At 40.2% G+C, this 144,179-nt stretch overlaps 14 protein-coding genes and 1 pseudogene across 14 annotated transcripts; 10 read left to right on the forward strand and 5 right to left on the reverse strand.

Moving 5' to 3' along the window:
* Positions 1 to 3,756: 3,756 nt before the first annotated feature.
* Positions 3,757 to 4,767, reverse strand: LOC117030602 (olfactory receptor 52B6). The gene has a single exon (XM_033120747.1). The coding sequence runs from the start codon at positions 4,765 to 4,767 to the stop codon at positions 3,757 to 3,759; it is 1,011 nt and encodes a 336-aa protein (XP_032976638.1).
* Positions 4,768 to 10,438: 5,671 nt separating this feature from the next.
* Positions 10,439 to 11,306, forward strand: LOC117029706 (olfactory receptor 52H1-like). Its single transcript, XM_033118910.1, is given in 2 exon segments — positions 10,439 to 10,696; positions 10,698 to 11,306. Coding segments are annotated over 2 exon segments (867 nt in total).
* Positions 11,307 to 16,044: 4,738 nt separating this feature from the next.
* Positions 16,045 to 16,509, reverse strand: LOC117029707 (protein SSX7-like). Its single transcript, XM_033118911.1, has one exon. The coding sequence runs from the start codon at positions 16,507 to 16,509 to the stop codon at positions 16,045 to 16,047; it is 465 nt and encodes a 154-aa protein (XP_032974802.1).
* Positions 16,510 to 18,497: 1,988 nt separating this feature from the next.
* On the reverse strand, positions 18,498 to 19,448 carry LOC117030654 (olfactory receptor 52B2-like). Its single transcript, XM_033120825.1, has one exon. It carries the CDS (start codon positions 19,446 to 19,448, stop codon positions 18,498 to 18,500), a length of 951 nt encoding a protein of 316 aa, XP_032976716.1.
* Positions 19,449 to 25,179: 5,731 nt separating this feature from the next.
* LOC117029708 (olfactomedin-4-like) lies at positions 25,180 to 54,878 on the forward strand. The gene is made up of 8 exons (XM_033118912.1): positions 25,180 to 25,282; positions 48,355 to 48,534; positions 49,742 to 49,804; positions 50,054 to 50,206; positions 51,471 to 51,695; positions 51,882 to 52,047; positions 52,450 to 52,609; positions 54,164 to 54,878. The coding sequence occupies exons 2-8, from the start codon at positions 48,466 to 48,468 to the stop codon at positions 54,876 to 54,878; spliced, it is 1,551 nt and encodes a 516-aa protein (XP_032974803.1). The 5' UTR covers positions 25,180 to 25,282; positions 48,355 to 48,465.
* Positions 29,550 to 30,489, forward strand: LOC117030497 (olfactory receptor 52H1-like). Its single transcript, XM_033120606.1, is given in 2 exon segments — positions 29,550 to 29,791; positions 29,793 to 30,489. Coding segments are annotated over 2 exon segments (939 nt in total).
* On the forward strand, positions 38,896 to 39,962 carry LOC117030495 (olfactory receptor 52H1). The gene has a single exon (XM_033120605.1). It carries the CDS (start codon positions 38,932 to 38,934, stop codon positions 39,877 to 39,879), a length of 948 nt encoding a protein of 315 aa, XP_032976496.1. The 5' UTR covers positions 38,896 to 38,931; the 3' UTR covers positions 39,880 to 39,962.
* A 1,556-nt stretch (positions 54,879 to 56,434) lies between the features above and the next one.
* On the forward strand, positions 56,435 to 58,643 carry UBQLNL (ubiquilin like). The gene has a single exon (XM_033121169.1). The coding sequence runs from the start codon at positions 56,605 to 56,607 to the stop codon at positions 58,411 to 58,413; it is 1,809 nt and encodes a 602-aa protein (XP_032977060.1). The 5' UTR covers positions 56,435 to 56,604; the 3' UTR covers positions 58,414 to 58,643.
* Positions 58,644 to 63,558: 4,915 nt separating this feature from the next.
* Positions 63,559 to 65,517, forward strand: UBQLN3 (ubiquilin 3). The gene has a single exon (XM_033121465.1). It carries the CDS (start codon positions 63,559 to 63,561, stop codon positions 65,515 to 65,517), a length of 1,959 nt encoding a protein of 652 aa, XP_032977356.1.
* A 15,787-nt stretch (positions 65,518 to 81,304) lies between these two features.
* Positions 81,305 to 82,843, forward strand: LOC117029709 (ubiquilin-3-like). The gene has a single exon (XM_033118913.1). It carries the CDS (start codon positions 81,305 to 81,307, stop codon positions 82,841 to 82,843), a length of 1,539 nt encoding a protein of 512 aa, XP_032974804.1.
* A 5,329-nt stretch (positions 82,844 to 88,172) lies between these two features.
* LOC117030699 (olfactory receptor 52D1) lies at positions 88,173 to 89,199 on the reverse strand. Its single transcript, XM_033120903.1, has one exon. It carries the CDS (start codon positions 89,181 to 89,183, stop codon positions 88,227 to 88,229), a length of 957 nt encoding a protein of 318 aa, XP_032976794.1. The 5' UTR covers positions 89,184 to 89,199; the 3' UTR covers positions 88,173 to 88,226.
* A 12,341-nt stretch (positions 89,200 to 101,540) lies between these two features.
* On the forward strand, positions 101,541 to 102,485 carry LOC117030917 (olfactory receptor 51I2-like). Its single transcript, XM_033121164.1, has one exon. The coding sequence runs from the start codon at positions 101,541 to 101,543 to the stop codon at positions 102,483 to 102,485; it is 945 nt and encodes a 314-aa protein (XP_032977055.1).
* A 9,332-nt stretch (positions 102,486 to 111,817) lies between these two features.
* On the forward strand, positions 111,818 to 113,484 carry LOC117029710 (olfactory receptor 51I2-like; annotated as a pseudogene).
* A 7,517-nt stretch (positions 113,485 to 121,001) lies between these two features.
* On the reverse strand, positions 121,002 to 122,059 carry LOC117030862 (olfactory receptor 51I2). Its single transcript, XM_033121106.1, has one exon. It carries the CDS (start codon positions 121,982 to 121,984, stop codon positions 121,046 to 121,048), a length of 939 nt encoding a protein of 312 aa, XP_032976997.1. The 5' UTR covers positions 121,985 to 122,059; the 3' UTR covers positions 121,002 to 121,045.
* A 16,122-nt stretch (positions 122,060 to 138,181) lies between these two features.
* On the forward strand, positions 138,182 to 139,188 carry LOC117030871 (olfactory receptor 51I1). The gene has a single exon (XM_033121115.1). The coding sequence runs from the start codon at positions 138,220 to 138,222 to the stop codon at positions 139,162 to 139,164; it is 945 nt and encodes a 314-aa protein (XP_032977006.1). The 5' UTR covers positions 138,182 to 138,219; the 3' UTR covers positions 139,165 to 139,188.
* The last annotated feature ends 4,991 nt before the right edge of the window (positions 139,189 to 144,179 follow it).

A 144,179-nucleotide genomic window follows, 5' to 3' on the forward strand; every position in this document is an offset into this window, starting at 1 on the left:
TGACCATCAGTAGGCTGTGACACTGGACGCTCAAAAAAGTTGTTCATCTGGTCTTGATGTTTGTTCTAGGGCTGAAGTTTAAAGTTAATAAGGGGATTGAGGACTGTGAGGCTTAGAAAAATGCAGGTGGGATGGAGAAGAAACTGCTTCAGCTTTTTCTTTAGTTGTTCTTTCAATTTCAATTCTTTTAAAATCTGTCAAATTGAAATATTAAAGACATTTGGACATTCTCAGGAATAGCTGAGAATAACCCTTTAGATAATGTTAGGGGAGGGCTGAGTTGGAAGACTTGGAAGAGTGGTAAGGACTCAATGAGAAGAAATATCTCAAAACCCTAGATACTTTTCTCCATAAACTATGTTATACCTTCTGGAGCACACCTTCCTTATTCAGTCTCCATCTCATATTCTCAGCCCTCAATCTACAAAGTATTGTTTCTTACATGAACGTGTTTCTTAACATGGAAAAGAGCAAGTTTCCTCTTTGATTCTGGACAAGAACATGTTACTTTTGTGGAAATAACATCAGAGAAACTTTGCTTTCTACTTTAAAAGTTTAATTCTTTACTAATAGCATTGTTATTTTGTAATTATAAATAAAATAAAAATATATATTAGGTTGGTGCAAGAGTAATTGCGGTTTAAAAGGTTAAAAATAATTGCAAAAACCCGCAATAACTTTTGCACCAACCTAATAATAGAAAGTTTTTGTCTTGAAATAAAAATATAATGATTTATCAAAATTTAATATGCATAATCTGTGATTTAAATGTTTCATGTTCAGGCATTTAACCTGTAAAAATACAGTTCTGCCAAAGGCGCAAATATACCAAAAAAGAAGTACATTCCAGCTATTTTATAATAGTGAAAAATTTGATAGCAACAGTGTCCATTAATACATCAGTTATTACTTTTTTGTAATACCTAGATAATCTCAATGATCAAAACAACTCTGAAATGGGTATTATTACCTTTTTTTTTTACAGAGCAGGAAATTAAACCTTAAAGAGGTTAAGTATATTTCCCAATGACAAACAGCTAGTCTGTACTGAATATGGTAACTGTAACTTTAACTCAAGTCTGTGTGACTTAGCTTTTGTGTAAACTTGGAAACAGTTATACTCCTAGTAAGCAAGCATACGGGTGTGGATTTGAAATCCAGGAATTCAGTCTCTATTTATTTCAAATATTTTAGTTGTAAAAACTTTACCATAATGACTAACTTTATGCATATATTGTACTTGTGAAGGCATATCTGAAAGGGAATTTCTTGTAAGTGTGATTTCTGGATCAAAGGATAAATGCATATGAATTTTGTTAAGATAATTCCAAATTCCACAAAAATTCTATTATGTTGTATATTCATGAGCAATGTTTGAGAGAGCCTGTTTTCTCACATCATTGCCAACACTGAGTTAATCCTTTTAATTTTTGCCAATCTGACAGGTGAGAAATGGTATTTTTGTGTAGTCCTAATTGTATTTTCTCTTTAAAAACTTAAAAGTTAAGCATATTCTAATTAAGTATGTCTTTGTCCTCTTTTTCATCAGACTTATGACTGTTTTTTCCCTACATTGCAAGGGCCCATTATATAGTAGGAAAAATTAGCCTTTGATCTGTAATAGAACTTGAAAACATTTCTCCCCAGTTGGATATTGCATATCTGCTATGAGCAGGGTCTTATGCTTTGGGACAGCAGAGATTAAAAATACTTTCAGAATAACTCCTTTCTTTAAGGAATGCATTCTAGACAGGGAGTAAAGGCACAAACATGAAAAGATCTCTGATAAAATATGAACACATGTTCCTAGCACCCAACAAAATAGTGACTTAGATAAAAAGAGGTGAAGAATCTCAAAAGATGTATCTTTCATTGTGGGCTGAGTATTGGAGTGGACAGAGTTGAAATATGAACTAGATTTTCGAGGATGAGTTGATCTTGGACTAAAATTTAGGCTGAGTTGTTCTTCTCAATCTCAGAGAACATCAAGCTAGACTAATCTCTGGTGTGACTAATTAATGATTAGTGAGCAAGTTACTATATTACATATAGATGTTTACATTTCTTTAACAACTCATTAAAGAATACATGACTCTATATCTATTAGATATAAGTTGGTATTTTGACTTCTTATTTCAACAATGAATATAATTTTTAAATGCAAAGCATTTTGGGGTGGAAAAGAGTACTCTATCCCTCTACAATTACCTACATTTTGATAGATAGATGTGTCTACCTACATGTGTTGCTGTGTGTTAGCATCTCTGAACTTGTGTATACACACACATGTGATTACGGACATGTGTAGCTGGTAATAAAAAGAAGTATCATCCCATGGGATTATGAATTTTTAGACATGACAGTTCTCATTGTCAGAAAGATGTTGAACTGGCAAATCTATATGTCAAAATTATATGTAAGGGATTAGGTAATTTAGTAGGGAGAAAATGCAAGTAAATGCTGAGAAAAGTCTTATTTGGATGGTAGATTTCAGGTAAGCTACCACATTTCCCCTAGTTAGTTTTTCTTGAGATGATGGGGAATCATTAGGTATTTGAATAACAGGTGGAAGAATAGGTGGCTATTATAGATTTCTAAGAAAAGAAATCAAATGGGTTTTAGCAGAATGGTTATTTTTATTTTTTTATATTCACTTCTTTGTATTCTGTACTCTACCAGAGACATTTTATCAAACCAATAAAACTCTTTATAAACATTATTTTTAATGGCTGACTAATATCTGATAGTAACCATTTATTTATTTATTTAATAATTGTCATCAGTGCAGAATATTAAAGCTATTTCCCTTTTTGGCTTATTTGCTATTATAAATAATTCTGGAATTTATTACTTTTTGCATAAATCTTTGTGCTCATGTCTGATTATTTCCTTGAGCAACATTCCAGGAAGAAGAATTAGTAAGTCAAAGAGAATGAACATTTTCAAGGCATTTGACTCATATTGCTGAATTCCAAATGATTCTACAGACTTATACGTTGATTGTGAGTATGCGTATGTCTGAGAAACCACCTCGAGAGAAAGATTACTAAGCTTGTCGTCTTTGTTAATTGTAGATTTTCTAGACTATCATTACATCACTCATAGTGAATAAAGAGTATCAAAAATGGCAGCTAATTTCTATTTTAATTTGGTAAGGGCCATATAAAAGTGGACATTATTTTATATCAGTAAATAATAATGAAAATGAAACAGCTAGTTAGGATCAGGGCTAGTAGGTTTTAAATGTTTTCCTCAAGTGCAGTCATAAGAAGCTGTCCATGGAAGCTGTCTAGTCTGAGTCCCACCGCCTGAGCTGAATTACTTCCATAATTTATTTATTTTTAATTTATTTTTCAATTAGAGTTGACATACAATATTATATTAGTTTAGGGTATACAACATAGTGATTAGACATTTATATAACTTATGAAGTGATCACCTTGATCAGTCAGTCCAGTACACATTACACAGTTATTATGTTATTGACTATATTCCCTATGCTGTACTTTACATCCCTGTGACAATTTTCATAACTGGCAATTTGCACTTCTTAATCCCTTTCACCTTTTTCACCATCTCCCACCCCCGCAACCCCATCTGGGAACCACCAATTTAAGTAGAACATTTATTTAAATAAATTGGGACACAGATGACATGACATGGGAATAACTGGAAGATGTAGAGATAAGGGTAGGGTAAATATAGGACAATTGATAGGTATAGAAAGGGATTAAGGTGAGCTCAAGTCGGGAGCATTTATTTAGATTCTTTGTAAAGATTTGAAAACATTTCTTTAGCCCCTTCCAAAATCTGCTTGGTCCTCACTCCATAAATAATGGGATTGAGCATAGGTGGAATGACCACATAGAGGTTTGCCAGAAGGATGTGGACATAGCGTGGGATGCGTCTCCCACCAAACCTGTAGGCAAAGACAGAAAAGAGGGCAGGGACATAGAAAAGTAGAATGACACAAACATGAGAGCCACAAGTGCTCAGAGCCTTGGACTGGGCATCTTGAGAAGGGAGGCGGAAAACAGCTAGGAGGATGTGAATGTAGGAAACAGCGATCAGGATGATGTCCAGGCCAGTGGAGAGTAGAGCAGCTGCCAACCCATACCAGACATTGATGGAAATATCAGAACAGGACAGACGGGCTATGCCCATGTGTTCACAAAATGTGTGCTCAATGATGTTGATCCGGCAATAGTGCAGGCGTTTCAGGAGAAAGATGGATGGAAACATGATGATGAAGCTGCGGGTCAGGGTGGCAGCGGCGATCTTCCCAATGACTGTGCTTGTGAGGATGGTGGCATATCGCAGAGGGGAACAGATGGCCACGTAGCGGTCAAAGGCCATGGCCAGCAGGACTGCAGAGTCGGCCACAAAGAGGAAGTGGATGAAGAACATCTGGGTGAGGCAGCCATCGAAGGAAATGTGGCTAGAACCTAGCCAGAAGTTGGCCAGTGTTTTGGGCATCGTGGAAGTGGAGAGCAAGACATCAGTGCTGGCCAACATGGACAGGAATATGTACATGGGCTCATGCAGGCTTGGCTGGGAGAGAATGACGCAAATTAAAATGCCATTGCCTATGAGAGCGGCTACATACATGGTAAAGAGGGGGATGGAGAGCCAGATGTGTAGGTGCTCCAGCCCAGGAATGCCAATGAGGAGGCAGCCTGCCATGCGAGTGTCAGAGCTGTTCACAGCAGCTGTGCTGTTAGCAAATAAGAGAGCCATGATTTTCTGCAGAGCCCTCACCTGTGTCATGGGGGAAAAATAGCTTCAGACTTTGTATACATTAGCATAGTACACATAAAGATTTGCAAACAGCCACGAGGTGTGTACACACTCACAGTTCCTACAACCATTATGGGCTCTGCACACAGGTATATTCCCTACAGACAATCACACACAAGCTATGCACAAAGTGCACAGTTACAGGCCCTGCCCACAGACATGCTCTGTGTCTTTATTCAGAGGCTCTCCATACAGCTCTAAGGTTTTCAGGCAACACAAGGCTTGAAAACATTGCTAGACTCAGTGCACTGCCATGAGTTCTGAAGAAAGCAGGAATAGCTGGAAAAATAAAAAACAATCTCTAAAATCTCTATGGGCATATGATATGTAATGAGCTCTGCAAAAGCCTCAGGCTTTGCACAGAGGGGCTGCAGTCCTGCACCAGAGAAGAGTAGCCTCTGCTTAACAGACTATGTGGAAGCAGAGGGTTGGGGGCAGTGGGCACTGCAGACTGCACATCTCTTTTCCCTCAGTTACAGAAGCTTTGACAAGTAAGGAGGCAGTGAAGGCAACTATGTCATGTACAAAGAACACTGCACAAGGTGTGAAAAACCTGGGTCAGAGATCTGCTCTGTCAGACTGTGATTTTGGATAAGTCACTCTTTTCTGAGTAACAATTTTCTGATCTTTGAAATGAGCATAATTGGTGTCCTGCTGGTGTGTTAAATTAAATTTGTCTGTGGAAGCCTTATTAAACTATGCGGTGCTTCCTGAGTCACCCCTGAGCCTCTGAGGTGTGGGGCTATCACCCAGAACATGAAGGAAGTTATGGAATAATGCTTCTGAAAATATGGTCCCCAGGCCAGCATCATCAGGAAACTCAAATTCTTGGACACTACCACACACCTAATGAATGAATCATGATCTCTGGGGTTGAAGGAAGAATTTTTGTTTTTTCAAGGCCACAGATGATTCTGATTCAGGCTAAAGTTCGTGAATCTCTGATGTAAGAACTTTTTATGCTTTCTTCCGAATCTAGTCTACATGCCCATCTCTTCTGCCAGGACCAAGAATGTCTCAGTCCTAATTGCTTTATGCCGCATTCTCCATGAAAATGTTTAAGCTTCAGCTAACTCTAACCAGTGTTTTCCTCAGCTCACTCAGTCAGGATGTGAAGAAAATGATACAGCCATACAAATAGTCTTTAGTACATACCAGGCCAGCTGACTTCTCATCAGTCCTATTAAATTATTCTCACAATGGTATACAACTTTTACCACCACCCAAATTCCTCTTTCACCCTTTCAACAGAACTTCTCTCCTACTACATATCTAAGACTTCAAGACTATCAGGAGACAACTTATATTATTAATCCAGTCTTGTAAATTTATCTTATCTCCTCATCATCCTTCTCTTATTTCCTCCACTCTCAGAGAAAGTAGAGTTAATGTCCCTTCTGCATTTCAATATCTCCACTGTTATAGCTATATTTCACTTCATCTAAGCACAAGAAAGCTTCTGTAAGTTTTTTATTTATAGATCTATCTGTTTATTTATTTAGAGAGTACAAAGACAATATGAATCAATCCTGTTTTTTATACTAGCAGCAAAAAACCTGTACAATTAAATTTGTAAAGGTCTGATTAAAATATAAACATACAAGCATACAAAATGTATGTTAAAAACATAACATACTTAAAAATAAATTTAACCAAACTTGCAAAGCCTCTACACTGAGAATTACAAACTATTGCTGGAAGAGACTTTTAAAAAATGTAAATAAATGGAGATACATACCATGTATACAAATTGGAAGACCAAACTGATTGTTAAAATATCAGTTCCCTCAAAATAAATCTGTAGTTTGTTTTTAAAATTTAATTTAAAACTTTCAGCTTTACTGAGGCATAATTGATAAATAGTGATGATTTAATATATAAATATATTTTGAAATGATTACCACTATAAAGTTAATTAACACATCCATTACTTCACGTAGTTACCATTATTTTTGTGTCCTTATTTTAAATTATTTTAAAACAAGCTAGGTACACACAAAACACACACACAAACACACAAATACAACACACATGCACACACACACACACATATATACTTGTATTCGTATGTGTATATATGCATGCATAAGGGTATAAGCATATATGTATGTATATATGTATGTGTATATGTATTTATGTATGTCTATCTTCAAGAATAATTTCCCCACCTATTGGAATCCCTTTTTTTGTACCTCCTCAGGGACTTTGTTCCGTCAATTATCCCCTCTTTTTTATCTTCAGTTTCTCCTAATTTTCTAGATCTTTATTCTTTATGAACAGTCAAATATTTTTAACCTTGAAAGCAAACAAAAAATTAAGCTATAATAAAAATATCTTATTCTGCTAGCCTGCCTCACTACCTCCTGTTCTGCCTCTCTTCTTTCCTTTAAACTCACGCTTTTCATGAATACTTGTTTTGCCTTTGATTTCTCTGCCCTCCTCTGGTTCTTCCCTTGTCCTTAGCCTCCCTTTTCAGTCCTCATTAAGGGCTCCTTTGTCCCTGCTGGATGGTTTACTGTTGGTACTTCCTGTTGGTCTATCTCTAGGCTATCCTCACTCTTCACTCTCCCTGGCCAACCTTGTCACTTGCTGTGGCTTCATTTAACCCACCTCCCAAATCTGTATTTGCCATTTATATTGTTTTTCAGGCTCCAAATCCACTATCCAAAGACCTCCCAACTGACCTCCTAGCCTGCAGTCTTTCCAATCTCTTAACCAGCCTCCCTATATAAATTATGTTTCCAAAAGATGATTTTGAGCATGCTACTTATAGATAATAATTTCCCATTGCCTCTTAGAGTCACGTACACAGTACTCTGCTTTCTCTACCAATACTGCACAAAATGCCCGTCTCTGAACCTGTTCTTCTTACTCGGTGTTCTTTTATACAATCCACTTCCTTTATCTCCATCCTCCCTTTTAGTGTAGCCAGTTTATATTTTTCATTCAGGAAGACTTTCCTCATTTCCCAAAGCTGGGTTATGCACTTCCCCTCTACTCCAATGTTCCCTTGTAGTTATCTATTTCACTCTCTAGTATTTATCACACTGAAATATTTTCAGCCTCAATTTATTAATATTATGAGCTCCCCAAGGGTCAGCACTGGTGTCTGGGATAGAGTTGATATGTAATAGTGAATGTTAAACTAAAAAATGATTGAATAGGTAAGTTCCCACTCACTCAGCCACGTAAATTCACACTGTCAAGGACACACACTCATCATAAAAATCCCAGGTTTAAGATCATCGATCTGTCCTCACATTCTCTTCTTGTCTGTAGTCTGTGCCATTTGTTGTGCTCATTCTTTCCACAGCATCACTTATCATGCACATGCTCCACTACATGTTCCCACCTTTGTCAGTCACGTCAGCACCTGCATAATTTTTCTTCTTCAATTTCAGTTCTGCTCTTCAATAATCAACCTCCAAGGCAGCTTTTGTTCACAGCACGTCCCTATCATTTATCCATATGACTTCTGGTTTCACTCCTATTCAGGCACCCATTGATGTTGCCATACCCCCAAAAGAGTGAGCAACCCCAAAGAGCTCCACTTAGAGTTGACTCTCTGGCTGCCCCCGCCCCTCATTTTCAGACCTTCTACTCTTTATATACGCATTTCCTTGCCCGCTGGTTCATGCTTCTGTCATCTTTGGAAAAATGCCTTGTCTCTCATTTCAACAGGGGTAGAAAAACTGTTCCTTCTATTCCAGTGAATTTATTTTTCCATCTGCTTTTGAATCCTTCACCTGACTGCATCATCCAGGAACTTTGTCCTTTATAAGTTGTCCCCCAAATGTGGTAGAATATCTTTTTTTCCTGTTATTCCTCAATGTCTGAGGATAGAACCTGTGTATCACTTATGATTCTTGCATCCTCCTTAAAAGCCAAGGATCACTTACTCAGCAAACTCTCCATTCTCACCTGGAAAGTGACCCTCTAAACTGCCCTTTATGATTCTTGCATCCTCCTTAAAAGCCAAGGATCACTTACTCAGCAAACTCTCCATTCTCACCTGGAAAGTGACCCTCTAAACTGCCCTTCTGCCATCCCACTCCCCAGGAAAACACAGTTCATGCCAGTCACCCTAGACAATTCTTCCCTTCAGCCCTCCACACCTTCTTGAATATTGCTATAGAATTATCCACTTATCTGGTACCCATTCCCCATCCATTCCTCCATATTTATAACGTCTCCATCCTGAAAATATCTGACCCAGACTTACCTCCTCAATGCCACTTTCTCAGACTCACAGTTTCTCAGTTTAATATTTCATACACAGCTTAGACTTCCTTAATATGGAATTGAATCTGAGACCCTGCCCCATATGGTGTTAATTCCCTCCTCTCCTTTGGGAGCAGAGATTCTCCTCCCTTTGTGTATCCTTCCCTTCCTCAGCTCCAAATCTCTCCATCACTTAGGCAACTATGTCTCTGTTCAACACAAAAATCTAAGGCACACAGGGATATGCTTTGGCATAGAGCCAGATAAGACTAAGGATGAGGGGTAGTCAGCACTAACACAGAGGCTCCTAGCCTGAGAGTTTTCATATTTTCAAGAGAGCAATCTGGCAGCCTGAAACAAAGAGAAGGGTTTTCAAGGTATTGAAAGCACCAAAATTCTTATTCTATGGTTTCAATTAGTGATTAAGATGACTTAAGTTGATGAAGAAGTGAAGAAGAAATGGAGTTGGCAGATCAAACAGGGATTTCCAAAAATGATCATAAGACCTGGCAGATGAGATATAAGGACTGAAGGAGGACAAAGAGTCACAGTCAACTCTCAGATCACTATGTTCCAGCAGTGGGAGAATGCTGTGATGACGAAGGGGGTAGCGGATCAGAAAGTTGGCAGGTGGAAGAAGATAATGAGTCTTGGAGAATTGTTCAGGAGAATTGACAGAAGAATGTTTAGATAGAGACTTTCTTCCAGATATTGAAGAGTTGGGGATAAATTCTGGGATGTAGTAAATTGGTTCACCGGAGTCCTAATGATACACTGGCATTAAAAGATGCAGGTTTTCTAATTCACACATGGCCCCCATTATTTCTTTAAATAGATACCTCAGTAAGACTCACATCAGGTTGGATATTCAATACTTACATCCTTAAGAAATCTTAAACTGAGTTACTGGTGAGGGCAAGATAATCTTGGAATTTTATTATAGTTGACAATAAAGGACCAATATCCTCCCAGGTCATAGATCTGTTGGGATATTTTTCCAATAAAGTAACAATATAGTTATGGTAATGTCTATAGATGGGGAATTATTGGTTTAATTGAGGTCTCTTGGCAGCTTTTGGTAAATGCTTTAAGGGTTGTGACAGGAGGTAGATTGCATTTTTTTTCTAGTGTGTGTTAGGTGATAGAAAGGGAGGGATCCTTGTTGTGGAAAAGACTTAAAGGGAATTTATGGACAGTCAGTCCCAGGAATCAAATGGGATATTTTTGTCCTCAGGAAATGACAATCAAGATGATGGCAATATTGAAATTGACAAAATTCAATCCAGACTTCTTCATTTTGGTGAGGATCCCAGAACTGGAGTAGTTTCACATCTGGATTGAAATTCCTTTCCTTTACGATTCCTTTACGATCTACCTTGTGGCCCTTTCAGACAGTGGTATCCTTCTCTACCTCATCACTATGGATCGCAGCCTCTATGTACCCATGTTCTTCTTTTTCTCAATTCTGGCTTCTGCAGACTTCATATTATGCATCACATGTGTCCCCAAAACGCTTGGCATACTATGGTTGAAAGCTCAGATAATCATTATTTCCTATCTGCCTCATCCAGTTGTGTTTTCTCCACTTCGGGTTTTACTGGACTCAGCCATCGTGTTGGGCATGGCATTTGATCATTATATGGTTATTTGCTCCCCTTTGAGATATACACTAGTGTCTTGACACCTGGAATGATTTCAAGATCATGGTGGGTATTTTTGGTCAGAGCTTTAGTACCATTTTGCTTGTTGTTTTCCTGGTGATGTGTCTGCCCTTCTGCAGGAAACTTATCATCTCACACACATACTGTGAGCAAATAGGGGTGGTCAGACTTGCTTCTGCTGACATCTCCATCAATATCTGGTATGGCTTTGCTGTGCCCATAATGACTGTTATCTTGGACCTGATCCTCATTGGTATTTCCTACACTCTCATTCTTCATGCTGTTTTCTACCTTCCACCCAGAGATACCCACCAGAAAGCCTTCAGCACCCATAGTTCTCATATTAGTGTCATTCTCATATTCTACACACCAGCCATGTTCTCTGTCCTTACTCATTGCTTTGGCCACAACATCTCTCATACGTTTCATATCACATCTGCGATCCTCTATGTGGCAACCCCTCCTGCACACAATCCCTCCTGCACGTATAAAAACAAAACAGATTGGGGACAAGATCCTCCCTCTAATTCTTTCCTAAAGGGATGCAGTGACCTGGGGATGAGAACATGGAGAAAAAGATTATGGGAAATCAATAATCATATTGATTTAATAGAATTTCTTATGTAAATCAATAGCAGGAAATCCTACAATAACGGATCCAATTCTTATGGATTTCAAGACCTCAGTTGCATTGGAGAAAATTATTTGTAGAATTAGAGGGAGAGAGGTCAGGATTTTTCAAATCCTAAGAAAATGATAGGCATCAGATGGAAGTACATATGATTTTCTATCATCAAAAGCATAAATGCACAAATTTTTTACTCTTCCTTTAGTCCTTTTATCCTATTTCAGTTTCTTCTTTTTAGAATAAAAGAAAACATAGCACTTAATTCATAGGCTCATTGTGGGGTTAAATTTGTTTAGCACACAGTAAGCTCATAAATTCAATAGCAATCTTTATGCTGGTGGTTACTGAAGTCTAAAGCCCTACTCCCAGTTGTTTTTCTGTCCCACCTAGTCAACTCTCTACCCGTTATCTCCTCTTGGATATCTCACTGAAACTTCAAAATCAACATGTTCAAAAATATTATCATCTTCTCTTTCTTTCCTCACAATCAACACCTTCTCTTGAATACACTATTTTACTAAATGGTATGGTATTCAACTAATTTCCCATGTCAAAGCTTGTTTACCTTATCTTATTTATTTTCTCTAATTATTTAAAAATTAATTTGCTATTGCTTATGTCTTCTGAATATCATTCTATTTATTCAGATGTTTCACATTAAAATATGATCATCACACTCTCTTTATCCTGGATTTTTTTAGCAGCCTCATTTAGGAATTTGCTGCCTCTAAACTTTTTTCTCTCCCATCCATTTTTTTAAATCAGAAACTAGAGTTCTCTTATAAAACTCCAACCTAGATCATGTTAGTCCTCTATTTAAAATCATTTAATAGTTACCCATTTTGTTTGGAATAAACCCCAAACATCCTAACATATCTTTAAAGCCTTTTATGGCCTGATTTGTGTTAACTACTTATTGCTTGGTGTCCACTGACTCCACTCTTCCCTTCCCTCTCACTCTCTCCCTCATACACTTTTTATGTTAACAACCACCCTGTACTTCTTTTGGCTATTCAAATAAACTATGTTCTCTTTTCCTTCTGGACCTTCATATATGCTATTTCCTCAGGAATCCGAAGCTTAGCTTAAACTTGGGTAGGAATGAAAATGATGGGAAATGATTTTTCAATCCCTTTTTATTATTATGTCTCATATCCACTAAATGGCTATAATTTTTTAAAAAGTGAAATAGTGAGGATATAGAGAAATTGGAACCTTAATACATTGTTAGTGGAAATGTACAATGGTGCAGCCTTTGTGAAAAACAGTTGGGTGATTCCTCAAAAAGTTAAATACAGAATTACCATAAGACCCAACAATCCTTCTTCTGGGTATATAACAAAAAACATTGAAAACAGATGTCCAAACGAAAGCTTGGAAATGAATGTTTATAGGAGCATTATTTGCAATAGTCAAAAAAGTGGAAACAACTTACATCAAACATGTGTCAACTAGTGATTCATCAGTTATATCTAAATATGTTATATCCAAACAATGGAATATTCTTCATCCATAAAAGGGAATGAAGTTCTGATGTATAATACAACATGGTGAATCTTATAATGCTAAGTGAAAGAAACCAGACACAAAAAGCCACATGCTGCATGATTCCAGTCATGTCAAAGTCCAGAACAGGCTAATCCTTAGAAACAGAAAGTAGATTAGTAGTTGCTGGTGACTGGAGGAGGATGAAATGAGAGGGATTGCTTAGTGAATATGAGGTTTCTTTTTGGGATGATGAAAATCTTCTGGAATTAGATAATGGTGACTCTTGCACAACATTATAAATGTACTAAAAACCACTAAATTGTACACTTTAAATGGATAAAATAATGTATTTTATATTACGTGAGTCTTACCTTAATAAAAAAGTTAAATATGTTCCATATCATACAAATAATAAATGAAGTGCATACAGATAATAAGTCTGTCCGATTTTATTTACTGTCTTACCTCTCAGTGAGGCAGAACTTCTCTAGCACAGAGATCTCTTTTTCTCACATCCTTTCTGGGTTAAACCAAAACCACAATATTAGAGCTCATTCTAGTCCCAGTGTGCCAGGCCTACCAAAAGCTACAACAAATGGTGAGCTGGAGACTGTTCAAACTGGCTCGTGAAAGCCAAGTGTGAAATTTTCAGAAGTGTTATGAACAGGTCAATATCATATTAGTAGCTTGAAATTAGCCACAGAGGGAATATCTACACCTTAGAAATCAGCAAATCTACAAATCAACCCCACCAAAACCAGAAGTTAAACATTCACTAGCACACCACTGGCTACAATCCTTTTTCTTTTTTTTTTTAAATTTATTTCTGTATTTATTTTTTTATTTACTCATGTTTTTTTGTTTTGTTTTGTTTTTTAAATTAAAGTTTATTGGGATGACAATAGTAAAGTTACATAGGTCTCAGATGTACAATTCTATAATACAGCATCTATATGTCACATTGTGTGTTTACCACCCAGAGTCAGTTCTCCTTCTATCACCATATATTTGACTTCCGTTTACCCTCATCTGTCACCACTCTGCCCCCTTGCCCTCCAGAAACCATCAAACCTCTTGAAGCCCGACTCATACAGGCCTGAGTGTGGTGCAGGCCATGGCCTCATACATTATATGGCTACACTTGAGCTTCAGCCACTCTGTCGGGCTCCAATTCTTCTGGACTCTGATTCAAGTCTCTTTGGTCATCTTTTTCTCTAATGATCCTTTGTATTCCTAAGCTTGGTAGTAGTATTGTTGGTGGTGGGGGTGTAACACATTACTTTATTACGTATTGTGATTTATATAGGCCCTTTTAGGTATATGGATTTGTGTGACTACAGAGAATAGAGTGGGAAGGAGAGACAACAATAAGCATAGGGCCAGCTATTACCCAAGACTTACAGGGTTGAGTTTTATGGAAGCAGAAGAGCATTTATACTGGAAGTGTGTACTGAGCTTGTGTTGGGTTTTAAATATTCGTGTTATCAATTTTATGCTGAATGTGCACACCAAGTTCTGGATGAGGAACATATTCACATTATTCACTTAAAAAGCAAATAATAATCACGTGATTCCCTAAACTCAATTCTTATCTGTAGGGTTATATAATGAAGGCCAGGTCAAATGTCCTATGCATGTGAAATCTGTTTTACAGTCAAGGAACAAATAAAAATGTGTTTTCTCTGCTTAGAAAAGCTAAAGAGACTATTCCTCCTCTCCTTACCTTCCACCCTCTGAGAAAATTTCCTTGGAGAATAATGGGAAATCAATCTCTGTAGGGGAAAGATAAGAACATTGTCTCCAGGTTTAAAACCCAACCATGTTGTCATTCTTCTGGAGTTAGGTAAATGTCTCTGGAATTCTCTCACTATCTATAGTTATCTCACTAACTATAGTTGTAAATTAATTTCCCAAGACTCAGTCTTAGTCCAGGATCCCACGATTTTGGCAAAATTTATTCAGAAAGTGCAACTCAGGAAAAACACAAAAATATTTTCTTTATACTCCACAAGATGCCAGAAATCTGAGCAGACTGCTGGCAAGAACAAGTTCCATGGTTATGGAATACAGTAAAATTCCCACAGGAGTTTCTGAGGGATGTGAAGTGCAAGACTGGCTCATGCTGCCGGGATTATGGGCAGTGCAGATGGAGCACTCGCACCTGAATAGTGTCTGTCTGTTGTTATCTTCTATCTAAAGTAGGTGCATGTCTGATAGGGAAAAGCTGTGGGAGGTGACTTCACAGTAGTTAGATGAACCCTGGTAGGAAAAGAAAGGAGGAGGGAGCTAGAAGGACTTTGCCATAGAAAAAGGTCAGGGTTTTTTCTTTGTTTTGTTTTTAACTTTTCACCTTAAGGAGGATGAAAGCCTATACCAGGGAACATAATGACATTAACGATAGAGACACAACACATTTGTACAGAATTTTGTAATTTCTAAAGTGGTTTAGCATCGGCTTTCTCAGTGAGTCCTCATATAACAACCCTGTGAGATAGATGTTAAGGAGTTTCAAAAGAAGGTTGCTCAACTGCAAATTAGGAGGGTTCCATAGGCCACCCAGCATCCCAGGCACTTTAAATATCCAAACACTTTAATGAGCTAGTCCTTTTTTTTTTTTTTTGGCAAAAATTGTGTTTATTAACTGCCAGCGACTAATAACAGCATCATAATATGGTATTGTGCCATGGAGCAGCTGCCGAACAAGGGACAGAAGGAGGGGTACATGTCCATTACACACTGAACGCAGGTCAGATATGTTCAAAGTTGTACTGTCTGTGAGTGTTCGTCTTTGTGTTTATGGTTGTGCTTGGGGGATGTGTGTGGGGTGTGTGTGTGTGTGTGTGTGTGTGTGTGTGTGTGCACGCGCGCATGAGTATGTGTATGAGAGAGAGAGAGAGAGAGAGAGAGAGAGAGAGAAGTGAGAGGAAAAAACGTCTGGAATCAGTCTCCCACAACTGCCCTGGGGAGCCACATGTGGGGAGATGGAAAGCACTGCTCTTCTGTGCAGAGACACCTGAAAATACTTGTTTCCTGAGGTAAGTGCCTGGACACACAGGCAGAAATAGGCCTTAGGGATATGTGTCGGTCATCAACGAAACATGAATACCTGACAGAATATTAGACACACAGTAAGAAGCATCGTGCTTTAGCGTTTCACAGTGCTGAAATTTTCTTTCACTTGCTCGAGGCCTGAGGGCCAGAGGTTCACAGCTTTGCATATGTTCATGAAAGGCCACCAGGTTCTTGGATTTAGTCATCTTCCTCGGGGTCACTAATCTCTTCATATACAACTCTGTTCTTTCTTTCTTGCAGTCTGTGGGCCCAGACACTAGACTTCACTTTGCTGGGTCCTGACATCTTCTCAGTCTCCTGACCAGAGGAACTCACTTCTCCTGGGGTACACAGCTTTTTCGGAGCCGGCTCCGAGGCAGGCGTTACTGGTAGTGGCATCGTATCATTTTCTTCCCTTGTCGGCTCCATGGGCATCTCCTTCTCGTCTTCTATCCATTGCACATCGGAAGCCTCTTGCGGATTTTCATTCTGATTCCCGGGGCTCTGATCTTCATCAAAATTACTCTCAGGAGCATGTGTAGACTGATTCAGAGAACACATGAAATATGGGCGGTTGGAATTGAGACCTATGAGAGTCATGTAGTCGTAGTTTCTCTTCATGTACACATAGGTTCTTTTCTGTAAGTCTCCCAGCTTTGCCATTCTTTCTTAGAAAAGTATTTGGAAATATCATTGAAGGCCTCATATTTCTCCTGTGATTTCTGGGCATCCTCCCTGTGGCTCTTTGCCAAGGAGCTGCCTCTGTCCATGGCGCTGGGAATGGTGTGATGTCCCAGGGACACAGCCTGAGTCTCTCCAGAATCAAGGCCAAGGATCCTCAGAAGTGAGGCGTCTGTGAGGGGTTGATCCCCGCAGAGATGAATACCCACAATTCAGTTACCCAGGGACCTTCAACCACTCGGAGTAGTTAGTGAAGTGGATTTGGCTGACTGCAAGTCAGGATAATACAGGGGAAATTGAGGCAGGAGTGGGATCTGTCCTACCACCCAGGCTCCAGAGCCAGGAATATCTTCTCCAAGTGGCTAGCTAGTCCTTTTTAAAAATCCTTCCAAATCATGTACTTACAGCAGAAAATTTCATTTGTATAGATGGTGCTATCTAGTATCATCAGTATTCCCATTTGTGTTACAAGATTGTTTAGGTCTTTTGTGAATACGATGAGCTAGAATGGAGAGCTTCTATGTTCCCCTATTTGTATACCAATTTGATATTCACTCTTCCTAATTTGTATTCAACATAGCTGTTGGGGAATACACATAGAGATCTAAAATTTAAATAGTGGTTGAAGGAGAGGCGTTTTATAAGTTTTATTTTTTGTTTGATAGAAATAGAGATATTATCATTAAATATTGAAGAACTTGTGTACATTTAAAATACTAGTTTGTATGTCTGTGAGTACACCTTTCTTTCTTAAATTAAAATTTATTGGGGTGACAATGGTTAGCAAAACTACATAGATTTCAAGTGCACAATTCTGTAACACATCATGTATATATTACATTGTGTGTTCACCACCCAGAGTCAGTTCTCCTTCCATCACCATATATTTGACCCTGTTTACACTCTTCTACCACCCCCATCCCCGCTTACCTTCTAGTAACCACTAAATGCGGAAACAGCCAAAGTGTCCTTCGATAAATGATTGGATAAAGAAGATGTAGTTTATGAGGCCTGACAATTAAATTCGTGAACTCATCCTAGAAATAGTGTTACATATCTCATTACTGAATATCACTATGGTCACCATTGAAGTACTCCTCTTAGGAAGCTATGCACTGACCAGAGCCTAGTCCACCCTTCAAAGCAATTTTGGAGCACTTTTTCTGGGATGGTCATCAGAGCTGTCATCACATTACCCTTGATGTCCTGAATGTCATCAAAATGTCTTCCTTTCAATATTTCCTTTCTCTTCAGATAAAAAAAGAAGTCATGGGGGGCCAGATCAGGTGAGTAGGGAGAGTGTTCCAATGCAGTTATTTGTTTACGGCTGAACACTCCCTCCCAGACAGTGTTGTGTGAACGGGTGCATTGTCGTTATGCAAGAGCCATGAATTGTTGCCAAAAAGTTGAGGTCATTTAACTTTTTCACGCAGCCTTTTCAGCACTTCCAAATTGTAAACTTGGTTAACTGTCCAGTTGGTACAAATTCATAATAAATAATGCCTCTGATATCAAGAAATGTTAGCAACTCGTTGCAGTAAGTTCACAAACTTAATTGGCAGACCTCATATATACACAATAGAATACTACTCAGCCATAAGAAAAGATGAAATTGTGTCATTTGCAACAACATGGATAGATCTTGAGATTATTATGCTAAGCAAAATAAGACATAAAAAGTCGAGAACCATATGACTTCACTGATATATGGGATATAAAACTGAAAGCAACAAAGGAACAAGACAAACAAATAAAGAAACAAAAACTCATAGACACAGAATACACATATTTTTAAGAAACTATTTACCTTTGAAATAAAGGACTTATATAATTTGGATCATCCTTATCTAATGAAAAAAGACGAATTTCATAGCAAATAGAGCCTGTCCTAAATGGCAGCTATGTTTTTTCTTTCCTAATAGGACACTTCTTTCTTGCCTGTAAGAAACCACCATGAAATCCAGGCAACCTCAACAACACTTCCCTTTTGAAGAAAACACAAGGGCTACTCGCTCACGAATCTGTTTTGTCTTTACGCCATTGATAATTGGGTTCATCATGGGAGGAACAAGAACATAGAGATTGGCCAGCAGGATGTGGACATGCTTGGGGATTTTTTGGCCAAAGCGCTGAGCAATGACAGTGAAAACCCCTGGAAGGTAAAACATGAGGATGACACAGACATGGGAACCACAGGTGCTGAGTGCTTTCAGCCTAGCATTCCGGGATGGCAACCTGAAGACTGCCCGCAGAATAAGCATGTAGGAGATGACTATTGTCGCCATATCCAGCATAACACTGAGTAATGGCACAGAGATTCCATACCAAATATTGATGGTGATATCAGCACAAGCCAGCTTTGCCAGCCCCATGTGTTCACAGAAAGTGTGGGCAATGATGTTTGTACGACAGAAGGGTAGGCGTTTCACAAGGAAGACAATGGGGAAAACAGTTGCAAAACCCCTGAGCACAATGATGCCCCCTATTTTGCCAATGACACCAAGGCTAAGAATGGTGGTATACCTCAGTGGGTAGCAGATGGCAACATAGCGGTCAAAAGCCATGGCCAAGAGAATGCCTGACTCCACTACAAAGGCAAAATGCATAAAGAAGAGTTGGGTTACACAACCACCAAAAGAGATGTTGACGTCATCAAACCAGAAGATGCTCAGGGCTTTGGGTACTGTGGATGTAGATAGAATTAGATCCCAAAAAGCCAGCAAGGAGAGGAAGAGGTACATGGGTTCATGAAGACTGCGCTGCACTGCCACCACACAGATCAGGATGCCATTTCCTGACACAGCCACCAGGTACATCAGGCAGAAGGGGATGGAGATCCACATGTGTAGCTCCTTCAGGCCAGGGATGCCAGTGAGAACAAACATATCATAATTGACAGTGGAATAGTTGGGAGTTGACATGCCTGAATTATGGTATAAAACTTTTATCACTTATCTGTAAGGAGAAAGAAAGTTAGAGAGCTAGCCTGTTACAATCAACTAGCATTTATTTATTAACTTGCAATGGGCTCAGATCTGCTATGTAAAACCTCAGTTAATGAGTTCCTACCTATTCAGAGATGTTAAGTGTGGACCCAAATGTGTGCAGTAATCTACTTTGGAGAGGATTCCAAAGATTCAAAGTGGGATCAAAGGATTTTTTTTTTTTTGAGGGCGCAGCTCACAGTGGCCCATGTGGGGATCGAACCGGCAACCTTGGTGCTATCAGCACCATGCTCCAACCAACTGAGCTAACCGGTCACTCGGGATCAAAGAATTTTAAAAAGGTGCTTCCAAGGAAAATTCTGAGGCTGGTATTATTTTCTCACACAATTAACATAAACTGAAAATGATGGTCTTACAAAATTTTAAAACCTGTGATAATCTATTGTATTCTCTGACTAAACATTTTAAGACAAGTAAGAAAATTATAAATTTTTATAAAGAATATAAAAAATGAATAGAAACAAAAAGTGTTTTGTTGAACTAAGCAACAATTCTGTTATCTAGCACACACATTTATCTAATCAACTATTGGTTTATTGATTACCCAAGCATCTACTGATTACCTATCATATGTACAGAGATATGAACATGTGCATAAAAGGGAAAAAGGAGTTCATTTTAAATAGACTAAAAAGTAATAAATAATCTTCATCAAAAAGGAAATTAATTTTCTCATTAACAAACAAAACATCCTTTTTATTCTATATCAGGAAAGATCAACATACACAAAGAGCATAATTATTTTGATTTAAAAAATAAATGCTATTTAAAATTTACCATTTATTATTAAATTAAAAAGAGATTGCAAAAATGTTTGTGCTTAGTGTCATTGTGGAACAATAACAATTATTTATAAAATTTTTTTAAAATATGTTTTTGCAAGATGTCTGGTAGAGAAAACATCAAGTTTTCTAGTTATATCTGGATAGTGAACTAATGATAACTTTAATTTTATCTGATAATTTAAAATTTTTACCATATGAAAAAAATTGTGATATTATTTTATTACTGTCAAATATATGAAAATATGATGAAGTTCATTTTTTTATTAGATTGAGGGCTAAAAATGTATACTTTCATTAGAAGTTATTTAATTCATTATCTTCAACCCTTCAATGAATTTACCCAATATTCCCTCTCATCCACAGTAATCTGATTTTCTCCAGATTCATGAAGCATCTGGAGTTATCCTTTGACTTTTAAAAATATACTGAGAAGTCTGGTATTGATTACGAGCACTTCAAGTCTTCTTTGGTGCCATAAGCTGGCATGGCAAACAATAGGGAGTTACGTTTACCAAAGAACAGAGGTGTGTATGGAAAAATATATAGTTGTTTTTTACTTCATATTAAGACATATTCCTAATGTTATTTAAAGTTAAAAACTAGAGCATTTTCCATACTTACAAAGATTAACTTGCTGAGGAAAATAATATTTCTGATGTGGTGTCTCAAGCTTTTAAACTGGAAGAAGCTGTCTGTGTGAGTCCAGACTTCGTGGGCAACGAGGAACTTAAAGTCAGGATTTAGCCACCCAAAGAGAGTAAGATTTGAGAAGAACCCACAGAATCCCTAACTTCCTTAACCTATCAAGAGCTCCCTTTCCCCAGACCACCCACTGAGGCTCATCTCAGATCTGAATTCCTACCTTGACTTAAAATGACTTAAAAGGTTAGAGCACTCTCTTGAAATAGACCCTATTAAAAGCCCCCAGACTGCTGGAGCTCTCACCATACATGTTTACCTGAATAGAAAACCAGAATGGGATCATCACAGCTGCAAAGTGTCCCTGGGGGAGGCTCAGGGAGCAAGGTACAGGAGTGGACATTATTCCTGGGAAAGAGCACAAGAAGGCTGAGCCTACATCACTGGAAAAATTGCTGCCAGGGGAGCAGAGGAGAAATGTAGATCCAGAGAATGAGAAGCATGGGGAAGGGTACTCAAAGAAGTATACTCTAAAAAAGTTACTCACTTTGCCTCCTGACCATGTGGCTAGTCCACAGACAAAGGAATGGCTCCTTGCAGTCTATACCATTACCGTAACTGCTACGTGTCTGTGTGTCTAAGTTCCCCGGAACTGTTCCGCCTGCTACGTGTGTAGCCTAGTTCACGCACCACCATCCATCCCCTCAACCACAGCAGGGGTCTCCCCACTGCACAGAAGGCAGAATGAGCCTGGGATCATTTATTGCTCTTGGAAAGTCCCAAGGGGGTGACCTCTGGGACTTGGTGCCTGGTCCTGCCTCCAGCTAAACTGCTCATAGAAACAAATTAAATTAATTCCTTTTCTGTTGAATGGCCAGTAACACCTTGATTGTTTGTGTACTGACCAGTGAACCCAATAGAGGTGCCTAGAGCACTTAAGACCCTGAGAGTCAATGCTTCATTAATTTTGTGTCCTGGGCATCTCACTAGCCTTTCCCTTGTCCCAGTTCTGGAAGGAGCATTATTTAATTCATTCCTGCATCCTTTCTGCATACCTAGTTCCACATCATCTCTGCCTGTACTACAGTGAAAGTTCTCAAAATAATTTTGCTGTCTCTAAAGCATCACTACAGGTGCATCTCACTGCATTCCAGTGGCAAGTCCACATGACAACCATATTGAACTTTACCCTATGTCAGTTTCATTTTGTCACATTCCCGAGTGAAACCTTCCATCAGCCCCTTCATCCTTTAGCCTTTAGAATAAGATCCAAGTTCCAAAGCACAAGGTACAGTGCCTGCTTACCTCCCCAAACTCTTCTGATCTCCCTCTCTCCCTCTTCTCAGCCTCATCTACATCCAGTGTCCAGTCTGCACATCAAGTTGCAGACAGTTTGCCAATTCTCACTATGTCCTCATTACCTTCTTCACGTTTGAAATAATATTCTCACTGCCTTAAGAACTTTTATTTTTCCTTTAAAACACAGCTTTAATATAAAATTCTTGACCATCCTGTTGCTCTTTCCTAATTATATCAGCACCCTCCTTCCTGTCCTTACAGCTCCCTGTGTTTTTCAGATCATATTTCTTGTCACTCTGTACTGAAATTGCCTGCTTCTGTGTGTGTTTTCCCCACAAATCTGTGATCTCCTTGAGGACAGTAAAAATTGCCTTAGCCATATCTGCATCCAGAGCACCTGTTACACAGTAATTATAATAATATAAAATTAAAAAGACTGACTGTCATGTAATGTCCCAAACAATGTGCAAAGTGCCTTACATAAAACATCACAATCCATCCTCAAGCCTTATGAGATAGGTAAGATCTCCATGTACACAGGAGGCCTGGTGGAGTTGGAAAGTGCAGCCAGTAGTCCATGTCTGGCCTCAAGCCATTTCCCCTTCTCCCCTTCTGTGCTTTCCTGCAAACTGCTTCCACACATGGTGCTTGGATGAATGCGTAAAGGAATGAATGGCAACTGGGGCAGGGAACGTGCTGTTAAGCGCTACGTCACCTTTCAAAATACTTCCTTAAAACTATCTATTTACGTACTAAAATAGGCTATTTATGTACTAACAGGAGTTTCCATTACCCATAACTTTTTATGCCTCAATTTTTTTTTTTTAAGTATGAGCCACAAATGAAAAACAAACTACCTGCTTCTAAGATGCTTACATTCATATCTTCCTCCATCTTGCCTAAGGCCCTTTGCACATACTTTTCTCTGTGTCTGGAATGTTCTCCCCTTTCCTTAGCCTATTGGAGATAATATAGTACAAAGTGATATAAAAATAGGGTTCAGGAGTCAGACTACCTATGGTAGTTAGAAAATTCTCCACTTAATAGCTGAACAATTTAGGTAAACTTTTATGTATCATTTTTCTCACCTGTAATATGAAAACAATAAGGGGATCTACTGCATTGACAGGGAATAAGAACTAAATTTGATAATGTTTTTAAAGGATTTGGCCCTCTAATTGACACATTCAAGAGCCCAATAAACATTATTGATTTTATTAGCTTTTAGTTAAAATTAACTTTGTCTGTCAAATATCTTTTTTTTTTTTTTTTAAAGATTTTATTGGGGAAGGGGAACAGGACTTTATTGGGGAACAGTGTGTACTTGGAGGACTTTTTCCCAAGTCAAGTCATTGTCCTTTCAATCTTAGTTGTGGAGGGCGCAGCTCAGCTCCAGGTCCAGTTGCCGTTGTTAGTTGCTGAGGGCACAGCCCACCATCCCTTGTGGAAGACAAGGAGTTGAACAGGCAACCTTGTGGTTGAGAGTCCGTGCTCCAACCAAATGAGCCATCTGGCCACCGGGGAGCTGATCAGCAGCTCATTGACTTCATTCTAGTTGCGGAGGGCACAGTTCACTGGCCCATGTGGGAATCGAACCTGCAGCCCCATTGCCCAGAGCTTACGCTCTAACCAACTGAGCCACCCATCCACCCCCTCAAATATCTTTTGAAAGACTCTTTTTTCTATCTCCCCCAGGCCTGATTAGATACCTTTGTTATTTACTTTCTTGACACATTAAGTTTACAAAAGTTATAAAGGTAGTGATTATTTTTACCCATATGATCTATTGATTATTTCACTAATGTATGTCTTCCTCAACGAATTGAATACTGTGCGGCCCAATAGCGGGTGACAAGGAAATAAAGATGATGACTAAAGGAGGAAAGTGGTTCTAAAGATAGTTTGCAGTCTGAATCTATAGGACTGGCAAGTGTATCTGTAAGGAGTTCTATATGAAAATTCAAGTACTTGATCAATATGACCTATTTGTGATAACCAGAGCATTCCCTTTTCAGGCTTGATTCAGAAAGTAGAAAATGTTCCCCTCCTTCCATAGATCCATTTGTATTTTCATACTAGAGTAGGCATTGTATGTATTTACAAAAATGATTGAATATTTATAATGTTGTGGAGGAAATGACGAGGACCGAGAGACTCAAGTGGCTCGCAGAGATCAGGGAGAACACAGCTTTATTACACCAGTGGGCTCAGTGGGATTGTTCCCAAAGAACTGAGCACAAACTGGAGTCAGGCGCTTTGTTTTATATGTTTAGGCCTCCAGGTTGGGGGGGAAATCTGGCCAGGGTGCCAGGGAGATCTGTCCCTAGCACTGTGTTTCTTCAACATTTGTTTGGACAGGGAGGCCTCTAACCATGGTGCCCGTGGGAGACATCTCCGATAAGTATGGGAAGGGGCGGGGGATGGAGCTCTGAGAAGGAGGGGGATTGAGCTCTTAGGGGGCGGCCTGCAGGAAAAACCGTCCCAACAATAACATAAACCAAATAGCCACAGAGACACAAAGACATGCAAGTCCTCTCTCTCTCTCCCCCAAATAAACACAGAGATGTCACTGTAGATGGCTTTAGCAGCAGTGGAGAGAATTTTTCCATTTCAAAAGCCCTGGAGGACTCTGCTTGCTAAAGATACTGCCTGTCCTAGAAGACCTGAAGTTGCAGGGATTCAGTCCACCCCAGCCTTCGAGACCTCAAAGCCTCAAGAGCTAGAGCCCTGGGATGTGCCTCACTGTGCAGTCCACAACTCACTGATTGGATCTGTGGCTATGGTTTCTCAGGGGCACACAAGTTTGAGTGTCCTGTCCGTAGTCCAGGAAGATGAATAAGAGGATTGGCCAGTTGAGGGTGCTGTTTCTGTTCATCCCGTGGCCCTCACCAAGGGCTGGACTCTGGAGATTAGATGTTGGGCAAGGCTGCCAAGGCTGCAAGGCTGGAAGCCAAGGGCAGAACTCAGGCCCAGATCCTGGCGGAGGCTAACTGAAAGACAAACAGAGGACCTATGAGGAGCCACAAGGTGAGGTTCAGAAAAGACGGGATGGACTCAATCCAGCTTTCCCCACGAAATAGAATCTGTAGGCTGGGGGTCAGATTTTAAAGTCTTAGGGGTTGGAATTAAGATGAATAAATGGGGCAGAAGAGAACAAGTAGAAGTGAGCTGTCTCGAGGACACAATTCAACAGCCAAATCCAAATGGTCTGAGAGCTTGGATCCAGAAGAGCAGGGTCGGACTCTCGTTTCCTTGTGATTAAAACCTTCTGTCATTTCTGGTTTTCTGCCATCTCTGTGTATTTGCATGTGTTTATAATAATAGTGAATTTACAAATAGCTGCTATGTATTGAGAGCTTAACATTTCCAGTCACTGAATTGAGGACTTTTCTCATGTAATCTCCACAAAAATTCTATGATGAAACAGGTGTTTTAGAGAGATCAAATAATTTGTTTGATATAATGAAAAAAGAGGCACAGATCAACTACAAATCCAAGACACTTGACTCCAAGAATCCAGGTTTTTCAGCAATAACAATGATGTGACTTTCTGCAGACTTTGCTTATGATTCCACATGTCTGGGTATATGCGTAAGTGTGCTGTGTATGTGTTTTTGTGTTTTAATTTATTCATTTATTATTACTTTAGCCATTCAATCATAAACTATACTTTAATGGAACATAGAGTAAACAGAAGAATGAATAGAAGTGAAGTGGGGAGAAGTGTGGTGGAAAAATTACAAAAGTCCCATATCAAATAGGAGTTTGTGTGCAATGATTTATGCATTATTTATTTATTCAATAAAACTTAAGTGTTTTATAGAAACTGAGCTAGAATTAAGAGATAAAACTATTAATATGAAAATGTCTTTACACTCAAGAATAGAAGACAGGCAGTAAGTGCAATAAATTATGATAAGTGCTTCCCTAAGTACATAGTTCTGTGGGTGTGAATAAAAGGAAATATTTTGGGGGTTAAGAAAATGTTTTGTGGAAGAATTTTCACCTAAGCTGAGACAACAGTGTTGGGCAAAAACAAGCAGTCCTTATTTCTCTAGATAGAACCTATTGAGCAATATTAATACTCATGATATTTTTTTATCGTTAATGGAAACGACTTTAGCATCCTTCTTTGGATTATTATTGGCTGCCAGTTTGCAAAAGTTTATTTTCCTTTACTTATACAGTAAAGGAAATAATATTTAATGCTTTCAAATATATTTTCAGAGACAATGAAAATATTATTTTTGTCTTGACTTATTAGTGATGTTCAATTCCAGAAATATTTTTTGAGCACCTTTTAAGTACCATTATTGTGTGGACTTTGAAAGTATCATGGAAACAACAACAAAAAGACAAAACTAATAAAATTGACATGATCTTTGCCTTTGTACAGATTGCAGTCTAGCAGGGAAAATAAATATTAAACAAGTATTATAGTTGCAAGCATGCTGAATTTCAAAAAATAGGAAACACAATTTGGAAATAGAATTTTCTAACAGAGAGAAATCAGGAGGACTGTTCCCAAGGAAGTCATATTTAAGCTGAATGAAAAGGAGATTAGTTGAGACTTGAATGATGAATAGAACTTGGCCTTGTTTGGAGACAGGAGTAGGGATGAGAATAATTATTCTAAAGTCAAAGGAGGAAGTATGTGCATTGTCTCGTAGTCAGGAGACTTTGACACTGAAGAACCACATGTTACCTTACCTTTATGTAGAATAGCACACATTATCTGTTTAGACTTTTATTTGTCTATAACAACCATTGTTCAGAGAAGTGCAATAATGATGCATGACAACTCATTGCATGGGACCACTCTTGGCAGTATGATAGCTCAACCTTAGGGACTGGGTGGTGTCATTCTTCTTCATCACCTGGGCTTCCACTATCTCTGGCTTCATTTCAGTTTATCTTCAGAGAAAAAAATATGAATTTCAGTAGATGCTAGGTCAAAATTTAAGAAAAAATAACTAAATATTATAGTTGGAACCCTGGAAATGAAGTGGTAGAAGAATTTACCATGATCTTTTTTTTATATGGAAATTGCTCTTAACATATACATTTTTAGAAAATTCGGGATTTTTTTTTGTCTGGCCAACATTCCTGGAGTGTAAAAAGAAGGCTGAAAAGGTAGCCAGACCAGATTGTGGAGATCTTGTTACCTATGTTAAGGACTTTTTTCTTTTTTGATTCAAAAAAGGATTGGATCAGTGTAATTGATTGCACATGGGGGTTTATAAAGAGGAAGTTATAAATGATCAATTTCAAATTTCTGCTTTGGGTCTTTCAGTGTGTGGTATTGATAGTCTCTGAAATATTAGACATAGTAAAGAACATCAGGTTTGTGAAGAAATATAATGGGTTTTAATTATAATTTTTTTAAAAATTAAATTTGAGGTGCCTATGAAATATCCAAAAGATGATATCCAGGGTGCAGTTTGATATGTGTGTTTTGAAAGATCTAAGTAAGAGGTAAAGAATTGGGAGATGTCAATGTATAGCTATTAATTGGGGTCTTAGGAATTGATGATATAGATCAGGAAAAGTATGGAGAGAAGAAAACGAGGCTTCAGTTAGAGCCTTGAGGAATATCAGGATTTAAAAGACATAGAATAGAAAGAATGGGCAAAGGATGAGATTTGATGCCAGAAAGGTTAAAGTAAAACTCAAGAGTTTTGTGATAAAACATTAAGAGAATGTTTCAAGATTGAGGGTATAATCAGTAGTGTCAAAAGCTGCTGAGAAGTCAAGCAAGGACTGAAAGGTAGGACAACTGATGACCTTAGTGAAAACTGCTTCTGTGGAAAGGTGAGGACAGAAGTGAGATTAACGTGGGTTAAATGGTAAGTAGGGAATAAGAGTGAAGATAAGTAGTGTAGACAATTACATATTTAACAATGAATGAGAGAATATAATTATTTCCTCATAGTTTAGACTGTAAGATATTTGAGCACATTTTAATTATTTAAATGCTGAAGGAGCAGAATTTTTAAAAGGTTAGACATAGAATGAATGATAATGAAATGTACCTGACAAGATGGGAAAACTAGACATAAAAAATAAGTGTTTGAGTTTGGCTCCAGATATAAAAGGGATACATATCCCAATTATAACAAGAAAAAAAAGCAAAGAGGAAAGGTATTGAAACACACACACACACACACACACACACACACACACACACAGATGTGATGGCTGTCTTGCATGATTTTATATATAATGGACTCTAATTTCTCTGTGAAGTATTAAGAAAATAAAAGATTATCTGTTGAGAAAGAAAGAAGGAGTTGAAGATGGTGAATGTACTTAGAGGAGAGTGTGGAAACAAAAGTTGTAGAGGGAGATTGAACTGAACAAGATTATGTTGTTAGATGACTGAGCAGTGTCAAGGGTTAAATTCAAGGCTGATGATCATGAAATTATGGAAACACAAATATACATGTTTAAGCAGTGTTTTCCATCATGACCTAGCATACTTATTAGGTTGATTAATCTAGAAATTGAGTTTTGCCACACATACCTGGTGGAAGGTCAGTAGAGCAAGGCAAAAGCAAAGTGTTTATAAGAGAGTGATTGAAATGAAATGATGAATCATGGAATTTAACCTAGATAATGAGAAGTGCAAAGACACCTGGACACTGAATGAATAGTTATGAAAAATTCACTTCCCTGGAGAGATCAATGTAGTTGAAGAACAAATTGGTAAAAACCAAACTGTATCATTGAACAGATAGAAAATAGAATGTTGGACGTCATCAAAATGGCGCCGTGAGGTGAGCCTCTGTAAAGCTCCCCTAGAATTTATAACTAATCGAACAACAATAACTCCACAAAGGACTCCCTGCACAGCAGACAGGCAAGACAAAGAGGTCCACTACTGAATTCGCCTAATTTTCCCAATTGCGTCCCATTTTTCTTATTTCTTTCTATCTTTGCATGTGGTTAGGTTGTTTTTCTCTATGCTCACATCTATACAGCAACAACTTACCTTGACCAAGGGAAAACTCAATCATTAAAATGTGAACAGCATTTTATGCAGTTTGAAGAAGATTGCAGAGTGACTCAGTGATTAGTATCAGGAGTTTTGGGTTTGGGGAATCTTTCTTAAGGAGATGAGCAAGGTGAGCATCTTGCTCATCTTAATAGCAATGGGAGGGTCTTTCTTGGCAGACAGGAAAGAGGAGGAGAGCTGGCCCTAAGGAGAGGGTGGAGGAAGAATTACCAAGCATTTTTCTCATGTTCTCTATACACAATTTGTTTTTAGGATACAGAAGCTATTCATCAGACCTCAATGGCCATTTACAACCTGAGTAGCTCCAACACAGATGCCTTCCCACTTTTGGGCATCCTTGGACTTGAGCAGTATCACATCTGGATCAGCATCCCCTTCTGCTTTATCTATCTTGTGGCCATTGTGGGCAATAGTATGCTTCTCTACCTTATTGCAGTGGAGCACAGTCTTCATGCACCCATGTTCTTTTTCCTTTCCAAGCTGGCCATGACTGACCTCATATTATCTACCACATGTGTCCCTTACTATCCTCTGGTTTGGTCCCCAGAAAATCAGTTTTCCTGGTTGCCTTACCCAATTATTCTTTTTACACTATGGCTTTGTCCTGGATTCAGCTATACTGCTGGCCATGGCATTTGATCACTACATGGCCATCTGCTTACCCTTGAGATACACCACTATTCTGACCCCCAGGACCATTGTCAAAATTGCTGTGGGAATTTCCTTCAGAAGTTTCTGTGTTATTGCTCCATGTGTTTTCGTTGTAAATCGTCTCCCCTTTTGCGGGACACATATCATCCCTCATACATACTGTGAGCATATAGGTGTTGCTCGGCTTGCCTGTGCTGATATCGCCATCAATATATGGTATGGGTTTTGTGTTCCCATCATGACAGTCATTGTAGATGTGATCCTAATTGCTGTCTCCTACACCCTCATCCTCTGTGCTATCTTTCGCCTCCCCTCCCGAGATGCCCGAAAGAAGGCCCTTCGCATCTGTGGTTCCCTTGTCTGTGTCATCCTCATGTTCTATATACCAGCATTCTTCTTCATTCTTGCACATCGCTTTGGGCAAAATGTCCCTCATACCTTTCACATTATGTTTGCCAACCTCTATGTAATCATCCCACCGGCACTCAACTCTATTGTCTATGGAGTAAAGACCAAGCAGATTCAGGACAAAGTCATTCTTCTGCTCTTTCCTAAGGGGTCCCAGTAATTTATGCTTGAAGTCTGGGAGACAGAGACAAATTCTTAGTAAATGGTAAAGACTGACCCTGTGGCCAATGGCGCCAGAGAAAAGATGGATGAAAAAATTCCTTATTAATTAGACCCATGCTTTTGCTTTCTTTGAAATTTTAGGCAGAAGTCTACTCAGTCATTACTGTTGCAAAAAATATAAATTCTGAATCTAGGAAATAATTTTTGAAAGTTTCTGGCAACTAAAATTTTGCAATTTATATGATTACTCTAAGATACTTACAAAATTTTTACTGAAAAACAATAAAATGATCAGCATCTCTTTTTCATTATAAAGATGTTTCTAAGGAATAAGAATTTTTTTTTTTCAGATTCATACATCATAGTAGTTTGTATGCTATAGCAGAGCAAGGAATTTCTACTGTTATGACTCTGTGACATTCTGGATTTTTAGTTTGGTTACTCCAATTCATTTCTAGACAGTATCAAGTATAGGTCCTGGCATGTACTAGGTGCATAAGCAATGGTTATAAAATGAATGCATGACAAATAATCATGAAATTGTTAAATTAAAGGTGCAGGTTTTTATCTTGGACGAAGGAGGAGGACAATGATAAAACCCAAAACTCATTTTTCAATCAATCTTGAGAAAGCCAAATGAGACATGGGTGGGTAGATTCCCCTAAGAAGGAAGAAACAGAGGAAGATAAATTTCGATGGCCAATAAGATGGAAAGGCAGGTACAGACTAAGATGTAAGTTTGAAACTTGACCAGTTGGAAACATTGGTGTCACAAACTCTCTTCTTAATTTTTGTATTTCAACAGAGATATAGTTTCATTCCAAAAAGTGTATCTCTATTTATATAATTCATGACTTTTTTCAAATCCAGTATGTCTAACTTGGTCATAATGAGTCATTCAGTCACTAAATCAGTCAAAAAATGACTATTTTTTTTCTGTTTGCCAGGTACTGATGACAGTTGATGTCTGATTTCCTCCCATATTTAATATTTTCTTAAAGCCTATTACTTCTTTCTAAACAACCTTTGGATTTACTAGTCCTTAACACAACTGTCCACACACTCATCACTTTTCATCTGAATCAAAACACCAGACTTCCATATGGTCTCTCTACTTCTAGATTGCTTTTCCACCCCCATGCTACCACCCCATTCACATATCACTAGATAACTCTCAACATAGGAATCCCTTATATGTTCTTTGGACTCAAAGACTCATGTACGAGTATATATTCTTTTATTGTGTGATAACAGCCATGTATGTTGTTTCCATAATTATTGGATATATTTTGAACACCTTAAATAAAAATACTATGAAGTATAAGTAGAAGAGAAAGTAGAGGTAAAAAGAAAAACAGATAAAAGATTAAAAAAAAATAAGACAAAGCTAATACGCTTTGCACCTACCGTGAATTCTTATTCTTTTATTACACATGGGTTAAGAATTCAGCTCTAGTCTATGTGAGATTTAAGCATGATTTATTTACATAATTCACAGTGCCTATAAATTAGAAGCCAGTCAGTTCTTCAGAGAAGTAATATTATTCCTGATACGAAGAACAGAGATATCTTCAGAGAGCTCTTAGAGAAAATGTGCCAAGTAATGCAATTAATCACATTCTTATAGCATCTGTAATTTCGTGGGACTCTTCAGTCCCTTATTCCAGTATAGAACAGTAGAATACTCTAAATTTCAATTCAATAAAAGTTAAAAATTCTGTGAGGATCCAATATAATGCTAACCTCAAGTTTGGTTTAGTCAAGATTCTAGAGCATTCAGAGTACTGAGTGGAATCTAGGCAATCAGATTGTGATATATATACACAATGGAATATTATCAAGCCATGAGAAATAACAAAATCCTGCCATTTGTGATAATATGGATGAAGGGCATCAGACTAAGTGAAATAAGCCAGACACAGAGAGACAAATACTATGAGGTATCACTTATATGTGGAATCTGAGGGGAAGAAAAATGCAAACATAGAAACAAAGAGTAGAATAGTTGTTGCCGGGGGCTGGACTGGGGTGGGGGTGCATAGGGAAATGTTAGTCAAAGGGTACAAACTTTTTTTTAAGTTATACCATGAATAAGATCTAATGTACAGCATGATGACTATAGTTAATAATACTATACTGTATACTTGAAATTTGCTAAGAGAATAGACTTTAAGTGTTCTCACCACCAAAACAAAGTAACTATGTGATGTGCTAGATGTGCTAATTAACTTGATTGTCATAATGTGTATCTATATCAAATTATCATGTTGTACAATTTAAATATATACAATTTTGTTTGTTAATTATGCCTCAATAAAGTTGGGAAAAGGAAAAGTAAACACTTACAGATGAATAAATTCCAGTATATTTATTTGAAAAAAAAAATAAAAGGAAAAAAAGGAAAAGAAAAGTAGAGGGGCTAGCAAATATAAAGACACAGAGCCGAAAAAACGCTTGGTGCATTAAAGGAACAGAAAACCGATGGGGTGGGAGGTTCTAGGTAGAGGAAATGACAAAGGTGAGATTGCAGAAGATGGAAAAATATGAATCATTTTAAGGAATTTGTTTAATATTCTGAGAACAATGGGAAACCATAAGAATTTTAAGCAAGATGTCAACAAAGTCCAAATTCTATTTATATTCATAAATGTATTGTTTTTGTTATGGGGTTTATAATAGATTTGGGGGTGGTGGGGGCAAAGTCACTGGAATCAGTAGCCATTCCATATTGCCCATTCACGTATACTTCAATCCTCAGTAGGTGGGCAGCCTCTTTGACCAAGGAAAACCCAACCTTTTCAACTGCCCGAAGGAAAGGCAAAGTCAACTCTAATTAGAAACAAATCAATAAAATACATTTTCATGAGCTAAAGAGTCCTGATTCCAGGCTGTGGGAAATCTCTAAATGGGAGTTCAAATAATTGACAGGGACCAAAATGAACATGTATGAAATATTAAAACAAGCATAAGGACATTTCCACCTTAATCATTTAAAAAAAGAATAACATGATTTCCAGCTAAACACATTGTTATATAGTGGTAGTAGTTGAATTGTGGGGACTTCCATTTTTAAATAGTTGACATGTACTTCTGTGTGACAATACTCGATAGCAGGGCCAGCTGCCTGTTAAGGCATCACTCCTAGATCATGCTAATACAACCATAATATTTGCGCATAAAACAATAGTTGGTTTGTTGCTATTGTTTAAGTGGGGGTGAAAAGTGAGGAGTGTAGTTCAATTTTTAGGGTATGAATTATAAATATAGAGGGCAGGGGCACCAGAGTATGTTCCTATTTTAGTCTAGTGGAAATCATTAACAGATTCACCAGAATAGTATTTTTATTAGCCCAGGTTATGGCAACATTAAGCTTTAAGTTCTATATCATCTATGTATGAACTACATGTTCATATAAAACTCATGCAAGTTGCCTATAGCAAGTTCTTTTCCGCACAATTAATAGTCAAAGAAAGACGGATGTCTCTATAAGGGGACAGAGTACACCAAAGGTAAGAATTGGAAATTTCCGTGACTTAAACATACCTACTCTTCCTATAAAAATATTGGCCGAAGAAAACTTGACTTAAAGTACATCAAACAAAACACTGGTGTGCATTTGACTGACATTTTCAATAGTCTTGCAATGTAAGATGTAAAAAGATAGCCATTGAAAATGGAATTACCTGTATTTTGGGTCCAACCGGAAGGGAACATATTTATAGATGAGAGAGAAACAAACAAATTAGCCAAGAGAGACTGGATTTGCCATACTCAGGTAAATTGACCTGGCTGTTAGAGTAGTGGGTTAAGAGCCTCTTAGATATAACTGGAGATCTGGGCTTCCAGAAATCCTCACAGTACCAAAAGGCAGAGCTAACAGTCTTCCCATAGTAATGTATTTTATCAATTGAGATACACACACACACACACACACACACACACACACACACATACATATACATCTCTTCTAATAAAGTTATATAATATTTATAATAAACTTATAAATAAAAAGCTTATAATAAAGTTTCAATGTGTTGAGTCCCAAATAATAAAACTGTGACAACCATACAACGATCTAGATGAAGATCTAGATGAAGATAAATAAAAGTAGGGGACATAGCAAGTGCCAAGGCTCTGAGATGAGAACAAAATGAGATTTTAGCTAAGTAATGACATAATCAGAAGTACACTTTAGAAAAAGCAGTCTGTCTGTGGGGTGGAAAATGCACTGAGGGGGACAAAAATGGAAATAAGATGACCTTTCAAATGCTATTGGAATAATTTAGGTAAGAGATGATGGTAGTTGGGCAATGGAGACAGAGAAGAGAATGGGTTCAGACATATTTAAGGAGAGCAGCAATGCCATTTGGTAAAAATGACAACAAAAAAATCCATGTGCACATTGAGATGACATTTGTTAGGCTTAGGAGCATAAAAAGAGCTTGTATGAGGAGATAGTGGATGTAGATTGGGACATGATGGTTTTAGAGTGAACATTTAGCCAAAAATGTTCCAGAGGGACAGACATTCAATCCCAACAGGAACAACCTCATGTGGATCTTCAAAGAAAATAACATGCAGGATTTGTTCCATGTCTGCCCCAATAGAGACAGTCCCAACCAACTTTCTTGCTTTCCAGATTTTATGCTCATACCCACATACATACGGGTCTTCCAGGGAAAAATAAATAGCACAAAGTCCACTGTAGAGCTTATGAATGTAGATCTTGGGGCCTCACTCTGGAAGACAGTATTAGAGTATCTTGAAGTGGGGCAGATAATTATTTTAACAGGTGCACTGTGAGTTTATTCACTGTGTTAACCATCTTCACATGCACTGTCCTATTTAATTTATCAATCCTTATACAACCGTGAGAGGTAGAAACTAACTACTGTATATTACCACTTTGTAGAAAAATTGTCCCAAGTCTTTTACTGGTACGTGAGAGCATGAGCTTGAAACCTAGGTGATGTGCTAGATGCATGTACACAGCTGGCCACACACCCACAGACACTGTAGCTCTCACATGCAAATGCAAAAACAAAAATGCACCCTGAGGCGGTGTTAACTCAGGGGCATGGGCCAGGTTAATATAAGCTTCTTTATAGTCTTCCCCTGAGAGGGAGAAGAGGGGGGCAGGGTCCCTCAGGCCCTAATTATCTACCTCTTCCCCACGTTGAGCAATGGCCAGAAAAAAATAAATAAGCAGGGAATTGACCTGTCTATCAGTCCTTTCCACTTATTTTTTTGTTTGGTGCACGTGACCCTTTTGCAGATTTTCTGTGTGTTTGCCTGTACAATCTTTCTTCTCTCTATTTGGCTCTATTGAAAGACTAGGTGAGTCCCGGTTGTTTGAAGGGTTGTGGTTGGCACTCAGATTTGGAGAGAAAGAGGGAATGAGTGAAAAATTCTGGGCTCCATTTTCTAGGAGCCATGGACTGAGCACTATAACTTTATTTCCTGAGAAACTCCCAACTGTAAACCAAGATCATGGTCTCTATGACTTGTCTATATGATCCATCAAATAAACCCCAAAAGATTGGAATAGATGGAAAATAGAATAGATTATACAACTCGATTAACAATGTCATGGTAAGTGGTGTTCAGACAATTTATGTGTCAGACATGTGACAAGGACCCATAACCCTAGCCTGAAGAGTAGAGTTAAGTGTAAGGGTATGTGTGTTAATTTTTATGCATCTGTCTCTTTCTGTTCTCTTTTTCGTTCTGTGGTCTCACTGTTAGTAATAATACTGATGATATAAAATATAATAAAAAGAAGTAAAATTTATTACATGCTTATTATGTACCAGGTACTACACTAAGGTGAGATTTTGAGGAGTGTCTTACTTTGTCTTAATAATTGCAACAATTAGAGATATTAGGCCTTTTTCACAAATGAGGAACCCAAGGATTATATGTTTCGAGTAAGCTTGCCCAAGTTCACACAGCTAGTAAATTATGGAATCAAGATTGAAGTGCCTAGTTTTCTGGCTCCAGAGCACACACTCTGTGCCAATGTTTTATTAAGTTACTGTGGGCACGTGTATGCATGTGCACGCGCGCGTGTGTGTGTGTGTGTATCTTCCATAACATCATAATCACATTTAATAAAATTAATACTGATTACTTTATATCATCTAAACCTAGGTAATATTTAAATTTCCCCAATTATATATTAATTATCTTCTGTACCTGGTTTGTTTAAACAGAATCCAGTCAAAAATTGCATTTAGTTATTCATTCTGGTAAATTTATTTTAATGTAGAAAGGCATTTTACTTATCTAAGCCTCCCCTTTTTTAATGTCATTGACTTATTGAAAAGACCAGTCTGTGTTGTAGATTGCCCCACATTGTGAATTTGTCTGACTGTAGAATGACAAGCCTCAGAGTTAACTTTGTGCCCATGTGTAAATGCTTTTGGATAACTGCATGAACATCTGTTGTGTTTGAATATATGAAAATTTAATAGCTAGGAAAGACCTTTCCTCACATGTGTATGAATAAAGGATGACCTCAGTCAAGCTAGAAGAGCTGCGATTCAGAGTACATGGTTTCAGGGTGCTGATGCCATATATTATTGGAGTATGTGAGCAGCACAGAAAAGGGGTTTCAACATGAAGTCTGAATAACCTAATCAGATCTGTGCTGTAGGTGAGTTCTAGGCCCCCAGTGGTTAAGACAGCAGAGACAAAAGGACTAAACTGGAAAGCACAGCTACTCAGCAAATGGGGCTGGACTGTGGTCCACTCTTTGAACTTTGAACTCTGGACGGTGTTTCCAAAACCTAGAACATACGAATTATGGAGACATTGTAGAGGAGGGTTTGAGTTGCTACAAGAAAAATGCTTTTACTTATAGATAAGGGAAGGTCAGAAAGAAAAGAAGAGAACATCCTGTTTTTCATTTGGCAAAATCAGACTGGAGAAAATAAGCGCTGGTCTGGAAGATGAAAGGTATGGTGAGCTGGGCCTAAGAATGAGATAAAAAGTGGGTGTAGAGATAAGGTTGAATGTGAGTTATGGCCTTGTCAGGTTTGAAATCTGCAGTGTATGGCCATCACAAACTTCCTCTTAGTTCTGATCTTGGGAGTCCCTGGCATTGCTGTATGGTTGGTTATCTGTAGATTAAAAAAAGTTTTCTATGTGAACACATTACTGGAGAAGGAAGAAGTATGGGAACCTACCTAGTCTTTAAAAAAAGCAATTCCCAAAGTAAAGCTTTTGGTAGTTTACAAAGCAAATAGCAGTATCAAAATACAACATCTAATCATAGAATATTTTGTTTATGTTTTCCTTGGTGTGTGTGCATATGTGTGTATATGTGTGTGTGTGTGTGTGTGAGAGAGAGAGAGAGAGAGAGAGAGAGAGAGAGAGAGAGAGAGAGAGAGAGAGAGAGAGAGAGAGAGAGAGAGAAGAGAGGGAAAGAAAGAAGAGAGAAGAGAGGGAGAGAGAGAGGAAGAGGGAGTTTGTGTAAGATTATATGAGGATAAACATATGATGGTAAAATGTATGAGAGGATGTACATATAGATAAGAGAGAGTAGTATGTTTGAGATTGTAAATTTAAGTGTGTGTTTCTGAGAGTGTATGTGCCCTGGGGGTCTATTGTCTATTTAATAGAATATATGTTCACTAGGAAACAATCCTTTTTTTGGACGAAATCTTGACTAATAGTGACATTAAGTCCAAAGTATTAGGATATTATAGAGCTGTATAGTGATAGGGTTCAGGAAAATGATTTTTTTGGAGGAGCACGGGCTCCTGAGCCTCAGCTATAGGGAGATTTTCTAACTTAAAATTCAGTTAACATGTTATCCAGCATAGTGTAGGAATTCGGCTAGTGTTTGTTAAGCTGACCTAGGTTTTTGGATGGCAAATAAAGGGTTGTTGACTTCATGAATCTAAGAGCCACAGTCACCAGGTAGATTCGAAAGGAACGTGCAATTGCCCTGGGGCAGAGATTGATATTCCACAATGCTATAACAAGCAGATCTTAACCAATAATGCCCATAAAGTCATATAAATTATAATACACCAACCCATGGAGAAATATATTCTGTAATTTGTTAACTTATCTTAGGGGTATACTGCATAATGAAAAGAGTGATTGTATCCAGTCTGGAAGGCTTCCTGGGAAAAGTTGTTAAAATCAGCAGAAGTGATCAGAAGAAAGAAAATATTCTCTTTATGTAGAATGACTGCACATCCCAATATATACATCTGAGACAATCCTAGTTTATGCATGGTACTTGCCATTCTTATAATACCAACCTTTTTTCACTTCAAAATTTCCTACGTTGGATGATAAATTATGTGGTCATCTTATCTTTAGGAGTCAATAATAATGAGTGGTTGGAAGTGAGTGACTCAAGTGAACCTAACTCTCCTTTATCACTCTCTGTCCTCAGGACCTGAGACTTGTGGCATCCTGGTCTGCCATGGTCATTTTCAACCTGAGCGCTTACAACCCAGGACCCTTCACTCTAGTGGGAATCCCAGGCCTGGAAAAATCCCATGTGTGGATTGGGATTCCCTTCTTTATCATCTATATTGTGGCTGTGGTGGGAAACTGCATCCTTCTCTACCTTATCATAGTGGAGCGTAGCCTTCACGCACCCATGTTCTTCTTTCTCTCCATGCTGGCCACAACTGACCTCATCCTGTCCACAGCCGGTGTTCCTAAAACACTGAGTATCTTTTGGCTTGGGGCTCGAGAAATCACATTTCCAGGGTGCCTCACCCAAATGTTCTTCCTCCACTATAGCTTTGTCCTGGATTCAGCCATCCTGCTGGCCATGGCATTTGATCGCTATGTGGCCATCTGTTCTCCCTTGAGATACACTACTATTTTGACCCCCAAGACCATCATCAAGATTGTTGTAGGCATCTCCTTTAGAAGCTTCTGCATTATTCTGCCAGATGTATTTTTGCTCACACGCCTGCCTTTCTGCAGGACACGCATCATACCCCACACGTACTGTGAACATATAGGTGTTGCCCGGCTCGCCTGTGCTGACATCTCCATCAACATCTGGTATGGCTTTTGTGTTCCTATCATGACGGTCATCTCAGATGTGATTCTCATTGCAGTGTCTTACACTCTCATTCTCTGTACTGTTTTCCACCTCCCCTCCCGCGATGCCCGCCAGAAGGCGCTTGGCACCTGTGGTTCCCATGTCTGTGTCATCCTCATGTTTTATACACCTGCCTTTTTCTCCATCCTTGCCCATCGCTTTGGACACAATGTCTCCCGCACTTTCCACATCATGTTTGCCAACCTCTATATAGTTATCCCACCTGCACTCAACCCCATTGTCTATGGAGTGAAGACCAAGCAGATCAGAGATAAGGTCATACTTTTGTTTTCTACCAAGGGTACAGAATGATGTTCCACTGTGCAATGGAAAAACTAGGATAAGTTTATAGTGTATATTAATGTAGCAAAACTGAAAAAAACAAATTCTATTTAAAGTAATAACTGCCTCCAGGTGCTTTTGTGTACCAGGAAAATGGCATGATCTATATGAAAGAGATGGTTCTATGTATAAAAAGTTCCTTGATGACCTGTTTGCTTGTGGAATATAAAGTTCTACAGGATATGATCAGGTGAAAGGAGGTGAAACAGAAAGCTGAGTTCCTCTAAATAGGAAAAGCAATAACAATTTAGAAATTAAGAATTACAGCTATAGAGAAAGTAAAAGGTGTTAAGTGAGACAGACACTGCATAAGAGAGAATAAAAGTGAAAATATCAGTAAGAAATTTCTCATTTAGTAGATGGGTTTAAGACATTGTAATAATGTTTGATTGTAATTATTGTCCACGTTATGCTTCATTATAATTCCCTTTAAATGTCCATCCACCTTCCACACAAAACACTTTCAGTACAAGTCTGTTATAAGCAACAGATTCTATCAGCAGTGCTGTAATAGGAATGAGAGAAGTTGTATATTTATCAATGCCAGCGGTGTTGGTACCTGTGCTACAAGAGGAGCAGCTTCTAGGCTCTAAGACACAATGAGGAGGTGAGCTGCATTGATAGAACCCAGGAGGACATGATCTCTGAAAATAGTTGGAGATATAGAGAAAGGGCTGGACTTCTCATCATACATAGATGAAACCTTAATTTACTTAATTTGGAGACTTAAGTTAAAAATTTACCCCATTGTCCAGAGGACTAGTGGAGCTCTTATCTACAGAGTATATTTCCTTGATTGTAAGAGAGAATCAATTAGAAGACACATTCCTGCAGTGAGGAGGGCGGTGCAGTGAGACGGGGGATAAAATCACACATCCATGGTAATGTGCATCCAAATATCATAAGCATTGAGAAAATATTGCATGTTCCGATCAAAGAAACATCTAAAGTTCTTTCAATACATTTTTTTGAAAATTATCCTTTCATTTTGAAAGTATTTTTTAGTATATATTATGTTCCAAATATCTATCCAAAGTATTCAGGAAATGAAGATTAATAATGTGAGAGGCTCTGGCCTGCTTCCATGGAGTTTATATTCTAGGGAGAGTGACAAATAAGAAGCAAGAACACAAATACATTTATTGCTTTCAAATTGTAATATAACCAATAGAAAAATGAAGCTGAAGAACGTGATGGACTAAAACTGGAAGAGGACAATGACAGAGAGGATAGGGAACACAAAGATCCTGGGCTGGAAACAGCGTGGCATGAACTGAGAGCAGAAAGAGGCTGGTGTGGCTGGAGCAGAGTGAGGTGGGGATCGGAGGTGAGGGTGGCGGCGGAGAGGGCCAGATCCTGTGGGACAGGAATCATCCAACCCGCATTCTTGTAAGGGGAAACTGAAGCCCTCAGAGTGACAATGCTTTTCCAAAGCACACAGCAAGGAAGTCATCAATGTGGAGCTCGAATAGAATCTGCTAAACCCCAGGTCAGTGATATTCCTTCCCACTGAATGCAACCTCTCTCTTGTGAAAACAGACACCAGAAGAAGGGAAAAAATATCTAGGAATATCAGAACCTGTTTTTATTGTTTTTGTGAACTCTAGTTGCCTTAAATTAAACCACATTCGACTAAATGAAGATTCTTCTTTCTGTGCCAGCTTGCTAAAAATGCTCAAAAGTATCAGAAGGGATTATCTCTTATTCTCTTCTGGTTATTTCCATCTCGCTGAGAACAGGGATTGGCCAAGAGCTGATAGTTTTAAAAGTTTACTGAAGGAATAATAAACAGAGTCTGAGCCAAGATAATTTCACACTACATACATCTTTCATCTTGGTAGGAACTCAAACCCATGGTAATTCACTGACATGCATGAATGGCTCCCATGAAAGCTTAATGACCAAGAAAAACAACAAAGGAAGGCATTGGTCTCCATTTCCCCCTCCCACCCTCTTTCTTGGACACAGTTATCTGTTATTATTTTTCTGCCCTTCCCAGGAGAGTTCATTGATTTTTATGGCTTTATGGCCTCTTTCCTGGTAACTTTCTATCTTAGTTTTTATATGTGATCTTACTTATAAATTTTGGTGTCTGCTTTCCTAACTCATAGGATTGGTACTGGATTAAAAGAAAATTGCAGATGAATGTGTTTTGCAGATTTGAAAAATAGTATTCTAATATTAGCTGTTAAGTAACTATTTTTACTAATTACAATTGCCATTCTCATCTTGGATCCATCATGTTTAAGACCGAGCACATCATTATTGTTTAAAAACCTCCCACCACTTTACTCTCTATGGGAAGAGAAAACAGGTTAGGTCCAGCTTTGCTCTACTGTCCTAGCAGCCAAGGGCTCTTTCTGAGGAGACTGGTTGCAAATGTTCTGTCCCATTGTCAGACCATGAATGAAGTTACATGTTCTGGTTTGGATTAAAAAATCAGCAGGTGGTGCAGGCCCGGTGGCTCAGGTGGTTAGAGCTCCATGCTCCTAACTCCGAAGGCTGCCAGTTCGATTCCCACATGGGCCAGTGGGCTCTCAACCACAAGGTTGCTGGTTTAACTCCTGCAAAGGAGTTGCCACCTGCTACTAGCAACGGCAACTGGACCTGGAGCTGAGCTGCGCCCTCCACAACTAAGATTGAAAGGACAACAACTTGACTTGGAAAAAAAAAGTCCTGGAAGTACACACTCTTCCCCAGTAAAGTCCTGTTCCCCTTCCCCAATAAAGTCCTGTTCCCCTTCCCCAATAAAATCTTTAAAAAAATCAGATTATGAAGTTCCTGGAGGGAATACCTTGTCCCTTAAGTCCCTTAGGCAGGACATTATGTGAGCCACTCTGAGTAGAATGACCAGAGGCCCTCTGAGAAAGATCAACAGGAAAGGAAGAGGTAGGTGATGAGCACTGGCTTGGAACCCCAAGAGGAAGTAGCAGATGGTGGGAGACAAGTCTCAGACTACAGCTGGTTCATGCAAGTCTGTGTACCACCAGTGGCCCCAAAGACTCATGCCAGGAAGAAGGAGTGCATGTGTGAGTAGAGACAGAATGAGGGTTCTCTCAGAGTGAGAGTGGAAACCCCGGGGCAAGTAGAGCTGCAGAAACTGTGTGAGTGAGTGGCTAAGACAGCTTCTCCTACCAAGAAGAAAATTGTAGTCAATTGAACAAGGCAAAAATTCCAGGAGAGGAATCAGTCCCGAACTGGGATCCAGGAGATCTTGTTCCTGGTCCAGCTCTATGTGACTTTATCCTTTCTGTACATTGGTTTCCTGATCATAAAAAGGGGCCCCAAGAGAGTGTTATACCTTTGCAGTACATCACCACCAAGGAGAAACTCCAGGACTCCAAGCCACAGCTCAGGCAATCCTGGGAGCTCAGGGAAAGTAGAAATTCTACCTTACTTCTCCCTCAGTGTGTCCCTGTTGAACTCCTGACCTACAGAGGAAGCTGAGCTGTGTTGGGCCTGGAGATGAGGTGACAGACTGGGCAGAGAAGGAGAGCAGAGCAGGCAAGTAGAAGATGAGAAGGGTACAGCTATGCTGGCAGAGAACCAAAGGGTGCAGCTATGCTGGCAGAGCAGGCTGGAGGGTGGGAAATGGGTCCCTGGCTTCCTTCTCCTCCCCGTCACTTAGCCTATGGGAGGAAATGGAAGGAGCAGAAATGCGGGCTGTGAATATGGGGGAAATAGGGGCGTCATCCCTGGAATTTTGCCAAGAGGAAATTTGCTAATACTGCCCGCACCCTGAGTACAGGACTTTCTAATGGGGCCCCTGCCTGGGTACGGGTTGTGCTTACCCTGTGGTTTGGGAAGAGATGTTCTCAGGCTCGGATTTGACGTCTTCCTTCTTTTGTAAAGGCTAGACCTATCCTGCTGGTCCTGGCAGGAAGGCCCAGGGTTCACAGGAGCCCACAGGGCCCCATTGTGGGAGAGGCAGGACTCGATGAAGCCGTATCCTTCAGGAGGAAGCTCTAGTTTTTAAGCCAACAAGACTTCCATGTAGGAAAGTCTACCCTGGTTTATCCCTGATTCTACTCTGCATGACTCAAAATGTGTGAATGTGAGAGAAGGCCCAGGAAGCAGTGCTGCCGAAAAGGCTAGAGCAGACGCAGACTGTGGAAAGATTGGTAGCTTCATCCAGGACCAGACTCACTATTCTCTGCTCACCTGCCCCAGGTTTCTCAGCTCCCAGCACCAGGTTAAAATACCAGATGCTCTATCTCATGAAGTTCGAAGTCATAACTATGGTCTTTAGGTGGAGCATGGGAAGCCTTCTTCTAGGCTATATTTTACCCACTTAGACCCAGATAAGTAAAATTGTCCTGCCTCTACCATTTTAACCTGACCACCATTTGGCACTGTTACTATGGAATCTGACCCCCATCCTTTCCACTGGAGCCCAACCTAGATACTCTGCTGTGTCCTCAGTGGGATGAGAACTTTCCCAGACTGAGTTCTGTACAACCCAAAGGGTAGCCCCATGGACAAAACACACAGGAAAGAAGAGCCACAAAGCTGAGTTAGGGGATAAATGTCTACACTGGTCAAAGAAGGAATTAAGTTCCATGTCCCAGGTCCATAGACCTATGGTGCATCAGAGCCAGAGGTTGGGATGTCAAAGGCCATGGGCAGCTGGGAAAAAAGTACTGGACATTCTGGGAGGAATGTGATGTTTAAGAAAGTGGGTCTGAGCTAAAAGTGACTTCTGGAAAAGGATCTTGGAAGAGGAATTTTGAGCATCTGTCAATGAATGGAGTGGAAAATAGCCATTGGATATTTCCTTCCTCCGACTTAACCTCTCCCTAAGGGTGGAGGGAGCATAAAGACTGCACTGCAGTTGGAGGTATTAGGCTTAGATAACACGACTGATATCCTCTGGGACAGGTGATCTGGAAAAGCACACTCTAATGTCTCCATGTGCCTGGGCTGGTGAGGAGACATTCCATCCAGAGAAGACTGTCAGAAGAGCATGGTCTTTAGTCAGATGAGGGTTGATACAAATCCTAGTTCTATAACCCAGATGGGTGACCTTGAGTAAGTCTGTTAACCTCTCAGAAACTAAATTCCTTGATCCATCCTATGGAAATATTAATAAACCATAAACAGTTAGGAAATCCACAGGTCAGCCTATGCCAAATTCGTAGAACACTGCCTGACAGAAAGATGTCTCTCAGTAAATGCTGCAGTGTCCTAAGCCCCAACCCCCACCACTACCCCTCCAAAATCTCTGTAGAACTGTTGATTGTCTCTCACAGGCTCCACTTATACTCCGCAGGGACAGAGCCAGGTGGGACCATGAGAGACAGCTGGATTCTATATGGCCTACTCTCAACCAGATTGCGCTCCTCTCTGGGCCTGGGCCTTTTGTCCTGCTGGGGTTACCGGGAGAGGAGGCCTTGCATGCCTGGATTTCTGTGCCTATGTGCTTGTTGTACATGGCAGCTGTGGCAGGGAATGCCCTTCTACTGGGGATGGTGGCAGCTGACAAGACACTCCAGGCACCCATGTACCAGATGCTAGGACTTCTGGCAGCTACTAACTTGGTTCGGGCCATATCCACAGTGCCCAAAGAAAGTCTTGGCTGTGCTCCAGGGTGTGTCAGGTGAGGTCCCCTTTGGGGCTTACCTAACTCAGCTCTTTGTTGCCCATATGTCCTTCACTGCTGTGTCCTCAGTGTTGCTGGCCATGGCTGTGGACTGCTATGTGGCCATCTGCCAGCCTCCGCACTATGGGGCATTGCTGGCCCAGTGCGCAGTAGGTATAGTGGCCATAGCCATTGTAATCCATGGTGCCTGTGTCATGGTAGCCCTTGTGGTCCTGCTGCAGAGACTGCCATACTGTGGGCAGAGGGCACTGCCCCACACCTATTGTGAACACATGGCTGCAGCTCTCCTGGCATGTGGTGACATGCACCCCTACACCTGGTAGGGACTAGCCACCATGCTGCTCTCTCCTTCCCTGGACGTAGGGCTCATAGGTGCTTCCTATGACCTCATTCTTCGTGCTGACTATTGGCTGCCTTCCTTTGGTGCCCGCCAGAAGACCCTGGGTACCTGTGGGGCCCATGCAAGGGTCATTACTCTCTTCTACAAGCCTGCCCTCTTCTTCCTGGTTAACTGTTTTGGCCACCACACAGTGCCCAACCATACCCACCTCCTCCTGGCTAATCTTTACGTGGTGGTGCCCCTGCTCTTAATCCTGTGGCCTATGGAGTGAGGATCCAGCAGATTGCTCGGAGGCTCACACACTTGCTTCAGCTCTGCCGGGCAGGGCCAGTTAGAGATGTGGGCCTTGAGAGGGCCTTCCATGGAAATGAATGAGGACCCTATTTTCTCCAGTGTGTGCTCTCCGATGGCCAAGTAGTGCTGCAGGACCCATGTGGGCCGAGCTCTAACCAAGACATCTCCATAATCTGCCAATAGATGGCGCTATGCTCACCCCAGTCTTATTCCCATCATGGGGGCAGAATGCACATTGAACTGACCTGGGTCTACCATGCCTGGACTATTTCTGCTCTTTCTAATTCTGTACTGATCTCCATAGATGCATCATACATATATAGAAGAGTCTGGGCCTGGACCATAACAGATAGGGAGGCCCAGGATGCAGCCTGTGGATAAGGAAGTTATCTTTCTCTAACACTCTGCCCAGCCAGAACCAGATTAGTGAAAGGCAGCTCTGAATGGGGCCTTTTGTACAGTGTGTGATACTAAGCAGGAACTCCACGTTTCCTGAAGGGATGAAGACAGAAGAGGCTAGGGAAATAGCACACTGTGAGTAAAACAGAAAACAGTTCACACAACTGACATGGTTTCTGATCTGAGTGATTAATACCTAAATTTTGGGAGACCTGTTGGCTCTGAGAATAAGTACCTCCCTCAGCTATTTCCTCACTTAGCTCAGATGTTGAGCCTTCTCCTGCTTTTCCAACTAGTACCACTCACTAGTTTCAGCTGGTAAATAATAGGAAGATGACCCCGGCACTAGCTGTCATGCTTCATGCTCTATCTGTTCTTCCACCCTTCCTTCTCCTATCCCCGCTTCCTAAATTTCTAGTAACACCCACCGGGACACTGATTCTGGATAGGTTTCCTGCTCCATACAGCTTAGTTTTTCCAACTCATTTCTTTATTACCTCCCTAACTTCTGTGGTTCTTCTGGATCCTATGGTTATAGCAAGGCCAGGCCAGAGGAGTTAGATAACGCGATTTACAATGGATTCCTGGCCTTAGGCCAGGGTGAAAATCTGTAAAGCAAGATAAAGGTATGATCTCTCATCAAGGATTGCCTAACAGAGCTCAGGGCATGTCTTCTTGGAGTCATATGTTCACCTAAGCTCTCAAACCCTTTCCCTAGGAGGAGAAGTGGAGGCTTCAAATGCCTTTCTATACTAGGTATTAGGTTGGTGCAAAAGTAATTCTGGTTTAAAAGGTTAATAATTGCAAAAACTGCAATTACTTTTGCACCAACCTAATATTATGTGCTAGGCAAAGGACTCTATAGGATGCGATGAGTAAGCAGAGGGTCTTTATGCTAAGTGCCCATAATAGCTGAAGTGGGGGACGCAGTGAGAAGTAGGGAAGTAATAAAGGATACAGATCTCAGAGCTACAGATACCAAATCCCTCTGTGGGAAAATGAGGTGGGGGGGCAACACACGCTTCCCAGGAGATTTGACATCTCCCTTGGGTGGGTGTGAGACTCGCCACTGCCTGAGACGTACTCAAGAGACATAGCAGAAAAGGACAGAGTAATTTAGGGTGGCTAGCACTAGGGACATTGAGCTATGACTCCTTGTCCAAGACTCAGGACCCAGATTCTTCCTTTTCTGTAGGGATACCCCATTCAAGAGCCCAGAGGACTGGAGGTTCAACAGGATCCTATGACTGGTTAGAAGATATTGGGAGGGAGCTTTCCTGAAGGACAGACAGTGGAGGCTGCCAGCATCAAAAGCTTAAATTGGGGACTACATTAGAGTAATGGGTGGGTTGGAAATGTTTAGAGAACCCAGAACAGTGGAGGAGACACATTTCTAGGGGTGAGGCAGGGCACATAACAAAGTAAGCCAGCAGAGTTGCTGAAGCAATTCTCCCCACCCCCAGATATACACCTTGGCCCTTATCCAAAGGTGAGTGGTTAAGTTAATGGCTTCTGTCCTTCAGATGGAGCAGGTAGGGTTGAATTTCCTTCCCTCCCTCAAAGCTGAGAGTAAGAGCATAATCCCTCCTGAAAGGGACCCATTCTAAGGCCCCCACAGGATGTCTCAGGTTTGCCTTAATCTGTTTGAACAGGGGGGCCCAGCAGGACAAGGGTTAGATCTCAGCTTGGGGATGGACAAGAAAGACCCTGTTTGTAGTGAGAAACTTATTGCCAACCCATCTCTGGAGGCACCAGTCTGTCGCAACCCTTCTCTCCTAACCTCTACTCCCATACTCTCCCCACACCCTCTCAGACATTTCAGATGTCGAAATCTGTGCCCCTCCTGCGAAGACTATTCACTTGGACCAGAGATAAAAACATGAGGGAACTCAGAGGTTTTAGTCCATCCTACAGCTGATGCAAGATGCAACCCATCCCAACCCTCCTGACCTCTCTACTGCTGCTGCCTCTGGTACTCCGAGGACAGCGTCAGGTACAGGTGGAGGGTGGAGGGATCACAAGCAGGGAGGGAGATGGTTCTGTACTTTGGGCTGGCTTCCCTCACCGCTCTGATCCTTTTCAAGAACCCCCAGGCTCTGGGAGAGAGTGAAGGTGGAGAGGGACACATGGAAGGAGGGTGGGGTACTCTGCCTGCTCTGATGACCTCTGCTTCATTATCACCCACAGCTAAACTATTGGGTTGGAATTGCAGGCTGAAGACACAGCCAGATTAACTACCAGGGCCACAGAAGCTATGTGTGGGGCTATTCAGAAAAGGGCAGGGCCACATCTAACTTCTTGAAGATTCTGTAAAGAAACTCCAGCCGGTGCCACAGTCCTAATCAACAACTTGGGAAGTAGTCTTGGACTCAGTACTGGCTCATCCAGCTCAAAGTGGGAGTGGAGAGATGGACATTGGGGATCATAATAACTAATGGGCTAATAAGAGTCTTAATAACCAATGATAATAACCAAAAGCTAGAAAGAGTCTTTACAAATTAAACTCTACATATATTTATAATTCTTAAAGTAAAACACAAGTATCCTCATTTACACACAAGGACACTGGGACAGAGAGATTAAGTAATTTGCCTATTTTCACTGAGTGAGAAGTAGAACTCAGGCATTCTGGCTCTAGAATCAGTGGGTTTATAAGTAAGATGATAAGTGAAGGGGAGAAAACCCCAAATTATGTATCTTTTACCCTTAGAAACTTTCTCCCCTTATTCTATTTAGCTGAGGCAAGGCAGCTGCCGCCCACCTTCACTCTGTTGGCCTGCATTGCGTACCCACCCCAACATAACTTGGAGCTCTGCTGCTCCCTTAGGAATAAAAGCAAAAGATCTAGTACAAACATGAGACCTGCGGGCAGCTTGCAGCTTGCTCACTTATTAATCATGTGACCTAGTGAAATATTTTTTTAAAATTCTCAGAAACTCTGTTTTTACAATTATAAGATGTGGATTGCAGGTCCTACCTTGTCACGTTCTTGTGAATGCCGTATGTCAGTCCAGAATGGTGCCCCATGGTGCAGTTAATATTAATTTTCTTTCTTTGATGATTTGAAACTCTCTGTTCCCGCTGTCTTCAAGACAAAGTGGGAATATACTAAATCTCTGGTGGGGGTACTCCAGAGAACCACATCCCCTGAGCTGATCCTTTGATACTTCTCTTCATAGCACCTTTCCTCTCTCCCCCAGAGCATCAAGGAAAAGTCTGCTTCCAGCTATATGAATGGCAGCCAGATCGAGCCAATACATGAGGTAGGGTGAGGGTGGCCCTACCAGTAAGAGCAGGAAGGGGACTGTGGCTTCAATTCTGGGAAGTCAAAGAAAAGGTCACTCAAACCCATGGCAGAAGGAAGCCCAGGCAGTCATGAACAACCTCCTGGGCAGACAGCCGTTCTCAGGCACACCAGAGCAGGGTCAGACTCTTCTCCTGCCTCATGTTGCTAAACAGCACATTGTGCCCCAACATATATGCTTAATGTGCCTGTAACCATGCTTTTGCAGCTTATAAGAGGTGTGTCAGGCTCCATGGATAAAGATGGCATATGCCATTGTGTGGTTTACCTGCCCAACAACGCCATCTACCTACAGCAGCTGGAACAACTACAGAATACTGCCCAGGAGCTTATGGGCAAGTATGAGCAGGAGCTGTCCAGGGTGAGTGCTGGAGTTGGCGGCTGGGGCTGGGGCTGGGGCTGGGGCTGGGGCTGGGAGGAGCACAAGAACAGCCTCTCTCAGACCCAGCTGGGGAATGAGCCCTGGTAGTAGAGAAGAAGCTGAAGGAAGTATAGCCCTCTTCTTTGAGGTGATTTTTTAGTATGAAGGGAAAATTAGGTACTGTTTTGGGATCTCCAGAGATAGTAACAATACAGAGATGTTTATGTAGGCAATACTTCCTACATTAATGGGTGAATTAATTTTTATTTTATTTTATTGGGGAATATTGGGGAACAGTGTGTTTCTCCAGGGCCCATCAGCTCCAAATCGTTGTCTTTCAATCTAGTTGTGGAGGGTGCAGCTCAGCTCCAAGTCCAGTCGCCATTTTCAATCTTTAGTTGCAGGGGGCACAGCCCACCATCCCATGTGGGAATTGAACCGGCAAACTTGTTGTCCAGAGCTCATGCTCTAACCAACTGAGCCACCCGGCCGCCCCCCCAGAAGCTCCGGAAGCTCAGCGGCAGCTCAATGTCTTCAATTTAGTTGTGGAGGGTGCAGCTCACTGGCCCATGTGGGAATTGAACCAGCAATCTTGCTGTTCAGAGCTCACGCTCTAACCAACTGAGCCATCCGGCCGCCCCTAATGGGTGAATGAATGAATGAATATGGATCCACTGGGAGATGGGAAGAGGATATAGAACACGAAAAGGCTTGGAAGTGGGATGACCAGTGCAAAGGAGGCAGGAAAGAGTTTGAGGAAGTTAAAACGTAGGCAATATATGGAGAGATTTGTAGGCCAAGCTGGTGAGCTCGGAATTGATGCTGTAAGTGAGCGTGAGTGAATAGAAATGTTGCATCAGCAGTGTGATGTGGGCACTTGTTTTTGTAATGGTTACTAGTGGAGCTCCTGGGGAAGGTTGATGGGATGGGGCCAGACTGGAAGCTGGAGGTCTGTCCACTTATGTACTCACTAAACCACTTCTGAGAGTGTGTGGCTTTAACCAGAAAAGGAAAGATAGAATCTGGATGACACAGGGGAAAGAGTTATTATTTTTTCTGCAGTGAAAAGCGTACTAGTGTCCTCCACTTTGAAATAGGGATAACACTAATGCTCCCCTCAAGAGCTGTTCATGGAAGCAAGTAAGGTGGCAGATATGAGAGAATTTTGTAGGCTATGTGGCACTGTTGGGGGATGTGAATGCTTGGGAAGAGCCATAGGAGTTGTGGTTTGGGGAAACTGTCTGACCATATCCCCCATGCCCAGGTCAGTGAGTATGCACACGCCATTGAAGATCAGGAGAACCAGGTCCTGGAAATGAACAGTACCCTGAATTCCAGAAATCCTACTTTCCTGGCTTCCTCCTATGAGTTCCCAGCTTTCAACCTGCTGCGCCTGGAGCTGGAGGGAGCACAGGAGTTGGTGGCCCAGCTTAAGACTAACAGAAGAGTTAGTGGGGTCAGTGACCTCCTCCACGAACTCCAGAGCCAGGTATGTGGATGGATTAAAGAATCTTTCTCCCCTTCATATCCTCCTGTCTTATCTAATTTCAAATTTGACAGTTTCCAAAATCACTTCTTTCTGAGGAAGAAGATCCTGAGCTGAGAAACATGGGAGCCTGAGTTTGGTTCTTAACAACATTCAGTGAACCACATTCCTGGTCTCTCATTTCTACAGGTGGCTAATGCCAGCCTCACACTCAAGCTTCTGGCTGAGTCTGACCAGCGCAGCTTCCGTGCTCTCCGCCAGGAGGTAGATGTCCTGGAAAGCCGGCTACATGAGTGTGAGAGGGAGAAGGAGCAAGAAGAGACCTCCATACATCCTGACCCACCCCTGTCCCCAGGTGAGGCCTCAGATGAAATCTTCCCAAGATTTCATCTCCCCAAGGACAGGGTTGGACGTGCAGGGCTGCCTATGATATACTGAGGGGTGGGCAGTTGAAATCTTGATGTAGAATAAATCTTCCATTTCCTTGTTTGGTGTATCACTAAGCGATGCAGACCAAGATTGGTACATTCTCACACATGGGCATACCCACATACACACACATGTAAATACATCCATAATCAGACATAAACACTAACCTTTATTCATACACAATTATACCTCCTTATACATTTATATATGCACTCAGGTGCATGAACGTACACTCAAATGCACACATGGTTATTATACTTTCATATTCTCCTCCCGGTGGGTCATGTGCTTCACACGTAGCTAATACCTTGCCTGCTCTCTTCTCTAGGTTCTTGTGCCCATGGAGGCCTCCAGAAAGTCAGCAGACCTCTCGTGGTGCAGCTTAATTGGAGAGGCTTCTCTTATAAGTCAGGTGCCTGGGGCCGAGATTCGGCCCCCAGTCCCGCCTCTTCCCTCTTCTGGGTGGCCCCTCTGCGTGAAGATGGCAGGTGAGTCCAGGAGGATTTCTCTTCTGGAATGAACCAGGTTCATTCCAAATGTTTCCTACCCTGCCCTAATAGGTTTCTTTGTGGCCCCATCTCTGCTTCTTCTATTTCAGGTGTGCCCCTGGGCAAACTTAGCCTAGGCCTGACAGATTACCTCCTGGTGCTCCTCTCATGGGTTAAAGATGGACCAGACTGCCCTGAGTTCCTTCACAAATTCACTGTCTGAAATTTCTAATCCCCTTGTAATCCAGAGCTGGTTCTATTCCTAACCTGATTTTATCTCAAGAACAAACTCTTATACATATGGGCCTCAGAATCCTAACTTCTGCTTAGAAGAAGTTCAGAGGATGAACTTGACAAAGTTTGAGTCTTGGAGTCAAACAGGCCTGAGTATGAATCTCAGTACTGCCACTTAAGCTAAGTGACCTTGGAGAAATGAATTAACCTCTCAGATATATTCTTAGCTAGTTATAAAATGAGAGTAATTAAATATATGAGAATATCACGTGAGATTACATAGTAGGCACAGATAAATATTTGTTAGAGGAGAGAACGGCTAAATGAGTCAATGAGTAGGTGAATCAGCCCTTCAATGAACTGGCAGTCTGGCTAGGAAGACAGGGAGTTTGAAGTCAGTACGTAGAGAAGTGTGATACAGAACCAACTGAGTAGTAGGTCATGGGAGAGAAGGATAAATGTGGGTCGAACCAGTCATTGAAGGACCCCAGCTGAAGCTCATCTTAGAAAGATGAGCTCTTTACTGATAATAATGCTCCCCAATTCCTACAGACATTTTGTAGCACGCGAAACATGTTTACGTGCTTCTGTTTTTTAAATCCTCTCAAAATCTCTGTGGGTAAGGCAGGACATACTGCCCAATATTAACAGATGGAAATACTCTTAAGTCAGGAATGATTTAAGGGACTTTCCAAAGTGAACTTCTGAGCATAAATCTCCCTGAATCCAGCTTCTTAACTATGTCCTGCTACAGGGCATCTCTGTCTCAAGGTCAGGTGCAAGGCAGTGAAGTCTAGGCACAGAAGATTATCCATAAAGAAGAGAAAAAAATAATAGCTACCGTTTGCTGATTGCTTACTTTGAGATGAATACTCTAGGAATTATTTTATTTGCATTATCTTGGTCAGTCCAGACACTCAAGGAGGTAGATTCTTTTGTTTTTCCTTTTAGGAATTTACTTATGAGCCAATTGACCTTGAGCCAATTGCTTAACCCTTCTGAGACCTAGTCTCCTAATCTGTGGGGATAAAGCCTATCTGACAGTGCTTTTATTATAATTAAATGAGATAATGCATGCACAGTGCCTATTAGGCATTGTTGCAGTTGATGTTATTACTATTGTTACTTTAAAAAAAACCAATTATTTATTCTATCATAGGCCATTGTAAGTAAAAACAACACAAAACAATTAAAAATCCATTCTGTTTGATTCTAAAGCCCCCACTATGAAATAGAACATGAGCTTGTCCATTTTTAATAGCAATTTTGTTACCCTGCTTCTTGCTTCTTGCTGATAATTCGGTGTGGGGCTTGGCCTAGGTACTTTGACTACTACCGGCTGCACAAATCCTATGATGACCTGGTACTGCTGAAGAACTATGAGCAGTGGAAGATGGGCTATGGTGATGGCAGTGGCAATACTGTGTACAAGAACTTCATGTACTTTAACTACTACGGCACAAGTGAAATGGCCAAGGTGGACCTCTCCTCCAACAGCCTGGTTCTGCGGCGCCCATTGCCTGGTGCCACCTACAACAACCGCTTCTCCTATGCTGGTGTGCCCTGGAAAGACTTAGACTTTGCTGGTGATGAGAAGGGGCTGTGGGTTCTCTATGCCACTGAGGAGAGCAAGGGAAACCTGGTTGTGAGTCTCCTCAATGCCAGCACCTTAGAAGTGGAGAAAACCTGGCACACCAGCCAGTATAAGCCAGCTCTGTCAGGGGCGTTCATGGCCTGTGGGGTGCTGTACGCCTTACGCTCACTGAGCACCCGCCAAGAGGAGATCTTCTATGCCTTTGATACCACCACTGGGCAGGAGCACCAGCTGAGCATCCTGCTGGATAAGATGCTGGAAACACTACAGGGCATCAACTACTGCCCCTTAGATCACAAGCTGTATGTTTACAATGATGGCTATCTGGTCAATTATGACCTCAGCTTCGTGACACTGAAGAGCAGGCCACCAGCCAAAAGACCCTCAGGCACTCAGGCTCCACCAAAAGCTGTCAAACACAACAAGGGCTCCAGGACCTGAGACTCCAGGGCAGAGCACTGGTAGAAGCATGTTCTCCTCTTCACCCTCCAAGTGGACCACTCCCCCAAGGGCCATCAGCCCTAATGATTAGTAGCATTGATTATATATCTAGTTAGTTCTTTATACATTATCTCAATCAGCACATTAAAGTTCTCTTTAATAATGGTCAAGGTGGATTTGATTGGGAAACAAAATATGAGATGGAAAATGTTACTCTCTCTTTACCAGATTGCAAATTGTAGGAGCTGGATGTATCATTTTAAGAACAGATCTCATATTCTGTGTTTTGAGGACTCTGTGAGCTAGCTTTGGAATTGTTTAAGTCTCAGGTTGAGAGCCTCTGGTTCTGGTGCAGAAGATCCAGGGGAGTTGTTATTAGAGTGGGATGTGCAAGTTCCCTTTTTTATTCCCAACCTCCTGTGTGGTACCTGGGGAAAAAAGAGGCAGTGTCTAGGTGTGAAAATCAGTGTTTCATTGTCCTGAATCAATCTCAATTTTGAATGCAATTGAGAGAGGGGCTTAGGTCTAAGTCCTACTCTAAGAAGTGAGCAACTGATGGCTGAGCTTGACGTGGGTCTGACGTGGATTGGGCTGGAGGTCCAGACATTCTCAATACAGAATCCTGTGGTGTGATAGCAAGAAGTCTCCTAGCCAGCTATCTGTAGTTTCTTTGCTCATCTTCAACATACTGAGAAAATATGGGACTGAACTCTCTGGTTGACACTTACCTTTCTGCGTGGTATACTTCCCCTCCAGGCAGGTGGAATGTTCAAAGTTTCAGACCCTGAAGTCTTCACAGTCACACAGAAACCAGAATACTTCACACACACTGTCTCATGCCTACACTTTCACATATGCATTCACAAATACATATCCAATCAGACATATGCCTTCTCATTCTTACATATACAATATTTCCATCCACACCCAAACATCAACATAGATATAAATATCATTTAAACCTATTCACTAACAGAAAATACATCTGCTACCCAAATAAAAATTAAGCACCATCCTCCAAATCATGTTACACGGAACTGGAAGTCACTAGAAAAAGTAATCAGCTCCTTCCTATGGGAGAGATTCCATTCTGACTCACAGGTATGTGGTTTTATCTATGACTTCAATAGACCCAACTTTTCACACAGCAAGCTTAACGTTCCTATCAGGAGCCCATGCTTATCAACGGAGAAATACACAACCCACATAAACAATCTGGTTTTTGTTTTTTTTAATAGTTCCATTTTAAGAACGTTGTCCTCAGTTTTCTCAAAAGTTATCTTATTTTATTTCATTCATGGAGATCTGGACAAATATGGTTTCCTTTTCCAGCTAGTCCTGGCAGGGACTGTGAGGCCAGGTTAACATCACAATATCCCTTTTCTGAAGAAAAGGGGGAGGGGCATCCCTATGCTCCTGATGGGTGGGGCAGGGGGAGGGGCAGCCCTGGGAGGAGTCATCTCCACTTAGCCCACCTTGCACCAAGTATGAATCAGTAGCAACGACAGGCTTCAGCTGGCCACATCTGGAGAATTGGGGTGGGGGTAGAACATTGCAAAATACCTGGCCCCAGCCTGGTCACTCATCCTTTTTTGGGCAAAAAGGAAGCTAGCCTGTGGCCTGAGAATATAACACCTGAGACAGGGGCCAGTGGAACAATCTGTCTGCCCTCACCCTTCCTGGCCCTGCTTTTACCTGCTCCCCATCTGCCTACCCACTAAGGTCCATGCCACATATCTTCTCTCAAACACCCAGAATGGCTCCGGCTGGACGTCCTTCAGATCTGCCTGCAGACAAGAACATCTCTCTGAATGTCATTCGAGTGATAGTGAAGACACCAGGCAAGCAGAAAGACTTTATGATAACTGAAGATACCTCGGTAAGGCAGTTTAAGGAGAAGCTATCGGCTCACTTTAAATGCCAAATGGACCAATTAGTACTGGTTTTCATGGGCCGTCTTCTCAAAGACCATGACATACTGAGTCAGTGGGGCATCCTAGATGGCCACACCATCCACTTGGTCATCAAATCTAAGCAAGGATCCAGATCCGTGGCCCATTCCTCCCAGAAACTTCTGACCAATGAGCCCTGCTACCAGGACAGAAACACCAGAGGAAACAGCAGTGGGGTATACCAACCTGATAGTGTGAGTCACACCCCCGTGGAATCAGCTCTCTCTGTAGAACCTGATGCATCTCAGGTGCATACCCAGCACCTGGAAGTGGGAAGTCCAGAGCATGCAGCACAGGAGATGGAGAATCCTAGCATCCAGCTGCTTCTGTCCAACACAGATCTCATGATACAGCTCATCTCAGAGCACCCAGACATGCAACAATTGATGCAGCAGAACCCAGAAGTCTCACACATTCTTAACCATTCTGAGACCCTACGGCAGATGCTAGAGCTGGCCAGGAACCTTGCCATTATTCAGGAGATCATGCAGATCCAGCAATCTGCACAGAATCTTGAGCATCCACTGAACACACCATCACAGCTGGGCGGAGAGAAAATCCCAGGTGGGTCCAATGCCTTGGGTCAGAGCCATGCTGATTCCAATGACCAAATGCTGAACAGCTCCCAAGATTCCTTTAGGGACAACATTTTCACAGCTCTCCTGAGAGGACAAGTGCTGGAACATGTCCAGTCCTCTCCCCCATCTCCACCCTCACCCCAGGAAAAGTGGGACCAGCTCCTTAAAACCCAAGTCATCTATACTAGTTCTTGTGGTTTATCTTCCATGACTTCAGACAGTGCTACTCCCAACAAGGTGTATCATACTTCAAGGGCCAATACTGTCGCTAATTCCAGCAAGGGCCAGAGTCATACCTGTACCATTCAGCAGCCATCTGGGGTACCTAACATAGTGATCACCCAGCAGCCCCAGGAAGAGGGCAAAGATGCCACCTTCTCTCTAGATAGCTCTGACCAGAGGTTAGAGGATGAGCAGACCAGCTCTCAGATCACAGGAAGCATGATGCAATTGCTTTTGAACAACTCCTACCTGGCAGCCCAGATGATGTCGTTCATGAGTATGTCCCAGCTGAGTGAACAGTGGAGGCAGCAGCTGCCCACCTTCCTGCAGCAGACACAGCTTTCTGACATGCTTATAGCCCTAGCCAACCCTAAGGCATTGCAAGTAATGCTGAAGATTGAGCAGGGTGTGCAGCAACTGGCCACTGAGGCTCCCGTTCTTCTGCCTTGGGTTGCACCTTACCTCTGGGGCCTGGGCTGGCTTCCTGCACCCAGCTGCAGCTACCCTGACACAGAGCCCTGGGACTGGGATGTGCCAGATGTGGCTGAGACCAAAGGGCCTGAGTGCAACCACAAATCTGGAGCACTTCTGCAGAAGCTACAATCCTTAGCTAGAGATCCTTCCCACATTCCGCAAGCCCCTGAGATTCGTTTCAGCAAGCAAATGGAGACTCTTCAGGCCATGGGATTTGAAAACCACCATGCCAATCTGCAGGCGCTCATTGCCACTGCGGGGGACACCAGCGCTGCTATTCGCAAGCTCAAGAGATTCCAGGGGTTCTAACAACCATGCCTGCCTATTTGCTTGCTACCTGCATGCTGACCCACTTGACCACCTCTTCTGCTTTTTCCTCCTCTTCTGATGCTTCCAGCCAGGAGAAGTCTTAGAGCAGGAGAAACCAACCAATGCTTTCTCTACTGAATAATAGACCACTGGCTGAGGCTGGAAGACCTGTCAATAAAATGGCTACATCCACTTGCCCCCATCTGAGGTTTGGCTTTGTTTCTTTTGCGAAAAGAGGCAACTATCTGTGTGTGATATCCCTGTCTCATCTACCTACATACATGAACAGGTACACACACACACACACACACACACACACCCCACATGCATATGTTAATACAGAGTCATCATTGCACACATAGACCACAAGCACAGACATCATGCCACACTGACATACCCAAGAACATGCATGTGTATGTACACATACACAAGTTCACATAGCTGAAGATTCACATATATAAGCACATAAAGTCAACAAACAGGATAGATATACACACCCCTGTGTATACACATATATACACACATACATAGGGTACGTAAACAGACCCACATGTAAGGAAGACAAAGCATTCAAAGGGGAAAAATCCTACAGATAGACTCAGATACTTAGTCATAAAGACTTCCTTGATTTCTCAAATCCAAATTGTTCCAAGTTTGAAACTGGAAGAAGAAAAACATGGTGGGCTAGAGTAGGAAAAATCCACTTTTAAGTCAGGTCTTGATGTGTGTCCTCATAGGAGTCTTCTACTAATTGCCATGTCTACAATCATAGGGCTTTGCTGGACTGTTACTATTTTCTCCTAGCACAGAGAAATAGAGTTGCTGCCACCCTCACTCATATTCCATGCACAAAAAAACCAGGTGTCTGTGGGGCACATCTTCCAAGAATATCATTCTTCAGCATAGCTAATGTGTATAGCTTATGTTTTCTACAGTTAGCCAATGTCCCCTTCCTCCTCTTCCTGCCTCACCAAGAGTATTTCAGCCGATTGGTATGAAAACAATTGTGGTTCAACTACTCAATTATTAAATAATTTAATAAGCTCTTGCCATAATTTAAGAAGTCAAATATTTTAGGCATTGAATAAATAGTAGTGATAAAACAAAGACTATTTCTGGAGTTTACTTTTTTGTGTGGGGATACAAACAGTATTTAACTTATAGACATGTTAGGTGCTGATAAGTGCTATGAAGAAAAATGAAGCAGGTTATGCTGTTCTAAATAGGGAATAGTCAGAAAAGGCCTCTCTGAAAAGGTGGCAGTTGAGCAGAAATTAGAAGGAATTAGGAGAGGTGAACATGCAATTCCTTGGGAGAATTATGTTCCAGGCAGAGAGGGCTGAATGAAAAAAGTAAAAGCCCTGAGGTAGGAGTATTTTTGTAACTGATGTATAACAAGGAGATGATGTAGCCGGAGTTGAGTGAACAAGAAAATGGGGGCAAAAGAGGACATCAGAGGAATCATGCAGAGCCTTTGTAGGTCTTTTAAGCACTTTGGATTTTACTATGAAAATCACTGCTAGATTTTGAGCAAAGGAATGGAGTGATTCAATTTATCAGTCTGGCTTCTGAGCGGGGAATTCTGTGGTAAAGGAAAATGTTGGAAGCAGTAACACTAGTTGGTGTTTTTGTGATAGAGCAGGTAGGAGATGGTAGTGTCTGAGACTAGGGTGGCAGCAGGGGAGGTGGTGAGAAGTGTTCAGATTCTGGACTGCAAAGGGGATCCACAGAGTTGTGCGTGCCCCTCACAGACCACCCATCCTCCAGCCTTGACAAAACCTTCACTCTTGGCAAGAGCAAAGGACAGATCCATAGAACTCTGACTGTCTCTAGCAAACATACTGCCAAAGACACCCACTCCACCACGACAATCCACCAAAAAGATACACCACAAGAAAGAAATCATAGCTAAAACTGATTTTTTACCTCCCCAATAAGACATATCTATTAATCCAATTAAGCCTTGAATCTTGATTGCCTCAGTTTACATAAAAAGCCCAAGCTCTCCAGGTTACCTTTCTAATTTTTATCCCAATATGCTTGAAAATCTCTCATCTGACTCAGTGTTCCACTCATCATCAATTCTCCAAACCTTTCCACTTTACCATTTAGAACTCATAGTTTAGCAACAGCAAAATCCTTATATCCACAGTCTTCAAAATGTGCCCTCACCTTTCTTCTATAACTGAAATCTGGCTGTCCACTGAGGATACTGCTTCTCCAGCTGTGCTGGCTGCTTCTTTCATTCCCTGTGACTTAGAAGTGGGGTTGGTGTTCTCCTTGAACCTTCTTTTGCTTCCTGACCACTATTCTCTAGTTTCTACACTATGATCTATGATCTATCAGTATAATCATTCTGACATAATACCTAGCAAACTCACCATGGCATATCCAACTGTGCCCAGTCTCTGAGTAGGCAGAGAAAACCAAACAACTGTGCTGACTAGTCCTACCTAAATTGATTACTAAAGGCCTTAACTGGTCTTGTAGTAATCTTACTACATTTCCCTACTCCAATAATTCTCACCGGAATCTTCATCAGAATCACCTGGAGAGTGTCTGTCATGCAGGGTCTCCGCTCCCGCTCCCCACACAAAAACGCAGGATATGATGAGGCCAAAAAGGAACACCAACGGAGCCATAGATAGGGGAGTCATACCACTATATTTTCGCTTTTGGCTGGGTTGGAGACACAGGAAGCAGGAGCCGCAATTCACCATCCGCTTCTCTGCCAAACAACCAACCCCCTAGCGTAGCCATGGTAGTTATATTAGTGACTAATGGCTAACTGGTTACAGCCGATGGCCATCTATTACCAGAGCCAACACCTTTCCATGTGAGGCCAAGAGCCTGGAAACTGCTCTCTGGGACTCCGTCCCCATAGTGTCACAACTCAGATTTCTGAGCTCTATTCCAAGAGTTTCTCACTCAGTAGGTCTAGATTGGATCCCCAGTTTGTATTTGTAAGTTTCCAGGTGATGCTGATACTGTTGGTCTGGGGACCACACTTGGAGATCCAGTGCCCTAGTTAATTCACTACCTTATTCGTTGAGATCATTTGATAACTTTTCTGCTCTTCTCAAACCTTCACCATCTCCTTTTCTTTTTTTAATTAAAGTTTATTGGGGTGACAAATGTTAGCAAAGTTACATAGCTTTCAGGTGTACAATTCTGTATCACATCATCTATAGATCCCATTGTGTGTTCACCACCCAGAGTCAGTTCTCCTTCCTCACCATATATTTGATCCCCTTTACCCTCATCTACCACCTCCCTCCCCCTTACCCTCTGGTCACCATCTCCTTTTCTATTCTCAACGACAGCTGATGTTTTGCTTATTCCAACAAGAAGACAAAAGTGATCAGGAGTGACTTATACCAGTGTCCATCACTAAATCCACCAAGTAACTTGCATCTGTACCTGTACACTCTGCCTTCCAACCTATTGAATCGAATAAACTGGCCATACTCCTAAATCAAGCTCTCCACTAATCTATCTACTCAGTAATTTACTCTTACAATTATTTTATCTTTCTCCTGTATCAATTTTTTTCCTATTGAATTGTTCCCATCAGAATAAAATATGATTTAATATTCTCATCTTAAGAAAAAAACAAAATAAAAAAATTTTATCCTCACATTCTCATACAGCTGCTATCCTTTTTTTCTCATTTAAAATATTCATGTTGGATTCACTTTTTTCCCAATTCATTTGATTTTAAACCATTCCATTCAGGTTTTCTGTCCCTGCCACTCTTCCAACCTGGTCTCATCATGGTTCCAATTCTCTCTTGTCAAATCCAGTATCAATTCTCAGTCTTTATCCTACTTACTTACCAGCATCATGTGACATATTTTGTAATCTCTCCTTTTGAAACACTTCATCTGCTCTTCTCATTCTCTATGCTTTTTTGATTTTATGTTTTATTTCTTTTAAATATCCTTTGCTGAATTCATATAATCTCCCAGACTTCTAAATATTGTAGTGCCCATGACTCGGTCTTTTTACCTCTATCCTTCTCGTGTACTCACTAATCTCATGATTCTAAATACTTTGTCAATGTGAATGAACTCTAGACTCATGATACTGAATTACCTTTTTACATTTCCATTTGGATATAAAATAGACATCTCAGATATATGTAAAACTGAACTCTTAATGTTCTGTTTAACAACTATATTTCCTGTTTTTTGTTTTATCTCAATACATGGCCAATATATTCTTTGAGCTCTTCTGGGGGATAATAATGATTTTTTAAAAAAGTGAAATAAAAATTTCATGTCATCTCTGACTCCTCTCTCATACATTAGTAGTTAGTCTCTTGCCCATCAGAAATTCAATACTTTGAAAATATATAAAGAATTCACAGCTAATGTTGAATCAGAGAAAAGACAGGAATATAAGATGCCAGGGAGAAGAGGGTTGATTGGAGAGTAACTGAATTTGTCTTAATGGGGACACAAAAGATTAAGGAGTCTTTCTTAATTGTCCAATCCAAGTGAGTCTCCACATAGCACATAGCAGGGTATGTGGAAGGAGGACTCTTGGTCTAAGAAGAAGGGTCATCCCAGGTCCCTCATTATGCAAAATGCAATTGAGATAATGGAAGTAGAAAAGTTAAAGGTTGGGAGAGATGATGTTCCCAGGGACCCAGAGCACCTTGGAGAAATCTCAAGAATCCATTGTATGAGACTGTGATGTCAGCGCTGAGGTCACAGAGGTGAACTGATGGAGTGGGTTCCAGCTCAGAAAGCTTCAGGGGTGGCTGTTCAGCAAGATGAGGGTGGTTTGGAGCCCTGTATAAGAGGAAAAACGGGGTCACAGCTGATTGGTATGTATTCCCTAAACTAGGCCCTTCTTCCTGCCATTGTCCCTTCACTCATCAACAGTAGACCTCTTTCCCAGGGCCACAGGTGTCCCTTCCCTGACCCCAACATCTCTCAAATCCTTCATCTGTCTAAAGCATCCTGTCCCAGGAACCTCATAGCTCTTTCCATGTGGCCCTCCAGTTCCCCCACCTTGAAATTGCAGGCCCTCTTTCTGTTCACATTTCCGACTTTCACCACTGCCCAAAAGAATGATCTTGGTCTCCCATTCCCATCCCCCAGCTGTGTCCCCACAGACCTGGGCCTCCTGCTGCCCACCATGGCCAAAAGTGGAGAGGCCCTGCCACAGGGCAGCCCAGCACTAGTCCAGGATCCCCACCTCATCAAGGTGACAGTGAAGACGCCCAAGGACAAAGAGGATTTCTCGGTTACAGACACTTGCACCATCCAGCAGCTGAAGGAAGAGGTAGCTCAGCGCTTCAAGGCTCACCCTGATCAGTTGGTCCTAATCTTTGCTGGCAAAATCCTCAAAGACCCTGACTCATTGGCACAGTGTGGAGTGCGAGATGGCCTCACTGTTCATCTGGTCATCAAGATGCAGCGTACCATGGGCACTGAGTGCCCAGCTGCTTCAATCCCAACCCGAGCCCCAAGCCCTGGAGTTCTCCCTCAGCCAAGCTCCATTAATCCAGCAGATGGGCCACCCACCTTTAGCTTAGGTGTCCTCACAGGTCTCAGTGGGTTGGGCCTGACCTCTGGTAGTTTCTCTGACCAGCCAAGCTCACTGATGTGGCAGCATGTATCTGTGCCTGAGTTTTTGGCTCAGATCATTGATGACCCCTTTGTCCAAGGTCTGCTGTCCAACACAGGCCTAGTGCGCCAGCTGGTTCTTGACAACCCCCATATACAGCAGCTGATCCAGCACAACCCTGAGATTGGACATATTCTCAACAACCCTGAAATCATGAGGCAGACCCTGGAGTTTCTACGCAACCCTGCCATGATGCAAGAGATGATGCGTAGCCAAGACAGGGCACTCAGTAACTTGGAGAGCATCCCAGGTGGTTACAATGTGCTTCGGACCATGTACACAGATATTATGGACCCAATGCTTAATGCAGTACAGGAGCAGTTTGGTGGCAATCCCTTTGCTGCTACCACTACTGCTAATGCTACCACCAACAGCAGCCAACCTTCAAGGACGGAGAATTGTGACCCTCTTCCCAACCCCTGGGCTTCCACATGTGGAGGCTCAGGTGGCAGGCGAGGCAGGCAGCCTGGGGAGCAAGATGTATCTGAAATTAGAAATAGGGTTCCCAACATTCTTGGTAATATAGGGCTCTATGACTATCTCCAATTACATGAGACCCCCCAGTCCCTGAGAACCTACTTGCAGGGGACTGCATCCACCGCCCTCAGCCCAAGTCAAGAAGCACAGCCACCAGGAAACCAGGTTCCCCTACCTTCACCCTCATCCCAGAAACCTGAGTCAGGCCAGCTGCTCCCCAAGGAATCAGTAGCAATCAGAGGAACACCCTGCTGCCCAGGGTTGGTGAAATACCCCACAGAGAATAGTACTAGACAAAATGGAGGCCAAGACAGTATGACAGGGAATGGCTCTACTTGTCACAGCACCAGCATGCCTGATCTTGTTTCGGGGCTGGGAAGTGCTGCCAGGACCCCATTTGTTTCTTCACCACCATCCCCGATGGTGGCTAGCCCTGGAATCTCTGAACATGCCTGGCTGCCACCACTAGCTTACCCAAGACCTCTGAGGCCAGCCAGCATGAATCAGGTCCCACAGTTGCATGCTGAGATGCACCGGCAGCTGCCAGTGTTGCTGCACCTTCAGGCAGCCATGGCAAACCCTCGTGCCATGCGTGCTCTACTGCAGATTGAGCAGGGTCTGCAGGTCCTAGCTTCTGAAGCACCCCATCTCCTACTCTGGTTCATGCCTTGCCTAGCAGGGTTTGGAAATATGGCAGGAGGTACAGAGCCTAGAGAGGGCACCCTTCTGCCTGAGGATCTCCCCCCAGCCCCAGCTCCTGAGGTTCCCGCAGCACAGGGCTCTGCGGAGCTAGGCCTCCATTCCACACCCTTCCTCCAGATACTGCAAGCCCTAGCTGGTGCCAATTCCCAGCAGCCCGAGGCACACTTCCGGGTGCAGCTAGAACGACTGCGGGCCATGGGCTTTCTGAACCCTGAAGCCAATCTCCAGGCCCTCATTGCCACAGGGGGTGACGTGGATGCTGCAGCAGAGAGGCTGAGGCAGGCATAGGTGCCCGAGTTGTTCAGACCATATCTTTTCCTCTGCGTTCTTTCCCCGATATCCTATTGCCCAACTCCCCTATTCTTGAATGCAGCCGCACTACGAACCAAATTTACTATTATGCCCTTTACTGTGGAGACAATGTTGTTCCAGAGTCAATGAGGAAGAATGAGAGACAGAAACAGGGTGGGGGTGCTGTGAGTGACCCAACTACCCCTGCCACTGTGCCAACGTGGGACACCAGTCTGAGTTCTGCACATACCTGTCTTGAGATGCAATTACATCCAATCTCCAGTATCAGTTGCTTCTTGAGTCTGATTCTTTGTGGGCTGTGAGAAAAGGGAGCATATGGGAAAAGAGGTGGTGATAAGAGCGACTGTGTATGAATGGGAAGGCTTGAGAGGAAACTGAAAGGTCTGAAGTTAGAAGATGAAGAGGCATGGAGAACAGAGGAAGGAGAGCTGAGGCAGCTTGTTGATGTGCCTCCAGAGGTCCCCAGATTCTCTGTCCTGTAGGAGCTGCCACCATGTACTCTGTTCAGAAGCCTGGCTAAAAAGTGAGAGTGGGCACAGTTTCTTATTTTTATTACCCCTGAAGACTATCCCACAGGTGGCTCTCATTTTCTGGATTCGATGCTTATGCCTGAGTGAATAGATAAAGAGCGGGATTTAGGCTGAGTTCTAAGATTCCCTAATCTCACTGTTTACAAAGTTACTGTCCCTAGTAGCTAGATTCAGAGTTGCTTTCATTGCCACAAACTACTTGTCCTGCATTTTGTCTTTCTTGCAACTCCTAGCTCAGAAATTGAGTACCTACCCTGTGCTCAGCATTCAGCATTAGGCATTCAATGTGAGTAAAAGAGACATGATCCTGCCCTCATGAGATTATGATCTGGTAGCAGGAACTATTCAGACTGAGTATTTAAAGAGTGCTCGTAGGTAATTACAAACTGATAAATGCTATGAAGATAAAGAAGGAAAGTATGAAATAGCATAGCAAGGGTTTGATAGAGTCTGGGGAGACATGGAAGGCTGCCTTGGATATTCATTCCAAGCTACAATATTAAAAGTAAGAATGAAGTAAATAAAGATTTGAGAGGGGAGGGAAGATTACCCCAGTGAAAGAGTCAGTACGTACAAAGGCACTAAGTGAGGTTGATGTATGCCAAACACAGGAAGTTCTCTTGGCATCTCAGATTAAATTCTAGTTTGCACTCAAGGATGCTTCCCATTGCCCACATACTTCTAGGGTGAAAGTGTTACAATTCATAAATCAAGCAAGTGAACCATAACTTTCAGTTCACATACACGTAAATGTGCCGTGGGCTCACACAGGTATGTATACTATGGAGAAATACACCAATATGCAATGCATATTCACGGGTAAATATACCATCACATGAGCACACCCTATGTCCACGTGTGTAAGCATATGCACTCAACACAGTCTGCTATAATTTTACTACACAATGGAGTGTAAACATAAAAAAACAAAACACATTAATGCTATATTCCTGTCAGGAAAAAAAAGTGTCTTTGATAGAGGATACCACTCCGGTAAAAGTGGCCGTGGTTTGTGTTTAAACATCCGAGACTCAGTATTGGGGGTCCTTTCAGGAACTGGGGGAAACAGAATCTCTCCCTGGAGCCCAGGATACTTGGACCAACCTGTCTTTACATTTTAGATACCAGTAAGTGGCTCAGAGCTTTTGGGGACAACTTTCTCCCACTGTTTGAGGTTTCAACCTCTAGGAGGAGCATGAGATTTAAAACGCCCTTCCCAGCTTCACCTCCCCATTCCTCCAGCTTTGCTCCCCATCAGTGGGATAGTTCTTGACCAGATCAAAGGAATTGTTGTTTATGGTGCTGCTAGGGGAAACAAAGAGAAACTCTTGTCTCTTTGTTTCCTGTAACTAGCAAAGCAAGAATTCTGGAGTTCCCTCTGACTGGGGAAGATGTACGTGTAGAATACAATCTCTAATTTCCATCCTGGAAAGACCAGGTAGGTCTGAGAAAAAAAAAAAAAAAACCAGGGAAAAAAATGTTGCTGCTTTTGTCTTTCATATGGGCAAGGGAAGAATGAAGGCTCATATGAAGGGAATTCTGCTCACCAAGGCAGACAGCAGGTGGGTCTAAAAGTCCTGGCTAGGGAGGGGAGTGTTCATTTAATGGACTCTCTTCTGTCCGTATCCTCTTGAGAGACCCCTATAGTTGATGGGTCATTTAGAATCCTTGCTATAGCCTCATCGGTGACTGAAGTCATCCCTGTGCTCAGCTCCATGATGAAGGAGGTGAACTTCCAGGAGAAGGAGGTTCCTGGGTCAGGGACAGTCACTGTCCTCCACCTAGCAGCTAACATAGGGTCTGGCACATGGAAAGCACACTGTAAATGATTGAATCAACGTCAAATGAGGAGTGAGGAAATGAATGACTAAAGGAGAAAATGGTTGAGGACACTAGATAGATATGAATCAAATAGGGGATACAGCTGTACCAGAGCTTGTGCTTGGGGAAATAAAGACTGTTGGGGTATGGGGAAGAGAAGATTCCTGCAGGCTTGATGTTACTGAAAGGGCAGGCCTCTCAAGACGGCCCATTTGTGGTCCCAGCTCTGATTCTCACACTGTCAGTGTTCCAAGACAAATAATTTGGGCCTTGGAAGAACCCCACACTAGAGGGTTGTGTGGGTGGACTATAGAAGTTAACATGTTTTGAGGTTTTCCTATATGCCAGGCTCTGTTCCAAGCTCTTTACATCTAAATGCACACAATAGTTCTTTAATGCCAGTCATATTATTATCCCTATTTTTCAGATGAGGAAAACCGAAGCATAAGGAGAGAGGAAGTACACTGCTTAAACTTACACAGCTTCTGCATAATACAGCCAAGATTTGAAATTAGACATTCTATTTCCAGCGCCTACACGCTTAGCTACTATACTAAATCAAGTTAATGCTTTAATTCTCACCCATTTGAAAGGGGCAGAATTTGTGGTATTTAATTGTAATTTTTGCACCCCTGACTCTTGAAAATATCTTCACTGGATTGAAATACATTCTTTATCATATTCTACATATGAGTGTGTGTATGTGTGTATATATATATATATATATATATATATATATATATATACACTAATACCATACTTTATTATTATTTTTTAATTTATTGGGGTGACAATTGTTAGTAAAATTACATAGATTTCAGGTGTACAATTCTAGATGTATTACATCATCTATAGATCCCATTGTGTGTTCACCACCCAGAGTCAGTTCTCCTTCCATCACCATATATTTGATCCCCCTTACCCTCATCTCCCACCCCCACCCCCCTTACCCTCTGGTAACCACTAAACTATTGTCTGTGTCTATGAGTTTTTGTTTCTCATTTGTTTGACTTGTCCTTTTGTTGTTTTGGGTTTATATACCACATATCAGTGAAATCATATGGTTCTCTGCTTTTTCTGTCTGACTTATTTCATCATACTCTCAAGATCCATCCATGTTGTCACAAATGTTCCTATATCATCTTTTCTTACCACCAAATAGTGTTCCATTGTGTATACATACCACAACTTCTTTATCCATTCATCTATCGAAGGACATTTTGGTTGTTTCCATGTTTTGGCCACCGTAAACAAAGCTGCAATGAACATTGGAGCACATGTGTCTTTATGTATAAATGTTTTCAGATTTTTTGGGTAGATACCCAGGAGAGGGATTGCTGGGTCATATGGTAATTCTATTCGTAATTTTTTGAGGAGCCTCCACACTGCCTTCCATAATGGCTGCACCAGTCTGCATTCCCACCAACAGTGTATGAGGGTTCCTTTTTCTCCACAGCCTCTCCAACACTCGTTACTATTTGTCTTGTTGATGATAGCCATTCTGCCTGGGTTGAGGTGATATCTCTTTGTGGTTTTTATTTGCATTTCTCTGATGATTAGTGATGTTGAGAATTTTTTCATATGTCTATTTGCCATTTGTATGTCCTCTTTGGAGAAATGTCTCTTCAGGTCATCTGCCCATTTTTCAATTGGGTTGATTGTTTTTGTTGTTGTTGAGTTGTACAAATTCCTTGTATATTTTGGATATTAGCCCCTTATCGGAGGCACTGTTTGCAAAAATCTTCTCCCAAGCAGTTGGTTGCCTCTTTATTTTGTCGATGGTTTCTTTTGCTGTGCAGAAGCTTTTAAGTTTGATATAGTCCCATTCATTTATTTTGGCTTTTACTTCCCTTGCCTTTGGAGTCAAATTCATAAAATGCTCTTTGAACCCAACATCCATAAGTTTAGTACCTATGTTTTCTTCTATGCAGTTTATTGTGTCAGGTCTTATGCTTAAGTCTTTGATCCATTTTGAATTAATTTTGATACATGGTGACAGATAGCAGTCCAGTTTCATTCTTGTGCACGTGGCTTTCCAATTGTCCCAGCACCATTTATTGAAGAGACTGTCTTTTCTCCATCGTAGGTTTTTTGATTCTTTGTCAAAAATTATCTGTCAATATTTATGAGGTTTTATTTCTGAATTCTCAATTCTATTCCATTGGTCTACGCGTCTGTTTGTCTGCCAATACCACACTGTTTTGATTATTGTTGCCCTATAGTACAAGCTAAAGACAGGGAGTGTGATACCTCCAGCATTGTTCTTTTTTCTTAAGATTGTTTTGGCTATTCGGGGTCCTTTGTGGTTCCAAACAAATCTCATGATTTTTTATTCTATTTCTTTAAAAAATGCCATTGGGATTTTGATGGGGATTGCATTAAATCTGTATATTGCTTTGGGTCATATGGCCATTTTAACTATGTTGATTCTTCCAATCCATGAGCATGGAATATCTTTCCATTTCTTTGGGTCTTCTTCAATTTCTTTTAAAAATGTCTTGTAGTTTTCCGCATATAGGTCTTTCACATCCTTGGTTAAGTTTATTCCTAGGTATTTTATTCTTTTTGCTGCAATTGCAAAAGGAATTTTTTTTTTATTTCTTTTTCTGAGATTTCTTTGTTAGTATATAGGAATGCAATGGACTTTTGTACATTGATTTTGTAGCCGGCAACTTTACTGTATTCGTTGATTGTTTCTAATAGCCTTTTGGTGGAGTCTTTAGGGTTTTCTATGTATAGCATACTGTCATCTGCAAAGAGTGACAATTTAACTTCTTCATTCCCAATTTGGATGCCTTTTATTTCTTTCTCTTGCCTGATTGCTCTGGCAAGGACTTCCAACACTATGTTGAAAAGCAGAGGTGATAGGGGACAGCCCTGTTGTATTCCTGAACGTAGAGCAAAGGGCTTTAGTTTTTCACCATTAATTATGAGATTACCTGAGGGCTTGTCATATATGGCCTTTATTATGTTAAGGTATTTTCCTTCTATACCTATTTTATTAAGTGTTTTAATCATAAATGGATGTTGTATCTTGTCAAATGCTTTTTCTGCATCAATTGATATAATCATATGATTTTTGTCCTTTATTTTTTTTATGTGATATATCACATTGATGGATTTGTGGATGTTGAACCATCCTTGTGCCCCGGGGATGAACCCCACTTGGTCGTGATGAATAATCTTTTTAATGCATTGTTGTATTCAATTTGCTAGAATTTTGTTTAGGATTTTTGCATCTGTATTCATCAGAGATATTGGTCTGTAGTTTTCTTTTTTTGTGTTGTCCTTACCAGGTTTTGGTATCAGGGTAATGTTGGCCTCATAAAATGAGTTAGGGAGTACTGTCTCTTCTTCAATTTTTTGGAAGAGTTAGAGCAGGATTGGTATTAGATCCTCTTTGAAGGTTTGGTAGAATTCACTAGTGAAGCCATCTGGTCCCGGACTTTTGCTTTTGGGAAGATTTTGGATGACTGATTCAATTTCGTTACTGGTGATCGGTCTGTTCAGATATTCCAGTTCTTCATGGTTCAGTCTTGGAAAGCTATATGTTTCTAAGAACTTGTCCATTTCTTCTAGGTTATTGAATTTGGTGGCATATAGTCCTTCATAGTATTTTTGGAGGATCCTTTGTATTTCTGTGGTGTCCGTGATAACTTCCCCTTTTTCATTTCTGATTTTGTTAATTAGTGTCGTCTCTCTTTTATCTTAGTGAGTCTAGCCAAGGGTTTGTCAATTTTCTTAATCTTTTCAAAGAACCACCTCTTTGTCACATTAATTTTTTCTGTTGTTTTTTTGTCCTCTATTTCATTTAGTTCTGCTCTGATTTTTGTTATTACTTTTCTTCTGCTGACCTTGGGTTTCATTTGTTCTTCTTTTTCTAGTTCTTTAAGGTGTAACATGAGGTTATTTATTTGGGATTTTTCTTGGTTCTTGAGATAGGCTTGTAATGATATAAATTTCCCTCTTAAAACTGCTTTCGCTGCATTCCCAAAATTTTGGTAGGCTGTATTTTCATTGTCATTTGTTTCTATGTATCTTTTGATCTCTCCTCTAATTTCTTCTTTGACCCAGTCGTTCTTTAAAAGTATGTTGCTTAATCTCCATATATTTGTGTTTTTTCCTGCTTTCTTTTTGCAGTTGATATCCAATTTCAAAGACTTGTGATCAGAGAATATGCTTGGTATGATTTCAATGTTCTTAAATTGCTGAGGCTGATTTTATGTCCCAATATATGGTCTATCCTTGAGAATGTTCCATGTACACTAGAGAAGAATGTATAGTCTGATGTTTTAGGATGAAGTGCTCTATATATGTCAATTATGTCCATTTCATCTAATGTGTCATGTAGGGCTGCTATTTCGTTATTAATTTTCTGTTTGGATGATCTATCCATAGCTGTCAATGATGTATTTAAGTCCCCTAGGATAATTGTGTTTTGGTCAATTTCTCCCTTTAGTTCTGTTAGCAGTTGCTTGGTATATTTCGGTGCTCCCTGATTGGGGGCATAAATATTGATGACTGTTATGTCTTCTTGTTGTATATTCCCTTTTACCATTATGAAATGTCCATCTTTGTCTCTTGTTACCTTTTTCACCCTGAAGTCTGTTTCATCTGATATCATTATAGCTACACCTCATTTTCTCTGGATACCATTTGCTTGGAGTGTCAATTTCCACCCTTTCACTTTGTAGTTGAGTTGTGTCTCTTGGAGACAGCATATGGTTGGGTTTAGTTTTTTTCACCCAATCTGCTACTTTGTGACTTTTTATTGGTGAGTTCAGTCCACTTACATTTAGGGTAATTATTGATATGTGGGGATTTCCTGTCATTCTATGTTTAGTTTTCTGGTAAGGCTGTGTCTCCATTGTTTCTTTGCCTTTCTGTTGTTGTCTATTATTTCTGCATGGTGGTATTCTATGATGTTTCCCTCTGTTTCTTCTTTTATTACAGTATATATTTCAGTTCTGGATTTTTTTGAGTGGTTACCCTTAAGTTTATGTAAAAGAAAGTTTGATATTTAGAGTATTCCATTTTCTTCAGCACGCTTACTTTCTCCATTCCCATATTCCAGTTCAGGCCTTTACTCTCCCCCTTTTTATGTTTTGGTTGCCACAAATTGTCCCTGTTGATGGTGGTTGAATAGCCTCCTTTAGTATTTCTTGTAGTGCAGGTCGTGTATTAGAAAATTCCCTCAGCTTCTGTATGTCTGGAAAGGTCTTTATTCCTCCTTCATATCTAAAGGATATCTTTGATGGATATATTATTCTTGGCTCATAATTTCTCTCTTTCAATAGTTTGAATATTTGGTTCCACTCCCTCCTGGCTTGTAGAGGTTCTGCAGATAACTTCTCTTTTTCAATAGTTTGAATATTTGGTTCCACTCCCTCCTGGTTTGTAGAGGTTCTGCTGAAAAATCTGATGATAATCTAATGGGCTTTCCTTTGTAGGTTACCGTCTTCTTTTCCCTGGCTGCCTTGAGGATTCTTTCTTTGTCGTTGATTTTAGACAGCTTCAATACAATGTGCATTGGAGAAGGCCTGTTGGGATTGAGGTAATTAGGTGTTCTATTTGCTTCTTGGATTCGAGGATCCAGTTCTGTCCACAAATTTGGGAAGTTCTCATCGATAATTTGTTTGAATATATTTTCTGTTCCCTTCTCTCGTTCTTCTCCTTCTGGTATGCCCATTATTCTTATATTGCTCTTTTTGATGGAGTCAGAAAGTTCTTGTAGAGTTCTTAATTTCTTTTAAGTCTCAAGTCTCTTTCTTCTTCCATCCTTGTAATTTCCAGGTTTCTATCTTCGATGTCACTAATTCTTTCCTCCATCTGGTCAACTCTACTACCTATGCTGGCTGTTTCATTCTTCATTTCTTCTATTGAGTTCTTAATCTCCAGAAATTCTATTTCGTTCTTTTTAAAAATTTCAATCTCTTTTATAAAATGCTCATGTTGTTCTTTGATTGTGTTTCTGAATTCATTAAACTGCCTTTCTGTGTTTTCTTGGATCTCGTTGAGTTTTTCCAGAACTGCAATCTTGAATTCTCTGTCATTTAAGTCACATATTTCCATATCTTTAAGTTTCTTTTCTGGGGCTTTTCACTTTCTTTCTGAGCTATCTTGTTGCCGTGGTTATTCATGGCAATTGCTGATTTATCATTTCTCTTCCTAGACATCTACAGGAGTGGCTTCTGCAACAGCTTGATAGGAAGAGGTCTTTCTTTTGTTTTCCAGTACTTGTTGGTAGAATGTTTTATTTTCTCTCCGACTGCAGCCTTTTTGTTCTCTCTCACACGGTAGTGCTATGTTTTCTCTGCACTATTCCAGCATCTCACACAATGGGGGGATTCCCTGGGAGGCGGGCTTCTCCTCTGTTAACTGTTCACCTGGGTCACAGGGCGCTGTGTCCGTGTGGGTATGCAGAGAGCTTTTGAAGTTCCAAAGCTCTTTCTGCACCAGATTCAGAGCCCGTATGTTTCAGCAGTTCTATTTACTCCTGCAGGGATCCTCCCAGATAGGTGGGGCCAGGGGCGTGGTGAGTTGTGAGAGGTGGCCCAGAACAATGGCAGCGACCACCACTACAGCTGGTCCTGCTTCCACAGCTCCCTCCCCTTTGCCGGAACTAGTTGGGCTGCGAATCTGTGTCTGCGGTCCACAGTTCTCAGAACAGCAAATATTCTGTTCTTTTGATCTGACACTGCTACTGTTCCGCTTCTAGCTCCGGGGGCGGGGGGGGGGGAAGCGGGGCGAGCTCTGGGAGGGTAGGGAGGGGGCAGCTAGTCTCAGTGCCTAAGGCTTTGGTTCTCTGCTGGGCAGTGAGGGCTTAAACCACCATTTTCAGACTTCTTCCTTCAGTGTTTTCTCCGAGGTCTCTGCCGTGAGCGTTGGGTTCAGCTGTGTTATATGCTGCCCCCTCAGCCCTGTGGGCCATAAGCGGAGCCCTAGCAGTCTGAGTTCTTCCCTCTCCTGCAGCTGCGGTAGTTCCGGGATGCAGCGAGCTCGGAGCACTGAGCTAGGTCTGCGTCCTGTGCCCGAGGAGCTCTGTCTACGCACTTCTCCCTTCCCCCCTCCCCCGCTGGTGCGATTTGCCCACCTTTAGGTGAATTCAGTAGTGGGCCTCTTTGTCTTGCCTGTCTGCTGTGCAGGGAGTCCTTTGTGGAGTTGTAGTTGTTTGATTAGTTGTAAATTCCAGGGGAGCTTTACAGAGGCTCACCTCACATCGCCATTTTGATCCTTCTTTAATTATTTTAACTTTGAAATATTTAATGACAAAAAGATCAATGCTTTACTCATTATTCCTTCGCAAAATCCCATTGTCTAATTTTGTTTATTTTTCTGAATACCCTTTATATTAGATGTAAAATTTCAGAAAAGTACAAATGTCATTTTGATTGGCTTTCCATTATATTTATAAATTAGAGGAAAATTGAGAAATGTATAAAAAATGGTCTTTTCTTTTAGAATAAGGAATGTTTCCATTCAAGTTTCATTTGTTTATAAAGAACTGTAGTTTCTTTATATAACTTTTATACATTTAGCGTTAGTTAAACATTAGATATATTTTGGTTATTTTGAATGAATTTTTTTCCATTATATTTCCAGAATGGATATTGCTGTGGTGAAACTGTGCTGTCACTTGTTACATTACAAATTCTTATTTCAGAGAGAATTTTCATTGTTTCTCATACAGCAAACATATGCCTCCTTGATAAATTGTCACAAAGCCTCCACTCTTCTACTAGTTAAACCTCTTTTCTAAAAGCATTATTTGACTTGTTTTCTCAGTTTCAAAGTTTCAATATTTTAAAAACTATCTAGTTAAAGTTGATAAGTAAAAGAAGAATACAAAAACACCCAGCAATAATCCCATTACCCAGACAGTACTACTAATCCCATGATGGTGTCCTTTCACACATTTTACAAAATTGTGACCATATTGTACATAGTGTTTTACAGCTTGGCTTTTTAACTTGATGATACGGCATGAAACTTTTCCCCAACTTATTAAATTAGCCTTTTGCAACTCATTAGTTCAGTAAATATTTCTTGATAACTTACTATATGTCAGAATCTGTGCTTGGTGCTAGGAATACAATGATAAACAAAATAGATATGGAGCTTACAATATAGTGGACATAACAGACCTCAAACAAACAAGAAATAGAATAGGTAACACAGAGCACTCACCAAAAGCTAGGGAACGTTCTATAAGCTTATGCGTACTAACTCACTTAGTACTTAAAACAACCCTATAAGGTAGGTACTGTTTTTAAAACCATTTTACAAATGAGTAAACTAATGAAGTAGGAATATTTTTCTGTGAGTCCCCAAATGATGTAAATGATGTTGGATCTGCAGGCAGTTTCTGGGTGTGGGCCAGGATGGTGTCTCCTGAAGCCAAAGAATGGACACACAAACCAGAGAGAGGCAAAGAGTTGTAAAGGAAGATAGTTTATTAGAGGCAGAAGAAGAGGTTGCAGCTCCTGAATAGGAGGGGGTCCTGAATGGGGGTGCCCAGTGACTGAGACAAAAGCTCTTATTTTTATACTTTCCTTTGCCTGTTTGGGGAAAGCGACTGGAGCCTTCTAATGGAATTCATCTATCAGGTTTGTCCTGTTTGACCATCCTGAAGGGTTTAACGAAATAACTCATTCCTATCTATCAGATCTGCTCCTTTGTCCAGCCAACAGGGATTTGATATAATTTATTAACCTTAAGGAACGTTCTTATGTCTTTGTCCTGGAGTGAAGGAGACATTCCAGAACCCGGAGTTTCAGGTTATGGCTGTTTTTTAGTTTATTCCACCAAGGAACTCCCTGTCTACCTAGCAACATACTAACTAACCCGTCTCACTAAGGCATAGGAATGTTAAGTGTCTAGTCTTAGGCAATTCCTTTGGTACAGTAGCTCCAACTCCATTTTATAATGGCAAAAGCACAGTTAGTAAATGGTGGAATGAGAACTGGAATTTGAACCAGTGTTTCTAGAGGTCACACTCAATCTCTATTCGATATTACTTTCTATTACATTAAAAATATTGAATTATGGGGCTGTGGCCTGTTGGCTTTTTTGATTAGAGCACAGTGCTCATAACACCAAGGTTGCCGGTTCGATTCCCACATGGGCCAGTGAGCTGTACCCTCCATAACTAGGTTGAAAACAACGACTTGACTTGGAGCTGATGGGTCCTGGATAAACACATTGTTCCCCAATAAAATAAAATAAAATATTGAATTAAAATACATTTCATACATGAAATAAGGTAATTTGCTAGTGTATATAAGGGGAGCAAGGACATATTTGTAGAGGGGTGGTCAGAGTGTACCTCTCTGGAGGGAGTATTTATGCCAAAACTCAAAGAGTAAGAGGAAGCCAAACACTCAAAGAGCTAGGAGAAAAATGTTTTAAACAGATGGGGAAGTATAAAAAAGGACCTCAGGTTTGGATAGAGTTTGATACATTGGAAAAAAAAGAAAAAAAGGAAAGAAGGCTAGTGTGTTGTGGGGGAGGAAAAATAATTTCTCTCCTACCGTTCTAAATTCTTCTGGCTGGACTAATAAATTAACACGAGGCAGATTAACAGGAGAAAATGACCAAATTTATTACATAGGTATGTATGAGGGGACCCAAGGACATATTGGGCAGTTGGGGCTTATATGTCATTCTGGACTCCTTAGCAGGAGGCAGGGGTCTGGGATTTCAAAGAGAAAGGAGGCAATTCACAAGGAGATGAGATGAGAAACAGCAAACACACAGTAAACAAATTCTTGCTGGGCCACCCAAACAATGGGACACAGAGGGGAGTCCGACAGACTTTGCTTGATTCCTCTCTATCTGCTTCACATAGTTTATATTATGTTAAGTTGATAGGTACCTTCCTTTAAGCAGGTTTTTTCTGTCTTAATTCCTTTAGGTAGTTCAAGTTTCTTTCTGAATCTTTTGTTTCTTAAAAATAACCGGCTTAAAATAATCAATATACTAAAAAAGCATATTTTGGGGTAGCCAACTCTATTTCTCCTTAGTGTCCAGAGTGCAGAGAATGACAGGGAGAGCACTTCAAGGTGAAGTGGGAAATACAGGTGAGTGCAAGATTGGGGCCCTCAGTGGATTTGACTCTCATTTTATGTGGAGCATGAATGAGACGGTGACAAGGGTGGAAGCCAAGTCCAGTAAGAAGACATCTGCAGTGAAGACATCTTCTAGTGAAAGATGGTGTTGCCCTTAAACTTGAGTTCTCCACAGGGTATATGGCATGAAGTGGACAACCAAAAATATATTTTGGAGATAGAATTTGTAATACTTTCTGGTAAGATTGGATGTGTAAGATTAAGGGGAGGGAGACTTGAGGACTCATTTATTTATTCAGCTAATATTAATTGAACTCCCTCCTAGGACAGATCCTGTGCTAGGTGCTGGTGGTAGGAGGTGTTCTAGTCACAAAGGTCTCCCTTCACAGAGTCAACAGAGAGGAGGGACAGGCACCAAGTAATACAATTTCAAGCAAAGGGAGAAGCTAAGAAAGTAAGGAGGGTAAGGAGACAGAGATCCACAGGTGGACTCTTTTTGGGCGGTAATCAGAAAGAACATCACTGAAGAGAGCTTTTAAGCAGAGGTGATGAATAAAAGGAGTCAGCTAAGTGAACATCAGGAGCAAGAGTTCCCAGACATAAGGGGCATCAGTGAAAAAGCTGGCAGGAGCGTGGTGTGATCCAGGAACACAGGAAATCTGCTGTGACTGGAACAGAAACTCAGGAGACAGAGTCAGATGAGGCAGCCAGGGGCCAAATTATTAGGGCATTTTGGTCTTCGTAGGCATTTAGATTTAATTCAAGTACAATAGGAAGATTTTTGGTGGTTTTAGGTAAAGAGGTGAGGTTAATTGATTACATTTTTAAAAGATCTCATTCACTACTTGTAGTATGTGCCTTGACAGATGTTTTTCTTTATTTGTAATGCAAGTGGCTGACTTAAGCACTTAAGCTTTGATTTCCCAGACATCCACTACAAAGACCACTATCTCCAAAAAAACGAACAACAAACAAAACAAACCACTACATAGCCAGCCACAGGACTAGATAAAGAGCCAGGATGTCCCCCTTCCCTCTGATTTTTCCCTTGTTTTAGAGATCAGGGCTCATTTTCATAACTGACCATTTGGGCAGCTTGTTTTTTCTCTTCCTGAAATGTAAATTCCTGCTCTTGTGTTTTAAATCCACCAATTAAGAGTGACCCCATGAAATGCTATGCCCCCATCACTGACCCCCCAAAAATAGCAGAACCCCAAGTCTGCGATCTCTCTTTCTCTCTCCCTCTCTGTCTCTCTGTCTCTCCCCCGCCCCCGCAACTTCACTGTGTGGCCCCAAATGTGCTGTGTAACTTCCAGGAGTTGTAAGTAATAAGCCCTGTCTTTTTCAAAGTTTCCTGATGGTTATTGCTGAGGGTGTCTTGCAATCATGAGAACCACATGGCCAGTCCAGCTGCGAACCATATATTGGTTATCAATAAGCTGAGATTGGCACAAAACTGTACGGTATAGCAACGCTAATGGGCGAAAAAGGAAGCAGGAAAATCAGTTAGCAGGCTATTGCAGTATCAAAAGTATTGAGGTGATCAGATTCATGATACATTTTGAAGAAACAGTCCATAATGCTTGCTGATAAATTAGAATTGTAAAGAGAGAAATCAAGAGTGATTCCTGTGTTTGGGGCCTGAACAACTGGTTGAATGATAATCTCATTAGAAGGGAGAAAGGGACTGGAGGGAATGGCAAGTTTGAGATTCTATTCTGACATGGTCTTGGTGGTAAACATAGCTGGGATCCAGAAAACTATTGGAGAAACAGGTTTGTGAAGAGTTGAGTTCATTTACTGTTATGTATTATTCTATTTATCATGACAGCAAAGGATTCTAATAGATGCTTACTCCATATTCATGAATAAAGTAACCTAAAAATAAAAGGCCAAAATGAAAGGCAACAAGCATTTCTTTGACATCAGAAAGTATTGCGATTCTGGGAAGCACTGATTCAGGCAGAAATCCAAATAGTGTTCCCATTAGGAGGTGAAGACAAGGGGTAGTTATGAGAAAGGAAAGGGGAATAATTACATGAATAGAGGGATCCCTATTGGTGTTAATAAAGAAGGAATGTATTTCTCCTGGTGCAACTAAGCAAGGTACTCTTTAGCTATGCACCGTGGTGCTAATTCTAAAGAATGTCTTTCATTTTCAGTCCTGTATTCAGCATGTCTGCTTTCCTATTAGCTTTGCAAACAGTTCTTTGGAATATAATGTTGCTTTGGCCCAGTCCAAAAGTTATTTTGCCCAGTTTAAACATTCCAAAGATTTGAGGAGTAAGTTGTGCAAGGCAATTCCTCTGGGATGGCAGCTCTGACTCCTTTTTATAATTGCAAAAGCCTAAAACAAGGTGATCTTCACAGTAAAGAAAAGTATAATTGCTGCAGGGATTACAGGCTTTACCTTGGGGCCTTGAGTGGTCAAAACACTGTGTGGAGTGCTCCCTGCCTGAGAGATTCCCTGTTTTCGGTTTTTACAACTGAAATATGTCCCCTTCTATGTGACAAAACTCCTCTTCGAATATACCTTAAATCTAATCATTGTTAAATCATAAAGACCTAAAGTCAAACTGTTACTTTCTGATAATTTCTCTTGTCTCAGCTCTAATCCTCTGAGAATTGAAATTATAGTTTATCTCTCTGAGAGCAACTTCGTTTACAAGTTCTTGGGAAAGATGATGCTGTCTTTCTTAGAACCATGTAGATGGGTTACTCAGCCTGGTGGGCCTCAGAGATACAAGCTGCCTACAAGACCCCAGTGAGGCTGGATAAATGAATTATACACATCTTCATTCTGTTCATGTAGAAATGGGAACCTGTGGTCTTGACTAGGCCATGGCTAGTAGACAGTAATTTAGTGGAAGACAGGTGGCTAGGATCAGCACTTAGAATCTCAAGATAGTTCTATGGTTGCCTTTTCTACTCAGCTATAGTCATTGATCAAACTCTGGTGGTCTGGTTTTTAACAGTGAAATAGGCTGGTGCAAAACATGTTTCTAGATAGGAATATTAAACTTTTTTTCTATTGCTATTTAACTCAAATCATAAAGAGAGCCAACCTTAAGCAGGTGGTGGAGACCTCTGCCCTTCCCCCATTCAGATCTCAACTGTGACCTCATCACTGACATCATATCCCTAAGGCTGACCCTGGAGTGTTCTCCAGCTGTCACCCCTGTGGGAGCCAGGTGGCTGCAGGGCTACACTGGGAGGTGGCGTCCGTAGTATGTGGATGAGAGGACGTCACTGGACACTTACCGGTCCCTGGCCTCAGGTGTGCTCAGTGCTACATCTAGGCTTCTATAGGTCCTCAGGTGACCCTGAATCTGCTCTTGAGGAAATATGGCACAGGCTAGGGAAGAAGCAGGGGACAGCCACCTGGTGTCTGGTTGTGAGCCATCATCTCATGTCATCAGAGTGTCTGTCAAGACCCCACAAGACTGCCAGGAATTTATGCTGGCAGGAAATAGCAGCATCCGCCACTTTAAGAAACAGATCTCCAAACGCTTTCACTGTGACATTGACCGACTAGTGCTCATCTTCACCGGAAAGATTCTCCGGGATCAAGACATACTGAGCCAACGAGGCATCCTTGATGGAACTACGGTCCACTTAGTGGTGAGGACCCCTTTGAAAGGAACTCTGCCCAGTCCCGGAAATCTGCCAGACCCCACAGGCCACTGCACCCATCGTTCTGAACCCTCCACCTCAGAGAGTGCTGGGATACTGGGCAGGCTAGGCCGGCTTGCCCGGAGCTCACCTGATCTGACTGACTTCCTTGGCCAACTGGCTCAACTCCTAAAGGCTGCGCCCCAGCCTGTGGTACAGTTCTTGGAAGAACCTCTGGTTCAAGGCCTGGCAAATGAGAAACCAGCCAATACCAGTCATGTTCCTGAATTCTCAAGGCCAGCACAGAAACCCGAGCCAGTTAAGGCTCTAGAAACCTTGCAGAACCCAGCCCAGCAACAGGAACCCCTACAAGCAGACAAGGGGGGGCTAGAGGCTTTGAAGGCAGTGCCAGGTGGTGATAATGCTATGCGTCCGGTCTGCTCTGATATCCAGCAGCTCATGCTCTTCACTCTGTCCACCCTGGTTGCTTCCAAAGGCAATAACCCAGGTTTAGAGCTTTGCAGACGTGAGACCAATGCTCACAGCAGTACTGACACAACTGCTGCCATCCCCAAAGTCTCTGCCCCTGCCAGGCCATTGGCACAGGAGGTCAGCGCAGGAGTAGTTACCCAGGCCAGGGGCATGGCCTCAGATGAGGCCAATTCAGAGTGCAGGACCAGTATGCTGGATATTTCCTCCCAGGATGGCCAGCAGTCCGTAGGGAAAGCTACTCTAATCAGTCAGCTGAGACCCTCACCTTCTACCTTATATAGATCCTTGCATGTTCTCCAACAAAATTCAGCTCTGTTACACCAGCTGGCCACTGGCAGCCCCCTGCGACATCATATACCACTACTTCCCATACTCACCAACCCACGAGCACTGCGGGCATTGATACAAGTAGAAAGGGGCCTGCAGGTACTGTCCAGGGAAGTGCCTGGACTGGGGCCTTGTCTGTGGGGCCCAGGTAGACCACATAGGGCTACAGGAGCCCCTGAAACTAGGGGTGGAGGACATGGTCACAGAGCAGACCTTGAGAAACCCACATTGGCCGTTCTTCAGCTCCTCCATGCACTGGCCAATGCCTGCTCCCAGTCTACCCAATCCTCACTGTCCTCACCCCCCTTCACTGAAGGCCACTACCAGCAGGAACTGGAGCATCTGAAGGCCATGGGCTTTGCTAATCATGATGCTAACCTGCAGGCCCTGATAGCCACAGGGGGAGACCTCCACGCTGCCACTGAGAGGCTACTGGGGGAACCAGAGGCCTAGGTCCCTCCAGCTGATGCTATCAATGCACCACCCCATGCAGAGGGAGGAAAAAGAAGGGGAAGGGGGACGGCAGGCGTCATACCTTATTTTGGGAATTCCTCCTACTCAGATCATGTGCACAATGGAATAGCCCTCCCCCAATACCCAAGCCTGCTCTACATTAAAAAGATTGCTTGCATCTCGTGTAATGTCGATTTGAGGGCAGGTGGGCAAAGAGAATGTTTTATGGGAGGAGAGATTGATCATGTTAAATGGTCTTGGATTTGGGTTTCATCTCATATCCTCAGTCTCAAAGTGTTTTCCAAATTTGAACATGAGGTAGAAAATCCTGAGTATTTTTACTCCTGCTTAAGTGGCAACCCAGTTCCCCACCAACATTACCACCATCACCATGAGCCACCTCTGTTCCAACTCCAGAGTGACTCTGAAGGAATCCTGACTTTTCTCCCCCAGGAAGACATGACTTTCTTTATGGCCTCTGGAAACCACCCATTCTCACCATGTTTCTCTGTCTTTTGATCCAGTCTCTTGTTATTGCAGAAAAGATGCTTAACTTTCCTCTCAGCTAGGGTTCTTTCTTTGACAATTGCTTGTGCTGAGATCCTGCTCTTATGAGGTCCACCTCCACTACTTCTGAAGCTCCATCCTCTCCTCCTACACAGGCTTCTTCCCTTTTGCTGCAAAATGCTTGAGTCTGCTGCCCTATTGATTACTGAACTTTATCTTTCTTTTTTACATCTGAATTTCTTGAAAGTGTCTGCCCTTCCAGTGATCAGGTTTCACCATCATCTGCAGAGACTTATCCCCAACACAGTGCAGAAGCTTTCTCTAAACTGTTTCTCACTCCTCATTTTCCCAAATTTTTCTATGGAAATTCATATACTGACTTTTCCTTAAGCTGCTTCATTTAGCCTATTTTTTTTTAAATCCATTGCCTTATAGAGTGGTGCTTCCTGAGAGTATATTACTCCAATTTTTTCTTTCTTTATCCTTCAAAGAGTTTGGCTGGTTCCCTTGGTTCTGCTCTTACTTCTATGTACCTGGTTTCAAAATCTGAGTCTACTTGTACTTTCCACAGTTTAGTAGCCTTCTCTTTGGGTCCCAGAGGAACTTCTGGCTCAGCATGCCCCAACATAGCTTAGTATCTTTCCCCTGACGCCCATTTCTACTCTAAGTTCTGTGTTCCCTTTGTCTTAGTGAAAGTCATCAATACTTCCCCAATCTACCCATTCTCTTCTAAAAACCTCTGCTCTATCGGTGAGGTGACTCATAGTGTAGGCATATGGAGCATTCCCCTTCTGCTTTGTAACTTTCCCAAGGTCACACAGTTTGTGATTGACAGAGATGAAGAAACCCCAGCTCTTTGATTCCCAAGTTTGTGCTTTTAGCTTTACACTGCCACACAGCCAGAATCAATCAGTTCCCATGGAATTGTTACCAAACAAAGGATGTGAGGTGAAGCCCATCTCACATAGAGAAGCCAAAGGAGGAGGCAACAGGTTTTCACAGATTTATTCCTCAGGCAGCCAAAGGAGGAGACCCAAGATAAGGCTCAGATCAGTCTGCCCTGGACAAAGGCTTGGAGTAAATTTAAAGGATGAGGTTTGGAAGGGCTATACATATTTATTAATTCAAATTCAAGAGCTGGGATTGGATAGTCTTTGAACTAAGTTATCTAAGGTAAGGAATGTGGAAAGGGCAAGAGAGAACAAAAAAAATTCCAGTCTGGTGGAGTTTGATTAATCAGGTCTTTGTCCAAATTTGGTCCTTGCACTGGATCTTCATTACTGATGAACCCCTCGCTTTTTAATGGTCTCCTTTTTAATGGTTGGTAAAAGTAGCATCTCTGCTAGTTGAGTTCTGTGACTCTTGGTTCCACTGTGCTCTTGAGGTCAGCTCAGGGTCATTTAGCTGCTTATTGTACCTGCCTAAGTCTCTGGAACCAGTCTGATCTGGGTTAGTCTGGTAGTCTCCAGATTGCTGTGAGGAGGCCTATTGTTATCTTCTGAAAAACACTAAAAATACTAGAGGAAAGAAAGAAAAAATAAAATAATAATTAATTTTAAAAATGGCTATCAGGGTCTGGTTTCAGTGCCAGAGCCCAATTTCAAAGTCAGTGAGTAAAAAGTATGTCTTGTGCTGCCCTGACTCAGAGACAGGACAAATACATTTTCCAACCTTTTAGGAGTTTAGAATCTCATGTAGAGCGGAACAGCTCAGAGAATAATCTAAGTCAGCATGAAGAAATTACCTACGCCTACTTATCATAGGCACAAATCGAATGTCTTCCTGCTTGTTGCTCGTGTTGTTAGCATATCAAAATCAAAGTGGTAGTCAGTAGGAGACAGACAGGGGTAGTAGGGAGAGTTTCCTCAGGGTTCGGAGTGAAGAATTTTTTTTTTTTTTTTAAATCCTACATATACAAGAAAATTGTGTGTGTGTGTGTGTGTGTGTGTGTGTGTGTGTGTGTGTGTATGCGCTTTATAAGAGATATAGACAGGCTTGGGAGTAGTAGTATGGGACAATTCTAGGTCTATGATAGGTCTATGAAGATGGGCTATGATATTGAGGAAAACTTGGCAGGATGGCTCCTCAGGGCCTCACCAGGGCTGAATCACTTAAAATCCAGATCAAAGGGTCTCAGCACAAATTAAAAGCTAGACTCAGGGCAAAAAGAAACAAGGATATCCAATAGGGCAGGATTCCATGGTTAGGCTCATTGTAAATGCTACTCTGAAATTTGTCAATTGCACTGATGCATATGCCAAAGCGTGACACACCTCAAATTCTTCTATAAGAAGGGTTGCTTAAGGCTCTAGCAGGGCCAGGCTCACAGAGCAGGCTGAGCCATCTGCACATGCTTGATGGTTTGTGGCTTCTGTGTATCCTCAAAAGTTGAACTCCTTTTTCGTGTGCACTTAAGAATGGATGATACTGAACAGTGTTGTGATCAGGGAAATATCACCTTGGGAAATCTTGCTTTCTTCCATTAACCACTAACTTCACTTTACTTCAGCCTTGATTTAAAACTGAAGATTCTTAACACACACACGGACACAAAGACACTTTCAGAGGCGGTGGATATGTGTAATACCTTGACTGTGGTGATGGCATCACAGGAGTATGCATATGTTCAAACTCATCCCATTGTATACACTGAACATGTACAGTGTTTGTATATCAATTTTACACCAATAAAGAAGTTTAAAAAACTGATTGAGATTGATCCATCACTGTTTCAATACAAATTAATTCATAAAACTTTTGAGGGCTGCACATATATTTTGACCCTGGTCTGGCTTTTGAGGCCTCTAGGAATTGAATCAGACATGACTGGTCCTGGCCCACGACAGCTCCCTGAATGTGCACTTGCCTCTACAGCTAGACTTGGAGTTCTCCGTGGCCAGAATGGACACTTCTCCTTTTGTCTCACCCATGGACGTGGTGATACTCTTTCCTCTAATTGTACTCCTCAGTAACGAAAGCTCCCTTCCCTCTATCCTTGTCCTTGTGAATATGCCTTCGTCTGATCAGCCCAGTGTAATAAAAACCACAATCAAATTATTAAGTACCTACTGTGTTCCGGACATTATGCTTGACACTTAACACATTGTCGTTACTCATCACAACAGCACAATGAAGATATCATTCATTAATTTATTAATTCAACAAAGAATATGACATATACCTACATGGTGCATAGCATTTATTCCATAATATTTAATAAGTGCTTATTAACTATATGTAGGAAACAAACGAGACTCCTGCAGTGATGAAGTTTCAGAATGCTAATGAATAAATTGATCAAGAAGTAAATACATGAACCATACAGATTATTTTCAGTTATGAAAATATAACAAAACATTGCATACTTTTATAAATTTAAAGATTGTTAACCAAATAGTATCAACTACTACCAATTTTTATTGAGTGCTTGATTTACTTCCTGCACAATAATAAATACTTTACTAAAATTGGGGTTCATTAAGTGGCATGACCTAATTTATACAACTACTAGTAGATAAGGAAGTCAAGATTTAAGCCTAATGTTATTTGGATCCAGATATCACATTTCTTTCCATTAAAAAATACTGGGTAATATGTGAGATATTGTCCATAAAAATGCATAACCTTAGGACTATCAGCCTCTCGGAATCACAGGCTCTTAATTGAAAATGCAGATAATAACAACCATATTTTTGAGTAATTGGAAGGAGTGTTTGTGGACTTATTTGTGTATTTTATTTTATTTCAACCTTTTTATTTTTCAGTTATAGTTGACAATATTATTTTATATTAGTTTCAGGTGTACAGGATAATGGTTAGACATTTATATAACTTACAAAATGATCCCCTCAGTTAGTCTAGCACCTACCTGGCTCTATACATAGTTATTACAATAGTATTGACTATGTTCCCTATGTTATACTTTATATCCCCATGACAATTTTGTTTATTTGTATATTTAGAACTGAATTTATTAAGACAATGAAAGACGATTTTAAAAGGCACTTGGACAATGGGTGCTTCCCTGAATCCTTAATAAGGAATTACTTTATGGCTAAAAGGAAAGATTTCAACATGGAAGGCAAAAGAGGTAGAGAAAATAAAGTTTTAATGAGCACTATTTATTTTCCAAGCACTGTCTAAATATTTTAGAGTTGTTATATAACATAGTTACCATGATAACCCTATGAAATGATATAATACAAAACAGCTCTAAAGAGATTATAACTTGGCTAATAATATTTAGAGAGCTTACATAGCTTTCTCTTATTTATTTGTTGAGCGTGTTACATGTTAGGTGCTGTCTTAAATATTTTCCATTCATTAATTTATTTATTCCTCATCACAACATTAAGAGATAGATATCATTATCCTCCATTTAACAGTTTGCCAAACTGAGGCATAGAAAGATTTATTGACATGTTCAATGCCACAAAACTAGTAAGCAGAGGAACCAGGATTCAAATCCAGGCACTCTGGCTTTAGAACTTGTTTGTTTAATCACTACTCAAAGTATTAGAACTCAGATTCAATTTAATTAAAATGTTTTTTCTCTTTTCTACTTAGACTCACAGTAGAATATCCCCACCATGAAACCAAACTCTTTTCAATAACAAGAACTGACTTACTCTTTAGTAATTTTGAGACAAAAGTTAGAAATATTATCACCTGTCTGGGCTATTCAGCGTTGCTCAAGAGCTTCAGGAAGAAGATATTTCAATGTAATTATTGATATCTCCAATTTATCTTGACTTTCTTTTTCTTTCCAGAGCTTTATCCTATGTAAACACATTCTTCTCTTGTCAGAGGTCTCCGACCATGTACATGTATCTAGACAGCTACCATATACATTTATTCTCATAATTCTGTTCAGCATTCATATTGAAATCTTTCTCAAATGAAGCAGTCTTAGAAGTCGAGCCCGAATCTCCTTGGTCCTAGCCCCGTAGATGATTGGGTTGAGCACAGGAGGCACCAGCACATAGAGATTAGCCAGAAAGATGTGCACATGCTTGGGGACTTGGTGTTGGCCAAAACGGTGGGTGAGGAAAGAGAAGAAGGCAGGAATGTAGAAGACCAGGATGACCGCAAGGTGGGAGCCACAGGTACTCAGAGCTTTGTGTTGGGCATCGCGAGATGGAAGACGAAAGACAGCATGGAGGATAAAGCCATAGGAGATAGCAATGAGAATAGAGTCCAGACCCATGGCCAACAGGGCCACAGTTAGCCCATAGACAATATTGACAGTGATGTTGGCACAGGCCAGTCGAGCAATGCCCATATGCTCACAGTATGTGTGTGCCATGACGTGGTGCTGACAGTAGGGCAGTCGCCTCAACAAGAAGATGAAGGGGGAGACAATGGCCATACTACGGAATATCCCAACAAGGCCAATTCTGCCTATGATGGTATGGTTGAGGATGACTGTGTATCTCAGTGGCTTACAGATAGCCACGTATCGGTCAAAGGCCATGGCAAGAAGAACCGAGGACTCCAAAGCATAGATGGAATGGACACAAAACATCTGGGCCAGGCATCCACTGAAGGAAATCTCACCAGCACGGAGCCACAAAATGGCCAGCATTTTGGGCACAGTGGTGGAGCTGAGAGCCAGGTCAGTGAGTGAGAGCAGGCAAAGGAAGAGGTACATGGGTGCATGAAGTGCATTGTCCATGGCAATGACCAGGATGAGGGCAGCATTCCCAGCCAGTGCTACCACATACATGGTACAAAAGGGGATGGCAATCCAGATGTGGGCCCATTCCAGCCCTGGGATCCCTGTCAGGAAGAGAGTGACTGGGAGACCGTCATCGCTAATGTTGGAAGCTGACATTCTTCCTGGCAAATAAAGGGCTCTATCCAAAGGGCGATGGTACATCTGTCCTGTAACATCAGGTATTTTGTTCATTCACATAAAATGATTACCTATTTGTGAATCATCTATTTTAGACTGAGACAAAATATTTATTGCTATTAACTTGTTCAAGAATCTTAAGAAATACTATTATATATAACCCATTTTTATCATCTGCCATTTTCTATATTCAAAATTCATGTTTTGACTTCTATGTTCCAAGCACCAAGCTAAGAATTTAAGCAATCATCCTGTCTGTCCCTTCCAGACTTATCACCTCCACATCCTGCACATCATTCACCCTCTTTTGTACTCATAGGTCTAGAAAAATTGCTTGCCTCTTTTTTTAGTTTATGCTGTTCCATTTGCTCAAGGAGCCTTTCCTTCCTTCCTTCCTTCCTTCTTTCCTTCCTTCCTTCCTTCCTTCCTTCCTTCCTTCCTTCCTTCCTTCCTTCCTTCCTTCCTTCCTTCCTTTCACCTCCCTAGTTTCTAAATATTGGGCAAGTGCCTCTGACTCCCAGAAACCTTTCATCTCTCAACTAGTCCTTAGTCATCTTTATATTTTTTTATTGACCCACTACTTTGCAAAATCCTACTGAGCTGGGAACTATGTCTTTATACAACTGGAGCCACCACACAACATGGCTATGTCTATATCTAGAAATTTTTATCACTATTCACTAAAAGAATCAATTTTGATAACTCTTAATAACACACCATTCTTGCCTTAATGCCATAATGTTTATTTACTTACTCTGTGTTTGTAACATATCTACTCAGGTATACACCAAATGGCTTATTTTTATATCTCACCCAAAGTGCCTTTCAATAGTCTAGGCAACCTGAACCCACTCAAACGACTCATGACTGATTAGCTACAGTATTTTAAGCACACACGTGGGTACAATGGAAGAAAGCAAGAATGCATCAGACATGCTAGAAGACAGCACTGCTAACTATGGCAAAGCCAGCTTAAAGTACTGTATGCCCACCAGTGTAATGGTTGGATTAATGGCCAGTTCAGAATGTCAAGTGCTGATAGAGGCAGATTGAGGGAGTGAGTGGAGTATCCTGGACTTCACCAACAGTAGACATTCTGGAAGAGTGATTTTTGTTGTTGTTGTTGTAGAGATCTAGTACTAGGTATATCCTCCCTCAGTAACATTGTACACCTAAAAGAATCGTTTGTAGGATACCTGGAATCCTGAATTTTAGTCCCAATTCTATCACAAGAGTGTTATATGACCTTGAAAAAATTCTTTCCCTTCTCTGGGAAGTCTAGATTTATAAACAACTCTGGAATCCTAGACTCAGCTTTTCTACCTATTTACTATTTGGCATTGGATAAGTCCCATGATATTTTTCAAGACTTAATTTTCTCATTTATAAATTGGAAATGACAATATTTGGCTTTCTTATCTCACACGGTTTTTGTGGTTGAGAAAGAGTAAAGTATAGGGAATTAAAAAGTTTGGACACCAAAAAGAATTTCATCCCCATTTTCATAAGCTCTTTGTCCCATAGCCTCATATGGTAGCAATATAAAGGATAATATCATTCTCACCTCTGTCTTACCAAGTAGAAGTCCAGGTTTAGAGAAGTGAACTGATGTAATCCAGATCACAAAGCATGTTACTGTCAGAACTAAAATTAGGTCTCACGTCTCCTGATTCAACGTTTTTTTTTTTTTCATTTCACTTAAGTTTCCATTGATATGACCAATACTTGAATTCAAATCTTTTTCTTGCCAGGCACTATAATATCAGTATATAATGCTGCAATCACTTTACTCATCTGGATTCCAAAGACACATATAAAAGTGGAGACCCCTTCTGACTTTCCCGTAGACTTTTACTGATGGCCCCAGCCACTAGAGGAAAGAAGCTTGGGTGGTGATGAGTGGAGAGCTGGAGTTGCTATCATCTCCTCTTCCCATTTTCCCCCAGACTATCCTGCAAAGGAAGATTTCAAATACACATCATAGTTATTATGAGGAAACTTCTACTTTGAGCACTCTGAGCACCTGTGGATGTGAGCACCAGAAGGCTTAGGTATAAACAAGGTTTTTTTCCAGGGAAATGAATAGTGAAAAGACAGTGAGCTGAAGCATTACTCTGGATGAAATGGGGCATCCTCCCTAATTTGTCCCACTCAGCCTTGTCTCTGGGTCAGTATGATGGTTAAGTTTTTCAGCTTTCCCTCTGAGACCTAGACTTCAATAAGTGAACTCTAAGTTCTTTCAACACAGATTTTTGGGGAATTTGATTTCAAGAACGTACCTGTATGAGTGACGTGTGTTCACAAGTTGAGCACACAGGTTGGAGCTCTGTGACGGGTGTCATATGTGAGTGTGAGGCTCTGTGGGACAGTGGGTGGTGGAGTAATAGCTTGTGCAGGTGATATATACCTGAATACAATGGTTTGGTTAGGGAGGTGGAAGCTGTGTTTTTGTGCAGGTTGTATAGGTGTGACTTGGGGGATAATGAGGTGTTGAAATGTCTGGGTGGAAAAGTGGGGTCAGAGTTGAAATGTGTAATCTGTCCTCAGTTTTGTGAGCTCTACGAGTGTCTTCACTTTAGCTCTGGGTTCCAGCCTCGTCTGGTCAAGGGGATTGGTAAGTGAGATTATTTATTGACTCTCTGTGGCACTCTGGTAGGACGACCCAAGGGGTTTGCTCTAGGGATTTGAGCCATGGTGCTTATTCTTAAGGAGAGAATAAGAAGGGATTGAAAATGGGAGGAGGAAATGAGGGAGGAAAATTTTCCATAGGGAATTTCAAGAAAAGTGGAAATTGTATTTGGTAATTTTTATGTTTATTTTCCCTTCTGTTATCTTACTTTCTCTTTATCTGTCTCCTTTTCTCCTTAATACTGTGCATCTCACTGAATTTACGTATATCATGGGTTCGTGGTATTTTGTGTGCACAGGGTGTCTATACACTATATGCAAACAGAGTGCAAGAAATGGCTGTGGATATTCTTCTGCTCCATTGTCTCATTAGCCTTCATTTCACAAAACATAAGTTCAAAAATAAAGTATTAAGAACGTCAAGAACATGTCAACAGAACATTGAACCAAACACAGGAATCTCTGAGCATGGGCCTGATGCTACTTCCCATGTTTCACGCCCACAAAGCTAGACCTGAGAGTGAACATTTGTCTTTTAGTCAGATCTCCTCACATCCTTTGACATTAGCCATACATCCAGTCTTTGCACCAAGGATTCTTTCAAACAAAGCCTTCAAAATGTCACATTCTTTCCCCTTTTACATGCAGTAGTCCTCCTTATTCATGGGGGATATGTTTCAAGACCCACCCTTCCACCATGGATGCCTGAAATCAAACCCTTTATATACTGTACTTTTTCCTATACATTTCCACCTGTGATAAAGCTTAAGCTACCCTTGAGCTTTGGAGCCATTATTAAGTAAAATAATGGTTACTTGAATACAAGAACAATGTGATAGTGCTACAGTTGATTTGATAACCGAGACGGCCACTAAGTGACCAATCGGCAAGTAGTGAATACATCGTGAATGTGCTGGACAAAGGGATAATTCAGATCCCCAGTGGGACAGAGCGGGATGATGCAAGATTTCACCACACTATTCAGAACGGTGTGCAATTTTAAACTTACAAATTGTTTATTTATGGAACTTTCCATTCAAGATTTTTCAGACCGCAGTTGGCTGCAGGTAACTGAAACTGCAGAAAGTAAAACTGTGGATAAGAGGGCTACTGTACCTATCTTCTCTCATGTTAATTCAAATCTTCAACATTTTTGCCTGGGTACTTTCTAAAATAATTTTGCAATAGTATATGTCCCCTCAAAAACATTAAGTTGACATCTAAAAATTGTCATTTAATATCTATATAGTAGAAAAGTATATAACATTTAGCATATTGCAAATATTGATATTTTAAAATAAAACTCTGCCACCTAAGTCTTTTAATTGTATTCCATGGAGCTTTTTTTTTTTTTTTTAGAATGATGAAAACGTTCTGAAATTAGACATTGGTGATGACTGCACAATGTTATAAATACACTAAAAACCCCTGAATTGTACACTTAAATGAATTTTATGGTATGTGAATTATATATATATATATATATCTTTTATATATATATATATATATATATATATATATATATATTTTTTTTTTTTTTTTTCCTTTTTGGGGGGGGAATTAATCCGCAGGTCTTTACTGAGTACAATGATGTGTAGAGTTCAGTGCTAAGTGCAGGGCTGAAGACAAAACAAGGAGCCACAAACGTTGGGGCCTTCCCTGGAAGAACTTAGTTATGCAGAGGAGAAAACAGCAGGTCTCACAGAAGGTTGTGGGAACAACTCCAGCAGGATGTGCTTCATTATCATAGCCAGGGGGCCAGGGCTGCTAAAGGAGTCCAGGGGATGGTTGCCAAGCTAGTGTGGGAAGGCCCTTATACATCTTTATATCTCACCCTCATTTTTCAGGTGAAGCTTCGGGCTCAGAGAGGGACAGAGAATTGTCCAGATCACACAGTGAATCAGTGGCAAAGCCAGGACTAGACCCTGGGCCCCTGGCTCTCTACACAGTGCTCCCACTGCTTCCCATATGGCTCGAGTTCAGGCTGGCATCAGGGAAGACTTCCAGAAGCAGGGACTGCCAGGCACTCTGACCCTGGGCAGTCCTTTGGCAGGTGGCACAAGATGCTACCCCAGGAAACGACCTACCTAATTTGTAACCTGGGGTGAGTCTGCCTGGTTGGGCTCAGCAGACTGCCATGGCAATTTGGGGAGGAAGGGACCACCTGATAAAGGCTATCTCATGTAATCCTCCCAATCCTCTGATGTAGGAATCAAGCTCTTTTACAGGTAAGCAAATGAAGGCTTAGGGAAATAAAGTGACTTGCCCAAAGTCTCTAGGCAGTGACAACCCAGTCAAGCAATGCCCTGTGCGGTTTCCATGAGACCATTCCGCCTGTACTCGGAAGTCCACAGCGCTCCTGTCAAAACATACAAATGTTTCCTCCTGACATTCCTGCCAAGGTGCCTGAAACCCCACCATGAGCTCCCTTTCTTACAGTTACTACAAACATCCCCTTATAGAGCAGGCAACACTTGAAGGCATTATCAGCCATTTATACTTGAGTGTAAGTTAGTTATCAGACCCTGAGACTGGATCTGAATACAGGGCGGTGCTCAAAATGACACACGACAGATGAGAAGGCAGAGGTCCCTGGGCAGGGCTGTGCCCTGGGAGTGGCTGAGGAGAGCTTCCCCTGATCACCTGGGCCCTGCGTCCATGTGGCACTTTTACAGTTAGGTACCCAAGGGGGAGGCACAGGGTGAAGTGGAAAGAGCACGGACTTTGCTCGCATTCCAACCCGGGCTCTACCACTTCCTACCTGCACGGCCTTAGCGGAGCCACTCACCTCCCTGAGACTTACAACCTCACCTAGGCCACGGGGGTTCTACTACTGTACCTGCCTTGCAGGTGGGGTGCTTGAGAAAATGCTCCCTCCACGGAGGGAGTATTAGAATCCCCTGTAGGGCTCCTTAAAACCTTAAGGCCCCACCCCAGAGTTTCTGCTTTAGTTAGTCTGGGAGGGGACTCAGTGTTCTGACAAGTTCCCAGGTGGTTCTGATGCTGCTTCTGCTGGGACCACTTCTCTATACAAATCAGGGGAGTCTATAAAAGCTGAGAGATCTGAGGGGGGCAGTACAGAGCCCATAGAAGATGCCAAATACAAACCTGATATTTTGCAGTCATTTTGCTCCCCTGTCACCAGGGTTGGAACAGAGGGTGCCCAGAAGGAAGGGAAGAGGTGGCATACAGGGCCAAGGGTCAGGGGTCAGGGCTCTGAGCTCTCCCCAGTAACCACTCCCATAAACGCGGAAGCCTCCCACTAAATGCATGATGGCAAGTGCTTCCTTATGTGCCACATACTCTCTTAGGGCTTCACACGAACCGTCTCCCATGATCTTCCCCACAAGCCGACGAGGTAGGTTATCAAGACCCCCATTTTATGGGTAAGGAACCTGTGGCAGGAAGGGTAATGGCCCCCAAAGGTGTGTCCCTGTTCCAACCCCCAGAATCTATGGACGTTACCTCACCTGGCAAAAAGGTGAGGTATGATCTTGAGAAGGATCTCGACATGGGGAGGTTGTAGTGGGTTATCCAGGTGGTCCTGATGTAATCAGAAAGGTCCCTCTGTAAGTCAGCTGGTCTCTATCAGGGGAGGTTGGCACACTCTTGAGTTAACGGATGAATGAAATTGTTCATTTAAAATGAGTGAATGAATGATTGATTGAAGGTTGAATTGCTTTGGGGGTGCGGGTCATGATGCAAAAGCTTGCCGCTTTACTAGTTGTCCAACAGGGGTGGCAGGTTGGCTCAGTTGGCTGGAGCGTGGTGCTGATAACACCAAGGTTGCTAGTTCAATCCCCACATGGGCCACTGTGAGCTGCGCCCTCCTTGCAAGTTGGCGCAGGCAATTAACTTTTTTAAAAGTTGAGTTCAATGCCAGGCATTTAGCAGGCAACGGGTGGGCTGGGACGTCCGGGAGGGAGGCTGATTTTCCACCCCACCCGGTCCCTTTCGGGTATCCCAGCGCTCCTCCCCTCCTCATTGTCTGGCCCAACAACCCTGGCTGCTCGCGCCGCGGGTCCAGGGCTCCCGGGCAGAGGGATGGGACGGGGCGCAGGTGCGGGTCCAGGGCTCCCGGGCAGAGGGATGGGACGGGGCGCAGGTGCGCGAGACCCGGCCTGGGTAGTGGTCTGGGGTCATGCGCCCTGAACCAAGCCGACGCCCCAGAGTAGCCCTCGGGGATGGTGGGGGAGCGCGGCGCTTCCGGGTAGGAAGGTGAATTATATATTAATAAATTTTTAAAAAATCATAGAAACATGTAATCATTGAAACTTAAAAGTACAACTGCCTGGAACCCACCTGTCTATGAGATGCTACAAATAAAGTAGATGGAAGCCCTGGATCTGGGTGGGGGTACAGAGGAAGGGGTCAAGTTTGTTTCCCAGATCTTAGCTGGTGGCCTTATGGGAAAGTCAGAAGTTCAGCATCACCAGAATGTGAAAGATTGATTTTAGCTTCTTTTTTTTTTCCTTTTTCCATTTTCTCTTTTTTTTGAGGGAGGTTGCAGAGAGAGAGGCAAAGGCAGAGAGACAGTCCATTAAATAGGAAGAAAAGGATAAACACACAAACAAAAAAGAGTTAGTAATGATTAACAGGTACATGAAGCATGTTTCAGGGTCTTAGCTGGATGAAAATTATTAGGTTTTTGAAAATGTTAAGTGAATAAGTGAATGGTCTATGTTTGAATGCAGCTCTGCCACTCAGTAGCATTATGACTTTGTACCTAATTTGACCTTCTGGGGACTTCTTTTTCTTATCTGTAAAATAGGTAAAGAGTATTTCCCTCTAAGTTTGGTTGTTAGGATTTCAAGAGACGTCCACAAAATTCTTGATGGAGTTGTGGGAACATTATAAACACTGAGTATCATTGATGATTATTATGTTTCTATCACCTTCATCTCTAGCCAAACCTATATTCTGGCTTCTGAAAGTATCTTAAGAGGACCCGGAGTGGTGACTTGGTTTGAGGGAAAAAACCTTAGAGCTGAAGGTAAAGAAGAATGAATTGTATTCTTGGCTTACCATTTACTAGCATTGGGCCCCTTGGCACTCACACTCCTCATCTGCCAGAAGGTCCTTAGGACCCATCCTTGAGCGGAACTCAAGGAGCCAGAGGACGTGGTGTGGGGGCAGGTAAGCCCTGCTCAGCTGGGAAGAGAGGAGAGGAGGCCTTTGCAGGCATATCTGAATCACACATGGGGATAGATAGCCAGAGGCGTCCACTGGGAACACATTGTTAGGAGCCTATGCCTGGCAGGTTTTGGCAGGAGGATATTATGTCTTACCATAGGAGGAGGGCAGACTTGTGGGATTAAGCCTGTACCTGTCGGAGGAGACCCAGATGGTGTCTGAGAATTGCTTGGATATGTGAGGAAACTCACCTCCTCAACCCGCCAACACACACACACACACACACACACACACACACACACACACACACACACGAATTGGTACCAGACCGTTAGGGTGCTTTGCACATTCTATGGCATAGGGAAGTTTCTCTACAAACAATTGGAAAAGGAGAGAAAAAAAGTATGTGTAGAAATGAAAAACATGGTATCCAATTAATAAAAAAAGTCTTCCTAAAGTAAAGTGTGAAGGAGAAAGTCCCTCAGCAGGTAAATATGGAAGATGAAAAACAAGAAAAAGACATGATCAAGAAATAGAATACCAACCCAGAAAAGCAGTAGGACACATTCCTTAATGCCAGCTGCTTAAGAGAGCTGAGAAGCACCTGATCCAGACAGAAGCAAGAGAATAGAGGGCTTCAGGAACAAGTTACCAAGAAAATTAAAAAGCATTTAATAAAATGCATTCACTGAGCTATTGTGTTTCCTTAGGAGTCTCCCAAACAAGAATATTAATTGTTATACTTATTCATCTACACATTCCAATGACTAATGGGAATGAATGACTTGATTTATAGTTTACTTTTATTAACGTATAGCTGACACCATAAACAGGGCAGGGACTGTGACGTTGTCATACACAAAAAGACAATCATTTTTTCATATGGGAAAATTTAAAGAGCTCGACTTATGACCAAGGAACAAGAACATAAAATTCAGATAAATCCATGTGTATTGATCAGTGCTTGGGTGATTTCCTAACTTCTCCCATGACAGTCAGTGTGACTGAGAAGAACTAGATGTACATTAGGTAACGAACTGAATCCTTTGGCCCGACTTGTGTATGAGTAGAATTGCTAAAAAGCTACTACATTTACAGCTTGGTTAGTCTCAGACAAACATTCAGTATTTGAGAAGTTCTTTCTAAACCCAACTTCTTTTACTATCCTCCCAATCTGTTCACGTATGTTTCCTGTTACTAATCACTATTCCTTCCTGCTATATCTGCTAGTGTTTTCTTAGAAACGAGTTGTGCTAACTTGTCAAGAAGTTATTCTTATAACTTAGGTCAATATCCATTCCCAATTGTTTTACTTTCAGGACCCAATATTTGGGATTTAAATATAATCATTACCATCGAATAAGTGTTATATGGCAGCCAATAGGCTAAATGCCGTCTATGCCTTAGATTGTTTAAACCATCCCAATCATTCTATGATGTAAGTACGACTATAACCCGTTTTATAGGTGATAAAATGAGACTGTGTGTTGGTTAGAAAATTTCTCCAGGCAAGTGGTGAATGTCAGACTCAAGCTCAGGTTCACCTAGCTGAAAACATTATCAGTTAATCCTTATTACTTATGTTGTCTCCCTAGCAGGCGTTCAATACACATATACGAAGAAAATAGCATAGTGCAGTGCTCTTAACACCTTCTTAACCAGGATAAACGCTTTCTATAGTTTGACTTAGAATTACACTGTGTGCATGGTCAGTCACAGTGTACCAGTGCTTCTTAAACATACTTGGGGTGAATTTCATGGACGATCCAGGTGAGAATTTCACATGTTCTAATACATTCAAATGTTGAAATTAATTTATATGTGACTTAAGCACTGTTTATAGGATTCAGCATTTCTTGTGGATATTGGCCATACACATATAATAGAAAGGCCATAAGCTAAATTGGAAGACCTAGATTTAAATGTTCTGCCATTAACAAGCTGTATAAATTTGAGGTGTCTCTTTTCCTTTCTAGGCTCTAATGACCTCTTCCATAAAATGAGCAGCTAGATAGGATATTCTCACAGGTCCTTTCCAGTTCTGATCATTCTTACTCCTGTAGGAATGAGTGATGAAATATTAAATCAGACAGTTGTGGAGCACTGTAGATGCTTGATATTTTCAGCAGTCTGTGAGCTCCTGAGCTGATATAAACTCAAGGGACTTCCTGGATGCAGCCTTATATTGCTCAGACCAGGCCGTTGGCAGAAGTAACTGGGGGCTGAGGGCAGGGCATGCAGGTCCCCCATTACTGCTCTTTCTTCCTCTGCACCTTCCACGTATAGGGCTCTCCCAGGTTGGTAAGTTGGAGTGTCAGACACTCCAGAATCAGGTCCTACGGCAGTGTGCCTCTAGTTTAGAAATCCTGAGTGCTATAATATGACAATCTGAAGGAGAAAATGCTGTCCTTAATCTGAGTTAGATTTTTTTTCCCACTGAATGTTTTCACCTTTATCACTTTCCCAGTTCTACACTTTCTATCTGTTGCTCTTGTTCTCTGAAATCTAGCCATGCTTTCTGCTTCAGAAATTATTTTCCCAGCAGGGACACCCCATCAATTTAGATGCCTTGGTGTGAATAAGTACCCCACACTTTTCTCATAATAATGTGGTATGAGTGGGGTAATACAAAAAGACACTGGCTGCTTTGGGAGCCACTTGGCAGGAACTTACTTTGTGTTAACAGACTCCAAATCAAGGATGTCTGCATACTGCATACAGAGGCAAACAAAAACGTTTATGAAGTGTTTTCAGGTAAGAAAAACAAAGAGGTCCTAAGAATATTGAATGGAGAAAAAATGTATTCTGAGAAGAAAGGACAGAGGAGTCCTGAGGCAGATGGAGGAGCAAAGGCAGATGAAAGGCTGGAGGTGAGGGAGAGGGGCAGGCTTTAGAACTCAAGAGTTGCCAAGTCTTTGGGCCTAAGAGTTTTCACAACTGTCTACTTTGGGATCTTCACAACCTCTTTAGCCAAGTTTCTTAACATATCCAACTTACAACAAAGACAGCCAAAACCCAGAAAGGATCAGTAACTTATTGAGTACATCTCCTGTTTAAGATCTTGCACTAAGCACAGCAGGGACTAAAACAACAAATGAGTCAGTACTGAATTCTTGGAGCTGGTGAGTCAGAAGGAAAGATTGGACTCACACAGCTATAATGCAGGGCAGGCAGAGAAACAGGTACAGAAGGAGATGCAAACCTATGGCTGTGAGAATGGTTGGGGAGAGGTTACCTCTGCTGGCAGTGACCAGCCAAATTTCCATGGAGGAGGGCATCATTGATCCTGGGGTCTGGCAGGTGGATTGAATGGGCATGGTCACACATTCTGGGCAAACTCCAGGAGCTGGGGAGCGGTTGTTCATGTTTAGATGATAAAAAATAGATCTACCTGGATATTGTGAGGTACAAAGAGGGAAAGTTTGAGATTTGAGACCAGAAATGTTGATTTAGTATTGACCACAGAGGGCTTTTAATCTAGGCTAGTGAGTTTGGATTTGATCTTTTGGTAATGAGGGAGCGTTCAAGGTTTCTAATCACAAAAATGCCACTTTAGAATTTGCCTTTAGAAAATATTAGTCCTATTCCAAATTAGAAAATGAAATAGAGAGAAGCCTGAGAATTGTTAGGAGGCTGTTATTATGGTACAAGAATGCAATTTCTTGGGTCTGAAATGTGAGACACAGGTGAAAGAAAATGGAGAAAGGTGCTGACAGAGGCGCTTTGGGGTCAGTGTTTTCATTGATTCCTACCTGGTTTAGTGTAATACATAAAGGAAAGAAAGTAAAAGTGATGTTTGAATCTCAATCTTAGGAATAATAATGGTATTATTCACAGAGATGGAGAACACAGATGAGAAGCAATTTTACGTTACAGAGAAATGATTATTAATCCATGACTTTCAGGAGTGAGGTGCTGTTCAGTTCTGAAGAAATGTTTCAGAAATGACTTTCAGTAAATTAAATTATACAGGGAAAAAAGTGATGTCATAAGCTAAATGGATAGAATGAAAAGATGAGTAGAAATATGGGAGTCAAGTGCATTTTGATGAACATCTGGAAGGTTATTTCTATGTATGGATATCTTTCTCTCCATCTATCTTCTGTCTGAATGAATGTATGGAATAACTGAGAGACTACAAAAGCTGGGGAGTCAGCGTGAGAAATTGAAAAGTTTATGGTTTGATGAATAAGTGGAATGTTTAGAAGGAGGACAGGATAGTCAAGAAATCAGTGATCAGGAGAGTTTTGTCTTAAGTCTTTAACCAAATGATGCCCATAGATTGATAAAGAAAAGAGTTCATAGCTTTAAACATGAGAAAGAGCATGGTAGCAACAGACAACATAACCAGTTCAGGCAGCTGGATAAACTAAGAAAAGTCAGACAAATCCAGAAATCTTGGTGACAGTGAGAGGCAAGGATGAGTGATTTGCTGAATAAAATTGAGTAATGCCATTAAGTGAAGGACTGGATGGTGTATAAGAGCCTTAAAATATTAGGTCTAGGCCATGGATACAACTATGTTTTGTCTTCTTTACAGGAGAGTGGTCTTACAATCTAAACATTCATCCCAGCATGGGAGATAACCCCCACAACAGCTCAGAGATGCCTTCTTTCATCCTGACAGGGCTCCCAGGGCTGCAGACTTCCAAACACTGGGTGTTTCTGCTCCTTGGTACCTTCTACATTGTCTCCATTGTGGGCAATGCCCTCATCCTTTTCATTGTCAAGGAGGAGCAGAGCTTGCATCGACCTATGTACTATTTCCTGTCCCTGCTTTCACTTAATGACTTAGGTGTGTCCTTTTCCACGCTGCCCACGGTGCTGGCCACATTTTGCTTTTACTTACAGAAGATCAGCTTTGATTCTTGCATGGCTCAAATGTTCTTTATTCATCTCTTTTCCTTCACGGAGTCTGGGATCCTACTAGTTATGAGCTTTGACCGTTATGTGGCCATCTGTAACCCGTTGCGCTACGCCACAGTGCTCACTGATGCCCATGTGGCATGCATGGGCATGTTTGTTATCATCCGCAGTTTCTGCATGGTTTTCCCACTGCCTTTCCTTCTGAAGAGGTTGCCTTTCTGCAAGGCCAATGTACTCTCCCATGCCTACTGCCTGCATCCAGATCTGATCCGCCTGCCCTGTGGCGACATCACCATCAATAATATTTTTGGTCTGTTCATTGTCATCTCTACCTTTGGCCTGGATTCTCTACTCATTCTCCTCTCCTATGTGCTCATACTACGCTCTGTCATTGCCATTGCATCTCGGGAGGAACGGTTAAAGACACTCAACACGTGTGTGTCACATATGTCTGCTGTGCTCATCTTCTATGTGCCGATGGTTGGTGTGTCCATGGCAGCTCGCTACGGGAGACATGCCCCGCTGTATGTGCACACAGTCATGTCCCTCATTTATCTTTTTGTTCCTCCAACACTCAACCCTGTCATCTATTCCATCAAAACCAAAGAGATTCGTCGGAGGCTTTGCAAAATACTACTGAGAACAAAGTTTTAAGCAATAATCATGTTGAAAGGCCAAGAGTCAGAAGATATTTATTGTTACTCCACAAATTTGAGTTTTTAAGACATTTTTACCAGGCTTTTAAAATTTCCTTTGGGGCACTAACTTACTTTTAGAATTTCTCCACCAGATGTTTAATGACATCCTGGAACTACCTAGGACTCCAGCCAAGAGGTTTTGGTGAGGTAAATAAACTGGGTCATAATTTAGCAAAAAATATTTGCTCAATTTTTCTCTTTTTTAATAAGAAAAATGTACATTCTCATAATCAATCCCTAAATTTTTCACAATATATTTCTATTATCCTTTTTTAAAGTGAATCATCACAAAGGAATTTATTACCATGAAAACAGTGCCACCATGGGTAAAGGGTTCTTTTCCCCAATATTATGGCAAAGTCAGTTGTATTTTCAATTCTTTGAAGAACTCCCATACTAGTTCCCATAGAGGATGTACTATTTTACATTCCCATCCACATTGTGCAGGATCCAGATTCCTCCACATCCTCACCAACACTTGTTATCTTTTGTTTTCTTGATAATAGCCATCTGGACTGGTTTGAAGTGAAATTTTTGTGATTTCAATATGCAGTTCCTTGATAATAGAGACATTTAGCATTTTTTCATAGATCTGTTGGCCATTTGTATGTCTTTGAAGAAATGGCTATTTAACTCCTTAGCCCATTTTAAAATCAGCTTATTTATTCTTTTGCTATTGAATTATAAAAGTTTCTTATATATTTTGGAGATTGACCCTGTATCAGATATATGACTTGCAAATATTTTCTTCCATTTCATAAATTGCCTTTATACTCTGTTGATTGTTTTATTTGCTGTGAAGAAGGTTTTCAGTTTCATATAGTCTCACTTGTTTATTTTGTTTTTGTTGCCTGTACTTTTGATGTCCATATTTCGTGTTTCCCCAAAAATAAGACTTAGTCGGACAATCAGCTCTAATGCATCTTTTGGAGCAAAAATTAATTTAAGATCCAGTCTTATTTTACTATAATACAAGACTGGGCCTTTAATATAATATAATATAATATAATGTAATGTAATGTAATGTAATGTAATGTAATGTAATGTAATGTAATGTAACGTAATGTAATATAATATAATATATAATACCAGGTCTTATATTAATTTTTGCTCCAAAAGACGCATTAGAGCTGATTGTCCGGCTAGGTCTTATTTTCAGGGAAACAGGGTCAAATGACCCAGTAATCTCACTTTTGGGTATTTATCCAAAAGAACTGTAATCAGTATCTCAGAGAAATATTAGCACTCCCACGTTCATTGCAGCATTATTCACAATAGCCAAGATGAGGAAACAACCTAAATGTCCATCAGTCAATAAATGGATAAAGAAAATGTAGCATGTATATACAATAGAATACTATTCAGCCTTAAAGAAGAAGAAAATTCTGCAATATGCAACAACATGCATGGATCTTGAGGACATTATGTTAAGTGAAATAAGCCAGTCACAGGAAGACAAACACTGGATGATTTCGCTTATATGAGGTACAGAAAATGGTCAAATTCATAGAATTAAAAAGTGAAATGATGATTGCCAAGGGCTTGGCAGAAGGTGAAATGAGTAGTTACTAATCAATGGGCATAAAGTTTCAGTTAAGCAAGGCGGATAAGCTGTTGAGGTCTGCTGTACAACATTGTACCCTTAGTAAACAATAATGTATAGTTCACTTACAAATTTGTTAAGAGGGTAGCTCTCATGTCGTGTTCTTAGCACAATATAAAAATAAAATAAAATAATTATGTTAAAAGAATAGTAGTTAAAATTACACACACACACAGGCACACACACCCCAGGGTGACAAAAAATGTATATAAGTGAATACTTTGGTCAACGTTGCTCAAGCAGTAGTTTGCTGTAATCAGAATTGTCTGGATGCTGATGGTAACCACTTTGAGCACCTCTTGTAATTGCAGAAGTCAAGTGTGACTTGTATTCATCTTTTGTTATCAGTATATGTTGAGTATTACAATTTTAATAGTTTATTTCCTTTCTTAAAGTGTGTATACATTTTTTTGGCACTCTGTGTGTGTGTGTGTTTATATATATATAACATATATATGATACAATAAGTATAGCTGTGCATGTCAATATTTATTTCAAGTTAGAACACTGTTCACCCCACTTTTAGTATGAGATAAATATAATTGCATAGAAATTTTATTAAATAATCTAACTTTCAGTAATAATAACATTTGGTAAATTTGGGTAGTATTTTTATGCAAAACAAACAAGGGAAAGTTAAGAAATTAAGTATTCAATTTAGGACACTATAAAAGAATAAAATACTATATAAAGTAATTGAAAATAGTTAAAATAAAAGATGTGAATGAATGTGAATAGGAAAGAGTGAAAATAATCCAATAACTAATCCTTTAACAAGCTAACCAAATAGACCAACATTTGGAAAATCTAATCAAATGGAAAATAAAACTTAAAAATCATATATAATAATAGATTAGAGTTATTTTTAAAATAATAGTAGAATGTTGTACAAGTAAGTTGTAATCTTGAATACACTGCTATTTTGGGAAAATTATAAAGTGTAAATAAAAGAATTCACTGATAATTGAGCAAGAAATTGAAAATTAACAGTTATACTCCCACCATCTCCAACATATCTTTTTACTTGCTCCCCCACAAATTTCAAGAAACAGGTCATTCTTCTTATATGCAGAGGATGCCTTAAGAAAGGAAAAAACTGTATTAAAATTGCAATACTCAATATATACGGATAACAAAAGACGAATACAAGTCACACGTGACTTATGCAGTTACAAGAGCTGCTCAAAGTGTTTACCATCAGTGTAATTTTAATACAGTTTTTTTCCTTTCTTAAAATGTGTATACATTTTTTTGGAACCCTCTGTATTTTAAACCATAAATAAAATTGGAAAGCTATGTAAAAGGGCAAATATAATCTGTATAAGCAATACAGAAAAATCTGTATCAGCAAAAATTCTATAGATTAAATACAGTAATGGAAATATATGAAAAGACAGTGGAAAGTTTGTGAACTTAATTGTCCGACCTCCATATGTGTAATTACTAAAAGTTAGGAACATAGTTAAGCAATACAGACAAAGAATAATTGACATATATCCTAGGATTTTAAAAAACTGTTTTTTCAGAAATTTTTCAATCTATTTCATCGTATTAATAAGCAAAATAATGAAAAATATGTGTAAGCAATAGTAGAGACCAGAGAAGATATCTAATAATAAAAAAATCCATCCTACATAAAAAGAAATTTAAAAAGTTTCTGTATATTTTCTTAATGTGTTAGGTCATATACTTTCTGGTTAAAATAAGGGAAAAATAATTTTGTCATTTTGGCTATTATTATTTACCATTTTTTAGAAGAACCTTTGAGTAATGCAACAAATGTGAGACAGAAAGGAGCTATTTTACCTTATCCTTTTACCTGTAATTGGATATTAAATCCTCCCAACTCTAATTAGACTTTGGTTTATCCAATTGTTGCCTTTACCTCACCAGTGCTGCCTTCTTTTGGCCCTTCATTATCACCCCTCACCTTGGCAATATCTCCAAAATGATCTGATTGTTCCCCATTTTTGTATTTCAGTCTTCCATGCTGTAGCCAGAATGATCTTCCTAAAGAATCTACCTGGTTATAAAACACTCGTAGTCTTGAATGACTCCTACTGCTTAAGGATAAAGTCCAAAACCCTTAACATGTCTCTTAATAATATTACCATTGAATCCATCTCTTATATCTACAATCCCAGGCCCCTGCCCCACACCCCCCTAAAAAAAAAATTGTTCCAGCCATATAGAACTGCATGTAACTCCTGAACAAACAGTCTGCTTCATGCTTCTATATTTTTGTCCTGATAGCCTTTGTTTTGAATATCCATTTTTATCTGCCTGGAAACTGCATATCATTCTAACTATTTATCTAAAACTATTTTTTAGACAGATACCACGAACCAGACACTGGCTCAGCATTTTTAGCACTTCCTTTACTACCTGCCTTCCATCTACCTGGTCCGCTCAGCTCCAGCAGTGGTATAATAGATGTTTTATTATTTTTAGGTACTTGTAATGTACCTAGATACCATTTAGGTATCTAGGCACCTAGATACCATTCTGCCCTTCTCTGTACATGAGTTCCCTATTTTATTCATAAGCTTCTTGAATGAATGGATGTTTGTTAATAAAAAGAGTGTAAACTTTGTGCAACGTAGATTTCAGCTTTGGAAAAATCCCAGTCTCTCTGAGCCTCAACTTACTCATATATAAAATTGCTACAAAATAACCAGATTGTTGTGCTTTAGTAAAGTTTAGAGATAATATATGTAAGATAATAATATATGTAAAGTGGTTGGTACATTGCTTGGCATATAAGTACTTAATAAGGAAAACTTTTACTTTTATGGTCACCAAATTATTGTCAGGACTTAACAATATTCTAATTACATAATAGATGTCAATAAATACTTATGGATTGGATAAATGAATGAATGCAACCATATTTGCAAGTGATGTAATTTGTGGATCAAGAAAACTTAAAGGGAGTTTAAAGGGAAAGGTTACCAAAAATTGAGAAAATTTGCCAAATGTAACATAATAATACAAAACTAGTACTTTCAAAAATAAGGCAAATATTTTAATTGCTAAATATTTAAATTATGAAACTTAAACAATTAATGCATCTCAGTAATATTTCAATGAGACATTTTATGGAATAAAACTTCAAGTATTATTGATAGGTTAGAAATAAACTTGAATGAATGGTTACAAATGCATGTGCCTTGGTGGAAGATTAAACAAATAGTGAAGGTGTCATTTTTTCCAAATTCAGTTTATTTAATTCTGAATATTTTTCAGAATACAACAGCATGATTTTAAAGTTAATTTGGAATTACTGTACAATTGAGTTACCCTCCCTCAAAAGTACTAAGAAGGTGAGAAATGGGGCAGGAATAGAGTAGACCTCTCATACGCTAAAACATAAAGAACCCCCTGTCCCCGCGCAAAGTTATACTAATTAAAATAGAGGATATGGCTACAACAGGTTTCTAGCATAAGATAGCTTAGAAGAATGTATAAACCATTGTAAAGTTGTATTTTAAGTAAAACATTTTCCAAGTAATATTTCTAGCATGCTGACAATTTTTTTTCTTGGTAAAAACACTAACATGTAATATTATTTTTAAATATTCGTACATTTGCACAGATAAAGTATTTGGAAGCATTAGCAGAAATTTTACTAGTAGTTGTCTAATTAGTGAGAATTAGGAAGATTCATTTTCTGTTTATTTGTATTTTTTACTTTTCTATAAAACATACACATCATGTTTTAAATAAAGTGGGGTGGGGTGGGAAGAGAGATGCAAGCAGATGCAGAACCTGAGCAGTCCGAGAAGGAGAGCCTCGCAGGGGAGCGGTTTGAGTGTTGGCACTCCAGCTGGCTCCCCATAGCGGTGCTTTCCAAGTGTTCATCTCTAGGAATAAGCATTTCCTTTTCTTAAGGGAGCCATTCTTTCCAGATGTGGCTAAGAGCTGTGGAGGACCAATATCACTATTCTGGTTCCCAAGAGACTCATCCCATCTAGTGCATATCAGGAACACATCAAACTTTCACGCCCCACATCCCACTTCACCAGAAGCTGTGCCAACCAGAATGTTTATCTTGTAATCAAAGGATAATATCAGATAATTAGCTTAAAACAAAATAACAGGGTATTTATCTATGGTAGACCTGATGCCAGGACTAGTCCCACTTGACCTATTCATTCAATTGGGCTAGCTACACCAGTCATTTAAGATCTATAACGCTCATTTTACTAGATGCAAAGTAATATTCATGACAACATTTCTTGATGGCTTAAGATGTGCCAGTCAAAATTCAAAGTTTATTTTATTCTTAAAAACATCATTAGCTCCTATCAGTAGGCCAATGATGTAGGCAAAATTATTATTTTTGTTTTACAGGTGAAGACACTGAGGCACAAAGAGAGCAAGTTGAGGAGCAGGACGTGAACCCCGGCTCTCTCTGAAGTTCATGACTAGCGTGATTTGGAGCTGGTGACATGACTTTGAAAACTTTTGCAATTCTTGTCTTTTCTCTTATTGCCTTCTACAGATAAACATATTTAACATTGATGGCCTTAGTTTGGGCTGAAGATCTGCAAGATACCAAATCATGAAGGAAGCTCATCCATTCATTCAGCAGCTATTTATTGAGTTCCCATGATGTGCCAGGCCCCATGTTAGATACTGAAAGAATTTATGGAGCATCAGGCAGAGAGGTACGTACCTTCTTAACTAACAATGTTGCCATACAGCACAATGGTTAAGAGTACCTAGATTCAAATGCTAGTTCTACCACTTACATTTTTTGTGACTTTGGAAAAGTTATTTAACTCACTGTGCTTCAGTTTCCTTATATACAAAACATAGATAATAGGGGTACCTATTTCATAAGGCTGTTGTAAAGTTTAAATGAATTAGTGAGATTGACCAACACATAAAATGCTCAATAAGTATACATGAATGTTATTAATGAGGGGAAATAGTTATAATCCAGTGAGATAAGATGCCCTGATTACTATCTATGGTAGCCCAGAGAAGGGCTAACACAGCCTATAGGGCCAAAAATTTCTCTAGTGAACATTGGCTTACATTAATTAAGGTAGAAAAGTGAGTCAGATACTTTACAATGATTCTGTCTTGTTAGAAATGAAAACATGGCTTAGATTAGGAAAAACATTGTAAAAAAACAATTTTAAGTAAACACCTAAGTGTGGGCCATTCTGTACTATGGGGCTGATAGGTAACTAGACACACTGACAAAAAAGCTTAGGTTGAATAGGTGTGCTCATGTCATATATACCTTAACATGTGTGATTCACCAAATGCCGTGGTAACCCATTTTGCAGGCACTTATGGAAAGAATACTGATGTTGTTATGTTGATGGGTTAGTTATGACAAAAATTTAGTTACATGCTTGCTATTTGCTAAACATTGTACTGAATGAATTGAGCATATTAAAGAATAAGAAAGACATAGACTCATCTTTCTTGGAACTTATGTAGTAATTGTAGTAGTAAGAGAGGCATGGAATAAATAATTTATTGTTTATATTTGGTCACTTAGTTACAACCCTGTAAATTACTAGAAAAGAACAATGGAGAATGTTGTATAAGCATTTATTAGGGTAGACGGTTATGGGAATTGTCCATAAGGCAGTTAAGCTAAGAGCTAATGGATAAGAATGTAGCCAGAAGAAGGGAAGGTGAATGGGGAAAAGCTTCTACAACATGGGAAATGGCATTTGTGAAAGCCACGAGGAAGGAGTAAACCTTACATATTAAAGGAACTGAAAGATCATTATAGTTGCAATAGAAAGAACAAAAGGGAAATGGCTCAAGATAAAGTTCAAATGGAAGTCAGTGTCATAACACAGGGTCCTCTGGTCCACATAAAAATTTGGACTTTACCGTAATAGTAATGGAAATAATATGATATAATTATACTTAAAATATTTTTGTAATTTGGAAAGTGAATTGGAAGAGTTGTGATATGACAGCTGCCTTCCTTTCAAACTTGCTGTGAGAGTCAGAGGGTCTGGGATTTAATCCAGCTCTGTTTTTAACTTACTGATAGATTATTTCTGGGCCTCATGTCCTCTTCTATAAAATGAAGGACAATCCAATTCTAACACAATGTCTTTGAAACTTCTTAGGGGGAAAACTGCCAGGTCATAGAAGAGCCATACATCCTCGATTTTTTACATTCCCTGATACCCCAGCCACTTCTGAGCCCTGAGGCTTATTGGACCCAGGGGACTCTTAAGAGGCAGTTTTACAGCTCAGGGCATGGAGGGGTGGAGGCTGGCAGGGAGGTTTTGTGCAGAGTGTGCAGTGTTCTTGGTGTTTCTTCCCTAGTAGACACTTCACCTACCTCTCTTCTCCCATCTACCAGAGCTGCCATGGAACTTCAGCTCTAACCTCATAGAGGTCTGTAGAAACCTCATTCATAGCTTCAAAATCTTGAAGTGATTAGGATACAAATATTTGAAGGAACTCATAATACCTTCTTCCTAAGATAGTTTATTTATTTAGTCAATACACATATTTACTGATTAGACCTAGAACTGGTAATATCAATCCTGGTGGCAGGGCTGTATGCCCAGCAACTTGACCAAACATTGAGGATAAAATAAGAAGAAAAACATACAATTATGGGAACTTGTAATTTATTGGAGGAGAAAGATGCTAATCAAATAACCAAACATATATAATAATTCACTATAATTCTGAAATGTGATAAAAGTCATGACGAAAAATATGTATGAGGATATACAACAGGGATATACAACCATGAACAGAGATTTTATGAATGATTAGAATAATTGGAAGCTAAGTTCCCAGGTAGTGCTATCTGCCATAGTAAGGATGCTTGAATTCTATTAGAATATTATTTCAAAATGTTTCACCATTGGAAGATTTTCAGTAGAGTGTGACATCATTTTATTTATATTATAAATACATAATTTGGCTGCTTTGTGGAGAATGAATTAGAGAGGGGCATGACACTAAGCTGGGCAATCAGCAGGAAAGGTCATATAGAAATCCTAGTTAAAGATGCTGAGGGTGGATTATAGTTGGAGGTGAAGTAGAGAGGAGAGCCAATATTAAGCATATTTTGGAAAGGTGGTAATAGATTCATTAGATCTGGGAATGGGAGGGAGTGAGAGATGCCTCCTAGACTTTTCTGGCTTGAGCACATGGATAGATGTTGGTGGATTTTTATGAGATGATAAATATTGGAGAGGATCAAGTATGGTGACTAACAAAACGTTCAACATTGCATTTGTTATGTTTGGGATTCTGATGAGATATTTCGATTGATAGTCCAATAGGTAGTTGTTACTTGAATCTATAGCTAGAAGAGAAGTCTGAGCTAGAAACACATTTGGGATCATTGACACACAGAGGAGAGATTAGAAGGACATTATTAGTGGAAAATAATTTTGAAGATATTAGTTATGAAAGAGAGCAGAGAAATGAGTGATTACTAGATTTCGTGGAGGCAATTAAGAGGGTTTTTGTTGTTGTTGTTTGTTTTCTATGGTGGTAAATCCTGAAATGAATCCTCAATAAAGAAGTTGTTGCGAGGTGGGACATATATGAAGCTCATAGAAATGATGTAGACCTCTCATTTTCAAATGTGATTACCTGTTACAATCACTTGGAAAATTTAAAAAAAATACTGATTCTTGAGTCTCACTGCAAGAGATTCTGATTTAATTGGCATGAACATGACTCAGGCAAAGGAGGTTGTGAAAGCTCTTCAGGTGACTCTAACATATAGCCCAGTTTGAGAATCCTTAATCTAAACAGAGAAAATACATATAAATATACTGGAGAGAAAAACCAAGAGCAATCAGGAGTAGAAGAGTGTGAGATTCTGGACCCTTGGTGTATAAGGGAGGAACTCAAGCAACAAAGAGAGGATGCGGAGCTTCAGTGATGCTTGAGGGCAGGCAAGAGAGGAGACAGTTCAGAATACAGACAAACATGTCATTACTTGTACAAGAGGGAATGCTTTAGTAAGTGGAGAGTATTAAGGAAAGTGCATGGAGAACGTACTGTATTTTGCTTTTTGAAGAAGGTGGTGGCTAAGAATTGGTAGAGAAAAATGGCAAAACCATTTTCTACCACTGGAGAAAGATTTGAATCTTTCTGTAAAAAGTGCAGAGACAGAAAACATAAGAGATAATGTCCAAAAAAAGAGTCAAAGGGTTTTTGTGGGAAAGGAGTTGGAGGCCATGACCAATCTGTAGATATGGTCACAATGCAGAAGGCCTGAGGTATAATCGATGACCCCTAACCTGCTCCTTCCTTACAGTTTCATGATCTTTGGTATGGAATATAAGTGTCATTGTCCCTTCCATCCTGAGAACAGTGGCCATTCCTAGTCTTCATGTCTTCCACTCTCTGACCTCACTTCACTCTGGTTGTATTTCCCTAAAAGCCACTCAGGGACCCTCATGAAAATTTTGGAACCAACATCTCAAGCACTACCAGCTTCACACTAACAGCCTTCCCAGAGATGAGGGCTTGGAGTTGCCCTTCTCTTGCTGCTTTATTCGAAATCCATCCTAGGAAACATCTTAATTCTCTTCATCACACAGGAGGAGCAGAACCTGCACCAGCCAATGTACTACTTCCTGTCTTTGTTGTCTGTTAATAACCTGAGTGTGTCTTTTTCTACATTGCCCACTGTGCTGGCTGCCTTCTGCTTTTAGGCCCCAGAGACTGCCTTTGATGCTTGCCTGACCCAGATGTTCTTCATATATTTTTTCTCCTGGACAGAGTCTTTGTATCTTGCGACCATGACTTTTGCCTGCTATGTGGCCATCTGTATCCCCTTGCATTGTTCTACTGTGCTCACTGATACCCATGTGGCTCAAATGGGCATAGCCATCATCATCTGTAGCTTCTGCATGGTCTTCCCACTGCTTTTCCTTCTGAAGAGCCTGCCCTTTTGTAAGGCCAACATACTGACCTATTCCTACTGCTTGCACCAGACCTGATCTGCCTGCCCTGTGGAGATACCACCATCAACAGCATGTATGGCCTGTTCATTGTCATCTCTGCCTTTCGTGTAGACTCAGTGCTCATCCTCCTCTCCTAGTGCTCATACTGCATTGTGTGTTGTCCATTGCCTCCCAGGAGGAAAGGCTTAAGATACTCAGCATGTGTGTGTCACATATCTGTGCTGTGCTCATCTTTTATGCGCCCATGGTTGGTGTGTCCATGGCTTATAGGTTTGGGAAACATTCCCCTGAGTAGGTGCACAAGTTCATGTTCCTCGTTTATCTCTTTGTTCCACTGATGCTCAACCCAATTATTTAAGACTAAGGAAATTCATAAAAGGCTGCACAAGATGTTATTGGCACACAATCTGTGCCTGGGGAGATAACTTCTGGAAAGCCAGGTACACTAGGAGTTTGTTGTTATTGCTGATTTTTTGGTGTACTAAGCTAGGCATTTGCAGGATTTCAATCTCGTTATATGTGGAGGCCGATGATTGGGTACCTGCCGTTAGTTTTGTGGTATAACCTGGCCATAACCCATAACTCAAAACATCAAGCCACCTTACACTGTAATTAAATATGTCACAGGTTGCCACAAATAACTTCTCTCAGACCTAACAAGGAAGTGGGTCTCCAATTCGACCCTTTTATTTGTCCCAATATACTAGCAACATCTATGCTTTCAAGTAAATCTCAAAAACAGACAAAAACTAACGCACAAACATAAACCCATTATGGCTGGGGCTTATGTTTTTTGAGATTATAGGTATCACCAATACTTTTTAAAGGAGTAATAGTTTTGACTATCTTTAAACTTAGAAAATTAAAGATACACAATAGCTGTGACTAACTTTACATTTTTGAAATAATTAAGAGCGTTCTGAGTTGTATAAAATAGGACATATGTGCTTGCCATATTGACTCTGTACTATAAACATGTAACACCTGAAACTTCAAAGTTTGAAACCAGAAGAAAAGTTTTATGAAAAGATAAAGCATATGTTGCCATCCCTCATACATGTCTTGGGAGAATTAACTTTCTTCTAGGGAGATAATGAGCACTCTTACTCGAAGGCTAATAGATAATAGTGATTGATGGTGGGCTGAGTCTGCCTTAGGGGTCCTGGGAATTTGACCCATAATTTGCTGGACTTTGCATTGTCATGGCTTGTAGTAAGCACAGGCCTGGAGACTCCAAGACTGGAGTCTTCAGCATATGCTAAAGCAGAGGAGAGGTGGTTGAAGGATATCAGGAAATTCACAGAGCATAATCCCTGGAGAGTACCAGCCATGAACAGAAAGGAATCTTCTGCAAATTTATGCGAAGCACACACAACACAGACCATGCAGCCTTGCAGACACTTGGCAGCGATAAGTACAATGGTGTGGGGACTTTCACTGGGCAGTGGACAGGCCATGGCATAATTCAACACCGTTGGATAATTGGGAAAAGCAGACACTGGGGCAAAAAATTTACTTTTTTTTTTTTTTTAAAGAAACATCCCTTTCCATGTTTTTTTCTCATAGGATCATGAAATAACTTCCCTTAAAGAGAAAGCCATAGGGACTGAGTGACATGATCATGTCCTAAACATAGCAATGATGTAGATATAAATCTCCTGTGGACACCACCTGAGTGCCAAAGTAACCAACCATTACAAAAAACAAAACAGAACAGAACCCTAGAGATAACATCTTCAACAAAATTAGATGACAGGGGAATCTCAAGTATCCTAGAACAAGGTAGGTTTAGCCAAACCAAAGTAGGTTTAGCCAAACAAGATTAGAAATTGTGTGGTAGGAAACAGTGTAGTGAAAGGAATAACAAAATTTACTCCAATAAGAAATTTCAACTAAAAAAAAAAAAAAAAAGCCACCACCACCAGCAACAAAAATCGCAAACACTCACCCCCTAATAGTTGAAGACCATACCCTACGCAGAAACCTGGGCAGATGGCTTTGAGATGGACTGGTGAAACAGGGAACATTCCTTACAAGGCCCAAGTCCTCACACACTTGAGTGGATTGATCAATGCAACTGTGGTCCTAAGCATTTGAGAAACTCAGAAATGTTCAGCAATAAGTTTTTTGAAAAACTTCAGCCTGAAGTAAAACAGATAAAGATTACTTGAGGAAGAGAGAATTGTTCTGATACAAGTGGAAAGGCTATAGCAGATACATGGAAGTGCTGTTGCAGCTACATAAACTTCTCCAGTCTCAGGTACCACTTATAAGGAAGACCTGTAGAGCTCTAGGGCTGGAACAGAATGAGGGAGCAAAACATCCTCTAGAAACAGACTTCTTCGCTCTGAGACACTGAAGTGGCCTCAGAGAGGCACTGCTTTGCGGTATTCGCACAATGGCAGAAGGCGCCCTAGAGCCACGAAGCTGGAAAAAGCTACCCTACCATCCATCCTCTCCCAGTGCAGAGAATCCTCCCAGTCACCCTGGAAAACCATCCATTCCTATATAAGGGAACAAAAATTGGATGTAAGCTAACTCTGTACACAGTTATGAGCAAAAATAAAAGGAAAAAACTCAAGGACAAAGATTTACTTATAGCTCTTAGAATCATGCTTACAAAGGAAATCTTCCTTTTTTTTGCTTTTTATATCCTAATGCTTCTGAATATCTATAAATGAATATTGAAAGCCATTTTGCTGACTTCAGCATTTTTTAGGCTTCTTTTAAAAAATATATATATCTCTTAACCTCAACTACAGAATTGAGAAGTCACAGAAAATGTATGAAGAGGGAAAGCTTGTGTAGTACCATAACAATGAAGTATTTCTGTCATCGTTTTGTGCAGTGATCCCTTATTTATTCATTTAGCAAACACATACTGAATGACTAATATGGGCCTACCTCTGTGCTGAGCACCCAGGATATGGAGACGGATTGAGTCTGGTTCCGGATAACACAGAGCATGTGACATTAGGAGACATTTCCTTGTTTGTTTCTCACCCATTGAATACAGATGTGCTGAGGTAAGCTCTGGATAAGTAAGGGATCCCTGCACAAAATGGTGATGGAAATTTCTTTTATCGTTACAGAAGTACATCCTCCTGTTCTTAGTTGGATAAAGACCACTGGGCAATGTGCATGTTCACGCACGAACGTGTATATACACAAACACACACACACGTAGACATAACCTGTTTATGTTTAACATATATTATAGAGAAATATGTTGAGAGGACAGAAAATTAAAAACTTTCATTTTCTTAATATGAATAAATAATCCATTACATACGAGTGTATATGTATATATATATGCTTTATTGCTGCTTAATAAATATTGCCCAATTCTCTAATTAGCAGATCTGCAATAAAGGCTTTTTCTTTCTGAGATAAATTGCATTTGTTCAAATTGGTAAAATTAGTATCCAAGCAGTGTACTGACATCTAAGTAAATGGTAAATTATTAACCTGTTTATATTAATAGTATTTTTGTGTGGACTGGATGCTAAGAGGATCCTTTAAGAAAATACAATGAAAATAAATTAGGATTGGTTTAGACATAGTTCTCAATTGTCCAATTTATACCTGAATTGTGTCTTATAACTCCCTTTTCCCCTAATAACCATAAACTTGTTTTTCTACATTATTTGTAAAAATGTTCTTGTAGATATTTGGGTTCTAAACGTTGAATGGGATTTCCTGGTGAATATAACCATCAATCTCCATATCTTCTTGAATAGTTGACATGGGGAATATTTTCAGTCTATTGTCTATGACACAGTTATATAAGGTTCTGAATATATCTGTTTAGCAAAAATTTCTTTGTTTGGATTTTGGATTTATTTTAGTTGCTTCTACTACATTTAGTCAATCATTTGTTTATTAAATTGCTGACTCTCAGATTTTTTTTTGTGTTAAAATTACACGGTAGATTTTTTTCACAATGTCATGTTAAATAGTGAAACAGCCACTTAGCGCTCTATCAGTTATAAGCTGTTTAACATTTACAGAATAATTTGTTCCAGTTAGAGACATTGGACTTGACTGTTGAAACTAATAATTAAAGTTGACTCTAATCCTTTGTTGTTTATAGTCTGTCTTTCACTGTAAAAATATGTGTTATGTAGGAAGTTTATTTCTCACAGCCTGTAGTATGGGATATTTGCTTTAAATACATAGCCTTAAGACAGTTCACATGAACATTTACTACGCTTCCACCAGTAACACTTCTCCATCATACCACACCTATTCAAAACATGGTGTAGCTTTGTAAAGGGTACTTAAAAGAAATATATAGCTAGTAAACACATCTCAGGAGACTTTCACATACCCCATCCACCTCCCTTCAGGTAGGTTTCTCTCACAAATCCTAATGACTAAATTCCATAATCACAGAGCTCTCAAGCCTAATACTGTACTTGTAAGAAAAATAATTTTCTATTAGAATTATATCCACTCCCCCCCCCAAAAAAATCCACATTTTTTTAGACCTGAAGTTGAGTAAAGGACAATGACTAAATATCTCTGCTAGGAGGAATGAAGGTTAAGAAACACTTTAGGGAGAAATTTTCCTGAGCAACATGACTGGCAGTAAATGAAGTAAGATCAAGATCATCCAAAACAAATTCTTCTTTTTGTATTTCTATTAATTGAGATCTGCTTGTTATCTAAAATTTAGTAAAGACTTCCACACACCAGTGCTTTGGGTAAGTGATATAGGACTCCAGAAATTTATAGCAAATGTTGGCTGGGGATTATATTTTCCATTTGAAGAGTATTGGAGGCTTATGCAAATTTAGGTGAAATATTAAATGGTTAGTGATGTCAGCTGACCTGAGTTACACATGAACAAAGCAAAATAATTAAATTAAATAATCATTTAATGGATAATTTATGTCCTATATTTATTTTCTTAAATATATTTGACAAAGTTTTCCGTGGATTATAGAAGAAAAGAAAAAGAAAAAATAATTTATCTTATAAATATGAACACAAATCACATCCACTTACCCCTAGTCTGACAAATTCATGATAACCTTAACTCAGAAAATAGACTCTCTGTGTCCTGCTTCCATTTATTCTTTTGTAAAACAGTTTTTGAGTGACAAGTACTTCTTTTCCAACTGAATTGTACCTGAAGCAGCAAAGTAGTCTTGTCGGAGCAGATCTGATCAGATCTGGAGATGACTTCCCAAGGTAGGGCTGGACCTCTGACCTCTGTGTGGTACTCAGAAAGCGCAGCTCATGGTCAGCCATGCCCCATGGCCTGCCTGTTCATTACCATCTTGTATCATGCTCTTGTTTTGGAAGATTCTTCCACTTCCTGGGCTCACACAGAAATTAATTTCATGCAAGTCCACACAATAGGGATTTGTTTTTATTCAATTTTGCATTACATTCTAGTTATATTAATTTTTCTATGTGTCTTAATATGAGGCTCAGAGATTAAGAATTCTATCCTACCGTAACTCTGTTCTAGTTTCTTATCTCCTTCTCTCTCCATCTACCAGCTGGCACAAATCGAGAGGATGAGCTATGCTCCTAATACAAGGCAAGACAAAATAATGACCTTTATTTTTCAGAGAGTTTTTTTTTTTCCATAAACTTCCAAATATTTCCCTTGTAAATTTAGTGGACCCATGTTCAAGGTGTAATTTCCTTAGGTTAGAGATAAGCTTAAGGGGCTCAAAATAAAAGAAGCATAAGAATTTCTTTTCTCCTTTTTACTAGGTCAAAATCTAAGTATTTTACCCTCAATAGAGAAAAAATTTCTAAATCTATTTTTTAGTGCTCTTAGAATAAGTTTGGGCTTACTTCTAGACTAAAATAAAGAAGATGCCCTATTGAGTCTAACTCATTAGGGAAACTGGGCTGGAGACCTCCAGTTGATGTAAAATGCTTGAGTTCAAAGAAGAGCTTGTTAAATAAAAAGAGTTAAAAGAATCTTTCTACTTAAGGTAAAAAAAAAAAAAAAAAAAAAAAAGGCTGATCCAAGGCCTTCTTAGGGTGGAAACTGCAGGAGTGGCCCTAAGTTTTCATTATGGTACCTGCCTCATAAGAGAAAAAACCTAAAATTGTTTCTTCCCTAAACCCTACAAACAGGTAGAATTTCTAATTGATGATTGAGGAAAAAAGAAAGGAAGTAGAGAGACACCAGAGTTCTTTTTAGGAGACTCGTATTCCCCTGCCCCTTGTCCTTTCTCCTGTTACACCACTGGGTTTCAAAGTTAGGCGTGTGGTCAGAAGGATGTCTGCCTCTCCCTCCCTGGGGTGGGAATCAGTATTTTCCTCACTTTCATATAACAACTTTCCTAAGTGTTGCCTTTGCATCTATATATTCATTTATAACTAAACCTTCAAATGATTACTAATTATTATTACTATTATTAGTATTATTATTATTATTGGCAGTAGTAGTTGTCGTAGTAGAAGTATTTGATGTTGCAATAAAGAGCTTCTTGCATAAATCAGAAAGATCATTATTTAAATTTACTAAGACTATATTGTGACTCTAGACCTCTAATACCCCAATTATTTTCCATATAAAATCAAGCTGAGCTTTGTTATTCAATCATGCCCCTAAAATCATTTATTTAGAGGACAAGAATACATATATTCTGAGTCCCTTATTGTGCTTATGGACACTTTTGGAAACCTGGATTTCAAATACTTACATTATCTCCATTCAGAAATAGTTCCCTCCCTTGGGCACACGACACTTTTCCTTGATATTTCTCCAATACAGCGTTGTACAGAGATTAAAAAAAAAATCTAAATAAGTATATGCTATGCTAGAATGAGGTTTCCAGCCCAGTTTCCCTAAGGAGTTAGGTAAGACTTGATAGGTCATCTCCTTTATTTTAGTCGAGAAGTAAGCCCAAACTTATTCTGAGAGCACTAAAATTCGGCTAAGAAATTTTTTTGTTGCATCCTACTTAACTGGTATGAAGGAAAGATTATGCAAGGAAAGTCAATCTAAGAGAAGGTCTGAAAGAATTATTTCCTAATGTCTAAATCATAAATGCTGTACTCTGCCTATTTCAAGCCTTTTTAAAAAGTAGGTGAAAATCCTAGAAGGACATAATTTCTGACACCACTTATCATGTCATTGTGTGGGAAAAAAATTAAAATCCCAAGAAGAGAAGAGAAAGAAGAGTCATGCATCTAGTACAATGTCAAAAAAAAGTTTGTGATTTCAATATTGAACATTGTTTTTCTTGGGAGAGCATTGAGTGGTAGGCAGATAAAGGAAGCAGAGGGGAACCTGGAGTTTCTTCCAGATGTCAACATCTATCAGTTTTCCTGGGTCATATTTTTCATACATCTTATGCCAAGTTCTGACAGCATCTAAAACTTTACTACGTGAAGTTAAAAAAAACAACAACTGATGAATGTTTGGGAATGAAAATGCTGTGAAAGGAAGGAGAGCAATGGTAATTTCTAATAGTGACGCCATTAGGCAAAGAGGCAGTATTCATAGTAGCTTGGTACAAATATTGGAGCCTGATTACTATTGAATCTCATCTGGATCCTGTATTATCTGTGTTACCCTGAACAATTTATTTAATTCTCTGTACCTCGTAGGAATCTTATGAAGATTAAGTGAATTAATACACATGGATAATTTAGATCAGAATCTGGCACTTTTAAAGACTCAAAGTATAATTATTATTATATTAGTAATATTTATTATTATATAAAATAATTCTTAGCTTAAATGAATCTTTATCTGTAAAGCTTCGTCTAATCACTCAATTGCCTTCAAAATTTTCTTTCTAATAATGCCACTGATATTTGCTGAATGTACTACTCATTTGTTTTGTGTCATAAATTTTGCCACTCCATTTCCTAATATTTTATTTTTCCCCCAGTACCTCATCTTATTCTTGATGGCGATACGATGATGATGACGACAATGATCACGAAGATGCCATCAATGACAGCCTATGTCTACAATAACATCAGATTTAAAGCCAAATGTGAAAGTCACATTTTAACGCGGCGAAACATGCGGACAATGGCTCGGCGGATCTCCTTCGTCCTGGCGCTGTAAATGAGAGGGTTGAGCACAGGTGGGACAAAAAGGTAGACGTTGGACATGAGGACATGTATGTAGCGTGGGACATGCTTCCCAAAGCGGTGCACTGTGGAGACCCCAATCATTGGTGTGTAAAATGCAAGTACAGCTAGGATATGTGACACACACGTGTTGAGGGCTTTGAGGCGTTCCTCATGCGAAGCAATGGCCATCACGGAGCGCAGAATGAGCACGTAGGAGAGGAAGATAAAACACAGATCCATGCCAAAGGTGGATATAAGAACAAAGAGTCCATAGATGCTGTTGATAGTGATATCAGCACAGGCCAGCTTCATCATGTCTGGGTGCAGGCAGTAGGAGTGGGAAAGAACATTGGATCTGCAGATAGGCAGCCTCTTGATGAGGAAGGGGAGAGGAAAGAGGGTGATGAAGCTCCGAGCAGTCACTGCTACACCCATTCCAGCAATGACTCCATTGGTGAGCACAGTGGCATAGTGCAAGGGATCACAAATGGCCACATAGCGGTCAAAGCTCATGGCCAGCAGAATACCCGACTCCATCATGGAGAAGGAATGAATGAGAAACATCTGTATTAGGCAGGCATCAAAAACAATGCTGCGGGCATTGAAGCAGAAGGTCCTGAGCACAGTAGGCAGTGTGGCCATGGACATGGCCACATCACTGAAGGACAGCATCGATAGGAGGTAGTACATGGGCTCGTGGAGGCTGGACTCTACTCGCACAGCCTGCAGGATCACTGTGTTGCCCCCAAGGGCCACAGCATACATCACACAGAGGGGCCCAGCCAACCAGGAGTGAAAGTTCTCAAGACCAGGGATACCAGTCAGGAGGAAGGAAGCAGGGTGAGTGGCATTGAACAATCCCATGGTAGGAAGAAGCCAGGAAAGTTTTCAGGGTCAGACCTTCTGACTCCGAGACTTCTGAGAGTTTCACTTACTGAAGGACAAGAAACCAGGGGGTAAGAGACACTGCAGATAATGTCTATACATTTGGAAACTGATGTATTCATGAAATCACTGATGTGGGGAAAACGCAGACAAACTTCATTTCTTTTTATTTTATGATCACCAGACTGCAGGCTAGGCTGCTTTCCCCCTCTTTTTTATGGAAAAACAAAGACATTGACAAATACTTAAAAATTATCAATTAGTTACAAGGAAAATATTTAAACTCTAAGTTTCAGAATGTTAATGTATTTAGAAGCATCATTGAATGGAATTGTGTACGTTACAATTCATAGATAGTTATTATAAAAGAACACCAGGAGTTATATTATCTTAGAAAAATTTAAATATATCCTTGAAAATGTTGATTAATTCAGATATGCAACTGATTAATGAGAGCCTTCCCTAGAGCTAGTGTGAATTATATGTGTTTGGTCAGGGAAGGATGGGGCAGAGGGAGTGGAAGAAATTGACTGCCTCTGGAGATCAGCCTTTCATTGGCAGAGTTGCTGCAAAAAAGCAACAAAGAAATCATGTTTCTTCCAAGGCACAAAGCTATTCCTGGTTTTTGGAAAACATGAGTTCTCCCCTAAATATTCTATAAGTACACTGACATTCTATTCACATAGACACATTCATGTACCTTCACAACCTCACACTGGATCCTGTTCATGCTCTTACAAAACACTCACCCACATCTCTCTCTCTCTCTCTCACAGTCTTACTCTTATTGTAAAAATATATTCAACACTTTCTCTTTACCTTTATACTTTTAAAATGCACTTGCCCGGTCATGCTCATACTTATTTTCTGTTCACATTGACATATTTGCAGCATTTCTATATGCATAACACTCAAGTGTACACACAGATTTGTATGCTCACATAACACTTCCACCTACATGTTTGCAGACTCCTACTTTCCCACTGTTAACTTATTCATTCATAGAGGCACTTGTTTACCCTTATGTATTGCATTTACTCACAGTTTTTCTTACACATATTACATACTCAGTTCCTATAAGCTAATCCACAACCATTTCTCTGTGAGAGCAATTATATTTTTTAATTCTTGTATCTTTCCAGTGTTTTTCAAACGCTTTCAGGTTCATTTCCTCGTAATGAATGAATATAGAGAAGCTAGAAGGCCTTTTCACCTGGCAGGCATATTTCAGACTTATAAGGCACCCTCCTTTGGAAAAGGAATTCCAGAAACAGATACCACTGTTTTCCCTTTCTCCCTCTTCTCCAACCTCTAACAAAATAAGGCCAGAACATGATCTCAGAGTCCTTTTGATGGGAATGCAGGAGGAAGGATACCTGGGAACCTTAGGTATCTGAAGGCCAGAGAGGCTAGATGTATGATGTACATTACCACTCAAAGAAGCATGCCTGGATTTTCTCTGGCAGTATGGAACTCAGATCTTCCTGTGGTTCCCAGCGAGTCAGTGGCCACTTCTCTGTGGGATTGATTACATCCTTTCTGGTCTTAGAGCTTAGTCTATTCATGCTTGTCTCCCCTACGGAACTGTGATTCCTTGGCATCCTTGTCTGACTGAACTTTTTCATCTCTCTTCTCTCCCACCTGACTACAATTGCCATTTTTCATACCGAGCCTTATAGAGGTGATCAGAAAAACCAGAAGAGAACTGAGTTAATGTAAACGAACAGAAAGACAAGGGAGAAGAAAACAGGCTTCAATAAAAGCAGGATTCTGTGCAGGGCAAGGCCAGAGCCATTCTGGATGTGGGAACCTAAGTTTTAGTATTTATGGAAAACAGGCTGTGTGATAAGATCACATTCTTTGCCATACCCAGTGGCCACTGACCTCATGGGTTGTCTGGATGCATGTGAAGAAAAGAATACAGTGAGAGAAAACCAGTACTTACTGAGCATATGCTATGTGCCAGATACTCCGCAAGGAACTTTACATCCAGTTATTCATTTAATCCTTGACAGATGTGGAAACTGAAACCCACTGAGGTGAGCTTGCCTCATGGTGGAAGGCAAGTAGGTGATAAAAATCTCAACTTAAAAAAGATTTGTAAGACTCTCTAGTATCATTAAGATATTGGAGAATAAGTTAAAACAGATCATTGAGGTACACATTTCTGAATGGCGATTTCTCAGGTACCCTTGAACAAAGGGAGTGCCAAAGACAGATTCCTGTGGAGAAACAATGTAAAAAGTACCTGTCCCCTATATGCTGGACTCAATTTCTTCTCCTTCTGGAACCCAGAACCTTTCCTTTAACTGAAGTCATATAGGAGCCAGGGTGGTTTAGGGAACGGACCCTGGGCTGGGATCAGGAGGCCTGGGTTTTAACTCTGGCTCTGGCATGCCTTGGCTGTGTGAGCTTGGGAAAATCGATTTCTCTTTCTAAACACCGGTATCCTCTTCTTTATACCTGTTTTTAAGGATTTATTCTAAGATCCTTTATGGTGATGTTCTTTTATTTTACTTTTTAACTTCTAATCAAGCAATTAATGCTAAGGATGCTAAAAAAGGCAAAAATAAGGTAGACATGGGGTTGGAGAGATAAACATAGAGGCTCCTGTAAAGATCATAGTTTTTAATCTATGTCATGAACATTAAAAAATTAGAAATGCTTGGCTATTCAAGGTTCATCTAAAATTTATGATTAACTGATTTCTTCTACTCTTTTAATCTCCAGGGGGACTTTCACACATTTTTATCTCAGAATTCATTAGACAAGAGTACATATCACGTTTGCTGGCTCAGCTGTGAGTTTGAGTCACGGAATAGATTGTGACCACTTTGTTCCTGGATTCTGAACCTTTCCTGTGCTCTGAGTGCTGTTTTCCTTCCTGACCTTGCAACAGTATTAATAAGTCATAGAAACATTGATCTCAAGGAAATTGACTCTGGAAAGTGAGCTAGCCAGAGAAATACAGTGAATCACCCAGTAATAAAAATCAATTAATGGCAGTGCCAGAATAAGAACCCCAAGTCCAGGGACCTTTCCACCTGCTCTGATCACTCTACTAAGATGTTGTTATTAGATAACCTCTACCCAGTCTCTCCCTCACCCTATCCCCGCCTCAATTTAACCCTTTCTTGGGGCAGGCTTCAAGAGAGTCACCTAGCTCACCATGACAAGGTTTCAGAACTCACCAGAAAAGAGACAGATGAGAGACACCCACAGAATAACACATCCTTCTCTCTATCCCTTAAAGTGAATTAATTCCTGCCACTTTTTTTTATCTCACTCTAAGCCCCCAGGAGAGAGAGAAGAGTGATGTTGTTTTGTTTCTGAAAATGCATCAGGTAGGTTTTAGTCTCCTGAGTTCATCAGGTAGGTTTTAGTCTCCTGAGTTCCTTAATGACTTCTGAGAATAAAGCATGTGCTCTTTTAGCTGAAAAAGAACTTAGTAATCTGCCAGACCACTTCAATACCCAATGCAAGATACCATCTGGTGATGGATAGACAGGCACTATAATGAGAGGAGCTCATCACCTTCTAAGAGATCCCAGGGTTATGAAATATGTTGATCAAACCCACAAATAAGGTATAATCAGAAAATAACTATTTTCACTTTTCTTTTCCCTTTAAATGTATTGAATAGAGATAATTATGTCTTTACCCCTGGTTGAAAAGTCAGTTCTCTAAGATTTCTGGTTATATTTGGATAATAAAAACATCCTCTGGTAAGTATTAGAATGTCCAGTCTCAGGTTATAGTCAGACTTCCCAGTATTCCCAGTATCCAGATTATAGCCTTTCCTTTTCTCTCTTACCTCCCTTGCTAACCATAGTTTCTGACTTCTCCTCCAGGGAAGAGAGAAAGGGCAGTGGAAGCTTCATAATTCATTTGTGCTTCAGTTAACTGCCACGATGTTCACTAAGTATGTTAGATGTTTAAAGTTGACTCCTTCTTTTGTTGGGTTCTTTTATAGATCATTCAAAGAAACTTTTCCCCATCTTTTATTTCTTCTCCACTTGATTTAAACTAATATATTTTTACTCTGCATGGTTGCTTATGACTCCATCCACAACCCAGATCCCCTTTGTAGAATCACACATCCTTCTGGACAGGCTCTAAGACAATACCATGCTACCTCTTTCTAACATGTAGCCCATCCAGGAAATGGTCAGCTTTCTTCTACTACAAAAACTGTCCTATCCAAAACAGTAATTGTCTCTCATTTAATCTTGATATAAGAACAGTAAGGTATCTAAATCTCTTTATTTATATTTCCAGGCATGAATAAGGAACAAGTTTGCTCTCTCCCCAGATTTCAGGGACATATGTCTTCTGAGTAGAATCCTTGAGGTCCCTCTTTTTTGACTCAAGGTGAAGTGGAATGTACCACCCTATCCCTTTCTCTAGAGTGTGGGGTATGGCGTGGGAGACTTAGCTCTTTCCAAAGGATCTCTTCAGAAATTTTTATTTAAATCCTCTAATTCATAAGTTATTTTAACCTTTAATTAGGGAAGAATTTCTCAACCTCAGTACTATTAACATGTTGGGCTAAATAATTTTTGTTGTGGTATGATGTTCTGTGCATTGTAGGTATTTAACAACACTCCTGGTTTATACCCAGTAGATGTTCTGCCCCAGTTATGACAACTAAAAATGCCTCTAGGCATTGTCAAAAGTCCCCTGAGGGACAAAAACATCCCAGACTGAGAACTACTAAATTCAGGGAAGGGGTTTAAAAGTCAGCTAATTGTTTCTCTGAAAACTAACTCAAAATTTTCTCATGGAGAGATCCAAGATGGTGGAGTAGATAAAAATTGTGCCTGTGTTTTCCAGTGAACACATTAAAATTACAACTAAATTATAGAACAATCAACTCGGAGAACCATCTGAAGTCTAGCCGGACAGAAGTCCTATAAGTAAAAATCTAAAGAAGAAGCCACATTGAGACTGGTAGGAGGGGCAGAGATGCAGAACAGGCCCCACACCTGTGTGTGACAGTTGAGAATCAGGAGAGATATCTCAGCCACCTTGGTTCCCCCTAGAGGAGCGAAGGACCCCCAGCCTCCACACCAGGCTCTAGTGCCAAGAACAGGAGATCCCACAACATCTAGCTATGAAAAACAGTGGGTATTCTGGCCATTTGGGTGGCTGGAAGTCTGTGGGAAACCCAGACATTCTTTTAAATGGCCCGCACACAGACTCACCACCTCACAGGCACTTACCTCAGGCTCCAGTGGAGGGGTGGTGACTCAAGGGGCCTCAGAGACATATAGAGTGGGGGATAGACTGAGGTGTGTGGCTGCATGGGAAGAACTGGAAGACAGCCAGCATTTTCCCCAGTCAGAGTACACCCTCTGTGCAGCTGGCAGGCAGGTGCCATCTTTTCTGTGTTGAGCCCGTCCTCTTCGGCCAAATCTGAATCTGATTGGCTTGGTGAGCTCTGCTGCATCATCCTGCTGACTAGCTGAGACCTCACCCCACTCAACTCATGGCACCACCAGAAGCAATTTCTCTGTCAGCATCCAGCCCCACCCACATTACACTCTGTTTTTTTGAAAACTATCGAGTCTGGCAGGCCCCAGGCAGGCAGCAACTAGCTTCAGTGTGCTCTGAGACTTTTGCTGAGTTGCTCCAGGCTCAGCACTGTCATCAAACCAGAGTTTACCTTAACCTGGTGACCACAATTCTTCCCACTCTGGTAACTCCCTGAGACCCTGCCTCACATAACCCACATACCACACAAGGCTTTATCAGGGGCTGAACCCTAAGGGAGTCAGCAGGTGGCAGCAGGACTTGGAGTGTTTGGCATTTTTGAGAGCTACCCCAGACCCGGTACTGGTGGAACTGTCCTCAGTTCGTAGCACAGCCTCTCCCACGTACCTCCGGGTCTAGCAAAGGCAGTGAACAATTGTGGATTGCTTTGTAGCTCCTACCATGTAGCTCCTGGCTGGTCACAGGCAGTGGGTGACCTGGGCTTGCACCAGCCACACCCCAAGAGGCCTCAGAATCAACATACTTGGAGGTTGGCTTCAGACTACAGCAGAGTACTGCCTAATTAGCCCCACAAGTGGCACACACAAAGGGCAGTCTCAACCGGCACTAGAGTCTGCTGGGGTGAATCTCACTCAGTGGGGTAAGCCTCCTGCACAGCATTCTATAAGCTTTGGACATGACCAAACCTGACAGCTAGTCAACCTAAGGATCAATAATACCCACTGACATATCAAGAGCAATCAAGTCTCATTTATAACAGCAGGGCACACACAATGCACACAAGGGACACTCCTGGAGTAACTGGCTCAGATGACTAGGGAGATTGTGACACCGGGCCCCACAGAACACCTACTACATAAGGCCAGCTGGCCAAGACTCGGAGACATAGCAGATTTACCTAATACATAGAAACAAACACAGAGAGGCAGCCAAAATGAGAAAACAAAGAAATGTGTCCCAAGAACAAGAAAACTCCATAAAAAGACTAAACAAAATGGAGGCAAGCAACCTACCAGAGACAGAGTTCAAAACAATTGTTATAAGAATGCTCAAGGAACTTAGTGAGAACTTCAACAGAGAGATAGCCCACATGAAAAAAAAAAGGACATAGAAACCATAAAAAGGAACCAGTCAGAAGTGAGGAATACAATAACTGAAATGAAGAATGAACTAGAAAGAATTACCAGCAGACTAGATGAAGCAGAGGATTGAATCAGCAGACTGGAAGACGAGGTAGCAGAAAACACCCAACTGGAACGACAAAAAGGAAAATAATCTAAAAAAATAAGAATAGTTTAAGAGACTTCTGGGACAGCATCAAGTGTAACAACATTCACATCATAGGGGTACCAGAAGGAAAAGAGAGAAAGCAAGAGATGGAGAGCCTATTTGAAGAAATAATGACTGAAAACTTTCCTAACCTGGAGAAGGAAATAGACATACAAGTCCAGAAAGCACAGAGAATTCGAAACAGAATGAACCCAAACAAACCCACACCTAGAGCCATTAAATTAAAATGGCAAAGGTTAAAGGCAAAGAGAGAATCCTAAAAGCAGCAAGAGAAAGGCAACTAGTAACTTGTAAGGGAGCTCCCATAAGACTGTCCACTCATTTCTCAAAAGAAACTTTGCAAGCTAGAAGGAACTGGCACAAAACATTCAAGGCAATGAAAAACAAGGGCCTAAAGCAAGATTAGTCTACCTAGCAAAGCTATCATTTAGAATCAAAGGACAGATAAAGAGCTTCCCAGACAAGAAAAAGCTAAAGGAATTCATCACTACTAAACCAGTATTACAAGGAATGTTAAAGGGACTTCTTTAAGATGGAAAAAAAAATCAAAATCATGAATAATAAAATTGCAATAGCTACATATCTATCTACAATTACTTTCAATGGAAATGGATTAAATGCTCCAATCAAGAGATATAGGACGGTTGAATGGATAAGAAAACAAGACCCTTACACATTCTGCCTACAAAAGACGCACTTCAGATTGAAAGACACACACAGACAAATTAAAGGAATGCAAAAAGATATTTCATGGAAATGGAAATGAAGAAAAAAACACATAAAAAAAGCTGGGGTAGCAATTCATATTCCAGACAAAATAGACTTTAAAACAAAGGCTATAAGATGAAACAGTGAAGGACCCAGGAATCCCACTTCTGGGTATCTATCCAAAGAAACCCAAAATGCTACTTCAAGGGGATGTGTGCATCCATATGTTCATTGCAGCATTGTTTACAATGGCTGAGATGTGGAGGCAGCCTGGGTGTCCGTCGATGGATGAATGGATAAAGAGGAGGTGGTACATATATGCAATGGAATATTCCTTGGCTATGGAAGGAATGGGCTCTTGCCATCTGGGACAGCATGGATGGCCATGGAGGGTATTGCGCTGAGTGGAGTATATCAGACAGAGAAAGACACATGCAATGTGATTTCACTTATATGTGGAATCTAAGAACAAAATTAACAAACAAAATTGAAACAGACTCATAGATACAGAAAATATTTTGATGGTTTCCAGATGGGAGGGAGCTTGGGGTATGGGTGAAAAAGGGGATGGGATTAAGAAATACAAATTTGTTGTTACAAAGTAGTTAATGGGGATGTAGGGTACAGTATAACGAATATAGTCAATAATATTGACTATATAAATATGTATGGTGTCATATTGGTGTCACTAGATTTGTTGGTGTGATAGATGGAAAGGGGTTGGGAGGCAAGGTCAAAAAGGTGAAGGGAGTAAAAAGTAAAAATTGGTAGTTACAAAATAGTCAAGGGGATGTAAAGTAAAGTACAGGGAATATAGTCAATGATATAGTGATAACTATGTATAGTGCTAGGTGGGTACTAGACTAGTCAAGGGGATCACTTTTTAAAGTATATAAATGTCTAACCTCTATCCTATACACCTGAAATTAATATAAAATAATAATGAATATCAGCTGTAATTTATAAATTTAAAAAGTAGGGGAAAGGGGAAGGGGAATAGAGGTTAAAATTTCCAGGTATAAAACAAATAAGTCATGGGTATGAATGTACAGCATGGGGAATATAGTCAATAATATTGTGATAGTGTCATTTGGTGTCAGATGGTGCTGGACTTATCATGGCGATCACTTCTTTAGGTATATAAATGTTGAATAACTATGGTGTACCCCTGAAACGAATATAGTATTGTATGTTAGCTATATATTTTTTCCATTAGACTTATCATTATTTATTAATTTTATTCCCTAAAAGATCTCCAGAGTTTTATGATTGTTTTAGTAGTCCATTTTAAAATTGGATTTGTATCGTTTCTTTCTTTTTTATTTTTAAAATTTTAATTAAAGTTTATTGGGGTGACAATTGTTAGTAAAGTTACATAGATTTTAGGTGTACAATTCTGCATTACATCATGTATAAATCCCATTGTGTGTTTACCACCCAGAGTCAGTTCTCCTTCCATTACCATATATTTGATCCCGTTTACTCTCATCTACCACCCCACTCCCCATTTACCGTCTGGTAACCACTAAACTATTGTCTGTGTCTATGAGTTTTTGTTTGTTTTGTTCTTTTGTTGTTTTTGGTTTATATACCACAGATCAGTGAAATCATATGGTTCTCTGCTTTTTCTGTCTGACTTATTTCACTTAGCATTATATTCTCAAGATCCATCCGTGTTGTCACAAATGGTCCTATTTCATCTTTTCTTACCGCTGAATAATATTCCATTGTGTATATATACCACAACTTCTTTATCCATTCATCTATTGAAGGACATTTTGATTGTTTCCATGTCTTGGTCACCGTAAATAAAGCTGCAATGAACATTGGAGCGCATGTGTCTTTATGGATAAATGTTTTCAGATTTTTTTGGGTAGATACCTAGGAGTGGGATTGCTGGGTCATACAAATGGCAAATAGACATATGAAAAAATGCTCAACATCACTAATCATCAGATAAATGCAAATAAAAACCACAATGAGATATCACCTCACCCCAGTTGGAATGGCTATCATCAACAAGACAAATAGTAACAAGTATTGAAGAGGCTGTGGAGAAAAAGGAACCCTCATATACTGTTGGTGGGAATGCAGACTGGTACGGCTGCTATGGAAGGCAGTGTGGAGGTTCCTCAAAAAATAAAAAATAAAATGTTAGCTATATTTTTAATAAAAATCTAAAAAAGACTTATCAAACTGTACACTTTAAATATGTGCAGTTGATTGTATATCAATTTTACCTCAATAACGTTGTCTTAAAAAAGAAAAAATAATTCTCATGGTCATCCATTAAGACTGCAGTGTCCATTGTCCTCATTGATTTGCCATTTTGAGATATGAAGAATCCATTTAAAAATTGTGTTCCATGTACAAGTACATCTCAAACTCCTAGCAGATTGGAAATTCTTCTCTCAAAGGGCCTTTTTCTGAAATGCCATTATGCAGTTTGGGATTTGCCTGCCCTGAGTTGTCAAACCATTCCCTCTGCAAGGATTGCAGCAGTTGAATACGTACAAGACCCTTCATTGGTTCTTTCCAATGATCTCTCTTCACTCCAAGCCTCACAACATTTTTTCCTGTACTGAACCTCTTGTAGATTCTCAAACAGATACTCTATTTCATGACTTTGTGCATCTGTGGTTTATCCAAATCATTTCCCCTGCAAGGAATTCTGCCACTTAAAACTCTTTCTGGTGAATCCTACAGCTATAAGATTCATTGTAAGCTTTCCCTGCTTTGTGATTCTTTTCTTAATCTCTTAAGCTTTGTGTGTGTGTGTGTGTGTGTGTGTGTGTGTGTGTGTGTGTGTGTGTGTGTGTGAGACATTCTTGGTTGCTTGACATTTCTCCATTACAGAGTTTATCAAATACTACTGAAATGTTCTGCAAACTTAAATAATTTATGAATGCCCATTACTTAGTTCAGTGCCTGGGATTTGGTTGATCTTTAGAATGAATAAATTAATAAAGTTATTGTCAGCTTCATAATTACAGAAGCTGTCTTATCCAGGGCCAGGCAAGTTTTCTTTGTGTGGTATAGGTATTTAGAAGTTGTTTTTGGAATGGAGTGAGTGAATGCAAGTGTACATAGCTAAAGATGTTCTCTTAAATTAGTAGTTATTGATAGACATAGACAATAGTTTAGTGGTTACCAGAGGGTAAGAGGAAAGGAGGGTGGCAGATGAGGGTGAATGAGATCATATATGTGGTTATGGAAGGAGAACTGACTATGGGTGGTGAACACACAATGTGATATATAGATGACATACTACAGAACTGTACACTTGAAACCTATGTAACTTTACTGACCATGGTCACGCCAATAAACTTCAATTAAAAAGAAAAAAAAATAGTAGTTATCACATGTAGTCTAAAATGGTGTCATCTGTATTCATTGATATTCACTGGTTTTTTAAGTTTCTTTAAAAAGAAGTTGAAAAAACATTTCCTGAGATGAGGAAACAATATGGGATGTACAATCAGCTATTTTCAGATTATTACATGAAATTTGGGCAGTTTTAACCCAAAGAGTTGAAATCTTGTTCAGGAATCAATGGATTCTTCCTAAAGACTTCCTTCATTGTTTTACTTGGCATGTTACAAGTATTTTCAATGAGGGAATTTATTTACAATTTCTTAGGCTATTGCCACAAAACTCAATATGGGGGCCACGAGGAAGAAAGGGTCCCTCTCACCTCCTCTGAATATATATTGGATATTCAATAATATTTGTTGAATAATAACATAAGTTAATAAATGAATTAGTCAGACACTCTTGTTAGAATCTTCTCTGTTCAAATGTTTCTGATTATTTCCATAATCTAAGCTCACATGCTCCCACAATATGCCTCATTATCTTCATAGCAGTCCTTTCACATTGATTACAATTGATTCACTTGCTGTATTTCCAACTATACCATACATTCTCCCAGAGAAGGATCCCACTGGTCTAGTTCATCATTGAATCTCCGTGTCCTAGAATAGAGGTTGGAATGTAGTATTTAGTGACTCTGTTGAATTCTTAAGTATTAGTTACAATCTAACCCAAAAAACAAAAAAACAGGTTCCAGTTATAGGCCGGTCAGAATATAAGAATGACACCAGTTCCTTTAATTGAGAAAAATTAATGTAAAAAAATTGTTAACGAAGTATTACAGAATGCACAAGATGAAAAGGGAAAATGAAGGTGTCATTGGAGGTAGTAATTTTGGGAAGTAGCTTCTAACCCTATGGTTGGAGAAACAAAGGTAGAGGTTCAGAATTATTAATTCATGCAAGCTTGGAGGAAGAGTGATGCAGAGCGGAAACTCAGATTTTTGAGGAGCACATTTTAGGTGGTCCTGGGGTATCAAGAGTTCAGACAAGAAGCCCTAATAACTACGATTTACACTTCTGAGATAGGAGGGGCAGAGGACTTCTCTGGTTTGTTCTAAGGTCTTTAAGAGGTCATGGCAAGACCATTTCAGGGTATTGAAAAGCTGCAAAATGGAACCAACAAATGCCACTGAAATTAACCACTGGTGTTAGGATGGGGCACAGATATAGAAGCATTTGTTAATCATAAGCATTTAACCTTGGGACAGAAAAAGATGCAGCTGAGAAATTTAATTCTTGTCTTTAACCATATGGAAAGATATCAATTATGCCAAATATATAAAATTCATCCCATAACACATACTAATACTGAGTGTATACAAAAGATGCTCAAGGTTGGTTTAAACTAGGCCTTGAGATCATTTGTATTTGATCAAATTTCACTGCAGTTTTTAACATGATTTGTGCTTTCGGAAGAATGGTCTATGTTCTGCTTCATCTTTTTTTTTTTAATTCACAAAATTTTACTAAACTTAGTGTGGTGATCACATTGTAAGGTATATAAATGTTGTATCACTATGTTGTACACCTGAAAATAGTATAATATTGTACTCCAACTATACTTTAATAATATTTTTAAAAAATTTTATAACGTTTTATCATAAAAATTCAAACACACAGAAAACTTGAGAGAATTTTACAATAAACATCAGTATACTCACTACCTATATATTATATTATTAATGTTTTATTATGGTATCTTTATCATATATCTACCATCCCTCACTCATCCATTAATCCATGTACCCTATTGATGTATTTAAAAGTTAAGTTGTTACCACAATACACTTCCCTTTAAATAGTTCAGCATTCATATAATTAAATTTCAGTTATTTATATAGTTATTTTATTTCTTTCAAACATATAATGCACAGGTCTTACATGCACATTAGATAAGTTTTGACATAATGTATTGGTTTTGTTGTGAAATACGCTTATGACATATTTCTAGGTAGTGTTTGGAGACATATTTGCCTCTAGATAATATCTGGACTGTTGAGTGGATCAGTTTTTCAATATTTATCTTTTTTGTAAGAACATGTGCTATGTCTTTATTGCTCCGTATAACATCAGTGCCTAGAATAATACCTGGAACAAAATCATGCTCAAAACTGTATTTTCCTTCAATTTTTAAAAAAAGATTTGTCTTAGTTGAACTGAATTAGGTTTGTAATTTTTAGGTTCCATACAGTGGTAAATAAAGTAAAAAGAATGTTTGCATAACAAACATGTTATATGGATGCTTACATGCACATTTTACAAAAAAAATACAACTATTTAAATTCCATATATGAATCTTTGAAGAGGGGTATAAATTTGTTAGACATTTTTTCAATCTATTGATGAGAATATGAGTATGTGTTTGAAGTATATATTTTTGGATATGTGAGCACGGGAGTATATTTGAAACATATATGTTTGTTTCAAGTATGTGTATGAGTCTTGATTTAACTGCATCTCTATTTCTAAAATCATGTCTATAAACTACATTAGTCTCTATCATCAACGTAAGAATATACAGATTATAGTGTGTGTTTGATGTGTCAAGATACTTGATTTGTGACTAGACTTGAGTAGTTGTATGAGTATATTTGTGTTTATTTCTTTGCGTGGATCTGAAAGAGTCAACGTGAATGTTAGCAAATAAATAGTTGAATGTGTCCAAGGGAGTATATCTGGGTGTGTCAGAATATCTATGAGTAGGTATGTTTGTGTTTGCATTCTCTGATCAAAGGATTAATATAGTAATGGATGCCAATGATTACATCAGGGATTAATGAAGCCAAGAAAAGGGTTCTCCTGGGATCTGTTCTCCTACGGGCCAGCACTCATTGATCCTACCCTCCCCATTGTTTCCATTCTCCCTCCTTCAAGCACAAACAAACAAGCCTAGGGAGTCTGGGGTATTCATAAATTTATGAGCCTGAGGCGAGTGAGCTGATATCACTCTGCCAACTGAACCTGTGGACCAAGGCATCCACCTGCAGGGAAAAGAAATTTCTGCCACCCAGTGAGTTTTCCACCCTGAGATTGCTCACCTGCGGCTCCTATCTAGAATTTATCCCAAACTTTAACATTCTTATTGCTACCCCAGGCAGACTCTGACCCTCATATTTCCCATCCAAACATGAGATAAATCTGTTCCCTTCTGAAGCTCATGATCACAGACCCTGTTGCCAGGTCCTCATCTGAATCAAAATCCTAATACCAAATCACATAACCTTAGATTAAGGGGCTCATTCAGCAGATCTAGAGTTTGTCTTGAGGGTATTTCATACTTTTTCTCCTTCAATTTGAATTATTGTTTCCTATACCTAAGTCCTGGGTGTGCAACTGGAGAAAAAAAAATCACAGAACCAAAAGAACTGAAGTCATTCAACAACGTGATCTTTATCTTGGCTCGATTTTCAGTATTGAGTATGTCATGGGAATATAATTGGTGGGATATTACTATGGGTCTGTTAATACTGATGTATTTGTGGTTCTGTGTGTGTGTTCAGGTTGGCATAAACATGAGAGGGTATCTCAAACATAGTGCATAACACAGTGTGTAACTATGACTCTTCTTAAATTCTGTGATTGTGTTAGTGTTATGTGTGACCAAGGGGCTGTGCAACAGTTTCTGTTTGTGTGATGTGAGATAGTACCTATGAATATTTGAGTGTGTAAGTGTAGAAGTGTGAAATGTGTATTTGCTGGTACCTTTGTGTAACTGTGTGTGTGTGTGTATGTGTGTATGCACATTCATCATGCACGTGCTGTACAAAAGAAGTGCATTGCTTGTGTCTGTCTTCATCTTCTAGGCATTTCTTCCTAGATTAGTCATATTTAGGAATCCTTAACGAACACCTCCATGGGCAAAACAAAGAAAAAATGGTTGTTTGGTGGTGGTGGAGTGTCAACTTTTGTTAACAGTCCAAATGGATGAGTATTGAGAGTTTTTATAATTATATTTAGCAACAAAGGGGCAATGGTGACCACAGAGAAATAAGTTTCACTTGGGAAAATGGAGCATAGAAGCCACAATATAGTAAATTGAGCAGTGATAGAAGGTAAGGTCAAGAAGGTTGAATCCCTGACTTTGAGGATCTCAGAACAGAAGTGGAGAAACAGAAACATAAACAAGCTCCCTTCCTTGGCATCCAGAGAGACAGTTTTTCAAGAAGCTTGGCTAAGAATTGGGGAAGGGTAGTAGAGTGGCAGCTAGAGATGGAAAGTTATGTTTTTATGATGGGATAGTCTTGCACATGTTTATTGGCTGAAGGGAAAAAAGATAGAAAAGGAGAAGCTTAAGATGCAATACAATGGACTAATGGAAAAGGTCTCTGAAGGACAGGGCAAGAAATGGAATCCTGAAGATGGAGGGCCTGGCCTTAGAGAAGGAGAGAGATCTCTTTCTCAGAAATTAAGGGATAAGAACGGATAATGATGTGAATAAGTTGAAAAGTTAGGTAATGATAAGTAATCAGTCCTTTTTTCCCCAATAAAACACTTGCTTCTTTGGTTTTATCCAGCTGGACATTCAGTTTGATTATAGGGTTTATCAAAGTTGGGCTTTACTGTGTGAATGTGAAAGAGAGGCAAAGAGGAGATGAAGATACCAGCTCTAGTGGGAGAGTAGATCAGAAAAAAACGTAAGGGAGGAAGAGCTAAAAGACGAATAGACCAGAAGAAAAATGGTAGAATTATTGAGACTCTGAGAGCAAGTGCATGGGCACGAGAAAGTAAGAGGGCTGGAAGGTAGAAGACTGGGATCAGAATGTAAAATAAATAAACAAATAAATTGAAATTTAAGATTTCAGAGGTGGAACAGCTTTTGGTGGTGACACGTCCAGAGGCAGTCTGATCGGGAAGGATTGGGAGGCTGAGGGGAAGTCTGAGTAAAGTTTATTGAAGTTGTAATTTTACCATATTCCCATCTACCAGAGGGTTCCAAAAAGTTTGAACTGTGCTTCTTGTTTCCTATCTTAATTTCTCTTTTTCCCAAAACTCCCTAAATGTGGCTTTTCGAGTGAGATGGGGAAATGAAGGGATACTACAGTTTAAGGCGAGACTTAGGGGACTCTGTTCATGTTTTCTTCTACCTTGTTGTCTTGCCATAACATCACACCTTCAGGAGTTTCTGCTATGGCCTATACAGGGTACTGGGCACTGGTGATACAGGAATGAGTAGAATCAAGTTGCTATCCTCAAAGAGTTCATAGTCTAATGAGGGAAGCAGGAACAAAGACAAATACTTTCAATCTCTGACGTTTTGTATTGGAGACAGGGTGTCTGAAAGAAAGTGAAGAACTCCCCCAACACGCCCTCTTGCGTTCATCCCCATCTGTATTCTCCCACCTGCCTGCAATGTTGGGTCTCAATGGCACTCAATTCCAGCCAGACACACTCCAGCTGACAGGCATTCCTGGGATGCAGATGGGCCAAGCGTGGGTTGCCTTGGTTTTCTGCATCCTCTATCTGATCTCCATCGTAGGCAACCTCAGCATCCTCACTCTGGTGGTTCAGGAGACTGCTCTGCACCAGCCCATGTACTACTTCCTCTCTATGCTCTCTCTCAACGATCTGGGAGTGTCCTTCTCAACACTCCCCACTGTGCTTGCTACCTTCTGCTTCAACTACCGCCATGTTGGCTTCAATGCCTGCTTGGTTCAGATGTTCTTCATCCACACTTTCTCTTTTATGGAATCAGGCATACTCCTGGCCATGAGCTTTGATCGTTTTGTGGCTATTTGTGACCCACTACACTATGCCACTGTGCTCACCAACAGCCGCATCTTGGCTATAGGCCTGGGCATCCTTGCCAAGAGTTTCGCCACTCTCTTCCCTTTCCCCTTTCTGGTGAAACGACTGCCCTTCTGCAAGGGCAATGTTTTGCATCACTCCTACTGCCTCCATCCAGATCTCATGAAAGTGGCATGCGGAGACATCCATATTAACAATATCTATGGGCTCTTTGTGGTCACTTTCACCTATGGCATAGATTCAACGTTCATTCTGCTGTCCTATGCGTTGATCCTGAGAACTGTGCTGGCCATTGCATCGCGGGATCAGCGACTCAAGGCACTTAACACCTGCATATCACATATCTGTGCAGTGCTGGCTTTTTATGTGCCCATAATTGCTGTCTCCATGATTCACCGCTTCTGGAAAAGTACCCCACCTGTTGTTCATGTCATGATGTCCAATGTCTACCTATTTGTACCTCCAATGCTCAACCCCATCATCTACAGTGTGAAGACAAAGGAGATACGCAGAGGGATCCTCAAAGTCTTCTATAAATCCCAGAGCTGAGGAAGGCTGCAGACCCTGAGAGAACTCCTTCGGAGAAAGGACTGGGACCTGTTTGCCAGGATCTTGATAGCTGTGCATATGGAATCAATAAAAGAACATCTGACTCAATAAAATGACATAAATGTGTACTGAACATTTACTACCTGAAAAACCTTATAGCAGTTGCTGACAATATTATACTGGTGAGAAAGACATATTGTTAAGTAAGACATAGACATATCAAGGGAAAAACATAAAAAAGAGTAAAGATGCCCTGAAAAATGTTTGACATATATGGAAATGATGGAAATTCTACAGAGCAAATAGGCTTGAATACAAGTCTACTACCATCCAGAACAAGGGAAATGATAAATATTGGAGACAAACAAAAGTCTGTGGAAACTTGGTACTTCATATGACGGAGAGGGTCCATTTAGTTTGTGAAGATGAGGATAAGGGTTTTTGTGGGTTTGTGGAGTAGCTTGTGAAGAATAAGAGGGGTTAAATACTTGGTACAGGATGGCAGGAAGAAAATAAGGTAGTGATCTTGGCATAAGTAACTGCCTGAGAAGAAATATTTAGGCAAGAAAGTTTAGAACCTTGCTATTCCAAGGATGGTGCAATGAACAATAGCATTGGTATATCTGGCAGCTTGTTAGAGAAACAGAATCTCAGACCCAACACAAGACCTACTGAATTCAAACTTGATTAAAACTTGAGAAGCATAGTGCTTCTCTTTTCTAACACTGCTCAGGTAATGCTGATCTGATGTGTAACAAAAATAACAAGACTCATGAGTAATAAGACGCTAGAAAAGTGGTTCTCAAAGTGTGATTCCTAGACCAGCATCATCAGTATCCTTTGGGAAATTGTGAGGCACACAAATTCTTAGGCCCTTCCTCAGATATCTAGAACTAGGAATTCTAGGGGGTGAAGTCCAGCAATCTGTGCTTTAAAAAGACCTCCAAGTAATTATGAAATATGTTAAAAAGTTGAGAACCTTTAACCTAGAATATTGGTTTAGAATATTTAGAAGAATTGCAAAGAGCTTTGTTTAGACAGATGGGAAGTTTCACACTGAAAAGCTTTGGAAACATGATCTTGAGAGATTGCCTAAATCAGATTGTGGGTGGTTTTTAAAGCTTGGGGAAACTGACAACTAGGTGTATAGTGTTGGTGGTAAAGGGAAATTCAGACTTATAGCCTATTATCTTCACGTGGTGGTACAGCTGTAGCACAGAAATAGCTAACACAGAAGATTCGGTGAACATTCTCCAGCCACTCCATAGTCACTCTACAATAATGGGAAGCAGAAAGGTTTTCTCCAACTGTCTCTTTCAGATACTTCAAAGTTCCATAAGGGGAAGGAAATTTTTCTCTATGTCTATCTTCTGTTTGCTTCTCTTGGTACATGCCATGACTTGATAGAAAAGGGAGGGAGCTCTCCTGCCATTATTTCTCTCAATGCACATTTTTTTTGGTTATGGTTTTAGGATTTATTTTCTTTTTCTTTCTTTTTCTTTTTTTTTTGTTAGCTTCAGGTGTACAAAACAATGTAATAGTTAGACATTCACACCCCTTACAAAGTGATAATCCCCCTCCCCCAATCTACTATCTCTCTGACATTGTATATAGCTGTTACAATTCCACTGACTCTATTCCCTATGCTGTACTCCATATCCTGTGACAATATATATATATATATATATATATATATATATATATATATATATATATATATATATATATATTTAGTTATAGTTGACATTCAATATTATTGAGCTTCAGTTTCAGGTGTGCAGCGCAGTGGTCAGGCATTTACACAGTTCATGAAGTTGTCTCCCTAATAAGACAAGTGCCCGTCTGACACCCTACAAAATCCCTCAATACACTTTTACTCTACCTGAAACTGAAGTAAAGAAGGGGTAAAATGAAATAGTTAATGGGAAGACTAGGTACTTGGGAAAATAATTTATTTGGGGGAACTGAAATCAGGGCCTTATACTGAGGATAATGATCAAATATGGTATAATCACACTAAAACATATCACTTCCTTCTTTTCATTTGCATCTCTATGCCCTGTAGATAGTACTATCCTCTTTACAAATCAGGTTCCTAGTTGAAGATATGCTAATCTCCTAAAGGCAGATGACACAGTTAGGACTCAAACTTATGTCTGTGTGACTTTGAACCCCATAGTTTTTCAGTACCCTGGGCTGTCTCTCCTAGAGGAGACCTCAATCTTGTGGAATTTGTTGGAGGGTTGAGTAGGAATTCAGTAAGAAAGAGTAGTGATAAGTGGATGAAGGCAGTCATGGTTATATCCTCTGTTGGTTAAATTCTGGGGCTGGCTCTAGGCTCAAGGTTCTGGTTTCTGGGTTCTGAGTCTTGGAATTTGCCCATTATGCTCTAAGTTTGGGTTCTTCCTGGGGTATGGATTTTAGCTCAGAATTCAGGGAACTAGACTGAGTTCTGTGCTCAGAGATACAGTTTTGGGACTGGCTAATTGAGGTTGGGGAGAGGGTGAATATTGCTATGGAGATTGCAAGAATTTTTCTCCACCCTCCTCTACATCACAAGGAAGGAACTGGAATTTCATTTTCTCTGTGGCGAGAGGGCAGTATGCTTAGGGAACATGCTTTTTTTTCTCTTTCTGCTCCCAGGGTGAGATTTAATCCCCTTATTTTTTTCCCATCATGAGCACAGCATCATACTCAGGCAAAACAGGACTCCAGAGGCCGTGGCCTCTGGGAACTCTCATTCAGAGACATAAAGTTGGCCTCCTCTCTTAGCTAGGGCCTGCCTGAGGCTCATTTTGGAGCCTTTGTGAGCTCTCACATTCTGTCTTTCAATCCAATTGTCACTTCTCAAAGCTCTGTCACGTGAGTTTGAATCTATTTGTGTCTTCTAGGTACATGAACAAGAAGTGTGTTTCTGTTTGCAATTCTGTTTGTGCCTCTGTGTGGTTTTTTCTGTTTATGCCTCTGTGATTCTTTCAAAGACATGAGTTTTTTCTCTCTCATGTTTCTATATCTTTGAGTGGGTCTCTGTCGATGTATACATGTGTGGTTTTTTGTATTAGCCACAATTTGTTTGGCCTACAATGGAGAGGTTTAAGACTGAACAGAACAGTCCTTCAATTTTATTTTCATTTAGGTTTTCTACAAAAAGGGTACTATTCATTCAAATGCCCTTGTAGTCTCCCAAATACTTTCAGATTGTGCTGCCAGAAACTGCTTTAGCGGTGAAATACACATGATGATCACATAACAGAGACTGAGAATTTGCCTCTGTTTTGGCTCACACAGATCCACAGCCATGGTGTTTCTCAGTGTCAGAAAATGGGAGATACCTTGCCAGTCTGGAATATCAGACCTGAGGACAAAAGGAAAGTTGAAAGGGCCTTTAATCCCAATTAGGGAGATATTAGAATTCTTCCTCCAACATTTCCATCAAGGGTTATTCAGCCTTTGCTTGAACATCTCTACTTACCAGAAACATTATTTCATTGTGCAGTTTTGACTTTTAGAAAAATTTTCCTTACCTGAGCCCCAGATTATCTCCCTGTGATTTCCACCTATTACTTACCGCTTCTTATACCCATCTCATCCCATCATCTCTTCTACAGTCTCCTCTTCTCCAAACAAAGCATCATTGATTCTTCAAGTGCTCTTCAAGTGACTTGGTCACCTTTGCCTTTGAGTGTGTCCCATTGGTTTAACTCCGATCTAGAGTAGGGAACCCGGAACCAAATGTCCTTCCATTATGGCCCTGAGCAGTATATTCATGTTTTTATTAATTCCTGATCTTTTGACCATGTCTTTGTGTTAGAATCATGAAGTGCTGGGGAGGTAATGATGAACTCGGCACAAATCTAGCCCTAAAAGACCCAAAACTATAACAGGGAGATCAGGGGTATAAATGTAATTCTAACAAAACAAGACAAGTCTCTATAAAATTATATTATGAAGTTACAGATGACAAAGTTATTAACTCTGCTTAAATCGTGCTAGGAAAAGCTGCAGATAAAGTGAAAATTTTGAGTATGAATAATAGGAAGAGTTACAAAGAAAACTAACAAGGAAGAGAAAGACAACGCAAGCAGGAAAAAACTATAAAGAAACAGAATTGTAAATGTACATTTTAGAACATATTGTCTTCTGAATAAAATAACTTCTATTAACAAAGCTTAAAACCCATTAATTTTTTGAAAGCTGCATATCACACTGTTGAGTTATATTACACTTGACACCCTGACAGGAGGATTTGTGGTGAGGAAACTAAAAATCAGATGCTTTGAGTAGCTAAAGGAATAGGATAGATAATCTGAAGAAGCAAAGATTACAAGATATTGTGATTGAAATTTTCAGATACTATCTACCTATTCAATTATTTATTTATCCAATAAAATATTTATTAATCATCTGCTATGTGCTTGACCTTGTGTTAGGATTAGGTGTCTAGTGATAAAAAAAGAATAAAATAAAATACCATCCTTACTTTGATAGAATTTACAATCTATAAGGGAATACAGGTATTAAACAAACAATTACACAAATAAATACATGTTTATAAATTAAGATGTGTTTTACAAGAAAATAACAGGTACCATGAAGAACAATATTTAGGTGAAACCTAAAAAAGATTATCATGTCTCTGTGTCTGCAGCATTATGTATAATGTGGAGTAAGTGGGTTTCAGCCTGACGTAAGAAAGGACTTTATAAGGTAGTTTGATCTAATCAGGATGGTCGCCTTAAGTGCAATGAGCACCCCATCATTGGGAGTGTTCAAGCTGAGTGTGGGTGACAGTTTGATAAGGATGCTGTAGAGGGGTTCTCTCAGTGGATACAAGATTGGACTCTGGTTTCAGGTCCTAGAGGGCCTGTCAAATTGACAACTGAATCAGTGTACTTCTGAGAGGGGGCCACTTTAGAAGGACACTTAGTCCTAGTCTCTTTCACCTATACCTCAGTTGGCATATGAGGCAGGGGAAAAAAAATTGGTCTATCTGCCTTTTCGGCCTTTTCTCTGCC

This window comes from Rhinolophus ferrumequinum, chromosome 11, assembly GCF_004115265.2.
Source record: "Rhinolophus ferrumequinum isolate MPI-CBG mRhiFer1 chromosome 11, mRhiFer1_v1.p, whole genome shotgun sequence".
Taxonomy (NCBI): Eukaryota; Metazoa; Chordata; class Mammalia; order Chiroptera; family Rhinolophidae; genus Rhinolophus; species Rhinolophus ferrumequinum.

What these genes read in the sequence shown, in the direction of transcription:
- LOC117030602 (XM_033120747.1), bottom strand. Translation starts at nt 4,767, where the DNA reads ATGACACAGGTGAGGGCTCTGCAGAAAATCATGGCTCTCTTATTTGCT.
- LOC117029707 (XM_033118911.1), bottom strand. Translation starts at nt 16,509, where the DNA reads ATGGCAAAGCTGGGAGACTTACAGAAAAGAACCTATGTGTACATGAAG.
- LOC117030654 (XM_033120825.1), bottom strand. Translation starts at nt 19,448, where the DNA reads ATGTCAACTCCCAACTATTCCACTGTCAATTATGATATGTTTGTTCTC.
- LOC117030495 (XM_033120605.1), top strand. Translation starts at nt 38,932, where the DNA reads ATGGTCATTTTCAACCTGAGCGCTTACAACCCAGGACCCTTCACTCTA.
- LOC117029708 (XM_033118912.1), top strand. Translation starts at nt 48,466, where the DNA reads ATGCAACCCATCCCAACCCTCCTGACCTCTCTACTGCTGCTGCCTCTG. An exon ending in TACTCCGAGGACAGCGTCAG is followed by an intron (nt 48,535 to 49,741) that starts GTACAGGTGGAG and finishes TCTCTCCCCCAG; the next exon opens with AGCATCAAGGAAAAGTCTGC. An exon ending in ATGAGCAGGAGCTGTCCAGG is followed by an intron (nt 50,207 to 51,470) that starts GTGAGTGCTGGA and finishes CCCCATGCCCAG; the next exon opens with GTCAGTGAGTATGCACACGC.
- UBQLNL (XM_033121169.1), top strand. Translation starts at nt 56,605, where the DNA reads ATGCCACATATCTTCTCTCAAACACCCAGAATGGCTCCGGCTGGACGT.
- UBQLN3 (XM_033121465.1), top strand. Translation starts at nt 63,559, where the DNA reads ATGGCCAAAAGTGGAGAGGCCCTGCCACAGGGCAGCCCAGCACTAGTC.
- LOC117029709 (XM_033118913.1), top strand. Translation starts at nt 81,305, where the DNA reads ATGGCACAGGCTAGGGAAGAAGCAGGGGACAGCCACCTGGTGTCTGGT.
- LOC117030699 (XM_033120903.1), bottom strand. Translation starts at nt 89,183, where the DNA reads ATGTCAGCTTCCAACATTAGCGATGACGGTCTCCCAGTCACTCTCTTC.
- LOC117030917 (XM_033121164.1), top strand. Translation starts at nt 101,541, where the DNA reads ATGGGAGATAACCCCCACAACAGCTCAGAGATGCCTTCTTTCATCCTG.
- LOC117030862 (XM_033121106.1), bottom strand. Translation starts at nt 121,984, where the DNA reads ATGGGATTGTTCAATGCCACTCACCCTGCTTCCTTCCTCCTGACTGGT.
- LOC117030871 (XM_033121115.1), top strand. Translation starts at nt 138,220, where the DNA reads ATGTTGGGTCTCAATGGCACTCAATTCCAGCCAGACACACTCCAGCTG.